At 36.8% G+C, this 144,179-nt stretch overlaps 1 protein-coding gene across 1 annotated transcript; it reads left to right on the top strand.

The window, feature by feature from the left end:
• Positions 1–44,094: 44,094 nt before the first annotated feature.
• On the top strand, positions 44,095–133,360 carry PPA2 (inorganic pyrophosphatase 2). Its single transcript, XM_037830383.1, has 11 exons — positions 44,095–44,382; positions 56,034–56,098; positions 62,144–62,197; positions 64,104–64,223; positions 71,823–71,909; positions 97,269–97,395; positions 115,933–116,060; positions 118,421–118,506; positions 124,524–124,593; positions 132,078–132,117; positions 133,164–133,360. The coding sequence occupies exons 1-11, from the start codon at positions 44,208–44,210 to the stop codon at positions 133,190–133,192; spliced, it is 981 nt and encodes a 326-aa protein (XP_037686311.1). The 5' UTR covers positions 44,095–44,207; the 3' UTR covers positions 133,193–133,360.
• Positions 133,361–144,179: the final 10,819 nt, after the last annotated feature.

Genomic DNA, 144,179 nt, shown 5'->3' with positions numbered 1-144,179 from the left:
CCCCCAAGTTGTTGGAAATAAAGAGGTACCTGTAAGGGAATAAATGCTCACTCTGTTCTGGAGGAGAAAAGAATTTATTTACAATCTTGCAAGATAGGGCATCCAGCCAAACATGTGGTAGGCTGGAGTGCCAGAGGAAGAGAATGGCGATCTTTAAATCACCTACTCCTAATGCGCGAGTCCCTCCCCTGTCTCCCCATTGACTGGGTACTACAGACGTTACAGCCTATCCGAGAACACTAACTAATTCATCTTTTGAGATTTTAATTTGTACAGCCTATCCAAGAGAGCCAACTAGCTCATTATTGAAATTTTGAGCTGGTCAGAGAGTTCATTTAGTTTAAAAGAAATTTTTTTTTTTTTTTTTTTTTTTTTGCTGTGAGTTCCCGCCTCTGATTTTACCTCATATCTCTTTACATTCCAGTAACCATGGTTACTTTTCCATATAAGGAGGAGGCAGATTCTCTTTCTTCTCTTTATCACGCTGTCTCTATGTGAAAGCTAAACTTATTTCTTTCTTACACTAATTTTTCTGAGATTCAGACAGATTAAATAACTTGTCTACTGGCACTTGCTAGTTAAATACAGTACCAGAACTACAACTCAGGTCTCCCAGTTCCTGTCCAGGACCTTTTCATCTACATCATGCTCTCTCCCTGTCATCTTTCTCATGCGAATTTTCAGAGCAGCTTCCTGTACTGGGAACACAAGACTGTGTTTGTGAGTGGCAGAAAATGAGATTGGAAGGACAAGGGTCAATCAAGTCCTGAAGGCTGAAGGATCCAGCCATGCAAAGGAGCTTGGACTTTACTGTGAGGATTTAAGCTTAGAGAAAAAGGTGAAGAAGACAGGACAGGAAAGAAAAAAAAAAAAAAAAAGAGAGAAAAGAAACAAAAGATACTCCTGTTTGCTTGGTTATTCATTCCAGCTACTGAACAATTTCTCTTCCTCCTTTTACTGTCATACCTTTCAAATGCGTCCTCTATATTGACACCTATGTAATAGACTATTAAAGGAGGACTTTTCCTATTTTCTCAGTTTTGTGTGAAGCTCTAAAACTGAGAACAAAATGTTTTATTATCCACAAATTAGAAGAAGACTCTCTTTCTTCAGAACTAAAGTTTGACTCCAAAGAAGGAACCTGAAAATTAATCCAGTGATTCATCCTTATCCACCTTGAGGCTGTTTTAAGGGGAGGCTTGAAGAGCAATGGAGATGAATAAGTTAGGATTTCTTTAGAGTGAGAATTGTGAGATACTAAATATTCAAAGAAACCATGGCCAGACCAGATATTGTAACAGTGACTTTTAAAATATAATCTTAAACTGTAAGCAAGCAAGAAATTGTAAAATATAACCTTCAAAGCTGGAGAGAGGATACAATGGAAGCTCCTATTCTCACAAAGGAGCAATTTGTAAATGTAAAGTCTGCAAACATATGTAAATGTAAAGTTTGCACCTTTCCCAGCTGTCACCTAGAAAATAGGAGACAACAAATTACTGAAGTTCTCCAAACCTGTTACATGTTAACTAAAATAATTGACTCCCTTTGTCTCTAATGGGTTTAGCCAATTAAAGAATCACTGGGAGACTGCCCCAAACCTCCCAGATAGATGGGCCTTTTGTCTGTCACCATTGTTGCATGTTGACTGAATGATTCTCTCTCTTTATCTTTGAATCTGGGTATAAAACCGAATTGGAGAAACACTTTGGGGAGGCAGATTTGGGAAAACTTCCCCTGCATTCTGGCATAAAAGAAACCATCTTTTCCTCTTCAGCTGGGTTCAGTGTAACTTCTATTAGCTGTGCCAGCTACGGACCCATATTTGGGATGTGCCCCTTCTTCAGTCTGGTAACCACAAAAGGATGAAAATGTCTGAACATGATGCTCACTGGGTTCCTGGACCCCAGAGGTTAGGCATTCAAGAATCTCAGCTCTACGGCTGACAGAGACACTTTTCTCTAGAGCTGGATGAGAGAGCTGCTTGCCTCAGGCATCCAGGACCCTGATAGCAGCTGGCTGCAGAAGAAAACAGGTTTGGTGAGTGAGTGTGGTTGGTGAGAGAGTATGTATGTCTTGTGAGCTTGCACAGGCCTTGTTTTCTTCTATTTGTGGGCCCTGTTTGTTTCTTCTTCAGTGACACAAACTTCTGCTGGAGCTGTAAGTGGGAAACCATTTTGTTTGGGCACTCGGTGGCCATAAATTCATGCCAAAGCTGTTTCTGGAGGGTGCAGCCCCAGGCATGGAGGAATAGCCATTGAGACTTGGTTTGGAAGGAAGCAGCTCCTGGCATTAAAGGAGGTCACTGAATTTGGTGCCTAGGTTTATTTGAGTGCTCAGTGGCACATAAATTTATGCCAAAGCTGTTTTTGGAGGGTGAAGCCCCAGGAACAGAGTAATAACCATTGGGACTTGGTCACCTAGGACTTGTCTTCTTTTTGTGTATTGGTTCCATTTGGTTTCCTTTTCAGTGACACACAAACTTCTGCCGAAACTATAAGCAGGAAATGGCATTTGGTTTGGGTGCTCAGTGGCCATGTAGCAAAAGCCATTGAGACTTGGTTTGAAAGGGAACAGCCCATGGCATTAAGTGAGGTCACTGATTTTGGGTGCCTGGGAGAGACTTGGTCGCCTAGGACATGGCTTTAATTCTTGGTCTTGTTTTTCTTTGTGGTTTGGTTAAGTTTTGTTCTGTGTTTTGTTTTGTCTCAAGTTGTCTTAACAGTGTTAAAAAATTGGAAACAACATGAGTGAAAAATCTAAGGACATTAAAGAGAATGAAACTTTAAATCTCACTCTTAAGCACTGAAAGCAATTTGGGTATAAGCCCGTGACAAAGAAAAGCTGCATGCAAAGTAATTTGGCCTCAATATAAATTAAAAGATGGCCACAAGTGGCCAAATCAGGAATCAATAAAATAAAATGCTGTTTTACAGCTAAATTTATTTTGCAAAAGAATAAACAAATGGGATAAAATTCCATATGTACAGTGTTTTATGGTTCTATCTCAGCATAAAAAGCTACAGAGAAAATGTTTCAAGCCTGACATTTTACCTGTCAGTCTCTGTCGGAAATAAAGTGGTACCTGTAAGGGAATAAACGCTCTCTCGGTTCTGGAGGAGAAAAGAATTTATTTACGATCTTGCAAGATGGGGCGTCCAGCCAAACACGCGGAAGGCTGGCGCCCCAGAGGAAGAGAATGGCGATGTTTAAATCTCCTACTCCTAATTCGCAAGTCCCTCCCCTGTTTCCCCATTGACTGGGTACTACAGAGGTTACAGCCTATCCGAGAACACTAACTAATTCATCTTTTGAGATTTTAATTTGTACAGCCAATCCCAGAGAGCCAACTAGCTCATTATTGAGATTTTGAACTGATTAGCCAATGCCCCCCCAAATTTTTATTTTTTTTGCTGTGAGTTCCCGCCTCTGATACTACCTCATGTCTCTTTACATCAGGCAGATTCTCTCTTCTCTTTGTCTGGGGCTTGTTTAAACTGGTTTTGCCTCCATTTCCCTTATTCCATGCTGTCTCTATGTGAAAACGAAACTTATTCCTTTCTTACAGATTCCCTCCTCTTTTTTTTTAAACACTTTTAGTTTTCACATTTTAGATTCTCAAATTTGCTAAGGGCTTTTTTACATTCCTCATCATAGGGATCTTTCTTATTTTTGATTCTAGTGGTTTTGATGGCTTTTTGAACTAGCCTTTGAGCACACGGGATTATGTAGCACCCAGCTGTTATAAACATTTTGGCTGGAATGATAAGGAAAATTAAAATAGATGTTGCAATTCCTTTCCATTTCTCGAACCAATTTTCCAACCATTCTATGACTGGGTTGTTAATGCTAGAATTCTTTTCTAGTTTCTGAAATAAGGCTGTTAAGCCTTGTAGGGCTTTGATGATAGTTCCATTAGGTGCGGTATTATTGGGGATGAATGTGCGACAATTTCCCCCAACTATAGCACAGACGCCTCCTTTTTCAGCTAGCATCATGTCTAGGGCCATTCTGTTTTCCCATGCCATTCGGCTAGTGGCATCTAACTGTTCTGCTATTTCTTTAATGACATTCCTGGTATAGTTGATAAATTTTAGCTGATGATTGACATTTTTATTGATGGTGACCCACCAGAATAAGGACGATTTAAATTTTGCAGCTAATTGATTTTTAGCTTTAAACTCATTAGGAACTTTCTGGGGAACCCCTATACTATGTACAAACATTTTTTTATTGAAGGAACTGGTACACTTTGTACATTTTTCTTTTCTCCTTTGCCTTGGGTTGGTACTTTATTACTTTCAAATGCCAGGGTAAATGAGATAGCCAATTGAACCAGAGCACAGGTTTCTCCCCACCTTTCAGGTAGTGTTGGCCAGAGGATGCCCTTCCCACAGTACCACCAGAGGTCTGCTCAGGGTATAGTTAGGCTGGAGAAGTTGCCAGTACTATCCTTGCTCACATTCCACACCTGTGTACACAAAGCCATGGTACCAAGATCCTGGAGCCCTTCTTCCCATCTGGAGAGACAGGCAGAGTGGTTTCCGGGACCAAGGTGAGACGCTGGTATGGCTTTGACACTTCCCTCCTGGACTGGAGGGAAAAGGGAGGACAACGTACTACAACTTTCACCAGGAGTAGCATTTTGAAAGAGGAGTGTTATACATTTAAACTCCCTTTCATGCTTTTTCATCCCCAAGGGGAAGGGCATAATCTGAACAGTGGGTTGTTTGGTTGTACAAGCATAACAGTCACTTCTGTTTAGACTCTGGATGGTATGTTTGCCCCATTCTACCCAGGCATTTGTATTTCCATAACCTGTCTCTATTTCTGTGGTTTGCTTTAAGTCTTTGGTCTTAAGTATTCTAATGACCTTGGGGTCAATTTGTACTGGTGAGTTAAATTCCAGCCAAGTTTCCCTTAATGGTTTTTCCTCCAACCTGGGTAAAACCCATCCCTCATACTGTGTGGTCCACCAAGCAGTGTTCGAAGAATAACAAGGGTTAGGTGTCTCATAAGTTATACTCTCAAATGTTCGCCCCCCAACAATCTTGCTTTCTATTTGAACAGTCTGCTTACATAAATGCTTATATTCCTCCCTCAGTTGTTGCTGATGTTTTAGATTTTTACAGCTCATTACTTGACAAACATCAAATTGTACAGTTTGAGACTTTAAGCCTTTGACTACACTTATAACCAGCTTAGCAGAACCTGTTACTCCTTGAATATAGAACATTATGATCAGCATAAGCAATTTCATCATTAAGCTATACACAGAGCACAATGCAAACATAGGGTTTAATCCAGCCCTTTCTCCCTTCTAATATGTTCCTTTAACTATTGCCTATTTAAAGTGATCCTTAGGGGATCTGAGGTAGGAGTCACTTTCCAGGATTCAGGTTGAGTTGCTGGATACTTATCGTCTGGTTCAGGCACCGGTCCCTTCACTTGTGTGTAATGAGTCCAGCCTCTTTCTGCCATTCGGACTGCCGTCTCAGTTGTCAGCAAGACTTGATAGGGTCCTTCCCAGATCGGTTGAAGTTTGGATTCTTTCCACGACTGGATCAGAACCCAGCTGCCAGGCTGATGTCGATGGGCAGCAAATTCAAGAGGCGGGGTCTGAGCCAGCAGTCCACGGTGCCTGAGAGATGATAAAGTAGAAGACAAGGCCAGTATATAATTCTTAAGAAAAAGATCCTTTGTGTCTAGGGAGGGGAGCTCTCCAGTCCTCCTGGGGAAAGGCAAACCAAAAACCAAAGGCCTACACCTTGTAATTGCCTAGGTACTAAATTACACATGGCTTGCACCCCTCTAATGCCTCCCCTAGTGTAAAACTGCTAATACCTGCTTTAGGTACAGACACAACTTACCAACATTTCAGGCTAGAACAATTAGACTAAAGGACAACAATAATTTACAATAACCTAAGATTAATGAACATAAAAAGGCTTACCACTCTTAAATGCTAACTTAAAATTCAGTTTTTAGTACACCTAGTTTAGTGATGCTTGAATATACGTGATTCACATATATGCATACCCTGAACATACAAACAAGTTTTGCTGTTAGATGAGTAAAAACCCACTCTCCAGGGAGAGGAGGACAAGCCTTGGTGTGTAGTATTTGACAATATATGTGGTGTCTTTATTCCTATTAGACTTAATGTTAAGATAGCAACCTGGCATTACCAAATGGAGACCTGGGAAGAGATATGAACCATTCACTGTTCTAAGTTTGTTTAATTCAGCTTTAGTGAACCTTAAACCCTTTTATAGGAACATTTACTTGCACTTTGAGTATGGACCTTTTGCTTTTGCCCAAAATATATCAGAAAAATTATTCTGCTTTTTACAAGAATACAGTCTCATATATCTGGAATACAGACACATATAACTTATATACACACTCATAACCATACGAAACAGACATACATTCTCATTTACAAGCATGTATAGCCAATACACTACTGTTACACATACATAGAAAACTTTTACACAGTTTTTCTCACTTTTTTTCATTTTTCACACTATTGTGAAACTGCACACAATTGCCCAGCTTTAGAGTACACACAAACTAGTATACGCTATAAAGACACAAAGAAATAGCTTCAGTTTACTATAGATGAGTAAAAAAAAAAAAAAAAAAAAAAAAAATTTTTGCCAAGTTTTAAATTACACACTGACAAACTTTAACAGTTTGAAAGACTCCTACGTAATTATATTACATGCTTTTATTACATACAAATACAACTATCCCACATTCCTGTGTAAACATACAACTTAAACTCCCATTAGATTCATGAAGTTTTAACTCTCAGAATGCATCCAAATACAGTCCTAAAAAATGTGCATATAACTTTCTATATACCCTGATATACACATTAAGGGACTTTAAATGTAGCTTCCACATGCCTTAGACTTAATTACACAGCACACTAAAATATGTAAATGTATTTATTAATACCTGTTTAGCCCCACATAAGTATATGAATAGAGAATCACACAAACCCCATGCTACAAATTTCCTTCCTCCTTTTTTTTTTTTTTTTTTTTAAACTGCTCCAATTACTTCTCTATCTCACTTTTGTCTGTTTCCTCCCTGGCTTGTTGACTCTCTGAATATTTCCTCTAATGGCTTATTCAGCCATTCATCGATTTTTGGATCTTCTCTGAATATTAGGCTAAAATTCCTTTATATAGCTGACCTTTTAAAGTCTGAGTTATTAACAGAATGACATTGTATTCTTGGGGCTTGAGGGAGTGGGAGTCCAACCCTTTTCAGAGGCTTTTGTGGCAGCCCTTTTCTTTTCAAAGTCTGGGGTGATGTTGGGGAGATTACCTTTTTGGCCCCACCCTTCTTAAACATCGGGGTGCCACCCAGACTCTGCCTCTTCGGGGTAAAGGCTCTACCTAACAGTGGGGTGGCAGCCAGGCTTTTCCCATTCCCCTGGGAATGTGCTCCACCCTCTGGGTCCTGAGGCGGCAAAACTTTTCTAGAGCATTGAGGTGGAAGGCCCACCCTCAACCCCCAGGGCAAACTCACCCTTTTCATGCATGTGGGCCACTCCACTCTCCCAGCCTGAGACCACTTGACTTCAAACCTCAACTTTCATCGTTCTTTGGGGATATGGGTACAGCCAATTTTATTTTAGGTGGATGCAGTCTCTCTCTTTCTCTCACAGCCGCCCTCTTTCCCATTTCCCTTTCTTCTCCCAAGAAAGGGATATTTACATAAACCAGATTTTAAGAATCAAGTTAATTGTTATTCAGCTAGCCTTGCTAGGCTTTTTATTAATGATTCTTACCTTCCTTTCTTTAAGAGCCTTTAGAAACAGAAACTTTTGGAAATCTCTCCATTTTTTTTTTTTTTTAACTTTTGGTGGGTTGTAATTACTGGAGCAGTCAGCATTAACTGGCTCTCCAATTGCCTGGGGGCATAGACTGCTTCCACCAAAACCTCAGGCTTTAATGGTTCCCGCCCCAGTGGGGGAGGGGAAACCATAAGGTGGTGGAATGCTTATCCCAGGTTTTAGTTTCTTTTTTCCCTGCAGCCACCACATGGCACAGTTCAATTCTGCCTTGGAAAAAGGTTTATTTTTATTAACATGACACACGAGGTCAGCACAAAGCCAACTCTTATCTGCCTTATATTTTGGCCAGAATATATTTGGCAGCAAAATGCTTTTTTTTTTTTTTTTTTTTTTGTCTAAACATAACAATAATATTTGATCATTTTCTTTTACCCTTTCCCTTGGTCCAATTACTTTTAGCCCAATGTTTTAACATGTTTCCCAATGGATTATTTAGAGGAATGTTCCCCGGGGACCCTAAAGGTACCCCCTTCCCTTTATTCCCGGCCGGCTGACTGCCTCTATTCCCCATTCTGAGTCTTGCCTGAGCATCTTTCCCTTAGGATCAGCTCTAGGCTCATCAGAATGTCCCCATTCTGAGTCTTGTTTGGGCATCTTTCCCTCAGGATCAGCCCCAGACTTTCAGAATGCTTTAACCACCAAGGTAATATAATATTTCTTTCCTTACCTTGGTCCGTGCACGGAGTTGCCTGGTTAACCAGAGGCAGGCCTTTTCTTTTCCCCCTTTTCTCATCCACAACCGGCAGATCCAAGCATCTGGTCTCGGGCTCTTTAGCTGCCGGAGATGGGCCCCCAATGGCGGAGTCCGAGACCGCTCAATCAGCGGGGCGCGCCTTCCCTTTGTCCACCTCGGGGGTCCCCCTCCGAAGCTTTGGATCCCGGACGAGCCCCCAAGTTGTCGGAAATAAAGTGGTACCTGTAAGGGAATAAACGCTCTCTCGGTTCTGGAGGAGAAAAGAATTTATTTACGATCTTGCAAGATGGGGCGTCCAGCCAAACACGCGGAAGGCTGGCGCCCCAGAGGAAGAGAATGGCGATGTTTAAATCTCCTACTCCTAATTCGCAAGTCCCTCCCCTGTTTCCCCATTGACTGGGTACTACAGAGGTTACAGCCTATCCGAGAACACTAACTAATTCATCTTTTGAGATTTTAATTTGTACAGCCAATCCCAGAGAGCCAACTAGCTCATTATTGAGATTTTGAACTGATTAGCCAATGCCCCCCCAAATTTTTATTTTTTTTGCTGTGAGTTCCCGCCTCTGATACTACCTCATGTCTCTTTACATCAGGCAGATTCTCTCTTCTCTTTGTCTGGGGCTTGTTTAAACTGGTTTTGCCTCCATTTCCCTTATTCCATGCTGTCTCTATGTGAAAACGAAACTTATTCCTTTCTTACAGTCTCCAGGAGAAGTAAAAGTGGTTCCTAGTTCCTAGGTAAAGATAAACAGACTGAACCTTCCAAGGTCCAGTGTGAAAAAGTAGCCAAGGCCTCTGTGCCCCAGGTTGTGGATTATGTGGAGCACATGACCCCGATAAGAACAATAATCATTCTGTTGCATTCCCTTATCCTTGTTTTTTTGAAAAGAACAAATCCCTATGAATGGATTGTATTAAACTTTTACATTTTAATTAAATTATTAAACATGAAAACTTTTCATGTATTACTTTAAGTGATTTATAAAAATGGGATTCCTAGGCGACCAAGTCCCAATGGCTATTCCTCTAGGCCTGGGGCTACACCCTCCAAAAACCTTCCTTGAAAGGAAGGTTAAGTAACCATAAAGCAGGCTTAGCTTAGCTATATATTTGTGCTCTGTTACTATATCTTCTTGTACTGCTTTGGTTGGGCAAAATCTGTAGGACCTATTAAAGTCTATTAGTTCTCTTTTCTAAGAGCCAGTGGTAACTGGAAATAACATAGGGTTGCAAGTAGCCATTCTTTTGTAAATTTGTCAATTTTTTTCCATAGTTCCATTTGATGTAGCACTAAATCTGGAGAGAATTGCTCATGCTATACAGTACAAATATCCCACCCCATCATAAAGCTTTGGAATGTTTTCAGTGGTGTTGTCAGTTTATTGTCAACTTCACTAAATCTCCTTTTTATTAAAATAAGAAACATTTTAATTTAATATAAAATAAATGGCTTATGTTGTTTGTTAGTACAATAGCAACCTGATTTTCCCATGTAAATCTGGGAGCAACTTCCTAACAGTAGGTAAAATAATTGAGTGACCATTCATAGAGCTTAACTTAATGCAAAATATAGTTAAAAAAAAGGTACAATTAAAAACTGAACAAGGAAATGATTAAAGCTATAAGTGCTGTAAGAAACCCCTCCCTGATTCTGCTCAGCCTAATAAACTTATAAATGCTGAGGTCACCCAGGATCAAGAGCGTGGTACCCTTTTTCCTGGGTTCAGATGCCCACTGCCCCTGCATTTCCCCAACCCCTGCAGCCAGGGTCTATGGTTTTTGTGGGGTTTGTAAACCCTGCATTTCCCCAGGCCTTTCAGCCAGAGTCTGCAGCAGTTGTGTCTATCCCCCATAATGGATGCCTTTGAATTTCCCCTGAAATGGCCTTCCCACATCATATCATGAAGGATATGAATTTCAGGCAGGGCGTCTCTACCTCTGGAGGGCGAAGGCAGCAGAAGTATTCTCTCCAACAAGGGCCAGCTGAAATATTTGTCAGTGCTCCTGGCATTCATCAAAAATTACAGAAAGTTAAAGGTGAATTTAAGTTGTGTCAATCTCAGCACTGGTGGAATTGCATGTAAAGTGTTCTATGATCATGATGCAGCTCAAGGAAAGGACAAAAAGAAAGCTATCACCTATAAAGCCACTGAAATGCATCTTAGGAACATTCCTGAATAAAACTTTTTAGCAGCAAAAAAAGGTCTGTGGAAAGTAAGACCCCTGGGGCCCTAAGGAAACTGCTGTACCCCCAGCAATGAGGACATGTAGTGGGGAGGGACATTGAAAATAGGATTGCTCCAGCTTGATGCAAAGGGAAATGGGACTCCAGCAGTACAGTGTCCACAGCTGCCAGAAGACTAGGACAGTGAACTGTAGTGATGGGGCCTGGGGGGCACTTTTCACCCATCAGGAAACCATCCTGATCACCCACAAAGAACCTCAGTTCTCAACTCAACTGGGTAAGAAATTAGTAAATTGGGTGGTGAATCCTGGAGCAACCTATTCAGTTCTTTTTTTTTTTTTTTTTTTTTTTAATCATCATTTTATTGAGATATATTCACATACCACGCAGTCATACAAAACAAATTGTACTTTCGATTGTTTACAGTACCATTACATAGTTGTACATTCATCACCTAAATCAATCCCTGACACCTTCATTAGCACACACACAAAAATAACAAGAATAATAATTAGAGTGAAAAAGAGCAATTGAAGTAAAAAAGAACACTGGGTACCTTTGTCTGTTTGTTTCCTTCCCCTACTTTTCTACACATCCATCCATAAACTAGACAAAGTGGTGTTTGGTCCTTATAGCTTTCCCAATCCCATTGTCACCCCTCATAAGCTACATTTTTATACAACTGTCTTCGAGATTCATGGGTTCTGGGTTGTAGTTTGATAGTTTCAGGTATCCACCACCAGCTACCCCAATTCTTTAGAACCTAAAAAGGGTTGTCTAAAGTGTGCATAAGAGTGCCCACCAGAGTGACCTCTCGGCTCCTTTTGGAATCTCTCTGCCACTGAAGCTTATTTCATTTCCTTTCACATCCCCCTTTTGGTCAAGAAGATGTTCTCCGTCCCACGGTGCCAGGTCTACATTCCTCCCTGGGAGTCATATTCCACGTTGCCAGGGAGATTCACTTCCCTGGGTGTCTGATCCCACGTAGGGGGGAGGGCAGTGATTTCACCTTTCAAGTTGGCTTAGCCAGAGAGAGAGGGCCACATCTGAGCAACAAAGAGGCATTCAGGAGGAGACTCTAAGGCACAAATACAGGGAGGCCTAGCCTCTCCTTTGCAGCAACCGTCTTCCCAAGGGTAAAACTTATGGTAGAGGGCTCAACCCATCAAACCACCAGTCCCCTATGTCTGTGGTCATGTTAGCAACCATGGAGGTGGGGTAGGCGAATACCCCTGCATTCTCCACAGGCTCCTCAAGGGGGCACTACATCTTTTTTTTTTTTTTTTTTTTTTGCCTTTTTTGTCTTTTTTTTTTTTTTTTTTTTTTTTTTTTTTTTTTAACTTTCCCTTCTTTTTTCAAATCACCTGTATGAAAAAAAAAGTTAAAAAGAAAACAAACATACAATAAAAGAGCATTTCAAAGAGACCATAGCAAGGGAGTAAGAAAAAGACAACTAACCTAAGATAACTGCTTAACTTCCAACATGTTCCTACTTTACCCCAAGAAAGTTACATAATATAGCAACATTTCAGTGAACTTGTTCCTACTACAACCATCAGAAATTAACAGACCATAGTCATTTCTGGGCATCCCCAGAACGTTAAATAGCTTATCTGTTCTTCCTGGATTATTGTTCCCCCTTCCTTAATTGCTCTCTACTGCTAGTTCCCCTACATTCTACATTATAAACCATTTGTTTTACATTTTTCAAAGTTCACATTAGTGGTAGCATATAATATTTCTCTTTTTGTGCCTGGCTTATTTCGCTCAGCATTATGTCCTCAAGGTTCATCCATGTTGTCATATGTTTCACCAGATCGTTCCTTCTTACTGCCGCGTAGTATTCCATCGTGTGTATATACCACATTTTATTTATCCACTCATCTGTTGAAGGACATTTGGGTTGTTTCCATCTCTTGGCAATTGTGAATAATGCTGCTATGAACATTGGCGTGCAGATATCTGTTCGTGTCACTGCTTTCCGATCTTCCGGGTATATACCGAGGAGTGCAATCGCTGGATCGAATGGTAGCTCTATATCTAGTTTTCTAAGGAACTGCCAGACTGACTTCCAGAGTGGCTGAACCATTATACAGTCCCACCAACAATGAATAAGAGTTCCAATTTCTCCACATCCCCTCCAGCATTTGTAGTTTCCTGTTTGTTTAATGGCAGCCATTCTAACCGGTGTTAGATGGTATCTCATTGTGGTCTTAATTTGCATCTCTCTAATAGCTAGTGAAGCTGAACATTTTTTCATGTGTTTCTTGGTCATTTGTATTTCCTCTTCAGAGAACTGTCTTTTCATATCTTTTGCCCATTTTATAATTGAGCTGTCTGTACTATTGTCATTGAGTTGTAGGATTTCTTTGTATATGCAAGATATCAGTCTTTTGTCAGATACATGGTTTCCAAAAATTTTTTCCCATTGAGTTGGCTGCCTCTTTACCTTTTTGAGAAATTCCTTTGAGGTGCATAAACTTCTAAGCTTGAGGAGTTCCCATTTATCTATTTTCTCTTTTGTTGCTTGTGCTTTGGGTGTAAAGTCTAGGAAGTGGCCTCCTAATACAAGGTCTTGAAGATGTTTTCCTACATTATCTTCTAGGAGTTTTATGGTACTTTCTTTTATATTGAAATCTTTGGTCCATTTTGAGTTAATTTTTGTGTAGGGGGTGAGGTAGGGGTCCTCTTTCATTCTTTTGGATATGGATATCCAACTCTCCCAGCCCCATTTGTTGAAAAGACCATTATGGCTCAGTTCGGTGACTTTGGGGGCCTTATCAAAGATCAGTCGGCCATAGATCTGAGGGTCTATCTCTGAATTCTCAATTCGATTCCATTGATCTATATGTCTATCTTTGTGCCAGTACCATGCTGTCTTGGCAACTGTGGCTTTATAATAAGCTTCAAAGTCAGGGAGTGTAAGTCCTCCCACTTCGTTTTTCTTTTTTAGAGTGTCTTTAGCAATTCGAGGCATCTTCCCTTTCCAAATAAATTTGATAACTAGCTTTTCCAAGTCTGCAAAGTAGGTTGTTGGAATTTTGATTGGGATTGCATTGAATCTGTAGATGAGTTTGGGTAGAATTGACATCTTAATGACATTTAGCCTTCCTATCCATGAACATGGAATATTTTTCCATCTTTTAAGGTCCCCTTCTATTTCTTTTAGTAGAGTTATGTAGTTTTCTTTGTATAGGTCTTTTACATCTTTGGTTAAGTTGATTCCTAGGTACTTGATTTTTTTAGTTGCTATTGAAAATGGTATCTTTTTCTTGAGTGTCTCTTCAGTTTGTTCATTTCTAGCATATAGAAACATTACTGACTTATGTGCATTAATCTTGTATCCCGCTACTTTGCTAAATTTGTTTATTAGCTCTAGTAGGTGTATCGTTGATTTCTCAGGGTTTTCTAGATATAAGATCATATCATCTGCAAACAATGACAGTTTTACTTCTTCTTTTCCAATTTGGATGCCTTTTATTTCTTTGTCTTGCCGGATTGCCCTGGCTAGCACTTCCAGCACAATGTTGAATAACAGTGGTGACAGCGGGCATCCTTGTCTTGTTCCTGATCTTAGAGGGAAGGCTTTCAGTCTCTCACCATTGAGTACTATGCTGGCTGTGGGTTTTTCATATATGCTCTTTATCATGTTGAGGAAGTTTCCTTCAATTCCTACCTTTTGAAGTGTTTTTATCAAAAAGGGATGTTGGATTTTGTCAAATGCTTTTTCAGCATCTATTGAGATGATCAATTGATTTTTCCCTTTCGAGTTTTTAATGTGTTGTAATACATTGATTGTTTTTCTGATGTTGAACCATCCTTGCATGCCTGGAATGAACCCCACTTGGTCATGGTGTATGATTTTTTTAATGTGTCTTTGGATTCGATTTGCAAGTATTTTGTTGAGGATTTTTGCATCTATATTCATTAGGGAGATTGGCCGGTAGTTTTCCTTTTTTGTAGCATCTTTGCCTGGTTTTGGTATTAGATTGATGTTAGCTTCATAAAATGAGTTAGGTAGTGTTCCATTTTTTTCAATGTTTTGAAAGAGTTTGAGTAAGATTGGTGTCAGTTCTTTCTGGAAAGTTTGGTAGAATTCCCCTGTGAAGCCATCTGGCCCTGGGCATTTATTTGTGGGAAGATTTTTGATGACTGATTGGATCTCTTTGCTTGTGATGGGTTGGTTGAGGTCTTCTATTTCTTCTCTGGTCAGTCTAGGTTGTTCATATGTTTCCAGGAAATTGTCCATTTCTTCTACATTATCCAGTTTGTTGCCATACAGTTGTTCATAATATCCTCTTATAATTTTTTTAATTTCTTCAGGATCTGCAGTTATGTCACCTTTTTCATTCATTATTTTGTTTATATGGGTCTTCTCTCTTTTTGATTTTGTCAGTCTAGCTAGGGGCTTGTCAATCTTGTTGATCTTCTCAAAGAACCAACTTTTGGTGATATTTATCCTTTCTATTGTTTTTTTGTTCTCTATGTCATTTATTTCTGCTTTAATCCTTGTTATTTCTTTTCTTCTACTTGGTTTAGGATTGGTTTGCTGTTCATTTTCTAGCTTCTTCAGTTGATCCATTAGTTCTTTGATTTTGGCTCTTTCTTCCTTTTTAATATATGCGTTTAGTGCTATAAATTTCCCCCTTAGCACTGCTTTTGCTGCATCCCATAGGTTTTGGTATGTTGTGTTCTCATTTTCATTCGTCTCTATATATTTAGCAATTTCTCTTGCTATTTCTTCTTTAACCCACTGATTGTTTAGGAGTGTGTTGTTTAACCTCCAGGTATTTGTGAATTTTCTAAGTCTCTGATGGTTATTGACTTCTAATTGTATTCCATTGTGGTCAGAGAATGTGCTTTGAATGATTTCAATCTTTTTAAATTTATTGAGGCTTGTTTTATGTCCCAGCATATGATCTATTCTGGAGAAAGTTCCGTGAGCACTAGAAAAGTATGTGTATCCTGGTGATTTGGGATGTAATGTCCTGTAGATGTCTGTTAAATCTAATTCATTTATCAGATTGTTTAGGTTTTCAATTTCCTTATTGGTCTTCTGTCTGGTTGATCTATCTATAGGAGAGAGTGATGTGTTGAAGTCTCCCACAATTATTGTGGAAACATCAATTGCTTCCTTTAGTTTTGCCAATGTTTCTCTCATGTATTTTGTGGCACCTTGATTGGGTGCATAGACATTTACGATTGTTATTTCTTCTTGCTGAATTGCCCCTTTTATTAGTATGTAGTGGCCTTCTTTGTCTCTCAAAACATCCCTGCATTTGAAGTCTATTTTATCTGAGATTAATATTGCTACACCTGCTTTCTTTTGGCTGTAGCTTGCATGAAATATTTTTTTCCATCCTTTCACTTTCAATTTCTTTGTGTCCCTGTGTCTAAGATGAGTCTCTTGTATGCAACATATTGATGGTTCATTTTTTTTGATCCATTCTGCGAATCTATATCTTTTAATTGGGGAGTTTAATCCATTTACATTCAACGTTAAAACCGTGAAGGCATTTCTTGAATCGGCCATCTTATCCTTTGGATTATGTTTGCCATATTTTTCCCTCTCTCTATTAATATCCTTTATTGTACCCATACCGAATCTCTTTAGTACTGAACCTTTCTCCAAGTCTCTCTGTCCTGTCTTTGTTTCTCTGTCTGTAGGGCTCCCTTTAGTATCTCCAGTAGGGCAGGTCTCTTGTTAGCAAATTCTCTCAGCATTTCTTTGTCTGTGAAAAATTTAAGCTCTCCCTCAAATTTGAAGGAGAGCTTTGCTGGATAAAGTATTCTTGGCTGGAAATTCCTCTCTCTCAGAATTTTAAATATATCGTGCCACTGCCTTCTCGCCTCCATGGTGGCTGCTGAGTAGTCACTACTTAGTCTTATGCTGTTTCCTTTGTATGTGGTGAATTGCTTTTCTCTTGCTGCTTTCAGAACTTGCTCCTTCTCTTCTTTGTTTGACAGTGTGATCAGTATATGTCTCGGAGTGGGTTTTTTTGGATTTATTCTATTTGGAGTTCGCTGAGCATTTATGATTTGTGTATTTATGTTGTTTAGAAGATTTGGGAAGTTTTCCCCAACAATTTCTTTGAATACTCTTCCTAGACCTTTACCCTTTTCTTCCCCTTCTGGGACACCAATGAGTCTTATATTCGGACGTTTCATATTATCTATCATATCCCTGAGGTCCATTTCGAGTTTTTCAATTTTTTTCCCCATTCTTTCTTTTATGGTTTCATTTTCCATTCTGTCATCTTCCAGGTCACTGATTCGTTGTTCAACTTCCTCTAGTCTTGTACTATGAGTGTCCAGAATCTTTTTAATTTGGTCAACAGTTTCTTTAATTTCCATAAGATCATCCATTTTTTTATTTAGTCTTGCAATGTCTTCTTTATGCTCTTCTAGGGTCTTCTTGATTTCCTTCATATCCCGTACTAGGGTCTCATTGTTCATCTTTAGATCTTTGAGTAGCTGCTCTAGGTGTGTCTCTTCTGGTCTTTTGATTTGGGTGCTTGGGCTTGGGTTATCCATATCGTCTGGTTTTTTCATATGCTTTATAATTTTCTGTTGTTTTTGGCCTCGTGGCATTTGCTGTCCTTGATAGGGTTCTTTTAGGGTTTGTAGACCAGTTGAAGTCCTTATCTCTAATTTATCAGATCTACAGCTTCGTGGAGTACACTTTCTCTAACTAACCAGCAGGTGGCGTCCACGAGCCACCTGTTCTCCACAAGCCAGATCTCCCCTGCTTAGCCTTTTTGGTGAGTGGGGGAGTGAGTCTTGTGGGGCCCAATTGGTGTCCCAAGCTTGCGTGTGTAGTTGGTGTTGCCTGCCCTGTATGTGGGGCGTGTTTCTGGGCAGTCGGGGAGGGGGGGTGGCCCTAACAATCAAATCTCCCTGATGATCCTAGAGTTTTAAAGCTGCTGCAATAGTCTAATCCTTCAGTTCAGTCCTGCCACAGTTTGTCTCTGCCACTGACCCACAAGTCTTTGGTATTGGCGTATGGCTCCTGAGACTTGCAAGTGGGCCCCTCTTCCAGGCTGTGCACCCCGGGTCCTCTGTTGAGGGATGACTGTGCTATGTCACAGGTGAGTGCCGTCCCCCCAGGGCAGTTCTGGGCTGCTGGGCTGTGTTGGGAGGCTCCCAGTCTGCTCAAATGATGGCTGAATGGGGCTCTGTTAATTCACACTGCTCCCCCTTCCCAGCTCTGGGACATTCAGCTGAGGTTGCAGGGAAGGCTAATGTCCACGCCCAGTTTTGTGGTGTGTGCCTGTTATTTGAAGCACTTCCGTCACACTGGGTTGTCTGGGGCAGCTCTGGGCTATGGGGCTGGCGATGGGCAGGAGTGTTTCCTGTCCACCAGGATGGTGGCTGTGAGCGGACACCCCCCTTTTCTTGGGAAGTTGTGTTGTTTAGTGAATTTTCTCAGCCACTGGATTATTGCCTTTTGTCTCAGAGCTCTCTTAGTTCTGCTCTTGACTTGACGTGCCCAAATTTCAATTCTTTGAAGCTTTCTGTATTGAGCTTCTTAGAGTAATTGTTTTAGAAAAAGCAAAAAGGATTTAAAAAAAAAACAAAAAAAAAACGGCCCTCCTCAGAGATCTAATGGGTTATTGAAATGCTAATAGACAAAGCAACCAGGGCCATTAAGGAAAGGTGCCCTGGGCAGAGAGATCAGCCTTGCTTCGGGATTTGCATATGTGCCTCAAGGCCTGATCTCCGCCCTTCCCCTTTCTGTGTTCACCAGAACTCCAAAAATCCTCTGCTTTTACTTTGGAGCTTCTCGTGTTGTTTTCCTTCTATGCCCGTCTCCTCTCTGCTGGGCTGGCTGCTCTCAGAGTCTCTGGTGTCTGGCCTCAGTCTATCTATGGTTGGAGTTTGAATCAGTAGAATGAGTTTCCGATGAGAGCAGCCACTGCAATTCTCCCTTCTCCTTCCCGGAGCTGACAGCCCCTCCTCCCCCGGGACTGAGCCTGGCAGGGAGGGGCGCGGGTCCCCTGGCCGCAAAAACTTACAGATTTCGCTGATCTCAGCAGTTCCACGTTTTCATGAGTGTTGTATGAAGTATGCCCAAAGACAGATTGCTCTGTGGTGTCCAGTCCACGCAGTTCCTGGCTTTTTACCTACTTTCCTGGAGGAGTAACTAAAACATACAGCTCACCAGTCTGCCATCTTGCCCCGCCTCCCCTATTCAGTTCTAAATCAGAAACTTAATTGTACTTAAATAAGTCCTTGTTATGATCGTGCCTGAAGTTGCTAATGACTGATTCTTCTCACAGCATCAGCAATGCCAAATTAAAAATGTCAATTGACTTACAAATTTCTTTGCAAGTCTCTTCCTCTCTCTTTCACCTGGTGAAATGAATTTGCAAGTTCCTGCTTCTAGGAGCAGGCTTACAAACTGCACTGAAAGATCCAAGCAAGCCACAACTTCCTAAGGAAGAAAAGCCATGAAATATCCTCGAGGTGAGCCAGAGATATACAAGAAGTCATGGTAAAATTGTGGCTGAACATGATTCCAACACATTTAAACAATGTCCACTTAGGCAAAGAGAAGAGAGAACATTTTTGCCACCAATTAAAAATTTTTCAAATAAGGACTAATGACACCAGGAACTCAACAAATTACAGATTTGTCCAGAATTCAAGAGTTATAAATCCAATGGTAAAAAGTATGCATCCCACAGTACCTAATCTATATACTCTCCTCATCAATATTTCTGATGCATATACTTAGTTTAAAGGATTTCGTTTATTGCATCCCAATAAAGACTGGCAAAAACTCTTTGCATGCAAATGAAAAGGACTTAACATAAGTATAAAATAGCAGTGTAATTGGATTGTGTTAAAAAGTGCAAGTTTTGTCCAGAAATCTTCAGGAAATAAAGCTCCGCAAGAGACTTTTTGCAGGCTAGACCCTTTGGCAAGTAGCCATGCCAAAGAACAAACAAACAAACAAAAACTTCAGGATTCTTTGGTATGGTGAGCCATTTATTGTCAACTACCAATACCAAATTTTGGATTAATAGCCAAACCTCTATATCTGGCCATAAATGGAAATAAAGAAATAAAAAGAAACATTTAAAATGAATATCAGAATGTACAATTGCTTTTCAAATTTTAAAGGCAAATTAATATCAGCTGCAGCCTTGGGCACCCTGATGTTATATTAAAAAAAAATTAACCTGTCTGTCTATATAAAACAGGGCATGACCTTAAAAGTACTTGCATAAACCTTTTGGAAAAATATGCAACCAGTGGTTTATTTGTCAAAACAGTTTGACACGGTAGCCTGAAGGTGTCTGCTGGCCTAGGACAGTGGCAACCACCTGTGAACTCTTACCAAAAACAAAAAGTTTACTTTGAGCTCCCCACTTGTCCTTACTGTATCGGAGCAAAAGGGGGACAGTGGCTCACAATGAAGAAGCTAAGTCACTATCAGGCAGCACTGCTGGACAATCTTGAGTGCCAATCATTCCACAAAAGCAAAATATTCAGTAGCAACTACTGCACCTCATGCCGGGAACATCAGTACAAAGGGTAGAAATAATTGAACAAAGCAGAGTCACCAGCCTGCACAAACTAGCATATGCTTTTGCTGATTTGCATGCTCACAAAACAATTTAAAAAGAGCATGGTGGAATAACTGCAGCCAGCAAAAACATAAAGCATATAAAGCTAATTTTTAAATTGTTAAATGCAGTAATACATCCCAGGAAATTAGTCGTCCACTGCAAAGGACATCTATCCATGAAATTTAAAATATCAAGATGGTGAAGAAAACCAGCAAATAAATTTACAATCCTGCCAAAAGTCCTTGGAATCTTCAAGTATTTGCTAGTATTTGTGGATACTTTTACTAAATAGTTAAAATCTTCTTCCTTGTTAGCCTAAAAAGCGCAAGTTGTAAAATGGTTACTTCAAAAATTTCTGAATTTAAACTTATGCTTTCTGTTCAAAGCAATAAACCAGCATTCATAGCAAAATTGTTAAAGGTGTTTCAAAACTCTTCAGCATCGACTGGTGCCTGCATTCTGCTTACCAGCCACAGTCTACAGGAAAAACTAAATGCATAAATTGGACTTTAAAAGACAGCCTCGCCAAAATCTGCTTGAGACATGGGACAAAGCTCCACCTATTGCCCTCTTGAGGATGGGAGTAGCATCCTGAAGCAGGCTGAGTTTGGGCCCTTTAAAGTAACATTTAAAAGGCCATTTCTAAGGGTTAAATAAGAAAGTAACATGCATCCCAGTTCAGAATTAACTACAATTCTATCTGTAAAGTTTTTAAGCACTAGTTTAGCTATTAATGCCTTAAATTCCCCACAGGGGTATTCCCTTGCACTGCTATCAGCCTAGAAATCAAGTTTGGATCTGCACCTAAAAGAACCAGCATCCCCAGGTTCAACTAAATCCTAAATGGGCTAGGCCTTCTTTAGTGTTACTTGTTATTCATTTTTTTTTTTCTAAGTTGCAGGAAATAAAACCCTGAAATTCACCATACCAGAGTCAAGCAGCAACTGTTCCAGGGTGGAGAAACCTCCTGTTTGATGAAAACTCTGGTAACACTAAATCCTCCAGAAATAAGGTCATGTTTATGGACTCTTTTTCAAACTGTGCTTATAATCTTCCTAATTGTTATGTCTACTCTTGTCCTAGTCAAATGCCTCTTACCTCTATGTCCTCAAGAATAACTCAAACATGTATAAAACTCTTTTCATCTTCCAAAACTCCATCTAAGAATGATCCATGGTAACTTGAATGTGGAGGGTATAAGGAATGTTTTTATTAGAAAGAGAAAGAAAGTAGTTTTGTCCTAAATAGCTGGTTGTTTCAGAACGTGGAACAAAAACCTGAATGGATGCAGAAAGTTGCAGAAAGTTTGTGGAAAGAGAAATTTATTTCTGTGGTCAAGGTTGGAAAATGGTAAAAACTTAGTGATATCACTACTTATTAGTGAAACTTCACAACTTAAAAAGGTAGTTTTGCAAAACAAAATATATTAAATATTCTGGCCACCACCCAAGGTGGTACTTGTGCTATAATTAATGATCAGTGTTGTAGGTATGTGCCTAATAATCCACAAAATGTAACCCTTTTCATCTTCCAGAACTCTGGGTAAGAATAATCCATTCTCCCCCAAAGGAAATCGACAATATCTACAAGTTATGAGTCAAAGATTTCACCAGATAACCCCTTAATTACTTCACCCCAATATCAGCATGAAGCAGCCAGAATGACTAATGGCCCAATTCCCAAGATTGGAAATGAATATTATTTTAAGGGTGAAATTGTAACAGTGACTTTTAAAAAATAAGCTTAAACTATAAGCAAGCAAGAAATTGTAAAACATAACCTTCAAAACTGGAGAGAGGATACAATGGAAGCTCCTATTCTCACAAAGGAGCAATTTGTAAATGTAAAGTCTGCAAACATATGTAAATATAAAGTTTGCACCTTTCCCAGGTGTCACCTAGAAAACAGGAGATAACAAATTACTGAAGCTCTCCAAACCTGTTACATGTTAACTAAAATAATTGACTCCCTTGGTCTCTAATGGGTTTAGCCAATTAAAGAATCACTGGGAGACTGCCCCAAACCTCCCAGATAGATGGGCCTTTTGTCTATCACTGTTGTTGCATGTTGACTGAATGATTCTCTCTCTTTATCTCTGAACCTGGGTATAAAACCAAATTGGAGAAACACTTCGGGGAGGCAGATTTGGGAAAAAACTTGCATAAAAGAAACCATCTTTTCCTCTTTGGCTGGGTTCGACTTCTATTAGCCGTGGCGAACAATGGACCCATGTTTGGGATGCGCCCCTTCTTCAATATGACAAAAGAATCTGACCCACAACCTCTTCTGCAATCAAACCAGGGAGCCAAACTGCAATGTTACCAGACAAAGGTAATGGATTCTCTGTCTGATGCGCTCAAATGACCAATTCCTGAGACACTGGGGTTTCAACGAGATAAAGAGTTTGTTGCTAGGTGTGAAGCAGGAGATGAGATGTCCTATTGGCCTAAAAAAATGTCTCCCAGAGTCTAGGGAGCTCAAGGTTTTTATGGATTCTAACAAGCGGAGATGAAGTCATTACAATTTCAATAATAAGTTTAAGCAAAAGGGAAAGAGACAGAGTCACCATTTCAATAGCAAGTATAAGCAGAAAGGAGGGTACATGAGGTTGTTATCATTTTGATAGCAGGTATAGGCAGAAACAATTTACAATTGTAAAGGAGTGAAACTGTGCTGGAACCAAGTTAATAGTTCTGAGCTGATTCAAGTTTCTCCATTAGCATTAGGAGGTTTGCCCTTGTGGTTACAAGTCTCTAAAAAAAAAAAAAAAGAAATGGAGAACCAGCTTTTTGCAATCACAAAGGCACAAGATAAAGCCTTTTACAATCATTTACAATCATTATCAGAGATCAGGGCAGCTGGATTACGGTTCAGAGATTTCAGGTATTTCCCTCTGTCCACTCTAATAAGCCAGAAAGTGAAAAGGAATATTTATATAATGATTCAGTAGTCGTAATCATTTGTTAAATCCTAGCTTTTCAGATACAACAACCTCTGAAGCAATCAGCCCAGAGTGGTCAGGGCTTGGCCAGTGACTGCCAGGTTCCCTATTTTTTCACTTAACTCAGGATCAACCAGAGAAAGGCAAAATTGCTCCCCAAACCAATCACATAAAATGCACCCCTTCTAGTTAGCCTGCCTGAAACTTCTCCATGCCAACAAGCTCCAATAAGAGCATGCCTGAAACCTTCCATTTTCTCCACTCTACAGCTCTGCCTCTGCCCTGCCTGCTTTTGAGTCTCTGCCAAACTCAACTGATAGCAGCTGACTCCCTTGCTGTAGCAAGCTCTGAATAAACAGCCTTGGTTCTCAATTGGGTGATCTTTATTTTTTCAGAGTTGACAGCATGTTATGACGTTTCTCCTGCTTTCCTCCTAGGGGGCAGGACAGGGGCTCTTTCCCCTTACCTACATCCAAGGACCATGAGGCCTGACACCTGACTCCCTTCCAACAAATGTCTAAGAGGGAGAAGCTGGCTGAAGGGGCTGGTGAAGTCTGAGGGATAAAACAGTGCTATTCTGGGACAATTTGGTAGGGCTCGGATGTTTACCCATAGCACATGGGCAAAGTATGGACCACTTCAGATGTCTTGAAAGGGATCCTCCCAAGAGTTCTTCTGAGAAGGTTAGATGACTCAAAAGAGGATCTCTTAAGAATCCGCAAAAGCACCCAGTGAGAGAAAGCAACAGCTTTTAGAAGGACCAAACGGCAAAAATTTTATCACTCAAATAACAATGTTCCCACCTTTTACTTCTATTCCCTCCTCACTATAACAATTCTAGAAAAGCCATAGGCAGTATAATGAGTAGGGGAAGAAGTATCAAAATTTTTCTTCCCTTTTGAATTTGGATTTGCATATTTCTCCATGTCAACTTTTATTTATTTTGTCAAATCTTCTGAGAAATTGCTGAGAAAAACTTGCATCTCCTCTGCCATGTCAAATTATGCAGTAAAGAAGTCTTCTATAAAAGACAAAATGTTTAATATTACAGATACATTTGACAAGTCTACTCCTTCCCATTCAATTGTAGTTTTACTGTGCTACTCCTCTCAAACTGCAATTCGGCTTTGAGGAGACCACAGATTGACCTGAAATTTTGAACAAAGGCCTGAGATTGCTGACTGGGTGATGGCTGTACTACCACTCAGGTTACAACTCCAGATGTTTTACCTAAAAAAAAAAATCTCCCAACCTGCTTGCTTTAACTGATCTTGGCATTTTTCATAGGTAACTGTCTTCCCATGGCTTGAAAACTGTTCATTCCCCCATTTGCCATATGCCCCAGCACTTACTGGAGAGTTGGGCATTTTTCTTTCTCCCCATTGCAATTTTTCACCATTATTCACTGCTGCACTGTCCAATACAGAGGCCACTTATCACCGTCACTACTGAGCACTTGAAGTGTGGCTCATCCAATTGAGATGAGCTTTAAGTGTAAAAAGCACACTGAATTTTGAAGATATCTAACAAAAGAATATAAAATATATCATTAGTGATTTTAATATTGATTATATGTTGAAATCATAATTTGGATATATTGGGTTAAATTAAGCATATTATTAAAATTAACCACACCTGTTTCTTTTCACTTTTTAAAAATGTGACAATTAGAAAATTTTAAATTACATATGGCTCACATTATGTTTCTATAGAAAGTGCCAGTATAATGGGAATTACACAGCTTTACAAAAAAGAATAACAACTGATGTGATTACTTGTTTCATGTACTAATGTGCCTACTGTGTGCCAGGTATTGATCTTGGTGCTGGAGAGAGAGCAGAAAATAGCCCTTGTTGTTGTGGAGCCAACAATACTGTGAGGAGATACAGAAAAATATACACTAACAAGTGCATTTGGTATAAGTGGGATGTTAATAAGTTCTGTGGACAAAATAAAATAGGGTAAAGGGAGTAGGGAATGTTGTAAATAAGGGAAGGAGTTCCTATTTTATGTAGAGTAGTCAGGGGTGGCCTCACGGGAAGGGTAGTATTTGAACAGAGAACTTCAGTAATTCAGGGAATATGTCCCGTGGATAGGTTGGGGAGGGGTATTTATGTCAGAGGGGACACGCAGCTTGAGATGGACATCTGCTTGATGGTTCAAGCGACAGCAAGGGGACAAAGGAATCAGGAAGTAAGAGAGGTAGTGTGTGTGGTGGTTGGGGAGCAGGAGAGGGTAGCCTTGCCATGTAGAGCTTTGTAGGGTATTGGAAGGACTCTGGCTTTTACTCTGAATAAGATGAGAAGCCAACAGAGGAGGTAAAGCAGAGGAGCAACATTCTCACATATTTTAAAAGGGTAGCTCTGGATGCCATACTGATAAGGGAGTAGTGGTAGATAAGAGCTTATGAAAGGGAGACTATTACAGTAGTAGAACAAGAACTGGAAGGTGGCGGGCTCAGGGTGGGCAGTGACAAGTGGTTGAATTCTGGATATATTTTGAAAGTATAGGGTATAGGATTTGCCAGATTGGTTATGGGAAGTAAGATGAAACAAAGAAGCCAGGGATGACTTCTAAGTTTTGACTTGGGCAACTGGCCGTTTACTGAGAAGGAGAAGCATGCTACAGGTACATGTTGTGGGGAGTGGAGAGGATTTGGGCATTCATATGAGATGTAGAAACAAAGTGCTAATGTTCAGAAGAAGGGAGGGAGCCTATCTTAAAGCGTGTCAGGAAAGGCTCACATGGCTTTTTTTTGTTTGTTTTTTTTTTAAATATAAACATCACCACAATCTATTTCTGAACATTTTCCTTACATCAGAAAGAATCAGAATCAGAATAAAAAATAAAAGTAAAAAAAACACCCAAACCACCCCCCCCATCCTACCCTATTTGTCATTTAGTTTTTGTCCCCATTTTTCTACTCATCCATCTATACACCAGATAAAGGGAGTGTGATCCACAAGGTTTTCACAATCATACTGTCACCTCTTGTAATTTACATTATTATACAATCGTCTTCAGGAGTCCAGACTACTGGGTTGGAGTTTGGTAGTTTCAAATATTTACTCCTAGCTATTCCAATACATTAAAACCTAAGAAGTGTTATCTATATAGTGCATAAGAATATCCACCAGAGTGACCTCTCGACTCTGTTTGAAATCTCTCAGCCACTGAATGTATTTCATCTCATTTTGCATCCCCCTTTGGTCAAGAAGATATTCTCAATCTCATGATGCCGGTCAAGATTCACCCCTGGGAGTCATATGCTGCATTGCCAGGGAGTTTTACACCCCTGGAAGTTGGGTCTCACGTAGGGGGGACGGCAGTGAGTTCACCTGCTGAGGTGGCTTAGTTAGAGAGAGGGCCACATCTGTGCAACAAAGAGGTACTCAGGAGGAGACTCTTAGGCACAATTATATGGAAGTTTAACCTCTTCTTTGCAGTAAGGAGCTTCATAAGGGCAAGTCCCATGATACAGGGCTTGGCACATCAAACCGGCAGTCCCAATGTTTGTGACAACATCAACACCAGTCCAGGTGAGGAAGTCCAACACTTCTGCACCTTCCCCTAGCTCCTCGGCTGGTGGGGGGGAGGGCGCTGTAAATATATTTTTTGTTCTCTGCCCAAATTACTCTGTGATGTGTCACTATTTCACTCTAACCTATACTAACCTACCGTATCTCACTTCCTATTCAAAGTTCCATGTAATTGTGGTGTTTGAACAAACCGACTGCAGAGCTGTGCCTGAACATATGGGTGAGGATTCACAGGGAAGAAAGGAAGAAAAGAGTACCTTGCTCTGTAAGATAGGAACCACAAAGGAAAGACCTGGAAATAAGAAAGCATGGGATATGTTTGAAGTGTTGATTGTTGTAATTTGGTTGCAACATACAGGGGAATTGCAGAAAAAAATGTGGTTGGAGCAAGGCTGGAGCAAGACAGTGACAGTCTTGCACACTCAGTTAAGGAGTTTAGACTAGTTTTTTTAGACAACTAGGATAAAGCAAAGTAGTGAAATGATGATATTATTCTCTACTTTAAGAAGATACCAGTGGATTGCAGGGTAAATGGGGTGGGGCAATTGGAAGCAGGAAGCTAAATAGGCAGCTGCGCTGGGCATTTTCCATTTGCCCTTATCTTCCTCCACTCTGCCTTGTGTTTTGGAGGCTGACCTCTATGGACTTCTTTAATAAACTACCTTTACCCTCTAGCTTTTGATTGAATTTGGCCAATGGGAGACATGGCAGGAGAAAAGAGAGGTGACGGAGATGAGGCCAGGGTAATTATTCTTCTGAGTTGCTCCTTGCTGGGCCACAGCTTGTATCATCAGGAGGCCCTGTTCTACAGCTCTGGATTCTAATAACTGCTTCTTCCTTTTCTATTTAGGCTTAGGGGTAAAATGGGCTTCACCAAACCTCCTTAGTTTGCCTTAACCTTGCCCACTCCCTTGGGAAGAGTCCTTTTATTAAAACTGTTTTCATTCTCAGTGACTGTTTGAGCCTGCCATCCATTTGCCACTGAAACCCTGTCTGTATGCCACTGGGGGAAAAAAACAAAAAACAAAAAACAAACACTCCAATCACAGTATTTTCAGCTAGGTAGTTTATTTTTCTTTCGAGTAAAAAATGTTAGGGAAGTTGACAATCCAGAACTAGTGTGATGTTTTTGTGAACATCTGGTTTTCAGGGTTGTATAATTCTCCTTTGCCACACTAGCAGTGACTGAAAATGGCTACTTTCACTCTATAGGGAGCAGGAAGGAGGCTTGGGGAGGGCAAAAGGGGTTAATTTCCTAGCCACTTTCAAGAACCAGATATCTCTCCAACACTGTTACCTATATCTCATTGGCCAGAACTTAGTCACATGGCTATGCCCAGCTACAAGAGAGGCTGGGAAACAATTCTCCTAGCTGGGCACGTTGCCAGTCCAAATAAAACTGGGGTTCTATCATTAGGGAAAACTGGAGAATGGTAACTATGCAATTGGTTAAGCCTCTTGTATAGCACATTGTAACTGGTCCATATTCATTGAATTATAAATTAAATGTAATGAAGAATATTAGTTTATCAGGAAGCTAATTAAGTAATCCAGAAAAATAGAATGGGGGAGGAGGGAAGGTGGATGATATTGTAAGGTATGACAAGACTAGATCTTAATGATGGGATGGGCTTTCTTAGTATCCTCTTCATTTGAAAATATTTCACATAAGCTTTTTCTGATCTACTAAAATATTAATCTTATATGCATATTCAGTTTTCTCAAAGCAGAAAAGAAATGCATTTAAACAGGTCTGAAGAAATGTGGCCAGAAAACACATGAATATTGGCAATTTTCATTTCAACAACTTTGGTAACATTGAGTAATTCTGAAGTCACATGAAATGACACGTCTGTAAGTTTTCCATCGACCTAAGTTCCTGAAAATGAAATTCAACACTTAATAGCTGTTGAATTATTGTCATGCCCATCCCTTTCAGTAAAACTTGCCAAATCCAAAGGAGGCAAAGTTCAGTGTTCCTGGTAAACATTAACAACTCTTGAAGCCATAAGAATTTCATGTTAGAGATCTGAACCTGTAGCACACAGTTTTCTCAGTAAGCTGAATATTTGGAAATGTAAAAACTTAATTTTGTCTCTTAAATTTTTATTAACAAATTTTCAATATCTTATTTTTTAAATAGTCTGTACAAAGTACATAAATACTTTATTTCTTCTCCCAATAAGATTTTATACTCACAAAACTGTACACCGGATAGCCATATGAGTTTTAGGTACAATGTGCCTGTACATATTTGCAACATTTGCTTTCAAATTCCCCCTCATTCTGGTTTTAGTCATTAACAGAACATTACTCTGTATGTCATTACTTTAAGAAAAAGAAAAAAAAAATGCCTTTAAACACAGTGTAATCTATACTGTTTATAAAATAAGGAACAAAGTTAGAACTAGTGAAAAAATGTAACCAGTTCACTTTTTCATTGAAATGCATATTTTAACATGATCATAGTGACTGGCTTTTTGAATGAGGTGACAAATATATATTCTACTCTAGTAGACCAAGTGCTAGGTTTGGTGTTAGGAATCTTACATCTGTTCTCCCCAAGAAAATTCACTGTCCTTAATTTTTTATTTCATTTCACTTATAAATCAATGAATGTAGGCCAGTTACATTGTGCTTTATTTACAAAAAAAGTTTTAAATTCTAGCTTGGCATCCTTTTTCTATCCATCATGCTTCAGTATTGCCATTAGAAAATACACCTTTATGAATCATGTCTTGGCTTGTTCATTCAAAATTCCCTTGCCCCAGTACTCTTGTATTATTCCTTCAACAAGTATTTATCAAATTCCCACTATGTGTCAGACTCTGTTAAGAGCTAGGTGTTAAAACTTGAGCTTACTGTATTTGTTGGCTCGAGATATATTTTTGGTTGATTACATGTCTTTTTAATGTGGAGGGTTTTTTATTTAGAGAGAGAAAAAATGCAAAGTATTTGTACTTTGTCTAATTTTCAACTTACTATATTCATATGCTTAACTTATTAAACTCATATATTTGCGCTGAAGTTAATTTTGGTTAATGAAATTTACTAAACAATGTAAGCAGCAATTCCACATTTAGTATGACCCAGCACCTTAAAAAGCTGACAAAATATATACAAATGCAATAACTATAAAACATTATTATAATACCTTTACATATATTCTAAAATATTAATGTTATGGGTTTGATTAATTTCCTCAATATTTATTTTATTGTTGTATAATAGCTTTGCTACACTTAGTTTTATATCTCCTTAAGGTTTTACTAATATTACATTTAAATAATATTCCCAGGGGTGATAATCTTTCCTGATTAAAAAAAAGTAAAAAAAAAATTTTCAGCCAGCTTAAGTTATAGGATCTGGATTATTAATCAATTGATTATTGAATGGAAACTAGTATTCAGTTGTTTCTCCCAAGCAGATTAAAAATGAAGATAATGGTTATCAGGCTATTGCCTTTTTAATTTATTTTTTACTTTTTAAAAAATGCGTTTTACTTTTAACTTTATAAAAAAGTTTTCTGGGCTATTACCTTTTACGGTTAAACTTTGCAACCAGTTATCTCCCTTAAAGTCATGTATTTTGAAGGTCTCTGTTGGTACATAATATAATTTGTGTCTTATTATAATATATTGACCTTGTCTGTTAGCATTATTACACAATTTTAACTCATTAGGAGTATTTTATTATTTGTAGGGACGCATAGTTTCATTTCTTACAAGAGATAGGAGAACAAGACCATGCCCATTTCTCTTTAAGACGGTTTGCTAATTTAAATACTTTTGAATGCTCCTTCTACTTGGTTATTGTGTGCTGATTACTGTTAGAACCCGTTTCAGTTTGTTATTATGTATGACTATGAGGATTAATTAGTTCTCTCTGTTACTGATACAGTTTATATCTTTATGAACTGTATGCAAAACTGCCAAACTGTTTACCAAAGTGATTTTCACTAGCAATGTACGAGAATTTCAGTTTCTCTGTACCCTTACAATTTTTTTATTTCATCAATTTTACTGAACATGTACTACCACCTCGCTGTGGTTTTAATTTGTACTTTCTTGAGAACTAATGATTAAACATTTTTTCATGTGCTCATTATCTATTTGTAGGTCTTCTTTTGTAAAGTGTCTGCCCATCTTATTTTTAATAAATTATAAATGTTCTTTATTTCAAATATAAATCTCTGTCAGGAATGTGTAATGTGAATGTATTCTCCACTCTGTGGTTTGCTTTTTCATTCTCTTGATAATGTCTGTCAAAGAGCCAACTTTTATATTTTTATGTACTCCAATTCATCAATCAGATATCTCTGAAGATTGAGAGAGTGATCAAATGAGAGGGAGGAGATGTAACTGAGAAATTAGGATTTGAAAAATGATTATGACTACTGACTCATGATACTGATATTTCTTTTTAATTTCTAGTGTATTAGAATAGCTAGAAGGAAATACCAGAAATTGTTGAACTGTAACCCAGTAGTCCTGATTGTTGACAATGATTGCATAGCTATATAGTAACAACAACAACAACAAAAAACGAGCAAAGGCAGGGAAATTGAAATAACTGTGTGACTGCTGCAAATGAAGGGTTAAATGCTCATTCAAATGTTTATTAAAATGTAGGATTCAGTGCTTCATCATCACATTTCTTGTCTAGTCTGAGGAGAGAATCAAGCTTCATTGCTAGGATGGGAAATTTGAATTTTACTGGTAATCAATTAACAGAGTGATTACAAAATCCCACAAGAATTAGGTGAAATAATTTCTACATCTAAGGACCAGCTGCAAATCTCCAAAAGTTAAGAAAAGCACCTTAGTTCAGCTACCTATATATTAATCTTAATGTTAACTTTATTTTATATGTTTATATATATATATATATTTTAAATCTTGGGGATAGTTAGTGGGAAGTCATTATATTTAGCTTTTACTTCTGAAGTTTTTTTACTTACAAAATAAATTATTTCTAATTCACTGAAGCCAAAAATAATTAATGAGAAGGAAAGTGATTTTATCAAATGGAGTTAATTGGTTACCAGCTTTTTCTTTGTTAAAGGCTTATGGCAGCAGTTGCTTTAGTCTAGGGAAACCCTACATATCTGTTATTCAAGTAGATGGCACTGTGACACCAAAGCCAGCCAAGAAGAGTCCAAGCAGACTTGTTAGGTAATTTTGATATTATTTGCACTTGGAGCAAAGCTGAGGAAAAAAAAAAAAACAATTTTTTTTTTTTTTTAAAAGAGAAAATGTAAAAAAAAAAAAAAAAGGAGAAAATATGGAATAAACAATATTCCACATACATTACATATGTTATCATAGGGTAGACAGCTTTCCTAAGTATACATACTAGTATTATGTCAGAGCTTTTATAAGCATTCAAGCTGGAATTATGCATTCTAGCTGATTTCACACTGTCCTAAAACGATCACAAAAGACCACTGCATGACCCACCCATTTCTTCTTAACCCTGAAAGTCATTGAACAGCTACCCAAGATTCTTGGGTGCCGAAGGCCTGCTTGGTGAATATGGCCTTCATCTAATTTCAGTCACTCACTCCCCTTTGCCCTTCTTCAGGTGAGGTCAAACTCAGTCTTAGACAAGCTCAGGCAGCCCACAGCCCATAGCTGATTGAGGGGCTGACTGGTCTGGCAGATAAAGAGGATCTGCTGTTGACACTGGCCTGGCAGGCAGCTGAGTCTGACTGGTCCTACATGGGAAAAGCTGGTAGGATCAGCTCCCAAGAACCTCCTAATAAAAAAAACTGGTTTCTATAGTGTGAATATGATGTGTGAGTGCTGCTCCCTGGCTCTAGGTTCTTAGGGGGGGGGAGATCTTAAGCTCTAGGAAAACACCCCCCTGGGGGACTGCTAACAGGGATGGGGCTGAGGAAAGTAATTTTCTTCATAAAACTTAAAACTCCAATTATGGCTACTGTGGAACTGTAACCCATAACATTCTTTGAAATTTGCTCTCTAACTACTTGTTAAATTGCACTTGGAAAGTTATCACTTCTGTGTATATATGTTATATACCACAATAACAATATTATTAAAATTTAAAAAAAAATTTAAAATTTTACCTTTAGGTAAAAAAAAAAGTATGCATTTTTTTCTCCTTGATGCCCAAAGATATAGATAACTACTGTTTTAAGGCCTCCAATTTATAGCCCCATCCCAATTTTCCAATCTTATTTCCATTTTGCCTTAACTCATTCCTTCTCAGCGTCACAATTCTTAATTCCTTTTTTTCCCCTCCATATCTTTTGTCCTTCTCCTTCCTTTCGGAATCCCCTTTCTTCCTCTGTGTTAGATTTATGCTCTTTTCTCCATCACCATGGAAATAATTTTCTATCTCAGCTTGTTTTTCTTTCCCATTGACTCTATGACAGCAGGAGCTATCTGTTTTCCACCATCTCTGTTGCCACCCCCAAAGTCACCACTGTATCTTGCTTAGATTATTCCAATGGCCTTCTAATTGGATCCCTGGATTCCATACTCACAGTTGTCCAATTGACTGACTGCACTCTTCAATTGATTGGCTATACCCCAGCCTGAGTGATAGCTGTAAATCAGGAAATGAATCATGGCAACCCTTTATTGGGTTCTAATTGCATATAGGTCAAATTCCAAAATCTTTAAAATGGCCCATAAGGCTCTACATGATCTCTCTGCTGTCTACTTAATTCTCCAATTTCATTTATTCTATTCTCCTTTTTACTTACTGTGTTCCAGCCACTGTGGCCTGTTTTTATCCTCTATTCCTTCCTTGCCTTTTTTTGTGTCTAGTTTTTGTTCTGGTGGTTTGTTCTTTGGCGGTGAGGGGGTGTGTTGTTTTTTTTTTTTTGTTTTTTTTTTAATTGGATAAGTTGTAGCTTTACAGAAAAATTACACATAAAATACAGATTCCAAGGTGGGGGGGATTCTTAATGAGTGTCCAAGGCTGATAAAAAAAAAAAAAAGAGGTTGCCCACATGAGGGTTGGATGGAGCTCTGCAAATGTTAGCTATTGGAGGGCATTGATTTTGTGGAGGATCAGCTGGAAATCTATCCCATTTAAAGCTTTTTTTTTTTAATAAGAAATTTTATTTTGAGATAAATTCAAACTTACAGGAACAGTTGCAAAAAGAGTACAAATCCCATACATAGAACTCCAGCATACCCTGACCCCCCCCAATACCCTGATCCACCACCTTTAACATCCTGTCACACCACCATTTCTTTCTTTCCCTCCCTCTCTCCCTCTCTCCCTCTCTCCCTCAGTATCATCCATCATCTATTGCTCTGTCTTCTGAACATATGAGAGCAAGCAGCACACATCCTTGAACAAACACTGTAATTCACGTATACAATTCCCATGAACAAGAACATTCTTTTATGCAATCCCATTAAACTCAGCTAAGAAGTTCAAGAAATTCAACCTTGATACAAAGCTTACATTCTATATTTCCTTTTTTTTTTTTTTCCCCTTATGCCCCATCTGTGTCCCTTTGAGCCTTCTCTCCTCCATCCTCAGATCCCATCCAGGATCATCCTTGGCATTTAATTGTCATCTATTTAGACTGTTTTTTTTCAATTGTGGAAACATATATATACAGCCTAAATCTTCCCATTCCACCCGCTCCATAGCATTCCATTAGTGGAATTAATCACATTTAGAATGTTGCAATGCTATCACCTTCCCACCATCCATTTCTAGAAGTTTCCCTTCACCCCAAACAGAAATCCTACACTCATTTCTTAACTCCCCATTGCCCCTTCTGCCACTTCTCGGAACCCCTACTCTACTTTTCATCTCTATGGTCATATTCTCTGATACTTTCTTTGTGTTTACCGTGGGGCTTAAATTTAACATCTTAAATCTATAACAATATTGTTTTTCTTTGATACCAACTTAATTTCAATATGACACATAAACTATGTTAACATACTCCTCCATTCCCCCACCTTTATGTAGTTCTTGTCAAAAATTACATATTTTACATTGAGTCCAAAACCACTGATTTATCATTACAGTTTATGTATTTTAGATCCTGTAGGAAGTAAATAGTGGAGTTACAAATCAAAAATACAGTAGTATTGGTATTTATATTTACCATGTGATCTTTAGTGGTACCCTTTATTTCTTCACGTAGTTTCAGTCAATTGTTTAGTTTCCCTTCCTATCAGCCTGCTCAACTCCGTTTAGCATTTCTTATAGGACTGATCTACAGGTGAAGTCCCTCAGCTTTTTTCTCTGTTGGTAGGGCTCCTTTTAGTATCTGAAATAGGGAAGGTCTTTTATTAGCAAAATCTCTCAGCATTTGTTTGTCTGTGAAAAATTTAAGCTCTCCCTCAAATTTGAAGGAGAGTTTTGCTGGATAAAGTATTCTTGGTTGGAAATTTTTCTCTCAGAATTTTAAATATGTCATGCCACTGCCTTCATGCCTCCATGGTGGCCGCTGAGTAGTCACTACTTAGTCTTATGTTGTTTCCTGTGTATGTGGTGAATTTCTTTTCTCTTGCTGCTTTCAGAAATTGCTCCTTTTCTTCAGTATTTGACAGTCTGATCAGAATATGTCTTGGAGTGGGTTTATTTGGATTTGTTCCATTTGGAATTCGCTGGGCATTTATGCTTTGTGTATTTATATTGTGTAGAAGGTTTGGGAAGTTTTCCCCAACAATTTCTTTGAATACTCTTTCTAGACCTTTACCCTTCTCTTCCCCTTCTGGGATACCAATGAGTCTTAAATTTGGATGTTTCATTTTATCTATCATATCCCTGAGATCCATTTCAATTTTTTCTATTTTTTTCCCCATTCTTTCTTTTGTTCTTTCATTTTCTGTTCTGTGATCCTCAAGGAGGCTGAGTTGTTGTTCAGCTTCCTCTAATCTTGTATTGTGAATATCCAGAGTCTTTTTAATTCGGCCAACAGTTTCTTTTATTTCCATAAGATCTTCTATTTTTTTATTTACTCTTACTTCTTTATGGTCTTCTAGGGTCTTCTTTATGTCCTTTATATCCTGTGCCATGCTCTTCTTCACGTCCTTTATATCCTGAGCCATGCTCTTGTTGCCTGTCTGTAATACTTTGATTAATTGTGCCAAGTACTGTGTGTCTTCTGATCTTTTGATTTGGGTGTTTTGGTTTAGGTTCTCCATATCATCTGGTTTTATCATATGCTTTAAGATTTTCTGTTGTTTTTGGCCTCTTGGCATTTGCTTTACTTGATCCCTAATTTGACAGAACTTCAGCTTGGTGGCGTACACTTTCTCTAACCAACTAGCAGATGGCGTCCGTGAGTCACCTATTCCCCTCAAGTCAATTCTCCACAACTTTGTCTTTGTGGTGTGTGGGGGTCTGATTCTTGTGGGGTCCAACTGGTGCATCAAGTTTGGGTGTGTTGCTGGTACTTTCTGCCCTGAACGTGGGGCGTGTGTCTGGGTGGTTAGGCAGGTAGGGCAGCTTTAATAATCAAACCTCCCAGGTGTTCCCGGAGATTTAAGGCTGTTGCAGGAGCTAAGCCTTCATTTGTCTTTCTGCAGGTTGTCTCTGCCGCTGACCCGCAAGTCCTTGGTATTCGCGTAGGGTCCCTAGGATTTCCGAGTGGTTCCCCCTTCCCAGCTGTGCTCTTCCAGGACCTCTGCTGAGGGAGGGTCGCACCACGTCACAAGTGCACGCTGGCCCACCAGGGAAGCCCTGGGTCGCTGGGCCATGCAGGGGCGCTCCCAGCCCGCTTCAAAGATGGTTGAATGGGATGCATTAACTTCCCCCTTTTCACACAGCTCTGCCCTCCCAGCTCTGGGACAATCAGCCGTGGGTGCATTAATGGCCACTGTCCACAGCCGATATTGTGGCATGTGTGTAGTGCTGTGGGAAAGATTCCCCGTCACACTGGGTTTCTTGGCACGGCTCTGGGCTGTGGGTCTGGCCCTGGGCAGGAGCGTCCCCCGCCCGCTGGGGAGATGGCTGCAAGGAATGCATTTTTTTTTTCTCCTTTTGGCTTCCCTCTGCTCCTCTGGTCTTGAGACAATCAGCAGTGGGTGTGGGAAGGGGTGTTCTCCATGCCAGACACTGAGGCATTAGCCCAGCCTGCTCCCGCCATGCTTCACTGTGCAGCCATCCCTGTTGTATATGCAACCTCTCCCGGGCTTCTTTTTTTAAAGAACTAGTCCGTCTCCAAATGCCAGCCCACCATTTCCCCACACTGCAGTGCGGCCACGGGACTTTCAGCTGGCTCACTCACTCGTTTCAGAATGCAGGCTCCTGGTTTCACCAAATGCACGTTCCCTGTGGATTTAGCAGAACTTGTCTGGCTGGTGCTATGCTGGAAGTGGTGTTCTGGGTCACTTTCTGGTTTTTATCTAGCATTTTTCACGGAGGTGTTTTTTTGCCCTGTCTCATCTAGCTGCCATCTTAGGTTCTCCCTAAAGCTTTTTAATAGTATAGCAAATAACACAAATTGTAATAACAATAAGACACAGAAGTAAGCTTCCAGAAATATCCTTCCAGATTTTTTCTTTACATTTATTAATATGTAATAAATGTACATAAATTTTTTCTTTGAAAAAACAAAGACAAATAACTTCTCTCCAAGAAATGGCTGAATCTCAGAATAGAAGAAGGTTAGGAATGCGGTGTGTTTGTGATAAGACATCTAAAGAAGTTTCTTTGTTTGCTTTTCCCTTGGTCTATAGAGAGAATAGCACAAATCATTCTGTTTAACAGTTTAATTTTTTCCCTCCAGTGTGGGAATTCACCTTGCTTACTCCAAACTCTTCAATAAAATCTTATATTCTTTCTTACAGGGATGCTCCCTCACTAAGAAGCTGCATTGTCTTGAGAGGGAACACGGTCCGGGAGTCCCAGGCATGGCCAGAAGTAACGATGTAACTACACTTTCATCTACAGGGGCTATTACCACTCATTAAGATTTTGTCAGTGCAACACACAACAAAACAAAAGGCTTCTCAATCTAAGATGCATTTTCCTTATTGTTAACAAGGGTTGAGCCTGTTTTTATACACTTCCTGATTACTTGTATTGCTTTTGTAACCTACCCATATCTTCCATTCCATTTGTTACTGACTTATTTTTCTTTTCACTGATTTGTAAAAGCTTTTTTATAATATTTAGTACTGTGATGGACATAGTGGTGTGCCATTCAGATCCCTCCCCTTCAAGGAAGGACTTGCCCCAGCTGCCGGGAGAGCAGAGAGCCTTCAGCTATCAGTGTATCCAGGGAGTGCCGCAGCTGCAGAGCCGCGTCGCCCAAGGCCACAGACTTCTCAGAGTGGCTCCATCCAATGACTGATGTCTTGGAGGCAGGGGTATAAATGTTCAGTGGTTTACCACTAAGGAGTCAATTTTGACAGGCCAGGATACCTCCAGAGCTCCCTGTGGGGTCAGCTGTTGTTGGGCTCCCCATTGCAGGGTGACTTCTCCCTCAGCCAAATCTTGAATCCTGCCCTGCCTTTCACAGGTATTGATCCCAAGAATCTTGTCTCAGGGGCTGCTTCCTTGAGAGTCTAACCTTGACAAGCATATATTTCATATGCTGTGATATGTATTTTCTCACATTCTGTTGCTTTAAAAAAATTGGTTTATGGTTATCTTTTGTCATTTAGAATTTCTAAATTGCATGAAATTATGTCTGTTGTTCCCTTTGGGACCTATAAGTCATAAAGGACTGGCCTGATTTTTTTTTTTTTTTTCCCTTCCTCAAACATAAGCTCTTTCTTAACTCAGGATCTTGACACCTGATCCTCTTTCTACTACTTTTGCCTTGGCTATCTTCTACTTCTACTTTAAGTGTCAGCTGAAATGTCATATCCTTACAGATGCCTTTCCTGATTCCCCAGTCTAAATTAGATCTCCATATTACTCTCTGCAATAGGTCGTTTTTCCTTCATAGCACTTATTTCAGTTTCTAATCATATCAACTGATTTTTGTGATTATTTATTTAATGCTTGAATTCTTCACCAGACTCTAAACACTATGAGGAGAGATAATTATTCTATTTTTTTGGTCATTCTATATCTGGTTATTCTATGTCCTGGCACATTTAACGTCTTTAGCAAATATTAGTCAAATGAATAAAGGGATGAATAAAGGAGAGAGGGGAAAAAAGAGCTCTTCTTCTAAAACATAATTTTTAAAGAAATTCATCAGCTTTTGAGTTTCTAATTCTTCTCATCATAAGGTTCATCAACTGAAAAATCATAGGACCACTCTGCATTGTATTTTGGGCCCCAAGATTCTTTTGTGGTATGGGCATGGGGTCTGATATAAATTAAACCTGTCCATATTTTCTTGCAATGGACTGCATGAAATTTCTTTCAAAGAATTGCCTTTGGAACCCGGGGTCCTTTTGAACCCAATTTGAAACCAATTATTCCCTGTAATTAGAATATGTATAAAATGGGGAAAAATAGTTCTATGTTTTAACAGTTTAAAAATAAAATTAATTCCCACTGCTTGAGGTCTAACAGGAAAATCTATAAAGTGAGCAGAGAATTTGGTTGTCTCATTTGATTTTGTTCAGGACCTATTATTACCAATTTAGTAGCTCATCCTTGAATTGTATTAGAGTATTAGCATGATTACTGTATTTATAATATTACAAGGGATTTATAATGTGCCATTTGGAACTGAAATTTCTCATGATTATTTCAACCTAGAAGCAGTAATAATACTTAATCAAGCAAAACTTTCTATTTTTTCATGTCATTTAACAGTGTGTAGTTAAATCACATGATTCTTACATGATGGATGCATTTTATGATGTCCAATTTTGTAAACAGCCAGAAATACTGAAAGCTAAATTTACTCTGCGAATCATTAGTACCTGGTTTAAAACAACATGATTATCTTCTTTCCTAAGGGGTGTATGGGCCTCATATTTTCACAAAGATACAATCAATCAAAAAGGGATATTCACATGCTAACAACTTTTTTTTTTTCCCCTAAATAAGGGGGAATCAAGCTAATTTCTCATTTCTCATCAATTATGTCTCCATTTGCTGGGTAAGTCTACTTCTTGGGCCATTTTTTTTTAAATTGAAACTTGGATTAAATTCTCTTTTACAAGGGGAAGAGCAATTAAAAAAAGGAAGCAAAGGACATATCTCTTACCTGCTCTTCTATCATGACCTTCTTAAAGAGGATTTCAATGCACCACCTGCTTTTTTTTTCCTTTGTCCTCTATTATTCTCCTGTTCAGTTCTTTGTGTTTTTTAAGCCACTTCCACCAAAGTATCCCTAATGGCAAAGGAGAAAGAATAAAGGCTCCTTTCCAACCCAGGTGCTTGTAACCTGGGGTTCTGAGGTAAAATTTAGGGGTCAGTGAACTTGAACTAAAAAAAAAAAAGAAAAAAGAGATTGCATCTTTATTTTCATTAACCTCTAACTAAAATGTAGCATTTATGAACGTGGGAAACAAACTATAGTAATGTTAGCAACACCTGTGATTTTGTTTCTAATAACAATGGCATATAATTTTATATTGCTTTTTGATGTTGCAGATGTCTCCAAATATCATTTATACTCATTACTACTTCAAAATTTTGGTAGTTATTACATCTGCTGCTAGATTTGGCCACTTAATGCATTAATGAAGGACCAAGTATGTTATTAGATCACAAAGTTTTTTCTAACAGATTTTTATAAATTTATTTCAATATGATTGGTTTCCTCTTTAATTATGTATTTTACTATACATTTAAAAACATTACTTAGAGAGGGGTTCATAGTCTTATAAGGCTGCCATTGGGGGCCACAGAATAAAAATGGTTAAGATCCCTGGGTTAGTCTAAAGTAGTTATTCTCAACCTTTTTAGACCCAAACTTTCCTTTAAGAGCAAATCTTTTGTAACAACTCCTTTACTACTCACTGATATTAAAACCTACTAACTAATAGTTTCCAAAACACCAATATAATTCCTAGCTATCACACAAAGAAGACATAAAAAAAGTAATTTGTAATAAAATTATAGTTATTTCAATATGCAAATGCTCAGGTACCATTATTTGATGAAGTAGCCCCATGTTTGCATCTATATGTACAATCACTGAATTTGAGAGCCATAAAAGCAGACTGAAACAGTGTGTAGTATTAGTGACTCAAATACTGTGATCATATTAAAACAATGCAAAATATAATCTTGCTTTTATACTCAAAATGGCTCTTGTTTTTACGCTAATGTAATAAAAAAAAAACAAAGAAACAGGTTTCACCTATACGAATGACTGGTGAGAAATTTGAGACATTGTGGATGCAAGATAACTTTTTCTAGTGTTGGACTATTTTAGCTCTTTTAGCATTCTTGATCCCTATCCACTAAATGCCAGAGCTGTAAAAAAACATTCTGATAATTTTCAAAAAGGCACAGGGACAGTACTGCCCCTTTTGAGAACTTCTGACCCAAAGCTACTCCCTGAATCTTGAATTTCATTGAAGAGACTCATGTTTTATCTTAAAATTAAATGTAACAGCTGTATTCTATAATTTTGATTATTTAGAGAGATAGATGGAAATAGATACATCAATACAGATATATAGTTTTATAATCTGCATATATCTGAACTGCCTGGAAGCCAGTCTCAGTACAATGCATCTTCCTCAAAACACAAGTCCAAAAGTGTTAATGAGTAATATAAATATTTCTGTAGGTTTCAAAGAGAGTCGTAGGAAAGAGTTCAATTTCAACATATACAGCAAAACTTCCTTAAAATCCTCTGTGCCTTTAAATCTCTCTGCTCTTTTTTCAAAGTCCTTCTCTCTTCTTCCTCCTCTCAGATACTTATCCTTCAGCTTTTCCAGCCAGGCTGGCTTCAGGTCTTTCCACCACAATTCTCTCTAAATCTTTTCCCTAACACACTCCACCCAACAGACAATTGTTACAAAATAAAATTCAGTGACCAAGTCTCCTGTTTACTCCGTCCAGACAGGACACAGACTCTTCAAGGTGAAGAGGTGTTAGTCCCACTGAAACCTCTTTTTCACCCTGACCAAATATATAACACACTTTCTTCATTTAAGGTACCCAGAGCTGTGTCCCAAATATTGAGTTGGACAATGTTTTTTGAGAATATTCATAAATCATTCTGATGAATTATCATACAGGTAAGGATCTGGCAGATTATATCTGTGAAATATAAAGAGAAAAATGACTAGCAGTGTAATATCGCCTCATTCAGAACAGTCTTGTTTCTATTAAGAAGCCTTGAAAATGGGAACTGAAATTAGTCACTATTTAACAGTTGCGTATGTTGGAAAAAGAATTTTTCTATTTCAAATGAGGTGTTCAGAAACCCTTCAAAAAAATGGGCCTCTGAGAATTTCAGCTTTGTCTATTAGGTTGGTAGAAGTGTGGGGTGATGAAGAAGGTGGGTCAAATTCAACAAAATAAAAATTAGATAGGACATTTGCTTAGACATAAAAAGATGCAAATTTTCTCAGTAATAATAAAGAATAGTATGATAGAATCTACAAAAGAGTGAAACTGTCTATGAACTGCCCGCAGGGGAGTCTAGTTTCACATAACATAAAATGATTAACGGTTTTGCAGACAAGCCTGTCAAAAGTAGCAGTGTAGCACAAACTGATGCTAAGGCAATGACAATGTGAGTTAAAAGCAAATATATGTTATAATGTAATAAACATTTCCTTTAGAAATTCATATCTTAAAAATCTAAAGGAGCTAACCTGGTATACCTACTAATACTTTAATTCTAATACCTTAATTCTGACTTGGAAACATTTCAGTAAATTATAGAGAATAAAAGATGGGGATTTGAGTAGTTAACAGTAAGTGTACATTAATTTAATCTAATCCCTTGTTTCCTTTCCTGAATGCATAATTTGGTAACATTAAAAAATGTCATTTATAAAATAACAAGTAGTATCAAGATTCCATTTTAAGTAAAAATCTCATATTCTAAAGTGTCTAATATTTTTTCATTGGTTTCTTCAAATCAGGATACACAACTTGTTGGCAGTTACTAATAAGATGTGTTGCCAGCCTTAAGGAAAGCTAATTGGCAAGAGGGGTCTCAGAAATCTATGCTGGTTTCTTCTGATGGATAACTGTTAGGAAACAGAAAATAGTGTTAACTTGGGGAATAACTCTCTTAGAAAACTCTTGTCTTCACCATTTCCTAAAAAAAAAAAAGCCGTACTTTTTCATGTTATGAAGCAATAATAAGTCTATAAATCAGACACCTGGAATACTTTTTCTTATTTTAAGAATCTATAGATCATTAGAAACTAGCCCACACCTTTGTCTCTTAGGAATTTGTCTCGTTGAAACATCTGATCTTCAAAGGTTAATAGAACAATTAGGCTTTTTTTTCCTACACAGAAAACAATAAAAGTACACAGCCTCTGTTATATATGCACACAAGAGACACCCCACACCTGCCTTTTTATAGGAGAGCTTGCCTTATAGTTTTGCGTGGTTGAGTTGATCCATTACAAAGCCACCACTGTTGACAAAAAATAGTTTAGGATCTACAATCTAAGTAGATAATCCAAGTGGTTAGTGACATTTCCTAGACAACCCTTCTGGAATCTTGGTAGGCCAGTGTTCTAGCTTTATTTGAGAATAATTGGGGGTGATGAAAGAACACCACTAGGGAAGAATGTGAACCCTGTTTACAATTGGAGTTGAAACATGCAGCAATCTCACAGACTCTTCCAGTGGCCTGTATTGTCCCCAGAGAAGCTGGACTACTGGGCAGATGCAGTTCTGTAAAATCAGTGGCCACGGAATTGCCAGTTATGCCCACAGTACTTGGCCTATTTTTATGATGATAGTGAGTGCTTGCTTTGCTCTGGACCCTGTCCAATGTAGAAGAAAGTGTGCACACACACACAAAAAATCACTGTAAGACATGGGGTCTCCTTGTGAACACTTGATCTTCACAAGGACTCCTAGAGCAAGAAAGGATAACGTCCTCAAATGCATTCTCTTCCTATTAATCCAAGAAGAGGTGATTTCTCCTTTCTTCTCACCTATTCACTTCTACAATGGTACTTGATACTCCACCTGAATAGCTGTGAACCTATCACGTTTTACTCTGACCAGTCCACAAAATTGTAAGCGTGCATGTGAGACTTAGTATTCTAGCAGAATATAGGACGATGTCTTGCAAATAATAACGGCTCACATATTGGTGAGGTGCTTCTGAAACTTCCTCTTACGGAAGAAGCGGCGGTAACCGCGCTAGTTGGGCTGGCCGCCCTCCGCGGTGCAGGACAGGGCCGTGACGCCGAGGGCAGGCCTCTGGGGCGTGACCGCGACTCTACCCCGGGGCCGAGGAGTGACGACTCGGGGCGGTAGAGGGCGCCGGCGCGAGACCTGGCTGGGCCCCCGGGTGCAGCCCAAGGACCAAGGCGGACCATTGCCGACGCCATGCGCGCGCTGCTACCGCTGCTACGCACGGGTTGGGGCTCGCGCGCGGCAGGCCTCGCCGCCGCCCGACAGCCGAGGGAACGGAACGCAGGGCCCGGGCCGCGCCGTGCCATGGCCCTGTACCGCACTGAGGAGCGTGGCCAGCCCGACTCGCGCGACTACCGCCTCTTCTTCAGTAAGTAGCTCGCGGAGGCCCCGCCGCGCGGCACGCCGGACGAACCGCAGGGTGGTACGAGCGCCTCTCCGTAGTCTTCCTCCTTCGGGTGCGCGGCGGCCACCGCGCGGTCTAGGCCGTCTTCCCTTATGCGGAGGCCAGCGCCGAGCCACCGAGTTGCTGAAGAGGGGGAACCAAGACCCCAAATACGGAGCGCGGAGACGCAGGGCACCCCGCGTCTTGGCGCCCCGCGTCTCGCTGTCCGCCTGGCCAACCGCCCTCCCCAAGCTGCGGGCGGAGCGTGTGGAAGCGCGCGCTGCTTTCCGCGGCGGCCTCGCAGCCATTTGCCAAGTCTGGGCTGCGGTCCTGCTTTCTTGCAGGTTATGAAATGGGAGGCTTGGAATCCTGCCTCCCGCCGAGTGGGCGTGAGAAAGCTCCTCCTTTTTTCTAAATTGGTTTTTTTAAATTGCTGCCTGCAAGTGGAGAGGCTGGCAGAATTTTGGAGATGACTAGTCTAGCTGTTTTTCATCTCTTGGAATTCTGTTGATCTTCGAGAACCATGAGTTTATTCTCACATGTTTGTGTACACTTTCTTGGGGGGACCCTGAATGCGATCTACGATCAAGAGGCCCGTTGGAGGTGATGGGCCTTCGGTGGAGACACCCCCTCCTTCCCAAATTGAACATGCCCAGAGGCGAAGAGAATTGCTATGGCACGGGACTGGTTAGCTAGGATGAGAAAGTGCCCAGGTCTTCTTGACTCTCATTTTTCTTTGCACTTTGATATTTCACTGTGAAGGTTAGCTGTAACATGAAAATAATGTGGTTAGTTGAGGCACTGTCATGCAACATGACCTTAGAGTCCTAAGGATAGTAGAACCTTACATCTGTAAGGTCAGCCTTGCATTGTTGCACACCTGTTAAGAGCATGGCTCTAGAGCCTCTGAGATCTAAATTGGAATCCTGGATTCTTTACCTTTCAGCTCTTTGACCCAAGGCAGTCTCGAACCTTGGATTCTTCACCTTTCAGTTCCCTGATCCCCAGCAAGTTTAACTTAAGCCTTGGTTTTTTGTCATCTGTAAATAGGGCTGTAGGGATTATAGGACACCATGTATGTAAAGTGCTTAGACACGGAGCCTGTAATATAAATTATGATTATTAATAACATCTGTAATCATTATGATATTTGTAATTATAAAATTGCCCCATTTGAGGTTAGAGTTGAGGAGTGTTATTACCGTCCCTTTACCTGTGAGCAATCTGAGCTTGCTTTAAGTTTTGTGATTATAATGCAATTGGTACCAGAATTCCCATTTTCTTCAAAATTGGTTGCTCTTTTCTTTTATGTGACATATTCATTTTACATTCTTGCTTGGTAAAGATTGATTAGTTGGACAGGAACCGTTTACAAAGAAGTCCCAATTTTTTGAATGGATTGTGTTCCACAAGGTTACAATGTGCTAGCTAATGGGAAAAGTTTCCTATAGAAACAGTGTTATAAAATGGCAGTTAAGTTTCTAAGCAGATAAAAACCTGTGTAACCCATAATATTCTAGATTTGTAATAAGGACAGTAATGAAAAATAAAGAATTAGTAATCAATATTTATGAAGTATGGTAGACACTGTTAGGTGTGCTACAGAGGAGGTTTAATTATAGGCCCTGCCCTCAAGAGATTCATAATAGCAATATGATTAATTAAAGAAAAGATAAAAACACTGAAAAATATTTTGGTTGAATGTTGGTTGAGAAAAAACAGACTTGAGGATCCTGAAGCATACTGCTTGAGGGCAGAGCATTGGATTTGGAATGGAGTGTTCTAGGCCTTCATCTTGGCCCTGTCTGCCCTTAACTCACAGAGTGCTCTTGGGTGAGTGACTGCTTCATTTCTCAGGGGTCAGTTTCTTCAGCTGTAAAAGTGAAGCAGTTGAACTAGCAGTGATCTTCAAGGTCCTTCTCAGTGCTGATACACCATGAAGGCATTGGATGAATAATAGATATTCTAGTGAGGAACTTGGGGCATTTCTGAGGCTATTCTGGCCTTGGACTTTGGTTTGTTTATCTGCAAGTATAGTTTAAACTCATGTTTTTCTGTGACTAGAATTGCTGTTAATATTTTTTCACTCAGTTGGGATCAAGAGGGCAGGAAAGAAGAAAAAGGTATTACTGAGTTAAGTGGGCAATAATGAAGGGGGTGTAGTTTGGGAGACGGGTATGTATGAGAGGATAATTGGAAAATATGTTGGGTTAAAAATTCCAGAACTAACCACCAGGTGGTATCGTTGGCCCAGAACTGTTCACTACTTACTGGAAGGGGTAGGACAAAGTGAAAGGAAGCAACTTCAGGATGAGTGGGGTAAGAGGGTAACAACACATTGCTCTTTGTAAAAATGTTCACAAATTGGATATTTGTAATTCAGGCAGTATCTGTATGCAGTATTTGGGTTCAACTCTTTCTCATTTAAAGAAAAATTTAAGTATAGCACTACTTGGTATGTTCAGAGTTTTTAATGTGGAATCACTTCCTGCATTTCCAAATATATCTCAGGTCTCTGAAAGTCTAAGGTAGTGAGAGAGACCATTTTTGAGCTTCATCCCTGTGAATGATTTCTCCTTACTGCCATTCAGAAGAATCAGAATAAATGATGGATATAATACTTTTTTTTTTTTAAATTGGTTTTGAACTTTGTAGAAACAGTACAGTATTGAAGTGGCACAGGACGAGGTAGGGGAAAGAGCATTCTGGTGGGAATCATCAGGCCACCTGTTGCCAGTGCAGGCCCTGGTAGTAACTGGTCATTTTCCAAACTTTGTTTATTTGAGTACCAGCAGCCCATGGAATGTTATCAGGTTTTCTTCAAAAAAGGGATTTTGTGGTTTAGTAAATTAGGGGTACACCTCACATTTTATTGCTTCTTGGAGAAAGACGATGTGTTTATTAAAGTGGGAAATTCTGTTGTAAAGCAACTTGGCACAACCTTCTGAACCATAAAGTCCTTATTTCTTAGAACATTTGTTAACATCTAAGTGATGCTCGAGTTTCATGGAACTTAGTTTGGGAAGACTGGCTGGAATGATTTCTGAAACTCCCAGAAGTAACTGTTGCGTCATGGAAATAGTTGTAGACTTCTAGTCAAGGCACTCAGGTTGTAGTCCTGGCTTGATCATCTTGGGCAAGTTGACTTCCCTTAATTTTCTCTCCATCTGTAAAATGGGAATAGCACTATAATTTCATAGAATTGCTGTGTCAGTTAAATGAGATCACTTGTGTAAAAGTTATCGGTGTTTCATACATGATAGTTTTAATATATGTTATTTATTTATTTTTTACCTATTTGCATTTAAGACATAAGGCCAAACTTCTTATTGTTACAGTCTGTAAAGGTTGAAAATAATGTCATGTGGATTTTATTGAATGTTTTAAATATGTCCCAATGTATTAATTCCTAGGTCTGGGAGTTTTGATGGGTATACTGCCTTGCAGTCTCTTGAATTAATTGTGAAATCATAATGAACCCTGAGTTGATTATATGGGATCAGAGACCTAGCAGCACATATCATATTCCTTTGACATTTGCTTTTTTTTTTAACTAATAGCTTGATAATTCATTATTTCAGATTTTTTTTTTTTTTAACTTTTCTCAAAGACTAGGGAGAAGCTATGCTTTCTATAATTTGGGTTTTTGTTGCTATGAGGAACAGTTTTTCACTTAGGGACAAAATCTGTAGATAATTCAAGTTGTTTTTATTTAGCATGGAAATGAATGATGCAGTTGTTTATCAATGAATTTATCATTTATGGTAAGCATATGCTTGTGTTAGAATTACTGTAGGTTTTCTTTTTTAAATACATCATTTGGGGAATAGGTAGAATCTGCCATTGAATGTAACATACATTTGGACTTAATAAAATTTCCTGTGACTGATCCACAAACTATGTTTGAGACTTAAATATATGAGTACCGGTAACTTATTTTTTAATTTGGCCAATGTCATAGAACTTGAATTGACACAACAGAATGTAATGGGTATTATGGGAATATAGAAATATAAATGAAAAATTATTTACATTTATTTGGTCATCAGTCCATAAAACCTTCTTAAAACAGCTTAGTTTTCTAAATGAAGTGCTGTGAAATCTGAATCTTGTGGAACAGATGAAACATGTTTATCAAAGTTGATTTTGTAAACTTTTAAATAAGTCTCCATCTTTTTATCACAAAATAAAACAAAACAAAGCTAGCTGTAGTTGTTGTTAGAGCTTCCAATATGAATCTCTAAATGGTTTTAGTAATGGTGTGTTACTAAACACCATAATGGTGCAGCCCTGTAGCTGGGTGGTGTATATTTGTAAACTCAGATTCATGTTTTGCATTCCATTCAATTTTCATACTTGTAAATATAAGTAATAAACTTTCATCCTTATATAACTTTCCGCTATGAGAGAAACACATAGCTTACAAAATGATAGAATAAAATCTCATTTTGGATTGGTCGAAGGGAAAGTTTTGACAGTTGTTTGGCGTAAGCTAATGTATATTGACGGACCAGATAGAATTCACTAGTTTATGCCTAGGGTTGCAGTCTGACTTTTGACAAGAGTGAAGTGCTGGGGAAAGATGGCAGGGTGATTACAATCATTGATTTCACCTCGCTCCCATTGCAGTAATAGTAAGTGAATAAAAAATGGTAATCCTAAACAATTGAAAGGAACCATCGGAGCTCGAGATTTCAAAATATTTATAAAAGATGAAAAACGGAGATACGGTTATTGATGAAGCAGTGTGGAGGAAGTTCCAGCTTAGTCTATGTGCCAAGGGGCTGTAGTTTAGGAAGAAGCTGATTTGCTTTGCAGAACCTAAATGAGGTTCCGGTCTTGCTGATATCTCATAGAATGGAGAGGATTAATTTGTTTGATTACAGAACAGTACACAGCTATTTACCAAGCAGGCCTGTGGTTTGAGGAGTGGGTTAGTTCCTTCTATAGAAATTTTAAAAATTGTTTGAGGAGAAGTAAGACAACTGATGGTGTTGCTACCCCAGTGAGCTTTCCACATTCTGGTTTTTAGGGAAATCCCAGAGTAACAGCCAGCTTCTTACCCATTCATCTCAGCAGGAAGCCAGCCAATCAACAAGTCTCTCCCATGCACACACAGTTCCCGGTTGGCTTTTCTAGTCCCTTATTCACAAACAGTCAACGGTCATCTACAACTGTCAGACTTTCATCACCACTATGCTAACAAAACTGCTTTTGTCAGGGCCACCTGTGACCTCCATGTGGCAAATTAAATGGTGAATATTAAGTTTTCATCTCATATGACCTATTAGTAGTATTTTTTTTTCACTATCACCTTCTCCTCCTTAAAACACTTTTTTTTTTCTCTCTTTGCCTCTGGGACAACACTCTTAGCTATCTTGTTTTGATATCTGCTCCTTCATTGCCTCTCTTGCTGAAACTTTCTCATATTTCTGAACTCTGTACTTTGTAATGCCACGGGCTCAGTCATTAACCCCGTTACCTATCTATACTCTCTCTCTTTAGGGCAGGAGTTGGAAAACATTTTCTGTAAAGGGTCATATAGTAAATATTGTAGGCTTGCGGGGGTAAACTGTGCTGTTTTAGTGCACAAGCAGCCATAGACAATATATAAATATACAAAAGCAGGTGGTGGGCTGGATTTTGTCTCATAGTTTGCTGACCTTTGCTTTAGGTGATCCAGTTCCATAGGTTTAGATGCCATTTATGACTGCTGGGTTTGTATTTCTAGCCCCAATCTCTCCTCATCTGACTGTCTTATCTCTATCTTCACTTAAATGTCTAAGCAGCATCTTAAAAGCCTCTTAAGAAGCATCTTTGCACATTTCAAAGTTAACATGATCCCCCCATTCTCACCCCAACTTGTTTCTTTCTCAGTCTTCACATCTAGAACCAATACCCAAGAAGTAATTCTTGCTTGGCCTCTTTTACTTTTTCCCTACATCTAGTTCATTAGCCAATCCTGTCAGGTATGCTTTTGGAATGCTTCCAGAATACAATAACTTCTCTCTACTTCCACACCTGCCATGTTAGTCCATGCCCCCATCATATTTCACCTGATCAATTGCAGTAACTTTCTCAGGCCTGTGATCTGAGGAGTGGGTTAGTTCCTTCTATAGAGATTTTAAAAATTGCTACAGCCTGCTTTCCACACAGCAGCCAGAATATTCCTTTTAAAATATGTCAGACCATGCCTAGGTTCTGCTCAAAACTCCAGTGGCTTTCTGTTTCATTCAGAATAAATCTGAAATGTTTACCACAGTCTACAAGGTCCTGTGTGATCTAAAGCTGTGCTACTACTCTGAATTCACCTCTGACCACTCTTCCCTCTGCTTACTGTGCTCTAGTCAGCTTGGCCTCCTTGCTGTTCCTCAAGCATGCCTGCATGCTGCCTCGGCACCTTGGAGCTTGCTGTGCTTGTAATGCTCCTCGCTGAATATCTGCTTGGCTCACTCCTTCATGTGTGCTGAAATATTACCTAACAGAGAGACCCTTCCTGAAAAAATATCATCCTTTTCCATTATTCCCCATTCTCTTGCATTGATTGCTTCATAGAGCCTATCATACCTGACACAATTACTGCTTCTATCCTGCCACTAGAATATAAGTTTCATAAGTGCAGAGAATTTGTATCTCCAGTAACTGAAATAGTGCTTGATATATTGTATGTGTTCAGTAAGTTTACTGAGTGAGTGAATTTAAGGAAAACTTACAAGTTAAATGGGAAAGGAAGAAAGAAGGAAGAAGAGAACTTGAATAAAAACAATCAAATGGGTGTCCTCTAAGATTTTAAAAGGTATTGCATTCATTAAAAAGAAAGGGGGTGGGGAGCGTAGTTATGAAGGAAAAACGATCTGAGAACTTGTGCTCTTGGAAATTAAAATGTGATTGTTAAAATAAAGAACTCAGTAGAAGGATTAAAAGATAAGGTAAAAAGATTTACCACAAAGTAGAACAAAATGTCGGAACAGAAAAAAGGAGTTAGACATGGAAGTTCAATCTGGAAGTCTAATATTTGGCCAATATGAGTTCTAGAAGGAAAGCACCAACAAAATGGAGAAGAAATTGTCAAATGCATGATAGAAGAGATCCAAGAATTGAAGGACCCAAGTGTTCTGGCTCCTAAGCAAATCATCATGAAATCTCAGAAAACTTAGGATATAAAGAAGATCTTAATAGTCCTGGCAGGGGAAAACAGTCACCTGCAAAGGAATGAGACTCAAACTAGTAACTGACTTCTCATCTGTAACGCTGGGTGCTTGAAGACTGGAATAATGCCTTCTAAATTCTGACAGAAAATAATTTTTCTCCCTGAGTTCTTTGCCCAGCCCAGCAATCTAGGGGGAGGAATGAATAAAGACATTTCAGATATTCAAGGACTTGGAAAGTTTACCCTACATGCAGCCTTCATACAGAACATGTTAGGGATATGCTCCTGCAAAATAAGTAAGTAAAACAAAAAGGATGAATGCATGGCATCTGGAAAATCTAAGCTGGAGAGCAGAGAAGCAAAGTCTTGGGATGTCAAGAGAGCATCCAGTTTAGATTGTAGTAGGGTAGAGGGTTCCAAAAAGAGCTATTTGGGTAAAGAGAGGATTTCATAGTTTTGATGGTATCTGTGAGACATTGGAATATTATATAGACACAATTTTGACTGACAGTACAAACAGTGCAAAAAAGACAGTTAGAAGTACAAGGAAAGATAGAAGCTGAACAAGAAAGGAAATTAAGTTATAGTGTCATATTTGGCCAGGAATCAACCCATAGACAATGCTTCTCAAACTTAGCTGAGTGATATAATTACTTGTGGATGCTTGCTAAAAATATAGATATTCATGTCCCTTTCCTTGAGATTCTAACTCACTTGGGGGATGGGGATCCAGGAATTTGTATTTTAACAAGACTCAGAGTTTTTCTTAGACTTAAAAAAAAGTTTGGAAATATACTAATAGGAAAAGCATAGAAAATGCAGTATAATTACAGAACATTTTATCAGCCTTGAAATGAAAAAAAAAAAAAAAGTGCAGAAGACAAAAAATGGAGAGGAGAATGAGGAAAGAGGTAAAGGCAGATTTGTGGGGAGTCAAGGAATACTATGCATGTTTGATGGAACAAGGACTAAAGGTGTAAACGTCCAAATTAACCAATAGAAGATTTCAGATAATGAAGTTCTAATCTAAAATGTATCACTAATTTATTCTGTGGCTCTTGGAAAGGACTGTCACTTCTGTGTGCTTCAGGTCTAGCATCTTTAAAAAGTGGCATCCATTGCCATTGCCACAGGGCTTGCTCCAAATACCATATCTTAGTGTGCCTCATATATATGTTATAGATTTCCTCTTTCATTTTATACAAGACCAGAATATATAGAACATATCTTTAAACCCACCTTTAGAGAAACTTCTTACTCTCTAAATGGAGCATAACAGCATATCAATAGCACTGACCCTAGAAAACTTTTTTTTTTTTAAATTCAGTTTTATTGGGATTTATTCACATATCATACAGTCATCTGTGGTGTACAGTCAACTGTTCACAGTACCATCATATAGTTGTGCAGTGCATTCATTACCCCAATTTTTGAACATTTTCCTTACTCCAAAAAGAGTAAAAATAAGAATAAAAATAAAAGTAAAAAAGAACACCCAAATCATCTCCCCCCTCCCACCCTATTTTTCATTTCTTTTTTGTCGACTCCAGGAATCTTTTAATGGGTTTTCATCTCCATCATTTGTCCATGATGTAAATGACTAGCTCTGTAAGTGTGCCAGGGTATCCTTTGTGCTTATATTTACTGTATGGTGATGGTGATAGTGATAGTGATGGTGTAGTACATATCTGCTCTTCCGGGCTAGATTATGCGTTCGTAATGGGTGTGGATCACTTTTTGTTCTTTTGTCTCTCAGCATCTGGTACATTGCCTTTTGCATATGAAACACTCTTTAAATGTGTGTTGCTTAACTGAAAAAAACTATTGAGAAAATTAAGTGTCAGAGAAACTGAGTGACTTTATCAAGCTCAGTAACTAGAAGTTAGTCTCTTGGCCTCTGCATTCATTGCTCCTGTACAAATGTATAGGTATATTGTCCATCATTGTGTTACCTTTTTCTGCAATGTATGTGTTTTTAAATACTTTATTCCAGAAATAGTTATTTTTATTCTTTTTAATTTAATACTAATTTTTACATAGGATTAATATGTCATGATCCAAATGGCTTCTTGAGTTGGTATAGACCATTCACTCATTTATATTTTTTACCTAACAAAATGAGAATTAGAAAACAGTTTAAGCATATATATTGACATTATTTGAGTGTTTAAATATAATATTTAGACACCAATCTAAAGAGATAGCCATCTAGGAATGTTTGTCAGAAATCGTCAGCTTTTAGCTATCATAGCTTAGTCTAGTCCTGTTTTTCCCTCAGACTTGAGTAACACTCACTCACCTTAAATGTCTATAAGTTTGTTGCGGCCTGTCCAAAGTTAACAAGAGAATTAGAGCTTAAGGAAATGTAACACCAAATCGATGTGCTAGAGTTAGCATTTACTCTAGTTACAAAGATGGCCCAGCTATTCAGTTGAGTGTCCTATACTTCCTTGATTTAGTAATGAGCTTCCCTGATTTGTGCAACTTCCCAGATTCTTATAGCTAATATTATTGTTAGTTTCCATTACTATGATAGGTCCTAAATGTAACAACCGAAGTAATATGCGAAAGAATTGTATTTTTCTTCTCTTCAGTATTCTACCTTTCTTTGTGACTTAAAGCAGAAAAGGAGGATAATCACAGAGAGGTGATTCTTCTTTAGAGCAAGAGTTTCCATTTATACATTAATTACATTTCCTTAACGTATTTTTAGTTTTTTTTTAGCTCTATATTTAGTTGTCAAATTTACTTTCGGTAAAATTCATTCTTTTTTTGTGACAAATTTATTCTTTTTTCACCAAAGTGTATATTCATGAAAACACCACCACAGGCAAGGCACAGAGCAGTTCCATTCATTGGTACAAAAAAATTCCCTTGTGTTCCCCCTTTAGCGTGAACTCCTTCATTTATCCCCACCCACTGGTAACAACTGATCTGCTCTCTGTCATGTAGTTTTACCTTTTCTAGAATGTCATAAGAATGGAATCATAGTACTATTTGAGTCTGGCTTCTTTCACTTAGCACAGTGCCTTTTAGATTCATCCATTTTGTTGTGTGTTTCAATAGTTCATTTCTTTTTATTGTTGAGTAGTTTTCCTTTGTATGGATGTAACAGAGTTGGATATCTATTTCTCAGTTGAAGGTCATTTGGGTTGTTTCCAGTTTTTGGTGATTTTGAACATAACTGCCATAAATGTTGACTTAGAGGTTTTTGTATAAACCTAAGTATTCATTTCTGTTGGTCAAATACCTAGTAGTAGGATTTCTGGGTCACATGGTATATGTTTACCTTTGTATTAAGCCCAGATGTTGGAAACTGATGTAGATCTTTTAACATTCCAGTAAAATGGCATATTGGGTCACATTTATTTAAATATCACATACATTTAAAACTATTTAAAATCTAAATTTTGGTATATGTAACTTCAAAGATGATAGTTTCTGTTATTGAGTGTTTTTTGTCTTGTTTTTTGCTTTGAGCTTAACTTAGTATTAGCATCCTTATCACTTTAAGTGGAAGCAAATGTTTGTTTCTTTTCTTTTAATTCAGTAGAATTTCCTCTTGCCTTTGGACCCCTTTCCATGTAATTGTAGGTGGAAATTGGAAATTCTATTGTTAGATTTCTCCTAGAGAAATTGACATCATTTTCAATCCAAGTAATTTAGTAGGTCTGTTTTCAAAAGTGAAATTACTCACTTTTTTGGGCTTCAGTCTGTTTTATACATTTTCTAAAGTATTAAAGTGTTATAGAACACTTTTTAGATGTTCTAAGTTGCCGGAATAAGTAAATGACTTCAACAGCTGAAATGTAGTATATTCGGTATAAATTTCTCTTAGAGTGTCATATTGGATCAAATTTTAAAAGTTGAATTAAGCTTTAATTCAAATTGGGAATTAAAGTTAGTGTTGAGAAAATGGTGTTTAAAAGTAGATAAGGATACTGTATTAGTTGGGATTCTCCAGAGAAACAGAAACTGCACAACCATAGGGATTGGCAAGTCTGAATTCCATATGGCAGCCTGCAAGCTGGAAATGTCAAAAAATTGATTCTGAAATCTGGCATGTCTGAACTCTGTAGAGCAGGCTGCAAGCTGGAAATTCTGATGAAGGTAAAGTTGATTCCCCAGGAGAAGCTGGATGGCTGAAGAAATGGCAGAAATTCTTCTTTTTGACTGCTGGAGTCCTCAGTTCTACGTTAAGACCTTTAACTGGTTGGTGGAGGAGACCCCCCTCATTGATGAGGGCAGTCTCCTTTGTTGATTGTAGATGCAGTCAGCTGTAGATACAATCAACTGGCTAAAGATGCTCATACATCTATGAAATACCCTTATAGTATCAATTAGGCCAGTGCTTGCCTGGCCGAACAATTGTACACCATTACCTAGCCAAAATGAATTGTGAAATTAACCATCACAGATGCTATTGCTTTAAAGAACAATGCAGTTCATTGCTTTAACTCTATGGTTTTTGTTTGTTTGTTTGCAGAGAATGTAGCTGGTCACTACATTTCCCCCTTTCATGATATTCCTCTGAAGTTGGACTCTAGAGAGGTATTGTTTTAACTTGTTTTGGGGATGAAAATATGCACTACTATACATTTTTTGGAAGCACTTTGAAAAGAAAGAAGGTGGTTGGAAGCCAGGAAAGGAAACAGAGAAGTTATTGTAACAGAGTAGTAAACTTACTTCATGGACTAGAATTTGTATGAGGATAGGATTTTTCTAGGAGGATTTGGGAAGAAAAGTGTGTTAGTGATCCATAAAACTTAGAATTTGATAGGGAATAAAGATTTAAAAATGAGAATTTAAGAAGTTAAAAAGAGACTTAAAAATAATAATATAGTTAAAATTTATGGATTAATTTCTATTTGTTAGCCATCCTGTGCCTATTATTTTCTTAATTTTTATTGGGTACTATTATTATCTACAAGGAAGATGAGTCTTAGGTACTTTTTGTGACTGGTCTAAGATCACCCAGCTGGTAAGTGGCAGAGTCAGGTTTCAGACTGCAATTCTGACCTCAAAGGTCATGCTCTTTTCTCACTGTGTGAAACTGATGCTAGTAAAATAAGATTGGGCAAATGGTGGTGGTCTCTTAGAGCCTAATATCACTTGACAGTTGTAAAGTTGTAAAGGATGCAATCAAATAGGAGTTGGAGGTCTGCTGTTATAGGTAGAACTGAGAGGGGCTCAGAATTGTTGGGGCATCTTGAGGGTTCTCCTGATTAGCAGACGAGCTGATGTAATTAGGGGATGTTAAGGATCATTACCAGGCTGGATGTTATTTCCTTTAAATCAGAGTAGTGAACTGGCTTATTTAATGACCACTTTTGTTAAAGGTACACAACTGTTAAATAAATGGCAAGACTGCATTCTAGTCTGAGATTATGTGGGGCTGGTTAGTGGGGTTAGGTTTTCTGGACTGTGAGGAGATCATCTAGAGGCAGAGGCCAGTGAAGAAGTGAGGGACCTGCTTCAGATGCCAGATGCTTTGACCTTGTTGGTGTTACTCACTTCAGAGCTCAATATCACCTATCATTATAAGGTGATAGAACCTTGAAGTAGGATTGTGCTGCTTCCCAACTCTTCAGAGTACTGGACAATAGGGAGAATAATAGCAAATTTTAATCTAGTGTTTACAGTGCTTAGCCAGACACTGTGCTCAGTGCTTGACACACATTATCTGACCCTTCTGGGGGTAATGGTCTTACCCTTAATGGGGTTAAATACCTTGCCCATGGTCACAAAGCTAGTCTGATGTGCAGGTGAGATTTGAATTCATAGGCCCTCGCTCGCTCTGTAGTTACTACTTTTAACCGCTGCTGTGTAATGCCTCCAGCTTGGGACAGTGGGTCATATAATCTGGAGAGAGAAAGAGAGAACTCAGATATAGAGTGTGTGTGTGTGTGTGTGTGTGTGTGTGTGTGTGTATCTGGTGTATTTGTGTTTCTGTCCATGTATTTTTCCTTGTTTTTTTTTTCTTTTTGGCTAGTGAATCTCTCTTGTCTCCCAACACTTCTTGCTCTTGGCTCCAAAAGTGCACACATTCATTTACTCATTTATTCATTGATTCATTCGTAAATAATTATTGCATGCTTATTTTGAGCCAGGCACAAGAGATCCATAAGAGATGCAGTGGTGAATAAGGCAGATATAGTTCCCACTCTGTTAGTAGAGACAGACAGCCAACTATGTTAGTAGAGACAGACTAACAATTAAGTCAACCAGACAGTGTTAAGTCCTCTAAAAATGAACCAGGATAATTAAAGTAAAGAGTGACTGGTGGGAACTGCTTCACTTAAGGTGTACCTTTATGAAATCTGTGTGCCTCCTCCTCTTCAATAAACCTGGGAAATATCTGGCCCGTAGTATCTTGGAGATGTATATTTGAGAATCATGTAGGAGGAAGGGGTGATGTTAGAACAAAGAGTAGGCTAGAAACATCTCAGTGGCCATAATATTCTGCCTAAGCATGATGGGTTTTGGGGACTATGAGATTTAGAATTACATCAGGTGACACTGAGGCTAGGGCAGGGCAAAATGTAACAGGATATGCCAGTGAATTGTGGGGAGGTGGAGATAGGTACACATAGTTGTCGCATAAAACCTTGTAGCTTTTCTCATTCTCAGCCAGTAATGATTAGGACAGTTGCAACTTGTACCTTAGAGTGCACTATTTTAAGAATGTTTCAAGGATGATTCAGAATCATTTTTTCTGTTTGTTCTTATGTTTCCTTCATTAGTAGTCATTATGGCATTATGGTGTATAAACGTTATGTATAACTTGTGAGCATTTGTGAATAGCATAATTTTTCTTCCCAAAGCACCACATAGTCTGTTTTAATTTAAAACCAGCAAAACTGCTTGATAGAGGCGTAGTAATCACACCTTGGAAGAATTAAAAGGCATGAGGTGCAGCCGAGTACTTTCATGTCTTGTTAGTCACACTCCCTGGAGTTTCATTTTGGTAATGAAATGACTGTTTTAAACATAAGCACTGGAAACTGCCAGTCTTTCCTTAAAGTCTAAACAGAGACTTTGCTTGTTTTATAAAAACTGGGAACATATACTTGAAAGAGATTTAGCTTTTCTGATGATTTATTTTATGAAACACTTTTGTGCTCCATTCATAGGGGATACGAATGTTGAGGGAAAACTCACTGGGCATTTGGTAGGCTCTCTGTTGAATCAGGTTTCTGGCCAGTCTCTGCAGTTGAATGTTTATACCACAGGCATATTTTTATTGTTCTGCAGTGCACCTGTATTCTTTCATGAAATATTAAATCATAAATATCCTTTTTTTCTTTTATAGGAAAATTACATTCCCACAAAGAGAGCACGTAGTGGTGAACATGAGGTTTAGCTAACGGTTTTTATCTTTGCAAAGCACTTTTATACTGTCTGTTAAAGATCTTCATGATAGTTTGTATTTATAAAGTGCTTCTAGAATTTTTCTCCCTGCAAGGCTTTCATGTGTGTTCTAATTTTTTCCCCCTTCTCATAACTCTTAAGGCAGCTAGGAGATATTATGACTTCACTTTATAGGGGAAAAACCTGAAAGAATCAAGACATGGGCCCAGATTTTAGTAGCAAGTTATTTACCACGATAGATGGTCTAAAATAAATGTACTTCATGAAAACTGGTCAGTTTACCATTTTTTTTTTTTTTTTTTTTAATTGTAAGGGAGATGATTTGATTAGCAGTTTTAGAATCCCGGAACAGCAGTCTTTTAGGAATAGAGAAGAGAAATAGTTATATCAAGCTATGCTAAAATATGTTCTGAATATACCTTTCAAACATGTGACTGTCAAACCTTGGATAGTTCTTGACTTAGCACCAGTACATTTGATTGATGTCTGTCATCCCATCTCTTGCTATCAATGTTCTCTTATCCTCCTAACACCTGCAGCTTTTCCTAGCACCTTTCTTTCTTTTCCCTTCCCAGCCTTATTTCTGTCTATTCTCCACCCCAACTGAAAACTTATACTTCCAATCTTTAAATCCATCTCCAAATATAGCTTTGGGGGCTGTTTAATTCCTACAGCCTTTCCCTGCCATCCATCCTCTTTCTTTCTACACTGATGTTTTGGGATGGTCCTTGAACCTTCTATATCGGACTCACAGTGTTTGTTAAAAATTCAGATTCCTGGGCTCCACCCCAGATCTACTAAATCTACATTTGTAACAAGTGCTCCAGATATGTCCTAAACATGCTGGAGTTTGAGAACCACTGCCTTACGAATTAGTTAAACAGACATTCAGGTGCTCAAGGCTTTGTAAGTTCCTAGGGCCTTTGTGTAACAGCCTGCAAACAATTGTTCAGTGGGAAAATGTATTCTGAGTCCAGACAGCTAACTTAAAATTTATTTCTTAGAACACAGCTAATATATTGGAGGCTGCCTGATTTGAGTTTATTTGAAATTTTGAGAATTAGAGAGGAAAGAAGGGTAATTTCTTTCCTTTTTTCTCCCAAGTATGTAAAACTTACTGACTGCGTTTTCCTGTTATTGGTTTTTCTCCTTGATATAAGGGAAAAATTGGGAGAAAGAAAAGTACTGGAGTAGGAGGTCAGTTCCCCCTGCTACATATACAACTTTCTGACTTGATTTGTGCCTTCTTTTATCTTTTGATTTTCTAATAAATTTCAACAGATCATTGTTGCTTTATGATTAACACTCATCTTAGGAACAAGACTAACTGGCTTTAAGAAATTACAGCCCATGTACATTTTATTCAGTGAGAGAAGAAAGGCAGCCTGGAAACATCTCTTGGTGATCAGGAACAAGTGACTAGGGGAGAGGAATTTCTAGAGTGTGTGGTTTTCAGGCTTAGAATTCAAACCTCAGCGATTGAAATTTTGGCCTAATTCAAGTCTTGGTGAGTGGTTTTGGTGGGTGTTATTGTGCAAGACGATTGCCACTACCTTGGCCTTCTCTGTCGCCTCCAAGTACACATCCACATGCATTTGTTCTCTTAGAGCCAGGCTTTCAGGGATGAATAAATTATGTGAACATCTGCCATTTACTTAGGTTTTTCTTTTTAACAGCTTCTTCAGACATGTTTAAACAGGTGCAGGGGTGTCTCATGAAAGAGCATAGAAAATGAAACATAACAGCAGGGCTGTGTATAAGGTTGATTAAGATAGGTGTAGGTCATACTTTTCAGAGCAATTGTTGAGAATTCATTCTCGGATTTGTTCTTTATCTCATTCTGGGTATGCAGTCTTGCCATTTGTAACTTTTAGTCTTATCTAAAAAAAATAATAAAAGCCATCATTGCTTTTGTGATTCAGTATATATTTATATTTAATTGTGTAAATGACATTCTTTGAATTAACAACATTCTGTGTTTAACTAAGAAACTCCCAGATAATGTTTAGCAATGTTGAAAACCAGAGGTTTTGAGCTCTGGCTACACATCAAAATTGCTTGGAGAGATTTTTAAAATAACCAGTGCCCTGGCCTCACCCCAGACGAACTGAATGTGGAAGGTGAGGCTCTAGAAATTTTTCTTTTTTTTAATTGGTTAAAGCTCCCTGAGTGATTTTGATGTGTGCGAGGACTGAGAATAAGTATATTAAACTGTAGCTTCTCAAATGATCTGTGGTAAAAGACTAGCTTTTTTGTTTGTTTCTAATCTTTTCTGTACCAATGCTTTAAAAAAATTAAAAAAATAAATTATTAAAAAAATGAGATTCAGGCACCAATGTTTTATTTTTTGATTCAACAGGCATAAAAATTGCTCAGCTAACTATGAATATTTCCAAATGGATCAATAGTAATCAGCTTTCAGGTTGGCCCTGGCCCATGGACCACATGTAATAGCACTATTTTAAACTATTGCTGTGTTGTGATAAATTGTTACTGATGTCAAAATGGCATGCAAGTCAGCCTTAACCTTAGGACTTTCTCTATGTAAGACAAACTGTTGAAAGTTATTTTTATTCATCATTGACCCAAAATTTCCTTTGTTTTAAACATTCTATGAAGTTCAAAAATGATAAAAAGAGACAACGGTCCTTCTGTAACTTTAGGGAACCTTAGATCACGTCACTGTATATACAAGCTAAGTTTAGAAAGGCATCAGTCTAATGTTTCTGTACCAAAACTTTAATGGCTGCCTACATAATATCCTTAATTTTACATTATAATAGCTTGAAATTGAATATTGTTTTATAATTTTTAAAATATTTTACTCCATTTTTTACATTTTCATAGAAAATACAAATTCAAAGCTGAGTATACACTTTAAAGAGGGTGTTTTTCTACTTCTGCCTCTCTAGTTTATTTTACAGATTGGAAAAGTGAGACTGAATGCTTACATGATGAGCCCAGTATCTCGCTCTTTTTTACTTGACAAAAAAAGAAAAGTTTCCTGACTCCATTCTGGTTCTGTCACTGCACTGCAAAGTTATTTCCAGAATGTACTGACCTCTGATGCTGTGCTTTAGGCAACTTCTGTGATTTTTTTAGCAGCAATTTAAGGCATAGTTAGAAGTGTGATGCAGACTATAAACATTTTTATGTGAAAGGATTCTTATAAAGAAGATAAGTGAAAAAATAAAGGATAGGTGATTTTTTTTTCTTTAATTTCAGAGTATGTTTAATATGATTGTAGAAGTACCTCGCTGGACAAATGCTAAAATGGAGGTATGTCTTTGGATATATCCTATTAATATTAAATGGAAATTAGAACTTAATAACCATATGAAAACTTTATTTCTTGATTTCAAGTTGTTTGCTGTAATATGTTGAATTTGGGATGGTCAACAAACATCTTTATAATAAATAAAACAATTAAAAACATTTTCATGAACTTTCTTTGATTTTAATTTCAAAAAGCAAAATAGTATTCAAAACTGGGTATACATTTTAAAGAGAATGTTTTTCCATTTTTGCCTCTATAGTTAATTATACATATATTTTAAAAATTGTCCTTGATTCCCCTTTCTTTGAAAATGACAAATATTTTCAGGGTTTCCTTAAATATATTCTTAGATGTATTTGTTTCATGGACATAAATGAAACTTGTGGCTGGTGGTAGTTTTACTGTCTGAGGGCTTAATTGTCCTTTAAATTTTACTCTGCTAGGAATGAAAACATTTCCTGGCCAACTCTTGATTTATGTTCACTATCTAAAAACATCTGATGTTGTCCTGCTTAATTTTCTTTTCTTTCTTTCTTTTTTTTTTTTTTTAATCTTTTTCATGAGACATGAACCCATTAAGAATTTCCTTTTTACTTTTCAGACTTTTATTGTTCCATCTTCAGTTAGATAAGACTTATAGTTCTGAGTGAAATTTAGTTTGTGGCACTTAATTTGTTTAATTATTTAAGCCTTTCTCCTACCATTTTGGATGTGATGGTAAGTATTATATCAAGTGTTTAAATTAGGGATTGTTGTTTAGGTGTGTAGTTTTCAAAAATTTTCTTGAAGATGTCAGTAATTTCATGAACTCCTGGTACTATTTTTTGTTAATGATTTAATAGGCCAAGTAAAGATATTAGATTCTTCTTCTGATCTTATTTTAGGTATAATGTTTCATCATTTTTGCTACTGCCCACATCAGTTAGGTATTGGATCTAAGAAACTATGAGATTTCATCCAATTTGAATAGTGGTTTTTCATTCAGACATGGTTTCAGTTATTTTTTGTTTACATTATAGTAGAGATTTTTTTTTTCTCTTTGAGTAGCAATTTAGATATGTTTTGCTAGAAAAGTAACTTTGAAATGAAATCACTTGGTGTGAGTCTTTGAGTTTATTATCATTAGATTGATTAGTAACAAAAACAAGTTGATTAATCTTAATCTTCTTGCCCTTTCAATCATTTCATTATTTGTTTTAGGAATAATGGAGTACATAACTAACCAAGTGCCTAAATATATATTATCTGATGTTTTCTTTCTAGATAGCTTTTTTTTTTTTTAATCTTCATTTTATTGAGATATATTCACATACCATGCAGTCATACAAAACACATCGTACATTCGATTGTTCACAGTACCATTACATAGCTGTACATTCATCACCTAAATCAATCCCTGGCACCTTCATTAGCACACACACAAAAATAACAAGAATAATAATTAAAGTGAAAAAGAGCAATTGAAGTAAAAAAGAACACTGGGTACCTTTGTCTGTTTGTTTGTTTGTTTCCTTCCCCTATTTTTCTACTCATCCATCCATAAACTAGACAAAGTGGAGTGTGGTCCTTATGGCTTTCTCAATCCCATTGTCACCCCTCATAAGCTCCATTTTTATACAATTGTCTTCGAGATTCATGGGTTCTGGGTTGTAGTTTGATAGTTTCAGGTATCCACCACCAGCTACCCCAATTCTTTAGAACTCTGGATAGCTTTTCTTACACGGTACTGTAAAGTAGTAATAAGAACTGGTTTAATTTATTTTAAAGCACTTTCTATCAGTAAGTTTGAATATGAATATTTAGTATGAAAACAACAGATATAAAAAACACTATTTGTGTATAGAATTAATCATTTCTCATTCTCCTTTATCCCCTCTACCCTCCTTTTCTACCCTGTGATATCCTTAGATTGCCACCGAGGAGCCATTGAATCCCATTAAACAAGATGTAAAGAATGGCAAGCTACGCTATGTGGCAAATATCTTCCCTCATAAGGGTTATATATGGAATTACGGTGCCCTCCCTCAGGTAACATTTTTGTTATAATGGTGAAACTTTTCTGTCTTCTGAGTAAATTGCCTTGTAAATCCTGTGAACTACTTGAATTTAAATCAGTTCTGAGGACCTGTTGGTTGAGAGATTAGTAAATCTGAAATTTTTTAATGCAGAGTTTTATTAAAGCAGTAAGTTTTGTTTTAAACCATATATATGTCCACAATCAAGTTCTTGGAGTTAGGTATATAGAATCCTCACATTTGGCATTTTGAACATGTATATATATTTTTTTCTGGGGTTGGCCATTAAGTGTCAGTGACAAGTGTTTAAGCAAAGCTTTATTTACAATCGTTCCTTTGGATATGACAAGTTATACATTTATAGAAATTCTTGTATTTGTATGATGACATGAATATTATTTTGTAAACTTTAGCAGATGAGTTTTTAAAATTCAACTTTTTTCAAGACTCATTGTGAATTGACTTAGATAACTTTATTAATAACTGTTCTGAGTTTACAGTTTTTAGTGGAAAGCAGTGAAAAAAGGGTAAATAAGGGCTAAATAATAGTAAAGCAGCATTTTCTTAGAAGAACACTGGTTCTTGCTTTGCCTGCTTTCTTACCCCATTTTTTTTTCCTCTCGTGTCCCCTCACTCCTGGGAAGTGGTAACTGCTTTCAGATTATTTGAGTGAGTAAAACTCAAGAATATGCAGAACCAAAAGTCTGGGTGTTTGGGATGTAGAGAAGCATCTGCCTTTATGTTTATGAAAGCCATTAGAACACATATCTGTCAGGAGACTTAATTTTTATATTTTATTTAATTTACTAATTTTAATGTTTTACATGAAATTCCAAAATGCAGTTGGGAAGGCATCTGAGAAAAGGGGATCTTGCTTTATCCAGTCCCCCAAAACAGCTGCACACACAGCATAAACTGTCACAGGAAAAGAAAAGAGAAAAATTGTTTTTTGAAGAGCTGGGCTGCCTCTGCTGCCTTTAGACCACTTGCACGAATGCATCCTTCTTTAAAATGGGTACTTCTAAAGTGAGGTACTAAGAACGAGAATACAAATGAGAAATAGATAAAAGATCAAGGCAGCCTAATAAGTGGCTAAGCATGTAGGTTTTGGAGCCTGATTGCCATTTACTAGAATTGTGACCTTGGGCAAGTTGTTTTTCTGTGCTTTGCTTTCTCCATCTGTAGAAAAGAGATGATAAAGTACCTACTGCATATGGTTGCATTGAGATTTAATAAGTTATTGCACATACGTGCTTAGCATAACAGATTGTAATCACATTATTATTACTATTACTATCGGTACTGTTATTATTGTATGGTCCTTTCTCTAAAGGAATTTACAGTCTCAAGGGGGTGATCAACAGCTAAACAGTGGTAACCAATGTGGCACTTTAGGTGATACTAACTCATCTGGTAATTTCATTATTTTATTTTAAAAAAAACAAAAACGCAAACCTATTGATAAGAAGGAAAGGAGATGAAGGATGGTGGGTATTTCGGTTTGCTAAAGCTGCTGGAATGCAATATACCAGAAATGAATTGGCTTTTAATAATGGGGATTTATTAAATTACAAGTTACACTTCTAAGGCCATGAAAATGTCCAAATTAAGGCATCAACAAGAGGATGATACCTTCTCTGAAGAAAGGCAACTGGCATCCGGGGTTCCTCTTGTCAGATAGCAAGGCACATGGCTGGTGTCTGCCGGTCCTTTGCTACTGGGTTTAGTTGCTTTTAGCTTCCGATTCCAGTGGCTTTCTCTCTGAGCAACTATGGGTTTTCTCCTAGCATCTCCTGGGCATTTATCTCTCTCTAAGTTCTCTCCAAATATCTCTGCCTTTTATCCCCTCACAAAAGACTCCAGTAGAGGATTAAGACCCACCTTGAATAGGCTGGGTCACATCTCAATCAAACAACCTAATCAAAAGGTCCCACTCACAATAGGTCTGCACCCACAAGAATGGAGTAAAAGAACATGGCCTCTCTGGGATACATAACAGTTCCAAACTAGCACAGTAGGTAAAAGGAAAGCGGCTTCTGTAGTTTATCTGTGTAAAACCTTGCCAGATGTTTGTGCCCATCTGGATGTGTTTCAGTTTTCAAGATGCTCTTATCTGTTATGGTGTTAGTCTGTTAGGTACAGTATATCCTCTGTTAATTACAACTGAATTAAACCACAGTGTTCTCTTAATTTGTTCCCCTGCATTCACTATTGCCTCCCTAAATTTCATGCTCAATTCAGTTTCCAAAGTGATCTTTTAAAACATAAACCTGCTTAAGTTTTTTCCCATGTGAGAACACTTCAATGATTTCCACTTACTAAAGGGTAAAATAGAAAATTTTTAACATGGCTTCTCCAACTTTGCATGATCTGGCCTCTGATTATTTTCCCAGCCTCATTTTTTAAAAACGGTTTTATTGAGATATATTCACATTCCAAACACTCCATCCAAAGTGTACAATTAATGGCTTTTAGTATGATTACAGAGTTGTGCATTCATCACCACAGCCAATTTTAGAACATGTACATTCCGCCAAAATGAAAAAGCCCATACCCCTTAGCAGTCGCCTCTCAATCCCTCTATGCTTCCACAGCCATGCATAACCACTAATCTAATTCTGTACCTATGTATTTATTTATATTTACATTTTGTACAAATGGAATCATACAATATATAGTACTTTGTGTTTCTTTCACTTAGGATAATAGTTTTTTAAAAATTATTGTTTTTTTTTTTTAATTAAGGAAGTTGTATGTTTATGTAAAAGTGATGTAAAAAAATACAGCATTCCTATATATCCCCTATTGTTGACACTTTGCATTAGTATGGAGTGATGAAAATGTCCAAAAATTGATTGCGATGATGAATGCACAACTATATGATGATATAGTTGTTTTACACTTTGGATGATTATATGATATGTGAATATATTTTGATTAAATTTTTTTTTTAAAAAGTAAATGAGGGGGGAGGAGGAGTGTGGGATGCTTTGAGTGTTCCCTTTTATTTTTATTCTTATTTTCATTTTTACTTTTTGGAGTAATGAAAATGTTCAAAAATTGATTGTGGTGTTGAATGCACAACTGTATGATGGAACTGTGAACAGTTGTACACTTTGGATGATTGTGTGGTATGTGAATATATTTCAATAAAGTTACATTAAAAAAAGCTAAAAAAAAAAAAAACAAAAAACAACTCTCCCTTGTGTGCTCCCATTCCCCCTTCCATTTTTTTCCTTTTGTCATAACATCTAACATCTTATAACATGCTCTATAATTTAGTTATTTATTATGCTTGTTGACAGGTTCTTCCAGCTAAAATACAGACTCCATGAGGTCAGGGATTCTGTTTTCTTCACTGATATATTCCAACTGCCAAGCATAGTGCCTGGCTCACTGTGGGTGATCAATAAATATTTGTGGAATGAATGAATTAATGAATGCATTGTGTGTGTGTCTTGCATTTGTTTCATGGGCATGTGTGCAGGTAGTGGATTTTGCTGTTCTCTGATTTGTCTTGTAATAGCAGGAAAATTGTTCAGAATGGTTACCAATGCTACTGTGCTTAGAAGTTTTAAGCTGCAAAATACTGTTTTAAGTAACAGTTTTTCCACTTATCTGGTGTTTTATCAGTTTGCTGTCGTTATTTCAGACCTTCAGCTGTCTAGACAATAACCTTAATCTCTCCTTCTCTACTGGCAAAAATGCTTTCTTCAAAGTTTTTACTTGGCCTGGACAAAATTCATCTTTGTCACCCCCCAAATTTTCCTGCTATTCACTTATATAATCTGTTATTCCAGTGTTATATTTCTGAGTTAATATTTAGAAGACTCAACTAGATAATGTTAAAGAACTAGAGTAATATTAAATTCAAGATTTTTGTAGTCTTAATGTAATATTAATGTGTTTATGTTTTTGAACTTCATTATAAATTTGGTTCATTGACCACAAATATAATCTAGTATCACTTACTGGCTTTATTACCTAGGACAAGTGACTAAATCACTTGAGTCCTGTTTGCTCATCTGTGTAATGGAGTTAATCATAATCACCCACCCCACAGGGTTATTGGGAGAATTGAATGAGATGATCAAAGTAAATTGTTTAGCTCCTTAGTAGTAAGTACTCAGAAACGTTACGTCATTGATGACACTGTTGCTCCTGATGCTAGCTGCTAAGAGTGAAAAAAAAAACTGGTAGAGGCTTTTGCTCCAAATTGAAGCTGGGAAAGTCTAAATAGTGGTTGAGTACTTTTAAGTTCCTTTGACTTGATGATAGGAATTCTGGTTAATCAGGAAGTAGTTCTCAAGAATCCCTTTACATACAGCTTTGTGCACTTCAATGATTTTTGAGGAGACCTGAGGACCAAAGCATGGTGTTATGAACATATTGATTAATATTTATAGATTGTAAGGTAATGACTTCAGATACCTGTACAGGGATGATCAAGATTTGAATTTAGGCTAATGAACAAATTGTCAGTAATAGTGTATTGTGATTTATTCATTTCCATAGTTTTATAGCCATCCTTTGCATGAGTATAACACAATTTATTTTTCTGTCAATAGGTTGTTTTTAACTTTTTGTTATGTCTTTCCTGGGTCCATGTTAAATTTTTTTATTTCCAGCTCTGCCCTTACTACATCTATGGGCATTTTTCTAGGATTCAAATTGCTGAGTTGTGAGTTATATACATATTTTACTTTACTGGATATCCCTAAATTATTTTCAAAAGAAGTTATAACAGTTTACACCTGTACAGTAGTATATGGGGTTCCAGATACCGCATATCTTTACCAGTATTTGGCATTATCAGATTTTTAAGTTTGGAAAATAATGTCTCATGGTTGTAATTTTTATTTCTCTGATCAGAATCGTTTTCATATGTTTATAAGTCATTCATGTTTCCTATTGAATCACCTGTTCATGTTGTCAGCCCATTTTGTATTGGATTGCCTTTTTTCTTACTTAGTTGTAGAATTTCTTTATAAATTCTTTATGCTAATCTTTTGTCACTTATGAAGCAAATATTAAGGGCATTTAGAACTTCTGTATGTTTCTTCTCTGCCTAGGGTTATGTACCGAAAGCTCCACAAGAGGGCGTGCTCAAAGTTTTAAATTAGTCAAGATTTCCTTTTGATTTCCTGGTGATTGTTTGAAATTATACTATGTTTTCAAATTAAATTAGACGTCTCTTAGAGCAAGTCTTTTTTTGTAGCAAAATCTGAGGCCCAAAGATGTTAAAGTATTTAAAGCAGAGCTGGAAATAGGGAGATCGTGAAGAACTGTCAGTTTAGCCTTAAAATTGACACATTGTGCAGGTTAAGAATTTTGCATTTGTGTACTTATTCCCTTGACAGAAGGACTGAATTGATAGGTAAAATTGAAAGTAGGTACTGAGGGAAACACCGGTCAACCAACCAACCAAGCACTTACCAAAGATAAATGAGTACAAATTAAATGAAGACAGATTTTGTCTCAGTAAAAGGAAGGAACATTTTTTAAAATTAAGCCTTATCAAAATGGACTAAATTATCTCATGAAATTGTGAACTTTCTGTTCACTGGTAGTATTTGTCCAGAATATGAATGACCACTAACGATCACAGACTATTAGGGGCAGGATGTATGTAAAGATTATCTTATTTAAGGCATTCTTTTTATAGATGAGGGAACTGAGGTCTGGATGTTTTAGCCAATGTAGTTTGTGGCTGAGGTAGGACTAATATCCAGATACCTTCCTTTAGGCCAGTGTGACTTCTAGGTTGTTTTATTTCTTCTGGGAGTCATGGTGATGGAGGTTCAAGAGGGACTCCTGCACCAGAAAAGAGAACAAGATGACAGTCTCACATATTTTCTGATTCTGCTTCTAGGTATTCTGATTTTGATTTTACCTCAGTCCCATCTTGGTTTCCCCTGCACATTAAGGTTAATCAACATTAATTAATGTTAGATTCTACAGGGCATTGACTTTGTCCCGTTCATCTCTGTGCCTAGCTCCTGGCCCAGGGTAGGTACCCAATAAATATTCTGTTGTGTGAATGGATGTCTGGTGATAGGTAACAGAAAAAAAAAAAGAAGTAGCAAAGGGAAGAGTGAGAAAGGACAGAACCTCTATAGGAAAACATACTTAGCAGATTCTGAAGGTAGGTAAAGTATTTAAAAGAAGAGAACCATGGCATAGAATGAGATTATATCTGAAAGTAATGCTATTGTTATCAAAATTTGAACATTAGGACATAATGAGTCAGAACACAGGTTCTAATCTCTTCTCTACTCTTTAGAAACTGTGAGCTTGAGCAAGTTGAAACTCTGCTTCAATTTCTTTATCTGTTAGATGGTGTTATTAACAGTACATTCCTCATCGGGAGTGTGTATGTATATATATGTGTGTCTAGTATACCTATAAGTACATATGTGTGTATCGCTTATGTCTGTCACATATAAGCAGTATATAAGGTTAACAATTAGAGTTACTCTTCTTAGTTTTTATTAATAGTATTAGTATAAGGAGTAGTAAAATATTGTTGGATTTGGTTTACTGATTTTTTGTAAGGATCAGTTAGTTTATTTTTGAATATTCTGTAATTTGGAAAATATTGGAGTTTATTTGGTGTTTAGGTGTAAATAATAGTCCATTTTTCAATTATCTATATAAAATTAGAGAAACTGAGATAATTCAAAATGCTAGAATCTTGAGATGATACATCTTGAGATGATGCTGAATCTTGAGATGATACATCTTGAGATGATACTGAATCTTGAGATGATACAGTCTCTGCTTCCCTTATAATGTAAATTTGGGGAATAAAAATAATTTTAGGGAACTGCTACAATTCCATTAGGGCTTTTTGTAGGGGAACGGTAGTGTCTAGGGGACATTTAAACTTGGTAACAAATTTCTATTATGCTGTTTGTTTATAAAAATTCCTATGTTTGTATTTTGTAGCCAACAATGGATAATCTTTAAGTAAACTTAAGAGTTGACGTCTTTTCATGCTTTTGTCAAGGTCTTGAGATTTGAGGGCAAAGGTAGAGGATATTTTAAATGGAATAAAATGGGGCAAAAATTGATTTTTCTTTTTTCTTTTTTTTTTTGATTTATGCTGTCCTTTAGTTTGTGAGAGGAAAACTGGCTTTTTTTTTTTGTAGTAGAAGTCATTTAAAGAATAAGAGGTTTATTTTCCAACACTGAAAATCTGACCTCTATGCTGTATCATATTAAAGGAAGCAGTGAAAAATGGAAGCAAGAGCTTAGGCAGGCATTGGAAACAAGGACATAGATAATGGGAACATTTAAACTAAAACTTTAAAAGTGAACATGAATTTAGACACTGGCTAAATTTAGAAGAGGAGTATGTTTGGAAATACCACTCACTTTCAGATGTGATTATACAGACAAATGAGAGACAGAGGAGGAAATACTATAAAATGTGTTTTAATTGTGATGATGTTTAATGATGTACTGGAACATTGGCCTTGAGCCTGTGTAATTTCTGAGGAAAATTTTTCTTTTGGATTGTAGCTATCTGTAGAACTTCATGGTTATATGGAAAGATTAATGTAAATTATAATGTGCACTAACCTATAGTTCTGCTTTTTATTTTGTTTAGACTTGGGAAGATCCTCATCGAAAAGATAAGAGCACAGACTGCTGTGGAGATAATGATCCTATTGATGTTTGTGAAATAGGCTCAAAGGTTTGTTTTAGTAACTGTTAATTCTAACATATGTTCTGGTTTATTCTTGCCATAAACTTTCAGTTCTCTTCTGAAGGCACCAGTTCTTCAGCTCTTCAAATTTCTGGTCCATTGATCCCTCTAATATCTATCTCTTCTTGTATCTTGGCTTCTTTCTCTTAAACCAGTGGTTGGCTAACAATAGCCCGTGGGCCAAATCCAGCCCACCATCTGTCCATAAAGTTTTATTGGAACATAACTACCCTCATTCATTTACTTATTGTCTATGGCTGCTTTTGTAACTCTATAATGCCACACTTGAGTAGTTGCAGTAGAGACTAAAATATTTACTAACTGATGCTTAACAGAAGAAAGTTTGCTGATTTCTGCTTTTAACTCCCTTGCCCATTATCCTGACAGAAACTTCAATTCTGATGAAATCAATCTGACACTCTTTTTTGTAGGCTGCCAGTCCTACTGGGGAAAAACAAACCCCAGGATCTCATAGGTTGATGTTACCCATTAATTCTTCTGTGTGTCCTTAGTCACTTCTTTGTCCTGTTTGCTACTGCATCTATTTCTAATAATTCATATTCTGTGAAGATTCAACTCCTCCCACTTTCTTCTCATTCCAAGCAGATGATGTCATTAATTTTGAAGACCTAATAGAAACCAGAAGATAAGAACTCCCTCACCTTTCCCCCTCAGATTTATAAACCACTTGGGCCTGCAAACATGGTTCCTTCCCTTCCTTCTGTAACTATGAGAGTTTTCTTTCTTATCTGGATGAGGGCTTCCACCTGTGCTCCAAATCATGTCCTCTTCTGCCTCTTGAGTGATGATATTTTCATATCCTTTCTCTGTATTTACAACTTCTCTTTCTTTACTGGCTTCCTCCCAGATGCCATGCATTTTTTCCCTCTTCACATTGAAGACTTGTGAAGAGTTTTGAACACTTATCTCCATTTCCTACTTCCCACTTAATCTCCAACCCACTGCAAAATTATTTCTATCTCCATTATTTCGATGAAACGGGTAAGGACACTGGTAATTTTCTTTTAGCTGTTTCCAGCAGGCCTGTTTTAAAGGCTTTGTCTAACTTAAATTTACCTTAGCATTCTTTGCTGTTTACCTTGTCTTCCTCCTTGAAATAGTTTCTTCACTTGACTTTCATTATATCATAATATCTTAGATTTTTCTCTAGTCATCTGGTTCCTCTGTCTTGGTTTCTTTTGCCAGCTCATCTTCTGCTCACTCTTTAAGTATTGGTTAGCGTGAGAGTTGTGCTCTTGTCCCTGTCCTCTTCTTCCCCTAAAGGGATTCCCTTGGTGATCCAATCCCAAGAATTCATGGTTTTGGTCCCAAATTGGTAAAACCCTTATGCAGGTATTAAGTGTGAGTAAAAATATTAAATGGGAGCATCTTATTTTTACCCATATAAAGACTTGTCAATGAGCATGTAATTAATGAGGTGGGTACCTGGAAGAAATCATATGAGAAAGTATGTGTTTGATAAAACGATTTGACTTCAAAACACTAATTTGTTATTAACAAAGGAATCCATCTAAGAAAACGCGATATATGGATTTTTAAGTAAACCTGCCAAAGTCATTAAATAAGCAGAATACAATTAAAGGGTTTAAATATAAGTGATTTTTAATATGGTATATATAATTAAATAATCTTGAAATTATACTTTTGCATTTTACATGGAAAACTTGATACAGAATAAACAGTAGATGTTTAGTACATAATTTCTGACAAATATATTGATGAGCTACTATTACTTTCTGAGCAAATGTAGTATTAATTATGAACAGTCAGGTGAAGATACTTCTGGTTTAATGTAGAACAGACTATCATAAGGTAAAGGAAAAATTCTTGTGGGCCAAGAGCTGCCAAGAACAGGGGAAGACAGCCTAGAATGGTGAAATTATTAAAAGTCATGTGAGACGAGAAAACAAATTTCTAGGGAACATAGTTGCCAGGAAGTAAAATATTGTTAGTTTATTCTAGAACTTACCATTTTATGGGTCTGGCTATTTTAAACTACTATTTTAAACCAAATGATCACTAAATACAGTTTTTTTTTTCCTTCTATGGGAATAGATTTCTTATTTTTGTCTGGTTCCATTTTTATCTTTGACCCAAATGTCCTCCGTTTTTGGGTTTTTATTTTTTCCTTTAATATTATTTATTGTGCAAGAAAATTTTAGCTATAGTAGTGGAAATAAAATCAAGGAGAAACCTTTTCTCACAACCTTCCTATCCTAATAAATCATAATGTTTTTATATTTCCATGTTTCCTTCCTCCTTGGATAAATATATAAACATTTTGCTTTTGTTGGTCATTTTTTCCATTTTATTTTCTATTATAGAGTTAAAATAGTTAAACCTTTTCCTGGATATAGCTTTTCCTTTTTAATTTCTTTTGGGATAGCTAGGTGTGGTAAGCAGAATTTCTCAAATGGCACCCCAAAGATTTCCATGCTAATCCCTGGAGTCTGTGAATATGATGAGCTGTCACTCCCTTGATTATATCATATTCTATGGCACAGTTTACTCTAAAGTAGGGAGGTTATTTATCCTGGATTATCCACACAGACCTGTTGTAATCACATGAGCCCTTTAAAAAAAAGGTTTTTTCTGACTGGTAGCAGAAGAGGAAGTCAGAGATTTGAAGTGTGAGAACTGACACACCATTGTTGGTTAGAAGATGGGGGGAAGTAGCCATGGGAGAAGGGATTTTGTTGGCTTTAGTGGCATATTGCTCCCTTGTTGACATCTAGCAAGGAAATGGGGACCTCAGTCCTGCAACTACAAGGGGCTGAATTTGGACAACAGCCTGAATGAGTGTAGATTCCTCCCTAGAGCCTTCCCCATGTGAGAGCCTGGGCCTCGTGAGATCCTAAGCAGAGTCCAACCATGCCCTGCCTGCACTCCTGTCCCATGGAAACTGTGAGCTAATTAATTTATGTTATTGTGAGCCTTTAAGTTTGTGGTAATTTGTTATACCAAAACAAAAACTGAATACACAGGATAACACGTTTACACAGTTTTACTTTCCATTGTTACCTTGTGTTGATTCGGTCCAGTGGAAGTTTTGCCCCATTCTTCAAATTCTGGATCAGTGTAGAACTTTTGTTGTGGTCCACGGTTATTATAGTCTGCTCCAACTACATGGCTGAGAGTTATGAGCACTTGAAAAATGTGAGCTGGTAAGTACATGTAGAACCCAGAGAGAAAAAAATTAGCATCTGTAGAATGCCTCTTACGGTCTAGTTAATATACCTGTTATTTCCTTTGATCTTTACTTCAACTCTGTGAGGAATAAGTAATATACTCTCCATTTTACTGTCGAGAAACCAAGGTTTAAAATATCATGTGAAGTAATTTTCTTAAGATTACATTTAGGAATGGTGGAGAAAGTATTCAACCCCACATATTTGTAATTTAAAAATCCTGTCATTTGAAATCTTTCCACAGTAGTCAGAAGAGCCAATAATGACCATTGTCTGATTGTGCCCAAAACCTTTGAGGCATACTTATGATCCTATTTCAGAATCTTGACTCATTTTTCAAACATGGTGAGCTATATGATTCCCAAATAATTGGGTATGCTAATTTCCTTGGAAGGGTGGACTGACAGTTTTATAATGGAACTAGTAAATAGATTTTATCTTATTAGTAAGACCTGAAATAATATTTATTAAATATGAAGTAAATACTTAATCACCATCTAAAAAAAAGTCTTTGTTATGAGTATGCTCCTTTCTTTTATGCCTGGCCGTGAGAAAACTACCAAAATCATCTGTGGTAGAAAGTGTCTTTTAACACGACGTTGTTAATAGGAAAAAGGATAGGAGCAGAGTCCTGGCAGTTGATTTTAGATTTAGGATCCCCAGAAATAGAAATTTTTAAGGTTGTAAGTTCCTTGAGGGATTATGTGTTATTCCTTTGGGTCTAACAGTATCCATTCAGCTTAAATTTGTTGAATTGATTTAGATTGAAATGAATTGTGGGGGTTTTATAAGAATTTTGCCATTTGTTCCTAAGCCTCCTATCTCTAGTTTTTTGTTTGAGAGTTTCCTTTCCAGTTTTTAAACGTGTTATAGCAAGGCAACAGTTTGTCTGAATAAAGCTATCCTTTACTGTTGTTTGTGAAATCAAGGAATATGTATCATTCTGATGAAACTTGGTAAACCCCTGGGCATGCTTCCTGCTTCTCATATAACCCATAAAAATCTCATAGTCTGCTCTAATGCTATGTGAAATTTCAAAGTAAATTAAATTTTGTGAATAAAAACAAGTAAAACAATTTTAGAGTATGCTTTTAAGAAACTATATGTGATTCCCAGGGATTCTAATAGACATCCCTGGCACCGAAGCCTTCTGCTGGGCTTGTCAGCATCGGCACATTGATATTTTGGACTGGATGAGTCTTTGTTATGGGGGCTGTCCCCTGCAGCATCCCTGGCCAGTTCCCACTAGATGCTAGTAATACCTCCTCAGTTATGACAACCCAAATTGTCTCTAGACATTGCCACATGTCCCCTGGAGTACAAAATTGCCCGTAGTTGAGAGCCATGGCTCTGGCATATCACTGAGCTAACCAGTAAAGCTCAGCCTTCAGTGGTAATTATGTGATGACTTCAAATTTTGAACATTTTCAGTTTATAAAGGATCTGAGAGGTCTTTTGGTTCAGGGCTACAATGTTCTCCCGCAGCCTCCTGTTCTCAAGGATTATTTCTCTAGTTCCTATGGCTATTCCGTGTATGACAGAGTTTCTAGATCCTTTTCCACTCCTGTGCTTTTTCTCCAGATGTTCTCTGTTAACGCCCCTTTTGGAATGGAGTACCACTACTAAACACTTTCTAAATGTGATCCAGCCTCTTTACAGTAGCATTTTCGTAAGCAGTTGTAAAATCATTATATGATGTACTTTAGTTTTGATGCATTACATGTTCAGTATATAGATATCACCCATTTCTTTACAATTACTTGTCATATCTTCCTGTTGGACTTGGAAATCTAGATTTTAAGAGACCAAAGTCCAAACTTGAGGACAAGACCTCGAAACTCGTAATTGCAGCTGGTGAGAAGCATGACACAGTTGGAATATAGGGGTAGAACCAGGGCAGTATTTCAGACAATAGAGACCTGAACTGTAAAGGGAAATTCTTTGTCATAATATCATTTGCTGTGAACAATATTGCTGTCACATTTCTCTCACAGATGTGGCTTAAACCATTAACCCCTTAAAGCATGTAAAAAGAGCAACTGAGCTGAGGAAACAGTGGCCTTTGCAAGTTGGTGCCAAAATCAGTTCAGAGGAGTCCATATGTGAGTTTCCCCATTTCCCATTTCCCTTTACAGAACCTGGTACCTTTGAGAATCTTTCTGTAGATTCAGATGGGAATCTGTGTAAGGTTGGAGTGGAAGAAGCTTAGTTGTTTACTTGTAATAAACAGACATAAGGGGAGATGGGCTTCGTTTTCTGTTTAAAAAAAAAAAACAGGTCAAGAAATCTGGGATTTAATGCTATTCAAGAATGTTAAAAGCAGCAGATAGTTATGTGTTCTTTTATAGAACTAGGCCAATATGGGAAATAACATGAAATGTCCTTAGAAATCTGATTCCTTGTCTTTGATATGACAGTATGTGTTTCTTGAAGGGTGAGATTTTTTATTTTTCTTTTTCCCTAGCTTTTAAGTTTACCTAGAATTATTTGTTACCTAGAAGGGAGAAAATGAATTATGATTTCCTCTAGGAACTTAAACCTTAATATTGGTGCTTACCAAAAAGTACTAGTCTAAAGCCATTCTGTTGGATTATCTTATTTATTTGTCACTGCTATCCTATGAAATTTTTTATAAAATTATATTCCAGAGAAGTTAAGTGATTTCCTCAAACTCATATGGCTAGTAGCTGGCAGAGCAGATATTGAAACTAGGTAGTCTGATACTGGTAGTCTATATTCTTAGCTCCTAGGCTTTTCTACCTCCAGTGATGTTATATGTGAAAATTGATAAATATATTTAATTGAAAATATATAATTGATAAATATCCTTTACAGTTTGCTGGTTTCAGCCATATTTCAACCTTTATTATTTAAGATGAAAGATTCCTAGTTTTTGAGGTCTGCTTTTGTTAAGATAGACTTGATTAAATTAGAATCTTGATTTAAATTCTCAACAGATTTTTCTGCAAAAGGTATGTGTTTCTTTTGCTTATATTTAACTGAGACGTTTATATTTTTATTTAATTGAAATTATATTTTCAGAAGTTATCTTCTGATTGATTTTGTAGTTACATGTAAAAAATGTAATGTTTTGCTTATTTACTACACAAACAGAAGCAGACATTGCAAAATGAACCATTTAGTTAGTGATATCTGTGTGTGTATGTGTACGGAATAGGGCTGTTTTATTACGGTTCATTTGTGACCATACTAATAACTATGAACTACCATCATCAACAAAAATAATTTGTGATTAAATGTTTTTTAATTGAGGTAAAATTCATGTAACTGAAATTAACCATTTTAAAGTATACCCTTCAGTGGCATTTCGTACGTTCATCTCTAGTTTCAAAACATTTTCATCACACCAAAAGGAAACTCCATCCCCCTTAGCAGTCACTCTTCATTCTCCTGTACCTCCAACCCTTGGCAGACACTAATCTGCTTTCTGTCTTTATGGATTTATCTATTCTGGACATTTCATGTATTTATACAATATAAGACTTTTATCTGTGTTGTCACCTCTCATTTAGCTTAATCTTTTTGAGGATCATTTACTTGTGCATATCCGTACTTTCCTTTTTAATGTCTGAATAATGTTCCATTGTATGGATGATACCACATTTTATTTATCCATTGTTCAGATGATGACATTCAGTTGTTCCTACCTTTTGGCAATTCTGTATAGTGCTGCTAGGAACGTTCATGTACAAGTTTTTGTCTGAGTACCTATTTTCAGTTTTTTGAGGTATATACCTAGGAGTGGAAATTTCTAGGTTGTATGGCAATTCTATGTTTAATGTTTTGAGGAACTGTCAAATTGTTTTCCACAATAGCTGCACCATTTTACATTCCCACCAGCAGTGTACAAGGGTTCCAATTTCTCCACATCCTCACCAAACTTATTTTCTGCATAAAAAAAAATTATTATTATACTCATCTTAATGGGGGTGAAATGGTGTTATGGTTAATTTTTATTTAAAACAAGTTTATATGCCCTGTTTCACCTTAAATAAACCTGGATAATTATACAGGAAAGCAATGAGTGTTATCTGTAAAACTTTTATTGACTGTAAATATGAAATTGGTTTCTCATAGCTTTATTGAGGTATAGTTGACATACAGTAAACTATATAAAGTGTACATATTTAAACTGATGACTTTTGACTAAGTATATACCTATGAAATCATTACCAAAATCAAGATAATGAGCATATATATTAGATCTAAAAGTTTTCTCACAACCCTTTGAATTACCCTCCTCTCTCCCAAGCTGTCCTAGGCAAGCACTGATCTGCTTTCTCTCACTACAGATTAGTTCTCATTTTCTAGAATTTTATATAAATGAAATCATGTAAAATGTTCAAAAATTAATTTTGGTGATGAACACACAACTATGTAATGGTACTGTGAACAACTGAATGTACACTTTGTATGACTGCATGGTATGTGAATATATCTCAATAAAAATGAATTTTCAGAAAAAGAGGTCTTATTTACAATGGTCTCACAGTCACGGGAATGCAGATTAAGAATATGTTTTGGAGGGGATACGCAATTCAACCTATCACAGTTCCCACCTTGATAAAGGGCCGTCGCCATCCAAGTAAACAGCCCCAAATTCAGGAGTTAGTCCTTAAAAAAAAAAAAAAAAAAAAAAAAAAAAGAAATCATGTTGTGTCTACTTTTTTTTTTTTTTTGGTCTGGTTTTCACTCAGCATAATTTTTTTGATAGTCTTCCTTCTTGTGGGTATCAATAATCCATTCCTTTTTTTTTTTAAATTTTATTTTGAAATAAATTCAAACTTACAGAAACAGTTGCAAAAACAATACAAACCTTATACACAGAACTCCAGCATACCCTGACCCCCGTCCCCTGATAACCTGATCCACCAGCTTTAACATCCTGTCACACCACCATTTCTTTCTTTCTCTCCCTCGCTCCCTGCCTCCCTATCATCCATCATCTATTTCTCTGTCCTCTGAACATATGAGAGCAAGCTGCACACATCGTTGAACAAACAATATAATTCACATATACCTGTCCCATGGACAAGAACATTCTTTTATGCAATCTCATTAAGCACAGCTAAGAATTTCAAGAAATTCAACATTGATACAAAACTTACACTCTATATTTCTTCTTTTTTCCTTATGTCCCATCTGTGTCCCTTTGAGCCTCCTCTCCTCCATCTTCAGATCCCATCCAGGATCATCCTTGACATTTAATTGTCATCTATTTAGACTGTCCTTTTTTTTCAATTGTGGAGACATATATACAGCCTAAATCTTCCCATTCTACCCCCTCCCTAGCATTCCATTAGTGGGGTTAATCACATTTAGAATGTTGCAGTGCTATCACCTTTCCACCATCCATTACTAGAAATTTCCCTTCACCCCAAACAAAAACCCTATTCTCATATCTTAACTCCCCATTGCCCCCTCCCCCACTTCTCGTAACTCCTACTCTACTATTCATCTCTGTGGTCATATTCTCTGATACTTTCTTTGTGGTTACCGTGGGGCTTAAATTTAACCTTAAATCTGTAACAATCTTGTTTTTCTTTGATACCAACTTAACTTCAACAGGACACATAAACTATGTTCCTATATTCCACCGTTCCCCCACCTTTGTGTAGTTCTTGTCAAAAATTACATATTTTACATTGAGTCCAAAACCACTGATTTATCATTATAGTTTATGTATTTTAGATCCTGTAGGAAGTAAATAGTGGAGTTACAAATCAAAAACACAGTAATATTGGTATTTATATTTACCATATGATCTTTACTGGAAATCTTTATTTCTTCATGTAGTTTCAGTCAATTGTTTAGTGTCCCTTCCTTTCAGCCTGATCAACTCCTTTTAGCATTTCTTATAGGACTGATCTACTGGTGATGAAGTCCCTCAGCTTTTGATTATCTGGGAATGTTTTCATCTCGCCCTCATTTTTACCCTCCAGATGTTTGTGAATTCTCCAAGTCTCTAATGGTTGTTGACTTCTATTTGTATTCCCTTGTGGTCAGAGAATGTGCTTTGAACAAATTAAATTTTTTCTATTTTTTCACTTTATTGAGGCTTGTTTTATGTCTCAGCATACGGTCCATTCTGGAGAAATATCCGTGATCACTAGAGAAGAATGTGTTTCCTGGTGACCTGAAATACAGTGTTCTATATGTCTGTTAAAATTCTCTATATCTCTCTCTCCTTTCTTTGTTTCTCTGCCGGTAGGGATCCCTTTAGTATCTGAAGTAGGGCAGGACTTTTATTAGCAAAATCTCTCAGCATTTGCTTGTCTGTGAAAAATTTAAGCTCTCCCTCAAATTTGAAGGAGAGTTTTGATGGATAAAATATTCTTGGTTGGAAATTTTTCTCTCTCAGAATTTTAAATATGTCATGCCACTGCCTTTTTGCCTCCATGGTGGCCACTGAGTAGTCACTACTTAGTCTTATGTTGTTTCCTTTGTATGTTGTGAATTACTTTTCTCTTGCTGCTTTCAGAACTTGCCCCTTCTCTTCAGTATTTGATAGTCTGATCAGAATATGTCTTGGAGTGGGTTTATTTGGATTTATTCTGTTTGGAGTTCGCTGGGCATTTATGCTTTGTGTATTTATTTATATTGTGTAGAAGGTTTGGGAAGTTTTCCCCAACAATTTCTTTGCATCCTCTTTCTAGACTTTACCCTTCTCTTCCCCTTCTGGGACACCAATGATTCTTAAATTTGGATGTTTTCTTTTATCTGTCATATCCCTGAGATCTATTTTGCTTTTTTTGATTTTTTCCCCATTCTTTCTTTTGTTCTTTCATTTTCCATTCTGTGGTCCTCAAGGAGGCTGAGTCATTGTTCACCTTCCTCTAATCTTGTATTATGAGTATCCAGAGTCTTTTTAATTTGGCTAGCAGTTTCTTTTATTTCCATAAGATCTTCTATTTTTTTCTTTACTCTTGCAAGTTCTTCTTTATGGTCTTCTAGGGTCTTCTTCATGTCCTTTATATCCTGTGCCATGCTCTCGTTGTCTGTCTTTAGTTCTTTGATTAATTGCGCCAGGTACCGTCTCTCTTCTGATCTTTTGATTTGGGTGTTTGGGTTTGGGTTCTCCATATCGTGTGGTTTTATCATATGCTTTAAGATTTTCTGTTGTTTTTGGCCTCTTGGCATTTGCTTTACTTGATCTCTAATTTGTCGAAACTACAGCTTGGTGGCATGCACTTTCTCTAACTAACCAGCAGATGGTGTCCGTGAGTCACCTATTCCCCTCAAGTCAGTTCTCCCCAACTTTGTCTTTGTGGTGTTTGGGGATGTGATTCTTGTGGGGTTCAGTTGGTGCACTAAATTTGGGTGTGTTGTTGGTGCTGTCCGCCCTGAATATGGGGCGTGTGTTTGGGTGTTTAGGGAGGCAGGGCAGCTTTAATAATCAAACCTCCCAGGTGTTCCCGGAGATTTAAGGCTGTTGCAAGAGCCTAAGCCTTCATTTCAATCTTGCCACAGATTGTCTCTGCCGTTGACCCACAAGTCCTTGGTATTGGCGTAGGTCCCTGGGATTTCCGAGCGGGTCCCCCTTCTCAGCCGTGCTCTTCCAGGACCTCTGCTGATGGAAGGTTGTGCCATGTCAGAAGTGCGCGCTGGACTGCCAGGGAGGCCCTGGGCCACCAGGTCATGCAGGGGCGTTCCCAGCTTGCTGTAAAGATGGCTGAATGGGACGTGTTAATTTCCCCCTTTTCGCACAGCTCTGCCTTCTCAGCTCCGGGACAGTTAGCTGTGGGTGCACTAAAGACCACTGTCCATGGCCGATATTGTGGTGTGTGCTCGGTGCTGCAGGAAAGACTCCCCATCACACTGGGTTTCTTGGCGCAGCTCTGGGCTGTGGCTCCGGCCCCAGGCAGGAGTGTCCCCAGCCTGCCAGGAAGATGGCTGCAGGGAGTGCGGTTTCTTTCTCCTTTTGGCTCCTCTCTGCTCCCCTGTCCCTGAGACAATCAGCAGCAGGTGTGGGAAGGGCTATTCTCCACGCCAGACACCGAGGCGTTGGCCCAGCCTGCTCCTGCTTCACTGCGCGGTTCTCCCCGTCATATCTGCAGCCACTCCCAAGTTTTTTTTTTAAAAGAACTAGTCCATCTCCAAACACCAACCCACTGTTTCCCCATACTGCAGCATGGCCACCGGACTTTCAGCCAGCTCACTCACTTGTTTCAGAATGCAAACTCCCGGTTTCACCAAGTGCATGCTCCCTGTGGATTTAGCAGCCCTTGTCCAGCTGGTGCATCACTGGAACTGGTGTTCTGGGTCACTTTTTGGTTTTTATCCAGTATTTTTCATGGAGGTGTTTTTTTTGGCCTGTCTCACCTAGCCACCATCTTAGGTTCTCCTAGTCCATTCCTTTTTACTGCTGGGTAATATTCCATCCACCTGTTGATGGACATTTGAGTTGTTTCCAGTTTTTGACTATTGTAAATAAAGCTACTGTGAACTGTGGGTATATACTTTTATTTCTCTTGCATAAATGCCTAGGAATAGAATAGCTAGGTCAGTATGGTAGATGTATGTTTAACTTTTTAGGAAACTAACAAATTATTTTCCAAAGTAGTTGTACCATTTCTTCTTTCCATCAGCAGTAATTGCTAGTTCTAGTTCTTCCACATCCCTGTCAATACTTGGTATGGTCAGACTTTTCAATTTTACCTTTTGAAGTGGGTTTGTAGTATAAAGTTCTTATAAAAATTAAATTAGACTTTAAGTAATAGGTCTATATGAAAATTATGATTTACTGGGTCATGCAGCTAATTTAATTTCTACCATCATCTTTTTTTATTATTTAAATTATTCTTTTACCTTCCCTTCTTTTGAAAAAAGTAATTGGTAGAAAAGGAAGAATCCATTTTAAAAACTGTAGAATAAACCATTTGCTAGTAATAGCTGCACTATAAAATTTTAATTATTCCTTTAATCGTGTGAGTTTGGACTCCATTGCTTTTATTGGCATTATTGTTCTTAAACTCTTCAGCAAGCGTGCTTTAAGAGCATTGGAATTTGATCCAGAAAACCTGGGTTTGCTCTCTGTCTCCTCCACTTACTATGTTTGTGATTTTGTGGTAGTTAACTTATTGTTGTGGTTTTTCATACTTAGCCTAGACGCTTACAGTGTTTGCGAAGGCATGATTATTAGCGCCTCCACCTTAACCAGGATTTCTTTTTCCCAGTAAGTATGGAGAATGTTGGTTAAGGAAATGAGAAGTTGAATCTATTGAGATCAACATTTTAAATCTAAGAACTTCAGAATTACAGTGGATGTGTCAATTCCACTTTAGTTCTCTCTTTGAAAACAATGTGAAGGGTATGATTATCCTCTGAAATCTGTAGTTTGGTGTATGGAGAATTAAAGATGACTACAAATTATTTGACACACCTCCCACTGAGAGATGAGATCTATTTCCCCTCCCCTTGAATCTGGTCTAATATATGACCTCTTTGATGAATGGGGTTTAGCAGATGTGACACCATCTCAGTACCCAGTCTAGCCTTTTGAGGATTGGGGCTTCTGCCTTGGTCTTTTGGATCCCCGTGCCAGCATTTAAGAAGTTCAGCTACCCTAATGAAGAAAATACATGGACAGGCGCTGAGACTAGCTGGAGATGGTGAAGGCCTCCGCTGATCCTGACCTTCCCACCGTCCCTGCCGAGGAAGCAGGCATGTGAGTGGAGCTGTCTTGGAACCTCTACATCAGCCAGTTGCCAACTGAATACCACTGAAGTGAATGTAATTGACTGAGTAGAAGAATCACCCTGTCAAGTTTTTTCCAAACTCCTAGCCCACAAAATTATGAGATATAATAAAATGGTTCATGTTTTAAACCACTGCATTTTGGGGTAGTTTTTTATGTGTTCTGATTTCAAAGGATGTATTTGAAGTACTACATTTGCACATTGCAAATCTCTCTCTGAATTTATATAAACCTTGATTAAGTGTTCGTATGTTATCCTTTTTAGGGTAATGAGTTTCAGTGTTTAAGAAATCAATGACCATGCAAGTCCAAACCCTCAGTCGAGTTTGACTATTTCTTTTCCTAACTTGCTTTCCAGCACAAAGAATTCTTTCTTTTTCATCTCACCCTCACTGGAAATTATCTGTTTTGAGATCTACCAATCAGGAATGCTTATAGAGTGCCATTTGCTGATAATCAGTGGTTTTGAACCTAAGTAGAATTTTTTTATTGTTATTGTTGATTGGTTGTATTTCGGTACCTGTGGTAGACTGAATTGTATACCCCAATTTAGAGATGTTCTTAGTCTATAACCCCGTGGGTGTGAACCTATTGTAAATAGGACCTTTTGAAGATGTTACTTTTGGTTAAGATGTGGCCAACTGAAGCAGGGTGGGCATTAAACCAGATTACTGGAGGCCTTGTAAAGAAAAGGCCATGGGGAGAAGCAAGAAGTCAGTAGAAGCTGGAAGAACTGACAAAGGAGAGGATATTGCCATGTGATGGGAGGCAGAGATGCAAGCCAAGGAACCCCAAAGATTGCAGCAGCCAGCACCAGATTGCTGCCATCCCTGGGAGGAAGCAAGCCTTCTAGTCTCCGAAACCAGGAAGTAATAAATTCCAATTGTTAAAGCAAACCCTTTGAGTGGTATTTGATATAGCAGCCTGGCAAACGAAGACAGTGCCCATTTTCAGGTTGCCTAATAGCTTTTTCTCTTTTGACTCGAAGTAATACAACAAGCCATGTCTTTGTAAACCACATGCAGAAATTGTTAGATTAAAGCAGAAATTAATATATTAGAAAACAGAAAATAAGAATCTAATGGTAGTACATATAAATATATTCAAGAGCTGCTACTCTAAAAATAATCAATAAAATAGGTAAATCACTATATTACCCAAATAGAGGGGTGAGGGGAGGAGTAAGCACAAATATAAGATAAGTGAAAACTTAGAAAAAATTTGAAACAGGAAACTAAATAAATTTTATTTATGTATTTAAATATATGTGTCAGATGGTTCATGCAGTTAAATCATAAAACATAAGTAAAATGTATAATATTCTAGGAAAATGTAATGAAAGTGACAGAGAAACAAAGTCTACATGGACTGAATACATAGAAGAAATAGAGGTAGTTGTAAAATAGCTATCCATCCACAAACAATATTCCCAGCCCATATTTTAGGGGTATTCTCACAGACTTTTTTTTTAATTTTACTGAGATTGTTCACATACCATACAATTATCCAAAGATTCAAAGCCCACAGTACCATCATACAGCTGTGCATCCATCACCACAATTAATTTTTTTCCAATTTTTAGAACATTTTCATTACTCCAGAAAAGAAATAAAAACAAAAAGAAAACTCAGTTCTTCCCCTACCCCTAACCACTCCCACTCCATGACTGACTCATAGTATTGGTAGAGTACATTTGTTACTGTTGATGAAAGAATGTTAAAATACTGTTAACTGTAGTACATAGTTTGCAATAGCTATATTTTTTTCCCTGTATACCTGTGATGGTTGGGTCCATGTGTCAACTTGGCCAGGTGATAGTACCCATCTGTCTGGTCAAGCAAACACTGGCCTAACAATTGCTGTGAGGACGTTTGAGGCTGGTTTATTAAATCATCAGTCAATTGGCTGCAGCTGTGACTGATGACTCACCAAAGGGCATGCCTTCCACAATCAGAAAATGCAATTGGCTGGATTTAATCCAATTAATCAGTTGAAGACTTATAAGTGAGACAGATAGAGAACCTTCACTTCTTCGGCTGCCGAGTGAAGCATTTCCCGAGGAGTTCGTCGAAGTTGCCGGTTAGTTTCCTGAGGAGTTCATCGAACACGTTAGTCGAAGATTCCAGTTCATTTCCTGAGGAGTTCGTCAAAGTTGCTGGTTCGTTTCCTGAGGAGTTCGTCGGACATCTTCCTTGGAGTTGACAGTTTGCTGACTGCTCTACAGAATTTGGACTCGTGCATACCCACAGTTGTGTGAGTCACTTTTACAATTTCATACTCAGAGACACCTCTCATTGATTCTGTTTCCCTAGAGAACCCTAACTGATACAATACCCTTGTATTATTAGCTTCTAGTTATAGTGTCATATATTTGTTCTAGTTCATGAAAGAGATTTCTAATATTTTTACAGTTAATCACGGACATTGTCCACCACAAGATTCACTGTTTTATATATTCCCATCTTTTAACCTCCAGCTTCCCTTCTGGTGACATACGTGACTCTTCACACACCTTTCAGCACTATTAGTTATTCTCAAAATAATATGCTACCATCACCTCTGTCCACTTCCAAACACTTAGGTTCAAACTAGTTGAACATTCTGCTCTTAATAAGCAACCGTTCCCCATTCTTTAGCCTCATTGTATATCCTGTTAACTTGTATTTCATGTTGATGTGTTTACATATTATAATTAGTTCATATCAGTGAGACCATGCAATATTTGTCCTTATATGTCTGACTTATTTCACTGAATGTAGTGTCCTAAGGTTTCTTCATCAACCTGTTTTTTTTTTTTTAAGATGGTTTAGTTCACCCACCGTAATTTCTGTACTAAGTAAACAATCAATGGTTCCCTGTATATTTACGTATTTATGTATTCACCACCATCACTACTATCTATATAAGGACATCTCCATTTCTTCCACAAAGAGTCAAAGAAGGTAGAGAGACAAAAGAAAAAGAAAAAGAAAAGAAAAATGACAGCTGAAAAGCAGTGAAAGGAAAGATAGAGTTAAACTAAAGTAGAATAAAAGTCAGACAACATCACCAATGCCAAGAATCCCATACCCCTCCCTCATGTACCCCTCTTATGGGCATTTAGCTTTGGTATATTGCCTTTGTTACATTAAAGGAAGCATAAAACAAAGTATCTGTTAACTATAGTCTCTAATTTTCATTGATTGTACTTTTTCCCCCAATACCACCCTATTTTTAACACCTTGCAAGGTTGACATTCATTTGTTCTCCTCATGTAAAAACATATTTGTACATTTTATCACAGTTGTTGGGCACTCTAGGTTTCACTGAGTTATACAGTCCCAGTCTTTATCTTTCCTCTTTCCTTCTGGTGTCCAACATGCTCCTAACCTTCCTCTTTCAGCCATACTCACAATCATCTTTGTTCAGTATGCTTACATTGCTGTGCTACCATCACTCAAAATTCTGTTCCAAACCTCTCACTCCTGTCTTTTCCTATCTGTCTGTAGTGCTCCCTTTAGTATTTCCTGTAGCGCAGATATCTTGTTCACAAACTCTTTCATTGTCTGTTTGTCAGAGAATATTTTAAACTCTCCCTCATATTGGAAGGACAGTTTTGCCAGATATAGGATTCTTGGTTGGTGGTTTTTCTCTTTCAGTATCTTAAATATATCACACCACTTCTTTCTTGCCTCCATGGTTTCTACTGAGAAATGTACACATATTCTTATCAAGCTTCCTTTGTATGTGATGGATCACTTTTCTCTTCCTGCTTTCAGGATTCTCTATTTGTCTTTGACATTTGATAATCTGATTATTAAGTGTCTTGGTGTGGGCCTATTCAGATCTATTCTGTTTGGGGTACAGTGTACTTTCTGGATCTATAATTTTATATCTTTCATAAGAGATGGGAAATTTTCATTGATTATTTCCTCTATTATTGCTTCTGCCCCCTTTCCCTTCTCTTCTTCTGAGACACTCATGACACATATATTTGTGCATTTCATGTTGTCATTCAGTTCCCTGAGACATTGCTCATATTTTTCTATTCTTTTCCGTATCTGTTCTTTTTGTGTAGGATTTCAAGTGTTTTGTTTTCCAGCTCCTGAGTGTTTTCTTTTGCCTCTTGAGATCTGCTGTTGTATGTCTCCATTGTGTTTTTCATCTTTTGTGTTTTGCCTTTCATTTCCATAGATTCTGCCAGTTTTTGTTTCAAACTTTCGATTTCTACCTCATGTTTTCCCAGTGTTTTCTTTATAGCCTTTGTCTCTTTTGTTATATCTTCCCTGTACTTGTTGATTTGGTTTTTGATTTGATTTAGCATATATCTTTGAAAATCTTTAGTAGAGTGTTTTATTAATCTGAAACAGTATCTCAACTGTATCTTGATTGAGGTGCAAATTTGTTCCTTTGACTGGACCATATATTCATTTTTCCTAGTATAGATTGTAGTTTTCTGTTGTCTAGGCATCTGGTTTCCTTGGTTACCCCAGTCAGATTTTCCCAGACCAGAATGGGCTTAGGTCTCAGAATGGGGTTATATTCAGGGTGTATCTTAGAGGAATGACAGATTTTCCTGTGATGTCTCCAATCACTATGCTTTCCCTAACCTTCCCAGCAGGTGGCATCTGTCAGTCTGTTGCTCCTGACTGGTGAAAGGCAGTGTGGCCTTCTTAGTTTCTGTTTTGGCTGTTTTCCCCAGGCTCTGGAGTCTGGTTCTGAAGGGAAAGCTGGGCCCCACCTCCTTACTCTTAGGGAAGATACACCCCCTAGGGATTTACCATCTGCATTTGAATAGTCTCTCTGACTCTGTTATCTCCACCCCTGTCTGGGACAGAGCACTGCAAACTGAAAATGGCTGTGGCTCTCTCTTCTGAGCCCCTGAGGTTGGGAGAGAGAAAAAGGGACAGAAAGCCCCTTTTGGAGCCAGTACATGGCCCTCCAGTTTCACTTGTCAGCCAGAAGTAACACCCTGTCTTCTGGGCTCCCCCTCCCAGTACAGATGAGTCTTCTGGTTCTTTAAGGTCAGTTGTCACGAAAAGCCTCTGTCTGCTTGTTGGGGGTTTGTAGCTTGTATTGAGCAGTCCACATTTATTAATTAAGACCCCAGTTGGAGCTCAGCTGAGCTGTGTTCGCTGGCTTGGAATGTGCTGCTCTCTACCACAGGGAGGTTTTGCAGCAGAAACTGCTGTGTGGGGAGGGGGCTTTTGGTGCAGTTCTGCAGTTTTTACTTACAGATTCTATGCTGCGGTCATTCCTCCCAATCCAGGTTGGTGTACCATGTGTGGACAGTCATGGTTGTTCCCAGCAGTTATTCCAGATTATTTACTAGTTGTTCCTGGTTGTTTATTAGTTGTTCCAGGGGTACTAACTAACTTCCACTCCTCTCTATGCTGCCATCTTGCCCCTGCTTGCCTCTCACAGACTTTTAAAGAGGCAGCACAAGAAAAAAGGAAAAAACAAAAATAAAAGAAATTTCAGCATAAAATTTATTTTATTGGTAAGGAAACCTAATTGAGGCTCCTCTAAAGACACAATTATTATGACTATTACTGCACAATGTGTAAATAAATATTAGCAGATTTGGACAACTCTTTAGAAGAATAATGACATGACTAAGTGTGGTTTATTTCAGGAAGCAAGGACAGTTCGATATTTGGAAATCTGTTACCATAATTCATCTTACTAATAGATATAAGGAGAAAAGTCACATGATCAGCTCCACAGACCTCAAGAGAATTATCTGACCAAGCTCCAATTTGAAGGATAGGTGGAAGAAAAATGGTTGTAAAGGAATCTGAGAAAAAATAATCCAAAAGCTGAGAGAATCAGGAAGAATGGCATCGTAGAAGCCATGGGAAAAAGTTTTTAAAAGACGGGCAAATTTTACTGTGTCAAATGCTAACAGACTAAACAATAAGGATTGAAACTTAAGTTGAATTTAATAAACAGCAGCTTCTAGCAAGAACAGTTTCAGTGGAATAGTGGGGGTTGGGGCCAGATTACAGCAGTTTGAGGACTGAAGAGAAGTGGAAGAAGTGGGGACATGTGTAGGTAAACATAACTTTTTCTGATTATGTTTTAAGTACTGAGACATCCTATCTAAGTAGGATTCATCTGTAGGTCTGGAATGTTCTGTGGAAATCTTGTGGATTAAAATTGTTTAGAAAGCTTCTAGTTCAGTAGCAGAGTTGCCATTTGTTATGGTATATTTTATACTTTTTGAGCAGCAATTTCCGTTAGTCTGGCATCCTCCAGAATTCTTAGGTCGATATGGATAATTTTAAATATACATTTATGTAATTTGTGGCCTAGAACTCTTAGGCACTTTTTAATTTTAATTTTTTTTAAAGGGCACACTTAACCTCATGTTCCTCATCTTAAAAATGTAGGTAGTAATACCTTCCACATATTGTTGGTGAAAGGAATGCATGAGAAATACAGGTAGAACACCCAGTATCAGTGCTCATAGAGCAAGCCAGCAATAAAAGGTGACTTTATTATTGCTATTAATGGAAAGAGCACAGGCTTTGGCTCAGATCTACATGTGAATCCCCAGCTCTTCCATTTGAGCTCTAGGATCTTGGGCAAATTATGTAACTGTTGTGTGGAGTCTCAATGTCCTCATTTCTAAGATGGGGATAATCTCTACCCTATGCAATACTGTTTTGTGGGCATTAAATGAGATGATACACATAGAGGACATAGTACAGTGCTCAGTACATGATATGTATGTGGTAAATGCTCATTTCTTTTTCTCCCTTTGTTATGTTTATTTTTCCTTTGAAGTGTTTTACTAACATTATTTAGGAGCTCCAGCGTCACCTCCCTAATAAGAATCCAAATTACCCAGATCTGTAGTATTGGAATAGTGTTCTAACTGATTTCTCAGCCTCCAACCTCTCCTTTTATCCTATTGTTCCTCTGTTGGAGAACCTGCTGAGACACTCTCCATTGCCTAGATTGGGGCAGTGGCATTGCAAATGAAGACACAGATATGAGAAAGGATTCACAAAGTGTTGATGTCATGTATTTCTACATACATCACACTAGCATGTATTATCTTATATTGTTCTCTGCTAGCCCAAAACGTGTAAGTCTCCCCAACAAGATTGAGAATCTTTGAGATCAGGGATTCTTTCTTTTTATATGCACAATTCCTAATACAGTGCTGGATTTTTAATAGTGTGACAGTAGGTTAACATAATTTTGTATATAACATAAAAGTGAGATTTCAGTTTAGTTTATATGAAACACACTAATCTGTTGTGTGAACTAATACAACTTGCAGATTTACATTAAGATTTTAGAATCATTTTGCAAATGTTCTGAAAGGATTTATTTGATTTCATGGTTTAAAATCCTAAGTTTTTTCTTAAAGTAAATCATCTCAAGACACAGAAATGGCTTTCTTTTGTATGACTTGCTTTCCAAATGTAAGTTGCAGTTTGAATCATGAAGACATTATTCTGAAACATTTGTGCAAATATCAGCTTGCAGTGAAATTCTATAGCTGACTAAACCTTTAAAAATAAAAGAATATAGAAAGAATGCATGCATATAAATTTGGCATTGGCAACACTAGTGAACCACTGAAATTACTTTCTGGAACACATGGAACATCTGTTTTAATGTCTTGCTATTTTAGGGTTTCTCTTAAAATCTTTTTAAAGCATTTTATAAAACCTGTTCTGTCTGTTTCTTTAACATTTTAATGATTTTTTCACTGTCATTCATTACCTTCTTAAGGCTATATTCTAGTATGCTAAAAATTTACTTTTTACTAGAAGCTGGTCAATACGAATTGCCAAAGAGACACTGTGAAGTGGTTTAAATAGAATTAATGCTCACTTAAAAGGATTCTAGGGTCTCTTTTTTCCCCCCAAGCAGCAGGAGCCAAATTTATGTTATGTTCTGGTGTATATGGTTTATTTTCTGTCTAGTTTGAATTTATAGGACTAATATACAGCTTAAATTTCAAGAACTATAAATAACTTCAATTTCAGCATCAAATTGAAGCTGGTTCAAACAGTGCATTTCCTGTGGACTGTGCCAACTTTAAACATATATATGCGTTATATTTTTACTTGTAAAAAGTGATTTGATTTTGATTTTTTTAATTAAAAAATCTCCTTAGACATTAAGACATTTGTTTTTAACTTTTCAATTTTGAAATATTGGCTACTTAGTGAAACTGTAGGTAGGTATAAAAGAATGAGTTATACTGTAAATTTCATATTTTTCTAAGCTAGGTGACAGTGACAGGAGTGATGTCATTGGGAGATGTGCTACCTTCTTTCATCTCTCTTGCTCTGTCCTTCGCTTGTCTTTGATTCTTATTAATCTCTTTTAAATATTCTTGGTAATACAATGTTGGCCACGCTTGCCTGTGCTGCCAATTTCCATAATTTCTGGGCTTGTTTTGGTCAGTAGAATGAAGTCAAAATCTTCAATTTCTGATTCCTCTGGAAAGAACAGGAAAAAATACCCCCCTTCGCAGATTTAGAGCTGACAGGCAGGGAAATTCCCTCCAGAATAGAGAAAGCCATATATGGAGGAAGGATCAAGATGGTGGTCAAATACCTGTTGTGCCAGGAAAACTGAGCGTGATATGAGTTTAAACCACAAGGTAGTTGATGATATTAGGAAGCGTGAGCATCTTTTTATATCGATAATGGCTGTTCTCGTTTCTTCTGTGAATTGCCTATTCATGTTTTCTGCCCATTTTCACTTGAGTTTTTGATGATTTTCTACATGAATTAAGGTTATTAGTTCTTTGCACGTAACATGAGTTAGCAATATTTTTCCTTGGGTTATCATTTTGTTATTTAACTATTAACATAGACTTTATTAAGTTATGATATACATACAATAAAATGTACCCATTTTAACTATATGGTTCAATGTGTTTTAATAAATGTTTGCACCCACGTAACCTCCACCTTCCCCATCAAAATTTAGAACATTTCTTTCATTCCAGAAAATTCCCTCATTCCTCTTTGCAGACAACCCCTCACCCTGACTTCTGACTTCAGACAACCATTGATCTGCTTTTTGTCACTAGATGTTAGTTTCCTGTTCTAGACTATCATATGAAAGTGTGCATTTCTTTTGTGACTGGCTTCTTTTGTTTTTTCTTCTAATGTTTTTCAGATTGATTCAGCTATTTTGTTGAGTATATCAGTTCATTCTTTTTTATTGTTGGTGGTATTCCTTTGTTTGTGTATTTCATAATTTGCTTTCCTGTTGATGAATATTTAGGTTGTTTCCAGTTCTTGACTATTAGGAATAAAGATCCTGTGAACAAATCTTATATAGGTATTTTTTTTGGACATACGTTTTCATTTCTCTTGAATAAATACCTGGGATATCACATGGTAAATGTATGTTTAAAATTATAAGAAATTGGCAAACTTTTGCAAAGTGGTTGTACCACTTTACACTTCCCATCAGCAATACTTCTAGTTGCCTCATATCCTGGCTAACATTTAGATATGGGTGTGTGTGTGTGTGTGTATAATATCCTTTCTAGTGGGTGTATAGGTGTATCTCATTGTGGTTTTAATTTGCATATCCTGATGACTGATGTTTTTGAGCATCTTTTTATGTGTTTATTGGCCATTTGTATTTCCTTTCTTGTTAAGTTTCTGTTCATAATGTTTGCTCATTTTTATTTGTTGTTTGTCTTCTTATTGGGTTGTGAATTTCTTTATATATCCTGCATACAAGTCCTTTGTCAGATATATGTATTACAAGTTTTTTCTCCATTCTGTGGCTTGTCCTGTTTTCTGAACTATGTCTTCAGAGAAGGAAAAGCTTAAAATTTTTTTAACTCATCAATTTTTTTTTCTTACATGTAGATAGAGCTTTTTGTGCTCTAAGAAATCATTAGCTATCCTGAGAGTGCAAAGATTTTCTCCTGTTTTCTTCTACATGTAGTATAGTTTTAGCTTTTATATTTAGATTTATGACCCATTTTAAGTTATTTTTTCTTTGTATTGTAAGATCAAGATCCATTTTAAAAATATTGTACTACGGTGTTCCATACCCATTAGTTAAAGAGACCACTGCTCCTACCCACCCATGCATACCTCACTGAATTACCTTTAGCTCCTTTGTTGAAAATCAATTGACCATATATGTATTTGTCTATTTCTGGATTTTCCTTACTGTTCCATTGATCTACATGTCTATCTATAAACTAATACTACACAATATCTTGATTACCATAGCATTATAAATAAATCTTTAAATCAGATAGTGTAAATTCTTTTTCTTCAACCACGTTAACCTTCTTTTTCAAAATTGTTTTGACTTCTTTTGGTCCACTGCATTTCTATGTAAATTTTAGAATCATCTTGCAACTTTCTAAATAAAAGTGTGCTGGGATTTTGATTAAGATCATGCTGAAACTTTGAAGATCAATTAGGAAAGAATGGACATCTTAATGATTAATGAGTCTTTTCAGACTTCAGAAATGGTGTTTCTCTCCTTTAAGACTTTATCTCAGCACTTTTTTGTAACTTTTATTGTACCAGTCTTGCGTGTGTTTTGTTAAATTTACTCATTTAGGATGTCTTGTGTTTGATGCTATTATAAACGATATTGTTTTGTTATATCATTTTCCATTGGTTTGCAGCTAGTATATAGATACACAGTTGATTTTTGTTTAGTGACTTTGTATTCTGCAACCTTTAAATTCACTTACTAGTTCTCTAGCTTTTCTGTAGATTTCTTGGGATATTCTAGATACATTAACATGTTGTCCATACTTTTTTCCCAATCTGTATGCCTTTTATTTCTTTTTTCTTGATTTACTGCACTGTTTAATGAGAACAGACATTGTTGCCTTGTTAATAATCTTATGGGCTATTTCAGATTAAGTATGATGTTAGCTGTAGGTTTTTTCTAGATGTACTTTATCAAGTTGAGGAATTTTTCCTATGTACATTTGCTAAAATTTATCATGAATAGGTGTTGAATTTTGAATCTTTTTCTCCATTTATTGAGATGATCATTTTATTTGGCTCTTTTGTTCTTTTAATGTATTGAATTACATTCATTGATTTCTGAATGTTAAACTAACCTTACATTTATAGAATACACCTCGCTTGGTCATAATGTGTTAGCCTTTTTATATTTTGATGAATTTGATTTCCTAATTTTATTTTTTTTTTAGTTTAACATTTTTTTTTTGTTTTCCTTATATTTTGTTAAAGATTTTTCTAGCTATGTTCTTGATGGATATTGATCTGAAGTTTCTTTTTTTTTAATTGAGCTATACTTAGCATACCATAAGCATCATCCTTTTAAAGTGTAAAATTCTGTAGAATTCCACAGAGTTGTGCAAGCACCACTGCTATCTAATTTCAGCTTTAAAAGTTCCATTTGTTTCTTTTTTTATATCTTCCATTTCACTTCTTCCTTTGTTCTTGTTTTTCTTTAAATTTTTGATCGTATTTACAATAGGTGTTTTAAAGTCCTTCTCTGTTTAATTCCATCATCGTTGTCATTTCTAGATCTGTGTCTGTTGTTACCTTTTCTTGCTTGACAGAATTCTGGATGTTGTGAATGTTGGGTTGTTGAGTCCCTGGATTTTGTTGTCTGTCTTTAAAGAATATTTGCAGGTAGTTAAGTTGTGGATCTGCTTGATCCTTTGCAGGCATTTTAAAAAAAAACTTTGTTAGGACAGGTCTGAAGTAACCTTTGGAGGCTGGTTTACTTCTATCAAGGCATGACTTTTCTGGGCTCTCTATTGAAAGTCCCTCATGTTGACTGAGGTTTCCTTGGGTGATCAGAACTCAGTTTATAGCTCTCTGTTAGTTATTCTTTGTTTAGCTTTGTTGGGTTTTACACCTTGCATGTATTGCTTAGTATTTAACAAACAGCTGAAAGGAACCACTATTTGGATTTCTAGAATTATTTCTGTGTAGTTCTCTCTAGTACTCTGCCCCACATATTCCATCTGTCTCAGCCTCCCTGAACTCTGTTCTTTGACTCTTCAACTCAAGGACACCCCTCTGCTGTCCTGTGGTTCCACTTCCCTGTGCTGTGGTCTGCAAAGTGGTTGAACACAAACCCAGGACAGAGGCTCTCCTCAATTGTTTTCTTCTCCCAGGTGTCACAGTTCTGCACTGCCTGTTGTTTAATGACTTAAAAGAGTCTTATATATTGTGTGCAGTTTTCTATTTATTTATAATTTCTTATATATTTTGTGCAGTTTTCTATTTATTTACAATGGACAGGCAAGTCTTGTATCAGTAATTCATTGTGGGTGCAAGTGGAAGTCCTGAGACTCATGACTATTATACATTATTTTTAATTACTAAACCTTTATTAAATTTCAGTCTTTAGTGCTTTTAATGTTTCATACAGTTTTTATGCTATGTGAGTGAATTTATCCAAAGCCTTGCAAATGATGCGTTTCTTTTCCTTTTAAAGGTTTTATCTCGCGGAGAGGTTATTCATGTGAAGATCCTTGGAATTTTGGCTCTTATTGATCAGGGTGAAACAGATTGGAAATTAATTGCTATCAATGTGAATGATCCTGAAGCCTCAAAGTTTCATGGTAAGTCTATACCTTTTCAGAAAACAGAAATCAGTGTGCTATTGAAATACTTTGGATATAAAAGGGGCTCATGTAAAACATAATTTATATATTTGGAAATTAATTTTTAATGTGTTTTGCTTTGTATTTTCTTCCCGAGGAATATAAAGGGCAATCCAATATGATGGTGTCTGAATTGTGTAATATTGATAGGAAGAGCAAGAGAGAAAAGGATGCAGACAAATGATTTTTCATACTCAGTATATTCTATGGTTTGCTGGCTTAGTTTTCAAGAATTTATTGATTTTAAAATACTTTATTCCTTTTTTCTTTCTTCCTTCCATTTTACTTCCTTCCCTTTCCATTGTTTCCTTCCTTCCTTTCTTTCTCTTTCTTATTTTCTCTTTTTTCTTTCTTTATTTCTACTTTCATCCCTTTCTTTCTTTTCTTCCTTTTCTTTCTTTCTTCTGTGGTGGCTTATCTGCTATTGGCAATCGTGAGTTAGAAATACATCCCTGGACTACAAATGAAAGTATATAATGCTGGCACTTTTACCTTGAAATTTCTCTATGGTTCTGGTAAGGAGCGTCAGGGGTAGAGTGAGGGGCTAAGGAAGGTGTCTTCATTTCCTAGTGCTGCCATAACAAAGTACCACAAACCTAATTTCATTGTCTCACAGTTCTGTCGGCTACAAGTGCAACATCAAGGTGTTGGCAGGGCCATCTCCCTCTGAATTCTGCAGGGAAGAGTCTGCTCCATGCCTCTCTCCTGGCTTCTGGCAGTGGCTTGCTGGCAACCCATGGCATTATCTCTTCATCTCTCTGCGCCCAATCCTCCCCTTCTTAAAGGGACGCCAGTCACATTGAATTAGGGCGCACCTAATGCAGTTTGGCCTCATCTTACCTAATGACATCTTCAAAGACCCTTTTTCCAAATAAGTCACATTCATAGGACCTGGAGTTGGGACTTGAACATTTCCTTTTGGGGAACACAATTCTCCCTGTAACAGAAGGAGAATCCATCAAGGACATAAGCTGTTTCTACATCTAGTTTGCTTTGTTTTGTACAAATAAAGGGAAAGATAACTGTCCTCAGAAATTTAAGTTCTGGACATAACATGGCTTGATGAAGAGTAGATTTTCTTTGGAGTCAGACTTCAAAGACTGGGCCACGTCCTAATTCAGTAACTTTGGGTAGATCATTTAACCTTTGTAAATTACAGATTGCTTGTTTATAAATGGAGATAATAATGCAAGTTGTGAGGTTATTGGCAGTATAAGAGATGATTATTTAAAGCATCTGGCTTTCACATCTCAAGTGTTGAATACATGGCAGCTGTTCTTATTCTTTGACCATTTTCCCCCATTTTTCTAACCTTTTCCTTTCAGTTTCATCCTATTCAGAATCTGCATACCTTCTAGATCTCAATTCTTATCTAATCTGGAAAATATATCATTACTGGGTTTACTGAAATTTATTGTCACTTATGTGTTAACCTCTCTTTGTTAGGTTAATACATCTGAAATCTTTTCTTGCACATAGAATAGCAGGATGGGTTTTGTGCCATTGTTTTTGCATGTGATTGAGAAAAGGAAAGATCTGTTAGGATGAAGTACATGTCAACTCACAGCTAAAGCTAAAACATGAAAACCACAATGATAATGTGTGATACTTGAATCCATAACCATAGCCATATATATTTCTTGTCTGTCTCACTATTTTACTCTGAGTTTGTTTATTTTCATAGTTCTCATACATGCCTACCTAAGAATAGTATATACGTACTATCCAATTTTGTTTTTTGTTTTGTTTTGTTTTTAAAACCTTATCTGCTCCTTAAATATGAATCAACAATAGGATGGTGCAACAGTTACCAAAACAAATCATGCAACTAATTCATTTGAGATGTGGCACACCAAAGCTGTGAATCTCTACTAAGGGATGCCCCTTTAAACTGGAAGTAGGGGAGGCTGAGACCTTGAATGAGACTAGTCTTAGTGGGATTAGCCCAGCTGCTGGAAATGTGATTTACCATTTTTGTCTAGCATTTACCAGACAAATATCTAGGACATATTATTGTCCCTAATTTAGAAGATGCTCAGAGGATTTTAGTAACTTGCCCAAGTTAGCAAGTCGAGTAAATAGGAGAACCATAGTTTGAACCCATTTCTGTATGATTCTAAAGTCCATTGTCCCTCCACAATAATATACTGAGCAAGTCCACTTTGATTCTAGTAGCTTATAGTATTTGTTACTAGCAGCATTGAGACTAGATCCCATAAGCCAAAATACCTCCCTCCTTTAATTTCTTAAGGGTTTGAATGAAAAATTTTAACTCTCCTTTCACTTTATTTCTGAACGGAAATGACTTTGCATTTTGGGCATCTTTATAAATTCTTTTGTCTATGCTTGTACAGAGAGACATGCAGAAATACTGAAGCCAGTTGCTGATTTAGGTTGACAAGAAATCAATGGACTACATTTTGAAAGGGAAAAAAGAGTTTTTGCATTCCCCCAAAAGGGAACATATGTATCCCTTCGCCATGAAAAATACAGTAAAACTTCTTCATAATATGTTTTAAAAATCTTAGAAGACTAGATGAGTTTTTTTGTTATTGATATATTTTGCTCTGAAATGATATGCTGACATTGTGCTTTATGTTTACTTCGAGAATGAGTGGGATGTAGAGAGGAAAATGGAAATTGTTTACTTTAAGCTTATTTGCATATTGTTTAACTGATTACTACCGTTTTTAGATTTTGTAAAATAAGTTCTGTAGTTTTATAATTTTTCTTCTCGTCCTTTTACCTTTATATTATTGTAATATATTCCACAAATCTTGTTCAATATTCTTCTCTCTTCTCGCTCAGTGACCCCAGGAAAAAATGGACTAGACGTTGGCACAAATTGAAAGGCAGAAGTCATAGTATAAATGTTTTTTCACAAGACACTAGTTGATTCTATGTATCAGTCTGTCTTTTTTTTTAATTTGAACTCATAAGGGTCAAACTTCATCCAACTGTTTTCTCAGTTATTTTAGGCCACATACAGAGTTTATTGTCTTATTGCTTAAGCAACTACTAATGTACAGAAATCATTCTTGATCTTCTCTTTTTCTATCATATTTTTAATTGTAGAATGTAATATATACATAGAAGAGTTAACTTCCCAATTTCAATTCAACAAGTAGTTAGAGAGCAAATTTCAAAGAATAGTATAGGTTACAGTTTCACAGTCTCAGCCATTTCCCTATTGCAAAACATAACATACACAAAAAGGTAACATCCTTCAAAGCACAATTCAACAAGTAGTCATACAGGAAATCTCCAAAGTTGCCATGAGCCACAGCACCACAGCCTCAGTTACCTCCCCACCGTGAAATACAGCATACACACAAAAAGGGGACAGCTCTCAACCCGCAATTCAACAAGTAGCCACAGGACAAACCTCAGAGGATGCCATGTGTCACAGTTCCACGACCCCACCTTAACTTAATTCCAGACAAGATGGAATTTAACAAAGGGTTATGAATACTGAATCTTTATATAATTTTCTTTTTCTTGGTTGCTGGGATAGTGGAATGGCCAGGGGGTGGGGAGATGGTCCCCTTTTTGTGTGTATGCTGTATTTCACGGTGGGGAGGTAACTGAGGCTGTGGTGCTGTGGCTCATGGCAACTTTGGAGATTTCCTATATGACTACTTGTTGAATCATGCTTTGAAGGATGTTACCTTTTTGTGTATGTTATATTTTGCAATAGAGAAATGGGTGAGGCTGTGGAACTGTAACCTATACTATTCTTTGAAATTTGCTCTCTACTTGTTGAATTGAAATTGGGAAGTTATCTCTTCTATGTATATATATGTACATTGGGGTGGGTTGATTTTCTCGTTCTTCTCCACTTCTTAGCCTGGAATGTCTGTTTTCTCATTAGCATTTGCCTAAGTGGGTAGAGGGAAGGGTGAGAGGTGCTCAGTAATTGCAGGGGCTGAAAATGTTTTAAATTTGTGAAAAATTTTTAGAAGTTTATTCTAAAAAGATCCGTTTATATGATGTGATTGCAATGTTTCATTGCTTTCTATTATATCATAATAATTCATGTTCTAAGCATACCTAACTTACAGGAGAAACCTAATTATTGTAAGCACATGGCTGTTTATTTTATAATGATGTTATGGTTAAAAAGAGAACCTTGGCAGGGCTGAGGGGGCCTCAGAAGTATATAAGTGAACCAACTTTATGATTTTGAGATTAGGTAAAATGCCTTTTATAACAACTTGTGATTTTATTATAGTAATATAAAAAGGCATATTTGGATTCATATGAATAAGTAAATATTGGCCAATGGATAGTAAAACTTTTCTATCTGCTATACATTCTCCACTATACATCTTTGAAAAATTACCCTTAAATTAATATTTAATTTTAAATCATGCAATTGTAAAATTTTTATTATATTTCTCTCCCATTTACCTTCTAAAATCACAGGATTTTTGTAGCATTTTTAAATTATAAAATTAATAATATACTTGGAAATAGAAACTCAGAAATATAAAAAAGGTATATAAAATGAAAATAAAGTTCTCCTTCCCACCTCCCACCCCCAGTCTTGAGTATCTTTTCTGTGTGTTTATAGTTCTTTACTGGTAACCTCTGTTCTGTAGACAATATGCTCACACTTTTATTTCTTAATTTATGTATTTTCCCTGTTTGAAAGACAAGGAGTTTAACTTCTTATACAATTTCAATTTCATTACCATATTTCTTCTCACATTATCTTAATAACCCTAAGTATTGCACTTCAACTTGGATTTATTCCTTCTTTAACTTTAAACAGTAACTCTTGACTGTCCAGTATTTGCAACAAGGGCATTAAGATTTCTATACCTCCCTCCTTTCTTTCTCCACCCCTTATAACCTAGTTTTTCTCAGCTATACTGTTAGTTCTAAATTTATAATGTTTAAGTTTTGTTCTTTAATTATAATTGTTGTTCATGTTTTTTTTTGCTGAATCTGAAAGTTGAAAACTAATAAATAGCATTACAGTATTATTATGTGAATATTATTCACCTAGTTTATCATACTATTTATTGGATGATAAATTTTGGACAGACTATTCTCTGAACCTGCTGCATAGCCATCATCATAGGATTTCTTTTCCTTGCCCTCCAGGGTTAGTGCTGCTGTTTCTTAGATTCTTTCATTCCCTCCTTTTTGTATTCTTTTTTCACTGTTGCTGGTACACGTTTTCCAAAATTTTTTGCAGAAAATTGCACGAGATTAATTATCTGAATACATACCTGTCTGAAATGTTTTTTCATCTTCTGCATAAATACATTAAACATCTAATGCAAAGTGAATAAAGTGTACTATAATTAACATTTACTGTTTATACAATGAAATTTCTATCATAAAGTAGTAGGTGATTTTATTATTTTAAATATTTGTCATCTATACTTACTGACATTTTTGTTGGAGACATATAAAGAATAGAAAAGATTAAGAATATTTAGGGAAGGGTAGCTACTGATGTTTTCTTAAAAAATTCTGTATTTGTTTTCTGGAGAAGTGCCTAGTGAAGAAATTGATAGAGAAATGTTTTATTATTTCCTATATATTTTTTTTCATTTAGACACCTAAAGATAAATCTATCCTATTAATTTCCATAACCTTAAAAAAAAGAAGCTGTTATTTGACATGGTTAATAAATATTTTTTCTTTTTTTGGAAACACAGAAGTCTGTTTTAGTTTATAGACGATATGGCTTTTCATATATATATATAGATTTATTTTTACTATACTAATCCAGATGCATTTAAGTTATGATTCTTCTAAGGAAGCTTTAGGATTGTTTTATTTATGAGGAAATAACCTCTTTGATCCTAATGAACATATGTGCAGACTTTGGTAGATTATAATATCCTTTTTTAATATTAATAGTTCTAACTTTGATGTGACTGAACTGAAACTAGCCATTGCATCAGAGGACACATTGCAATTAGAAACTGTTGTTACTCTATTTCTGTAATTTTAACATTACTATTTTAAATCCTCAAGTTTCCCCTTCTGAAGCTGGACAGCCACTATGAAAATCTAACAAAAAGAAGTCTAAACATTTGAAACCAAATTCCTTGTAATCCACTAGGTCAGTCCCTGTTAGAAAATTGGTCATTTTGGCAGGCTTATTAACACTTGGAGACCACTATGTCCATTTAATGTGCTATAATTAGGTTCCAGGCCCTACTGTTCTCAATGGTACCTTAATGGCCAGAAAGTTAATAAGACTCCTAAGACACCTAAATTGTTACTAGAGAATGCCTTGGCCATTAGGGATAATAGTGCTTGGTTGTCAAATAACCAAGTGCAGAGCTTTGTAAGAACATTGAAATGCTAGGGCATGTGCAATTTGTCTCTTGGTTAATTTTACCACCCAGTATAATGTAGAAGTACAGATATTCACCAAACAGATGTTTGAGCCTCTTGAGAACCTCCAATGATGCCTAAGAACCTTATGTCAGAGGCGTTAATGTCATGAGGAGATAATTTAGGCCTAGAAGCTATTTCAAGTTGCAGAGCAAGGAAGATTTCTTCTGTTTGGTATTTAAATAAATGAAATCTACTGTCTGTTGTCCTACAATAACTATTGCCTATGAAGTGATTTTACTATTTTTAGAAATGAAAGATTAAAAAACAAAAATTTGAAACCAGACAGTACCTCTATGTAGATATATTCTGTGATAAATAAATTAATGAGTAATAAGGGAATGATTTAAAATTAGACCATTGGAATTTTTTCAAGGACAGTATTATACTTGTCCTAAAACGCTCAGATTATATGTGTATTTCATTTATATAGAATTTCAACACACATTTAGGGAAGTTTACAAGTCAAATAAAATTACATCGTTTCTTTTATTGTTCTTCAAAACAGGAATCAACATGCTGAAACTGAATTTATTTGGCTTAGATTTTCATTTACTGAAGAAATACCCTAGTGCCTCTAATTCTTTTTTAGATAAACAATATAATGTGTTGTTTTTAGCTAAACAATATATAGATAAACAATTTAAGATTTTTTTTTTCTTCCTGAAACACAGTTTAATACTGTCATTTAGGGGGAAAAAAGGGAATAGCATTGTAATCTTAAGGGAAAATATTCTTTCAAACTTGGTAACCTGAAAGAAGAGATTTTAATCAGCTTCCCTGTGCATGCTGAAGTCAGAAGAATGTACTCTTTGGCATAGAAAGGGGCTGGCATATAACCATTTTCATCTAATATCTCTAACACTTGTGGAGCAATTCCTGTGTGCTAGAAACTGTTCAGTGCCTCTTTGGAAATATCTTGTTTAATCTTCACACAATGTCAGTCAAGATGTGCTATTCTGCTGGGTTTTTTCCCCTCAGATTAGGCAACTGGGACACAGTGCAGGGGGTAGGGAGAAGTAGGGCTTAATAACTTGTCCCAAGTCATACAGCAAACAATTCGAATCCAGTCCAGCTCCAGAGCCCATGCTCTTTCCCGCTGCATTGCACCATCCTGCTGAAAAATACTGGGCTTGTCCAAAGTATTTGTGGCTTTGGGCATTGTTGCTTTCTGGGAGTGCTGACCATCTGCTCTTAAATAATTTAGGAATCAGTGGGACAATGAAAATTAGAGGTCCTGGTAGAAAGATGGCTCCTTGGATCTTTATTCCTTTGATTTCATTAATGGGCATACCTTAATAGGCGTGAGTGTATAGGGGTGGGGGTGGGGAGGAAGTTGAGGAACAGAGACAAATTGAATCAAGTGTACTATAATTAAGAATAAAATTCAATTAATAAATTACTAGGGATCTTGTTTTTGAAACTTCACCTCTTTCCGTTTTGTTTTTAGGTTTCAGTAATATTCCTGTGACGTGGTGAAAAGTGCAGGACACCTAAATTTAAAAATCCACTCATGTTTGTTAGTTATCTTGTTTGTTTGTTAGACCTTAGACAAGTGTTTTAACCTTTTGGAGACATAAGTTCTTCATTTCTAAAAATGTGGGGTTTGATCATCTAATCAGTAAATAATCCTTAGGGTCCCCCCCACCTTCTAAATTTTTGTTGTACTAGGAAATGTTTTGAATCCATTATTTTTAGCTTTTATTCTTTGATAAGTAGAAAGACCTTTAAAAAATAAGAAATTTCAAAGTTAGTGCTAAAGGAAACAGTTTAAGTTAAAGGATCATGAGATAATTTCTAGAAAGTGTTGGCACATTTTTAAGTGCTTTGGGGTAGCTGTTAAGCAATGGAGCTAGAATGTCAGTGGAGGTCTGTCTGATCTAAAGGCTGTGCTTTTAGTCACTTTGTTATATCCTTCAAATTAAAATCAGGTTGGTAAAATAAAAAATAAAATAAATGTTTGAGATTCTACTATGTACAAGGCATCTGTATTGTTTTCATGCTGTTGATCATGAGAGACTTCTTGTAAACTGGTAATGAATACTTTTGGAAAAAATCTATTAGGTCTTTTCCAAGAAGTGTTTTCTGATATAATACGTATAGGCTTCAATGTACAATTACCTTGTGTGTTAATGTTAATACTTATTTTTAAAGTGTATTAATTTCCATTATTTTTCATGATGTTAATATGTATTTTTAGTACATCTTTTGACTCATAAGAGTTTAATGTGTGGAAAAGGAGAAGGAAGAAGGAAGGGACAATTAAAATGGTTACTGTTTGTTAGTCTATGTACTATTAATCACTGATATACAGACCAGTATGGAAAACATGAAAACCTATTAGAGATTCTGAGTAAGCACAAACTGTTAAAATTAATTAATTTCCTGAGTTAGAACCTCTATTTGTGATGCAGAAATATAGTAAATGTGTTTATATGGAATGTAACTGTTGTTTCTGGTGAATGTTTATAAGATGTCTTTAAAAACATAAGTTCTTGTTTCCCACAGATTTTGTTTAGAGGGCTAGTTGTGGTCATATTTAGTTCTGTGAGAAGTGACATCTGTAGAATTGGAATGAGAGCTTTGTGCAAATGTCTTTGTATCATTTCATTTGGTAAAATCCCATAGAATTGGAAATTGTATTTTCTTTTTTTTCCCTTTTTCCTTCCGTCTTCTGGACAAAATTGTAGCATGAGACAATTTCCCACCTTTGTCTTTTCTTTTAAATAAAAGGGCAAGGAGATATGGTATTACATTAGTGTTACTATTTTTTTATATATAAAAATAAAAACCAAAAATCATTAGCTGGATATCTGCTTTCCTCACTTCATGTTATGGTTTGATGGAAATAATCTAGATAAAAGCAGCATTTAAGATTTGTTTTCTGTTGATCTTCCTTGCAGAAGTAGAAGTGGTTCACAATTTGGGGTTGTAGGTGGAAAGGTTAGAGATGTGAGTTTATGTAATTTGATAAAGCACCATATACTAGCTTTAAATATGAGGCAGCGGGTGGTAGTGGTGGTGGGGATATAATCAAATCTGATAAGGTGACTACGTCTCACATCCAGCAGAGAAGGATAAATTAATGTAAGGGTTCTCAGGAACCTATCAGAAAATGGTATCTTGCTTTAATTTTGAGATTTTCTGCTTACTGTTAAGATGGAGCATCTTTTTCATGTATTGTTTGGATGTTTGTCTCTCTCCTTCTGTCAATTGCTTATCCATATCATTTACCCATTCTTCTTTTGGGTTGATGTTTTGTTTTGGTTTATGAGATTTGTTTTGATTTTGGATATTAATCCTTTATTATTTAGGTTGCAAGTATTTTCTCCCCATCTGTGGAGAAACTTGTCTTACGAGGTTTTAAATTTTGTTATACTCCATTTGATTAGTCTTTTTATGTAAGAATTTAGTGTTTTGATTCTTGTTTAAGGATTTCTTACCCCACAGTCATAAAATGTTTTTTCTGTATTTTATTTTATTATTTTATATTTAAAATTTTTTACAAGTGGGTTCTTAATCCATGTGTTTTATCTTTTTTTTTTCCCCTTATAGACAGTTTTCCCACTAAAAGAAAAATCTGTCCCACTATTTTGAAATGTCTCCTATATCATATATTGCATTCTTATTTATACAAAGAATCTATTTCTAGATTCTCTGACTGGTGTCAAAGGTCTACTACTGTGGCAGTGCTTATTTATTTTAATTGCTATAGTTTCATAATAAGATATACAAGACAAATCTACCTTCTTTTGTTCTATTTTTTTCAAGCTGGTTTTGGTTTTTCCATTGTAATCCATTTGTTTAAGGAGTCTTGCTATCCTTAAAATATTAATTTCCACATCTATCAATATGATATATTTATATATTTTTTCCATTTATACAGGTTTTCTTGTACTTCTTTTAGTAAAGCCATGTAGATTTATTTGTGAAAGTCTTGTTACATTTTATGTTAGGTTTATTCCTAGGTATTTAGTATTATTTCTCTAGCATATTAGCTATATCTGATACTGTATATGGATTATGTGCTCTTCCAGGATTTGTGCTCTGTTATTAGTTTTTCTGCTACCAAAGCTTTGTTCAGTGCCTGGCATGTTATAGGTGTTAAGTAAATTTTTGTGGATTGATGAATAAAGGAAGGCATGCATGTATGTATTAATAAACAAAATGAACATTTTAAACAAAGTTTGAAAATATCTTCAATAAGGAAATAGAGCAATTGAACAATGCTGTAAACCAAATAGACCTACAGATGTATATAGAAGACTTCACCCATGAATATAGCAGATTATACATTCTTCTGAAGTGCACTGGGTCATTCTCCAGGTGAGGCCATTATGTTTAGGCCACAAAACATTTCTCAGTAAATTTAAAAGGTTGAAATCATACAACATATCTTCCCGACCACAGTGGAATGAAGGGAAAAATCAATAACAGAAGGAGAATTGGAAAATCCACAGAAATATAGAAATTGCATAATTCATTCTTAAACCACCATTGAGTCAAAGAAGACATCACAAGGGAAATTAATAAATACCTTGAAATAAAAGAAAACAAATCACATCGTACCAAAACTTACAGGATGCAGTGAAGGCATTGCTAAGACGAAAATTTATAGATGTAAATGCTTACATTAAAAAAGAAGAAAGATCTCGAATCAGTAAACTAACCTCACACCTGAAGGAACTAGAAAACTGAAAACAAACTAAAACCAAATGAGCAGCATGAAAGAAGTAATAAAAAATACAGATAAAATAAATAGAGAATAGAAAAACAACACAATCAACGAAACCAAAAATTGGTTCTTTTTAAAAAAATCATTAAAATTGATGAACCTTAAGCTAGATTGACAAAGAAAAAAAGAGAGGATGCAAATAACTGAAATCAGAAATGAATGGAGGGACATTACTACCAACATTATAGAAATAAAGAGGATTATAAAAGAATACTGTGAGTATTTGTACACCACAAAAATAGATAAACTAGGTGAAATGGACAAATTCCTAGAAATACACACTTAGGTAATAAGGTAACTCAAGAAGAATAGAAGATCTCAATAGATCAATAAAAAGTAAAGAGATTGAATCAGTAATCAAAAACCTCCCAACAAGAAAAGTCCAGAGCGAAATGGCTTCACTGAATTTTTTCCAAGGTTCAAAGAAGAATTAATAGCAATCTTGGTCAAACTCTTCCAAAAAATTGAAGTTTGAGGAACTCTTTCTATCTCATTCTGTGAGGCTAACCTCACCCTAACACCAAAGCCAGATAAAGATATCACAAGAAAAGAAGATTATAGATCAATATCCCTCATGAATATAGATGCAAAAATCCTTTAAAAAATACTAGCAAACAGAATCCAACAGCACAATGAAAGGATTATGTACCATGATCAAGTGGGATTTATCCCAGTAATGCAAGGGTGTTTCAGCATAGGAAAATCAATTAATGTAATGTACCACATTAGTAGAATTGAGGAAGAAAACCACACACTCATCTCAATTGATTCAAAAAGGGTATTTAACAAACACAGCACCTTTCTTGAAAAAAACACTCAGAAGACTAGGAGGAACTGCCTCAACATGATAAAGGGCATATATAAAAAATCCACAGCTAACATCATACTCAATGGTGAGAGAATGAAAGTTTTCCCCCTAAAATCAGATACAAGTCAATGATGCCCACTTTCACCACTGCTATTCAGCAGTGTACAGAAAGTTAGTCACAACAATTAGGCAAGAAAAGATACAAAAGGCATCCAAATTGGAAAGGAAGAAGTAAAGCTATTTGCTGATCACATGATCCTTTAAGTAGAAAACCCCAGAGAATCCACATTAAAACTAACAGAGTTAAACAAATTCAACAAAATTGTAGCTACATGATTGGCATTCAGAAATCAGTTGTGATTCTATACACTAGTAATGAGTAAGATGATGGGGAAATCAAGAAAACAATTCCATTCACAATAGCAATTAAAAGAATACAATGTCTAGGAATAAATTTAACTAAGGATGTAAAAGATTTATATATGGAAAACTACAACATGTTCAAAGAAATGAAAGAAGAGTTAATTAAATGGAAAGACATGCTATGCCATAGGTTGGGAGACCTAATATTGTTTAGATGTCAATACTTCCCAAAACGATTTACGGATTCTATACAATCCTAATCAAACATCTAACAGCTGTTTTTGCAAAAAAGGACAAGTCAGTCATCAGATTCATATGGAAGGGCAAGGGGCCCTAAATAGCCAACTCTGTCTTGAAAAAGAACAAGATGGGAGGACTCACACTTCCCAACATAAAACTTATTACAAAGGTACAATAATCAAAACAGTATGGTATCAGCATCAAGACAAGCATGTAAATCAGTGGAATCTAATTGCAAGTTCAGAATTAACTCACACATATATAGCCTATTTATTTTTTATAAGGGTGCTAAGTACACTCAATGGGGGAAAAATAGTCTCTTTACCAAATTGTTCTGGGAAAACTGGACAAACACAAACAAAACTATGAACCAGGACCCCTTCCTCACACCATATACAAAAGTTAACTCAGAACTATAAAACTCTTAGAAGAAAATCTAGGAAGATATCTGCGGGACCTTGTATTAAGCAATGCATTCTTAGATTTTACACCAAAAGCACAGGCAACAAAATAAAAAATAGATAAATGGGACATCATCAAAATTAAAAACTTTTGTGTAACAAAGGACATTATCAAGAAAGTGAAAGCACAACATACAGAATAAGAGAAAATATTTGGAAACCAAACATGTGATAAATGTTTGGTATCCAGAGTATATAAAGAATGCCTTCAACTTAACAAAAAGGCAACCCAATTTCAAAAAAGGAAAAAGACTTGGGTAGACATTTCTTCAAGGAAGATATGTGAATAGGATAAGCACATGAAAAGATGCTCAACATCATTAGCTATTAGGGAAATGCAAATCAAAACCACAATGAGATAGCACTTCACAGCACACTAGGGTGGCTATTACTAAAACTACTGGAAAATAACAGTTGTTCGTGAGGCTGCAGAGAAACAGGACCCGTGTACATTGTTGGTGAGAATGTAAAATGGTGCATGTGCTGTGGAAAACAGTTTGGAGGTTTGTAAAAAGCTATACATAGAATTACCTTATAACCCAACAATTCAGCTTCTAGATATATACCCCAAATAATTGAAAACAGAGACTTAAACAGATATTTGTGCACCAGTGTTCACAGCAGCATTATTCACAATAGCCAAAAGGTGGAAACACCCAAGTGAGTGTCCATCAGCAGATGAATGGGTAAACTAAATGCAGTATTTATATACAGTCGAATATTACTCAGCTGTAAAAAAGAATGAAGTGCTGATACATGCTATAACATGGATGAATCCTGAAGACAACATGTTTAGTGAAATAAGCCAGATGCAGGAAGACAAATATTGTATGATTCACTTACATGAAATACCTAGAATATGCAAATCCACAGAGAAAGAAAATAGTTTACAGGTTACCAGAGGCCGGGGATTTGGGGGAATGGGGAGTGGTTTGCTTAATTGGTACAGAGTTTCTGTTTGGTGTTTTGAAAAAATCTTGGTAATGTATGGTGATAGTTGCACACATTTTGAATATAATTTGCACCACTTAATTGTATGCTTGGAAGGGTGAAAATGGGAAATTTTATGTTGTGTATATATTAACAATCAGTCAATCAACCAATAAGATAAAGTCCTCCAATGCCCAAGTCCTTATTATGGCCCTTAGAGTCCTGGCTGAGGTTCTTCCTCATCTCATCTCCTAACACTGTTTGATCACTCCTCTCCAGCTACAGGAGTTTGTTTCTCTTTCTGGGACATTATAAGAACACTCCTGTCTGATACTATCTGTACTTACTGTCTTCCTCCCTGGACTCCTCTTCCTCCAGATACTTAAGGAGTTGCTCCCATATTTCATCAAAGACTGTGCACAAATTCATTTTATCAGAGGCCATCCCTGACCTCTCACATCTAAAATCTCCTTCCCAACTCATTTGCAAACCAATCTGCATGCATAATTATAAAATTTTATATATTATTCCCTAATATTTAACTATTTTCTTACCCATGCCTAATTTGACAGAGATATTTTTAGCAACCAGCTTTACTGAAATATTTGGAAACATTCTTCTTAATTTCATAGAAACAACTTTTTGGTACTGATAGAGTCACTTTCTTACTTATATAGTATATAATTAAACCTCATAATTATATCAACAGATACAGATGGCATAAACAATTTGGGAATAAATAATTACACCTGACACTTAATAAAGTCAAAACTTAACTGGTGGAAACAGAAGCTTGAGGTTCATGCTGCAGTAGCCTACCTGATTTGGCACACAGAATACTGTGGGCATCAGTCAGAAGAAATGGAGAGGCTTTGTTAATCAGTCCAGTGAGTTGATCAAGTAGCATTTGATTAAAGGAGCTTGATTTGTAATCAAAAAGAGAAGCAGATTTAACTTGATTATATAAAAGAGCTCTTCCAGATTATCCTAAAGTTTATTGTTGGATTAGTTCATCTTTAAAATAAGCTATGCAGTAATCTATAATAGAAACTTTCACATAAAATAAATGAGTACTAGAAAATTGCTGCTTTTCTTAAAATAACATACATTGTGAAAAGTGCATATAAACTTATGTTCTTTTAATGTAAATAAAACCTGTGACTGGGCAATATTACTGTACTAGATAGTATAGTGTTCCCCAAAAATTCATGTCCACCTGAAACCTATGACTGTGATCTTACTTAGAAATAGGGTCTTTGCAGAAGTAATTTAAGATGACATCATACTGGATTGGGGTAGGCCCTAACCCAATTTGACTGGTATTCTTAGAAGAGGAGGAAAACTTAGAGACACTGGGAGAATACCAAGGTGTGACAGTCACAGGTACTGGAGGTGATGCCTCTGCAAGCCAGGGGACCCCAGTGATTGCTGGAAATCACCAGAAACTAGTAAGAGGCAAGGAAGGATTCCCCCCTAAAGTCTTCAGAGGTTTCATGCCCCCCAGCTGACATCTTGATTTCAGACTTCTAGTCCCCAGAACTGTGAGACAGTAAATTTCTGGTGTTTTCAGCCATCCAGTTTGTGGTAATTTTTTCTGGCCCCTAGGAAACTAGTACAGTTGCTATGCATTAGAAGAAAAAGCAGATGTCATGGAATCAGTCAGAAGACTTATTTTTATCTAATACCTGTTCTACCATGAATGATATGGACAAATTTTGGCAAACTCTTTTAGATGTAGTTTCATCATGTTGAATATGAGTGTACTTATTCTCACTTCTCAAGAGCTTTACAAGGACAAAAAGGTGATACATGTATGTGTGTGTGTATCTGTGTGTATGTATATATATATATATCTGTCTTTTGTAGACTGTAAATCAATTTATAGATTTCGGGTGGAATTTTTAATAATTTCAGAAGCATACTTCATTGAAGTGCTTGTTGGTATTTGATATGAAAATTTGGCTTTGGGAATTTGCTATGAAGGTTTAAAACATATTTAAATTGCTTAATTTCTTTTAAATTTTTGGTTTGTTTTAAAACATTATTGTTTGAGAATACGTAGCTATTTTCTCCAGGTATAATTAATTGAGAATGGAATATTTTAGCTTATGTCTGGAGAGTTACAGTTCTCATTGCTGTTATTAAATTTTCCCTTTTTAAAATTAATGGTGACTTTGCTTAATACATCCTCTGCTTCTGAGTAGAAATTCTCCTAGACTGAGATTGATATTGGAAAATGTTGCTTTTCTTTCTTATTTGAAGTCAGTGAGTTAAAAAATAATCCAAAAAAGTTTACGTGATGGACAGAAAATGGTTCAATTGGGTAAGGTGCAATGATGAAGTCAAATTATATTTAAGTAATGGAAAATTATTTATTTTGCATATGGCTTATAATGCATTTCTAGTTGTTCACCTTCATTGGACTAAAGGATTTTTTTTTTCCTGTGAGTAAGAAAACTGAGTTGGAGGAAGTCAATATTAATTAATTTGCAGGGATTTTTTTGCAGAGATATTGATATGATGTAGGAAAATGATCAATAGAAAGCTCACTTGAGAAAGAAATTCCTTTAATAAGATGAACAGAAAAAAAAGAATCAAAATTTGAAGAGGAAACACCAACAGTTTTGGTGCAGTATTTGTTGAATGTTCTGTTTTGGGCATGTCAAAAAACTGACCTGGGAAGCAACGTATAATGTTAAAACAATGTAATTTCAATTTTTAGAATTCAGTTTCTTAAACATTTTCTTACTGATTTCTCATTAAATACGTGCTGACTCTGATCAGTAGAGCAAATGTTGCCCCATGTTTGGTTTCAAGTGATCTCTCCCCACCTGGTTAATTGTAACATTGTGGCCATTGGCCCCTAGATTATTTTAGATAGATGTGCAGCCCAATGATGTAATTTTTAAATTTTAAATTAGAGTGCCTTTAGGCAACATCTCAAACTCCTGTTTGCAATAGTCTCTGCCATTCCCATGGTCTCTGCCGTACCACACATTTCATTTATGTGATCTGTCTGGTCCCTAGAAATACATGAAACCCCTGCTAAACCTCAACATAGCAGGCAAAAAGCAAGCATAACGAAGCAAAAGGATAATTCTCTTTTGTTTAACCCATGCCTGCAAAACGCTTACCTTTTCCTGTCAAGCTAAAAAGTGGGGATTCCCACAGACTTAGATGAGTGAGCCTGAAACCAAGTGTACTGTAAATTATCTGTATGGATGACATCATCTCCCAAGTTATATTTATCTCCTGAGTAAGTTTTTATTTATAACTTAAATTTTTCAAGTACTACCAAGTCTATTTGTTATTTGCAGTAATATATTACACATAAAGGACTATACTAAATTTCACTTAAGCCACAGTCTGGTGGAGAGTAAAGGCTTCTAGTTTTATCTAGTTCTCATACATCTTGAATTGATATTTATTGGAAGAATACATTCCCTAGGGACATCTTTGGGGGTGGGGGGGAGAGACTATTGCTATTAACATAGTAATTCTATTTCTCATTATATACAAATGAGTGTCATCAGAATGTAATGGTTAACCTGTTTAAGTGATAATAGAACTTAAAAGTAAACCCTGAAAGTCATAACAGAATTTCAAATGAAAAAGTCTGTGAATTATCCAGATACCACTACTCTGTTGAAGCCCTGTCCTTTTTTCCTATCTTCCTTACTCTGCATTATTTTTCTCCACAGGACTTTTTGCCACTTACCATATTGTGTATTTGTTTCTGTATCTGTTGTCCGTCTCTTCGTACTGTGTAAACCATGAGCATAGGGACTGTTTCATTTCCTGTTCTGTTTCCACATAATGGTGTCTGACGTGTGGTAAAATATTTGGTGAATAAATGCATGAAGCCCTTCTCATCCAACCTGACTATGTTTTCTTCTATGTTCTGCCCTCACCATTCTGTCTTTAACATTCCTCTAGTCTAATATTTCCAAACAGATCATGATATACCCTCCATTGCCTACAGATTGACATATAAATTCCTTAGCATAGTGTATATACTCCCCAGTGACCTGGCCCCTCCAGAGCGTTTCCCACTCCCCTCCTGCCAATCACCGATGCCCTAACCATTCAGAACTACCTGTGTTTGTGTTTCCTGAGACATTCTTCCTGACTGTTAGGTGTGCTGTTCCTTCTACCTCTTCCCCACTTAGCTATTTGGTGATGAGCCTCCCACCTTTATGATGCTTTCTACTTTCTTTCACTCCCCACTATGTGACTTCATCATTCCTTTTACATATCTCTGTTAAAACCTCATGGCACTTTATTGCAATTTGTCATCTATTTGTCTGCTTCCATTAGTTAGATCTCTGAGCTCCTTAAAGATAAGAACTTCACTGTACACTTCTACTTATCCCCTGTACTACAGGTACTCAATAAATATTTTTAGAATGAAAAAATAATGTTTTACATATGAAAAATACAGAAGTCCAGAGGGGAAACAATATATGTAGGCAGTTATGCTGCTACTCAGTGGTAGACTTGACTAGACTCCACATTTCTTGGCTCTCAGCAGTGTTCTATGACTAAATGGAATGAAGTTTTGAGTTTTAACAGAAAGTTTTTTGTTTCTTCATTTACAGATATTGATGATGTCAAGAAGTACAAACCTGGTTATTTGGAAGCTACGCTTAATTGGTTTAGAATGTATAAGGTGCCAGAAGGAAAACCAGAAAACCAGCTTGCTTTTAATGGAGAATTCAAAAACAAGGTGAAGATGATAATTTTTGTTTAAAATGTACTTCCTGAAACACGTACAATCCTGCCTTCAATTTGTGGGGTTTCTTACATGAATGCTTGCATGAAGCATGATGAAAAAAAGTGTTTGTACTGACCTTTATATTAATGTTATTATCATTTTTATTAAAAATTTTATTCTGGAGATATGTAAATGAATCAGTGAGGCTAAAAAAACTCATCTATTTATCTAATCTCCTTCATCTTTTCAGAAAAGGAAGGAGTTTCATGATCAATCCAACTCTGCAAATTGTGTAATAAGAAAAACCTTCCATTTACTATTTTTGAGAAGAGAAAGTTACTTACCTTTAATGTAAATCCATAGAGGCTTTCCTCCTAAGTGTTCCTAAGTTAAGGCACATGACTGAATTAAGCTGCTTAACAATTAAGAAAGCACTTTATTGTTTTATTGTCATAGGATTTTTCTGTTAGAAAACCACAAAGTTCGTATAAATTGTCTCTACTATGACACAAATGGAGAAAATAGGCCAAAAAAAGTAAAGAACGTGGAATATTTTTTGGAAAGTTTTTAACTGCTAAGTATATTAAACATTATAAATCAACATTTAAGTGGGTATTAATAAATCATATAGTTTTCTAAGTAAAGTAAGGCATGTAAATGAAAACTTAAAATTCACAATAAGTATTTTGCTATAAAAGAATTTATTGTTGGACCTGGTATTTTTGAAACAGTAAATTAGAAAAACCCTTAATATCATGAGGCTTTAAGATTTGCTGAGGATTATTACATATAAATTTAAAACCATTATTTTAGATTAGATTCCCTTACTTAGAAATAAAATATTGAAAATTTGTAAAATAAATTATTTTTATTTTTCCTTAAAAAATGTCTTGTATTTTATGTTTGAAATAATTAAAATTTCAAAATTCTGTAGTACTTTTGTGGCCTTTTACTGCCTCAGAGTAAGTCTGCCAAATCATGATTTTATAAAGAGTGAGGTGATTTTTGGTTTTGTTTGTTTGTTTTTGCCAAGCACTAATTCTTCTGCATGAAAATGAGGCCATTTATATGACTCTTTTCAGAAAATAATCATTTTATGTATAGCTTTTTAATTGCTGTATTTTAAAATATAGTGTCTAACCCAGGAAAATTAAATTGTGCCTCTTTAAAATGGTTAAAAAATGGCTCCCATTCTTTAAACTAGGTGTTTCCTGCCTCCTCCTTTAAGCAAGTACAGAAATGGCTTCTAAATAATTATAGTTATCTGAATAATTTGTTTAAAACCTTTCCTTTTATTATCTAGATAATAAATTGGATTTCTTGTCCCAAATCTTAGATGCCCCAATAATACTTCATTGAAAATTTAGCCATTCTCCTTCATCTTAGGCAACAGTAGACCTGAGAGAACTTTTTATTTGAAAAGTAAATTTCTCATTATTGTTGTATCTCAGTTCCCAAAATTCTTTATTTTCTTCATTATCATAATGTGTTGTCATTGCAGGAGGAGTCATTAAAATAGTTAATAAATAAAGACTCTCCTTAAGAAAACTAATTTTGGAGGGAAATCTGGAGAATTTTCTGCTTTTGGAATAATAAAGCAAGTTTTCCTTAGATGGTCTTGCTGATGTATATCTAGCAAAAGGAGTATCTAGTATTAAATAAGCATTTGTAGACAGCCTATAAATTCATACTAAGGAAGAATTTTGAAAACATTAAGTAGGTTTAGTACCTTCAGACTAGTAGATAGTCTAAAATGACCACACAGTTAGACCACTTGTTCTTCTGATGATGATGAAATTGAGTTGGATGCTTACGTATAAGCCAGGTACTAGGCTCAGCACTTTACATAGAATGTCGTATTTATTCTTTCAACAGCTTATGATTCAGATCAGATGTTAGTAAACTTTTTTCTGTAAAGGGGCAGATAGTAAATATTTTAGACTTTATGGGTCATACAGTCCCTGTCTCAACTACTCAGCTCTGCTGTTGCAGTGCTAAATTTAGCAGTCATAGGCCATAATGTAAAAGAATGGGTGTGAGTGTGTTCAGTAATATTTTATTTACAAAAATGGGCAGTAGGCTGGAGTTGGTCCACAGGCCTTAGCTTGCCAATCCCTGATTTAGATTATCCCCATTATATCCCATTTGTTAGATGAAGAAACTGAGGCTTAGTGAAATTAAATAGCGTGCTGAAAGTCACACAACTGATCAGCGAGGAAGCCAGAATTTATACTCAGTTTCGCCTGACTCCAGTGTTCGTGCTCTTAACAATTATACTATTACAGTGAGAATAGTTCCAAGTTCATAATAGAATTAACAGATTGAAGAAATTAACAATGTGATTGCTATGTCTTTTTTTGGTTTGGAATTAGGCTTTTGCTCTTGAAGTCATTGAATCCACTCATGAATGTTGGAAAGCACTGCTTATGAAGAAGTGTGATGCAGGGGCTATAAATTGGTAAGAATTTTTTTCTCCCTGTAATATTATTTTATTATTAATTTATTATTAATCCCTCAGATTCTTTTAAGGGAATCACAGTTTTTTTTTTTTTTTTTTTTTTTTTGTTTGTTTGTTTTTCATTTGAAAAATACTTACAGAGCTCTTACTCTGGGCATTATTGAGTGCTAGGCACCATCAGGCTAGGAGTTGAGACTACAGATATGAACACCTGGTCATGATCTCTTTTCTCAAAGGATTTATAGTTTAACAGGAGATTCTAGGCAAGTAAACAGGCATTTAATTGTAATGTTTTGTGGCAAGTGCAAAGATGGGGTAAAAAACATTGGCAGTTTTCAACATGCATACATTTGGTTATTTGATTTATCTGATGACATCTTGATAAGAATGGTAAAAGCCTTCTTGATCCAACCTAATCTGGATCAGCAGCCAATTGATTAAGGAGAATCAAACAATAGTATACGTAACTCAAACATTTTTTTTGGTTTTTTATTTTTTAAATTCAGTTTTATTGAGATATATTCACATATCATACAGTCATATGTGGTGTACAATCAGCTGTTCACAGTAACATCGTATAGTTGTGCACTCATTATCCCAATCTATTTTTTGAACATTTTCCTTATACCAAAAAAAGTAAGAATAAGAATAAAAAGTAAAAGTAAAAAAGAACACCCAAATCATCCCCCTCTCCCACCCTATTTTTCATTTAGTTTTTGTCCCCATTTTTCTGCTCATCCATCCATATACTGGATAAAGAGAGTGCGATCCACAAGGCTTTCACAATCACACTGTGACCCCTTGTAAGCAATCGTCTTCAAGATTCAAGGCTACTGGGTTGCAGTTTGATAGTTTCAGTTATTTACTTCTAGTTATTCCAATACCTTACAACCTAAATCAAAAAATAATGATTGGGGGTTTACTGCCAAGTACTGTGCTGGTTCTAGGTTTAGTGCTGTAAATATAATAAATAGAGTCCCTGCCTTCTTAGACATAAAGTCTGGAAAGGAAGAGAGACATTAGAGAAGTAATTAGAATGAAGTAATTACATGAAGTAAGAATTAGTTACTCTAAATTAATTTTGGTGATGAATACACAACTGTATAATGGTACTGTGAACAATTGAATGTACGCTTTGTTTTGTATAACTGCATGGTATGTGAATATATCTCAATAAAAATTAATTAAAAAACAAAAAAAAAACTGGAGGAGCAGGTGGGATCCCCTAGCTCCAGCCTGAATGTCCCAGGGAAGCTTAGAGACAACCCAGCCATCTTTTTCAGGAGGGAGGGTCTGCAAAGGAGGCTCATCATCTGTGTGACATCCCTTTTTCATTTCTGATATTGGTTATTTACCCAGTAACTATCCCTCACTAGGGATTTTTCTATTAGTCTTTTCAAAGAACCAACTTTTGCTTTCTCTTGGTCCTTTGTATATGTCTGTTTTCTGTTTCATTAATTTCTGCTCTTATGTTTATTTTTTTAAATCATTTCCTTCTTTCTACTTTCCTTGGGTTTCGTTTGCTGTTCTTTTTCTAATTTCTTGAGACAGCTACTTAGCTCATTGGTTGGTTTTGAGCCATTCTCCTTTTCTAATATATGCATTTAAGACCATATATTTTTCTCTAACCAGCTATTGTTTTACTTTGTTTTAGTAAAATTCTTACTGAGGCACAACACACACACAGTGCACAAACTTAAGTGCAGAGCTTATGAGTTTTCAGAAAGCAAGCACACACAAAAAAAGAATTAGTTAATCTTAAGTAGTTTTTTATCGAAGCCATGGCAAAGGTTTATCCTGCCTGTGACACAAATGGTAGGGCATTCAGATTCTATAGAAGAAACATTGTCAAATCCTTGATCTCTTCTGGTCCATTTTCTTCTACCTCTTATTCAGACCCCTCTTTTTTTTACTAGCATAGTCTTAAAATTTAGATAATTGATTCTAATTTAATTAACATTGATTTATTAGCTACAAAGCTGGGTAGAGTTGAATGTCCTCTAGTCCTGGCTAACCAGTAACAGATTGAACTATTCCGTATGGTCTAGAACTCAGATATTAGTGAGATACTTGAGAAAAGTATATGCTGGTTCTCAACGGGACTATTTGAAAGTTTCCCAGGGGTCTTCAACAGCACAGCTAGAGACCATCTCTTTTGTTAGTTTATCTTCTGCCAGGTATCATTCTTTCTGTGCTCATTTTAACTATCTTTATGTGAAAGTAACTTTATTTTTAATCTCTGAAGTCATTTTGCTATAGCCTTCTAGGTAATGGTAAGGATTACCTTACAGTAAGAGTTGGCATTCATTGAACTTGATGTTCCGGGCATTGTTCTGAATGGCTTAAAAGTATTATCTAATTAATACTCATAAAAACCCTATAAGATATGTGTCATGGTTATCTCTATTTACACACAAGGAAGTTGAGGCCACATGGATATTAAGTAATCTAAGTCATACAGTGAGTGATAGAGCCGGGAATTATACCTAGATTCCAGAACCTACTCTCTTAGCTACTCTACTACCTCTTCTATATTTTCTTTTAAATACAACAAAATTTCATTTTTTTTAGCTTAAGAATTTGCAGGATATAAGTTTGAGAATTTAAGCTATGTGCTTCTAGATAATTTAAAGTCAAAATCTCTTCAGAATTTTAACTCATTTCTCTCAGTTTTTCTCATTTTATAAACCAATATTTAATTTGTAAAATATATTCAGGGTTGTTAATTTCTATTTCTTTTGCCTTTACACAATGATTTGTTTATCCCTCTTAATTCCTTAAAATGCACTCTATTGTTAAGCATACATGCACACACCCCTTTTTAACCTGTTTCCTCCCTCACTTAGTCCAGTTTACGTCCATATTATTTATCACAGCTGATCTCTTAATCAGTGTGCAGCACATCAGCATTACCTAGGGAAATTGTATGAAAGGTCAGATATGTTGTCCCCTTCTCTAAACTTAGGGGATTAGAATCTCTGGGGTGTAGGATCTAAGCATGTTTTATTAGTTCCTTAGGTGATTCTGATGAGCCTCTGTTAAGAAACACTGATAAAATCCAGACTTGTCATGGTAGAACAAACAGGGTCTTCCAAGATTTTACCCCTGCCACCTGTCTAGTCTCATTTTCCAATGCTATTGCCTCTTTTTTTTTCCCATGATGACCATTTTTTTTAATAATTCAATTTTATTGAGATACCTTCACATGCCATGCAGTCATACAAAGTATACAATCAGTTATTCACAGCACCATTATATATTTGTGCGTTCATCACCAAAATTAGTTTTTGAACATTTTCATTACCACACAGATAAAAATAATAAGAACAAAACGTAAAGTGAAAAAGAACAATTAAAGTAAAAAAGTACACTGGGTGCTTTTTTTTTTTTTTTGCCCCCATTTTTCTACTCATCCATCCATACACTGGACAAAGGGGAGTGTGATCCACATGGCTTTCCCAATCACATTGTCACCCCTCATAAGCTACACTTTTATACAATCATCTTCAAGATTCATGGGTTTTGGGTTGTAGTTGGATAGTTTCAGGTATTTACTGCTAGTTATTCAAATTCATTAAAACCTAAAAAGGGTTACCTATATTGTGTGTAAGAGTGTCCACCAGAGTGACCTCTCGGCTCCTTTTGGAATCTCTCTGCCACTGAAGCTTATTTCATTTCCTTTCACATCCCCCTTTTGGTCAAGAAGATGTTCTCCATCCCACGAAGCCGGGTGTATATTCCTCCCCGGGAGTCATATTCCACGTTGCCAGGGAGATTCACTCCCCTGGGTGTCAGATCCCATGTAGTGGGGAGGGCAGTGATTTCATCCACCAAGTTGGCTTAGCTAGAGAGAGAGGGCCACACTGAGCAACAAACAGGCATTCAGGAGGAGACACTTAGGCACAATTATAAGCAGGCCTAGCCTCTCCTTTGCAGTAACAGTCTTCCAAAGGGCAAGTCCCGTGATTGAGGGCTCAACCCATCAAACCACCAGTCCCCAATGTCTGTGAGCACATTACCAACCAGCGAGGTGGGGAAGCCCAACACCCCTGCATTCTCCCCCAGCAATATTCACATTAGTGGTAGCATATAATATTTCTCTTTTTGTGCCTGGCTTATTTCGCTCAGCATTAGTCTTCAAGGTTCATCCAAGTTGTCATATGTTTCACGACATCATTCCTTCTTACTGCTGCATAGTATTCCACCATGTGTATATACATTTTATTTACATGATGACCATTTTAATTACAAGGGGTTAACATACTGATTAATATAGTCTCCAGATGTCATGGAAACATGTTCCATAAAATTCAGAAATAACAAAATATCAGTGAAATTGGAGCAAGCATTTTGGATACTTCAACGCACTGGATGGAATTCTTCAAGAATTTCAGCATAAGTTTTCTTATCTTTTTTGCGAAAATCCTCTGGCTATGACTTTATATATGCAAACATACCATGGTCCCTCACAGCATACATGTAATCTTGATGTTTTAAAAGGTAATATCCAACAAAAAAAAGGAAGCAACATATAGAAGCTGGCGATGTAAACCAGTCGACAGCACTGGCCGCCGCTGGACACTCTTATACTAAAAATAATTTGTTAATTGCCTGGAATTCATATTTAATTGGGTGTTCTGTATTTTGTCTGGCAATCCTATTTAGAGAAGGCTCTGTCACCATCATTTTCTCAGAATTTCCGGGAAATGTTTTACTTTGATTTAGGTTATTTGTTAACCTCATTGTATATAACATATTTAGTATATACCACACTTTCTTCACAGGACTAGCATTTGACACTCTCTAAGGTCTAATTGTATGCCTAATTCTTTTATGATTTCTTTTTGACTTTGATTAGGGAAACATCTGGCTTATGAGGCCCTCCCTTTTCAGCTTATCATGGGCTGTGGAGAAAAGAATACAAAAAATATACAGTCTTAAGAGCAATAATGCCAACCTTCACCACATTTTATTGATGTCAAGAATGAAAATAAGTCCCACATTTTGAGTCTGGACAGAAACCAAAATGACCACATGCTTTAATTGCTCTATACCCAATGTCAGATTACAGACAGATATAATTTAAAAGATAAATAGATCTTTTTATCATAGCTATCCCAACATTTTTCACAAAGTCTTTGTGATAATGTATATTCCCTAGATATACTTGGGGGGAAAATCTGTGTGTGTGTGTGTGTCTGTGTGTGTGTGTGTGTGTGTGTTTCACTTACTAATTTTTCTCATTTAGGGATCTGCTAATCACTTTTCCCTTCTATTTTAAAAAGTCAATTAGACTTTAATTCACCACTTCTCTATTTTAATCTGCTGGTTTCTTTGATGAAATGAGAAAAAAATATCAGTCTTATATCATTGAGAGAAACAATGCCTTTGCTTTCATCTAGGAATTAAGAAATACACACTGGGTGGCATGCTTATGAGAATATAGGAAAGGTTTTGACTTTACAGAATCTTTACTAACCTAGAAAGAAACTGCTGTTGTTTTGCCTTGCTGAACTTCCCTACTTTTAAGAAAATGCAGAGTTTTCATTTTCATATCATTTCCTCTCTCCACTCTTAACTCAAATCTTCTGTACTGTCAGAAAGAGATTCCAGAACATCTTTTAGTGGCCAGTTACAGTTTTAATCACCTCTCTTTACCAGAAAATTCGTTATAATCATCTTTGTATAGGCCACATGTGGTTCTTCTTTTCTTCAGGAAAGGTAAAGTGTTGGTTGTGGTAGAGCCTTTTTATGTACCTTGAAATTATTGGGATTTGCATCATATCATTAATTTTTTTTCAGTTATGGAGATTGTTATGCTATGGAGCAATCTATATTTGTAATCTTGCCTGGAAGAATATACAGTAATTTTAGTTGTCCTAATTTATATTCATTTAGTTCCTTGTTCGCTGACTGGAATTATATATTCAATGTGGAGTATTTGGAATTGGTTTTCTTTTTTGGTAATCGATCCTTTTTCATCCTGTTTAATAGTAACATTTTCTTTTCCTCTCCAGTACAAATGTGCAGGTATGCGGTAGCCCTTTCTGTTGCACTCAAGAGGAAGCAAGATCCTTAGTTGAATCGGTAAGGAATAAATGTCCAAGGCATCTTTCAATCTTACAAATGTCATGGGGAAGTCTAGCAGAAATTCTGAAAAATCTAGCAATGAATGTGTCAGGTTCTTTTGGGAAGCATAAAGTTAAAAGTAATAGCATTGAAGTCTATTATTTTTAACCCAAGGAATTTAAATAAAAAACCTTCAAACCTTTTTTATTTTTAAAAGCACATTAACCATTTAACTCATTCCATATGATGCTGTTTTTCTTAACATCACTCATTTATTGGTATTAGTATGCATTTGGTCTCTTCTGTGCTATCCTGTTCCCTTGAGTTATCCACCATTCATGAGGCAAGAGGTTGCCTGACATTTTCAAGAAACATCCAAGGAGACAGAGAGTATGGGGAGAAAAGGGGAGATGAGATCAGAGATGTTCGGATTTGGTGGTGGAAACGGAGGCAAATTATGAAAAACCCTGTGAAAACTCTTTTAAGAATTTTGTTTTTTATTCTGAATGAGGTAGGGTGCTATTGGAGGGTTTTGAGCAAGAGTGATAGGATCTGACTTAAACATTAACAGGATGACTATGACTGCACTGGTAAAGATAGACCATGGAGACTCAGGGAAACTGCAGGGAAGTCATTATAATAATGCAGGCCACAACATCAGGGTTTTTTCTCAAAGTTTTTAATTTCATATCTATGTAAATTACATCCTGAGCCTATTTTTCATCAGTATTTATTATTACTTCCTTAAGGAAAAAAAATAAAGGAAAACAAACAAAAAAAAACATTTCATCTTTGTCCAAACAGTCTGTCTCTTACTAATCACTAATCACTAAGACTATCTTATTTTGATTTTGAATTTATAAATAATAGAGTTAATAGATATTTTGTCTCAAAAGCTGCAAGATTAAGTTTTCTATCTTATAACCTGTCTTTTAATTGTTTTCTATCATATTAGTAGAGAAATAGTCCTCAAAAAAAAAAGTAATTGAAGGACATAGATATCATCTACATAGTTATATTAGGAGAATAAGGTTAAAATTTAGAAACATTAACATTCATCTTTAATTAATGGCTTGGTAATCTCGCTGAGCTTCATGATAATGAGGAAAGTGCTATACTGATTTTTCACTAAATACTACAGGAGAAATCACAATGCGAAGAAAGCAATCCCTTCTTTATCAGCTCTGTGGGAATTTGTCATGTGAGGGATTTCAGCATTAAAACATTTTTAAGTCAAAGATATGCCCTGTTAGCAGCCTCATCAGTGATTCAGGATTCTTAGAGTTCAGATTAGGTAATACTTTCTCATAGAGAGTTTATCAACTTGTAATGACAAAACTCTTTGTAGTCAAAGTATTATACTCCATGACAGTTCATCTTTTTAGGACCACAATGAGATTTTTGAATCAGAGTTATTTAGGTGTATATTCCCAAGTCTCTCTGTTGTATACTGAACACTGTACTGTGTTCAAATTACTGTCAGCTTTTGTTTGTCCTTTGGTTGCTTTAGAATAACTTAAGAGGTTAAAGTTTTCCATTAAGCTTGGTCAGATTCAGACTATATCAGTCCTGGGCTTGTATGGAAACAAATTATAAGCCTCAAATTTTTCTTAGAGGGCTTAGAATGAGTAAACTATTCATTAACAAGTGTGACATGTATCCAAATATTAACGTCCTGAGACTTCTCTGAAGATGTTAAATGAGTCTGAAGTATGGTCAAAACAAGGCCAGATAGTAATAGAAACTTTCAGTTTCTGCATGTATATTGACTGAATACTCAGGATGAGTTGATTAGTTGAGATTTTAACTTCATGTAACTGCTTTGGTGAATGGGCAGTTTTTAAAATGCACAAAGAGAAATGGACTAACCTTTTGGCCAATTAAATAGAATTGTGGTAGGAAGTGTATACTAGTAAATATATATTCATCAAAAAAAAAAAAAAAAAAAGAAGAAGAAGAAGGAAGTTGAAGGATTTACATATCCCAATCTTAAAACTTGTTACAAAGCCGCAGTAATCCAAACATCATGGTACTAGCACAGCAATAGACATATAGACCAATGGAATTGAATGGAGGGCTCAGACATCAACCTTCACGTTTATGATCAACTATTTTTGACAAGGGGACAAACACTACTCAATTGGGAAAGAATAGTCTCTGTAACAGATGGTTCTGGGAAAATTGGATCTTCATTTTTAAAAACAAGGAGGGCTGCTAACTCACACCTTATACAAAGACCAATTCAAAATGGAACAAAGATGTAAATATAAGAGCCAGAACTATCAAACTTAGAAGAAAACATAAGGAAGCATCTTCAGGACCTTGTGTTAGGTAATGGTTTCTTAGACTTTACACCCAAAGCACAAGCAACAAAAGAAAAGAATAGTTAAATGGGACCTCATCAAAATTAAAAACTTCTGGTCTTCAAAAGACTTTATAATGAAAGTCAAACTACAGCCTACACAGTGGGAGAAAATATTTGGAAACCACATATCTGATAAAGATCTAATATCCAGAATATGTAAGGAAATCCTTCAACTTAACAACAAAAAGACAATCCAATTTGAAAATGGGCAAAAGACTTGAACAGACATCTCTCCAAAGAAGATGTACAAATGGCCAGAAAGCACATGAAAAGATGCTCATCATCATTAGTCCTCAGGGAAATGCAAATCAAAACTACAGCGAGATACCATTTCATACCCATTAGAATGGTTGTTAATTAAAAAGGCAGAAAACAGCAAGTGTTAGAGAGGATGTGGAGAAGTAGAAACACCTGTTCCATTACTTGATGGCAACGTAAAATGGTACAGCTGCTATGGAAAACAGTATGGCAGTTCCTCAGAAAGTTAAGTGAAGAATCACCATATGACATGGCAATATATATTGGAATTACAATGTATGAGATGAAAAGTATGCTATATGGGATTAATAACAGATTAAACATTGGAGAAGTAAAGATTAGTGCACTTGAAAACAGCAATAGAAACTATGCAAAATGAAAATAAGAGAGGAGAGATTTTTTTAAAAATGAAAAGATCATTAATGAGCTGTGGACAACTTCAGGCAACCTAATATGTAAGTAATTTGGAGTCCCCAAAGGAGAAGAGACTGGGGATGGAAAAGTCAGACAAAGAATTTAAAGAAGTAATAGCCAGAATTTTTTCAAATTTAACAAAAACTAGAAATCCCACAGATCAAAAATTCCAAATAAACTACAGACACATGAAGAGAACAATACCGAGGCACATCATAATTGAATTGCTTAAAACAGTGATTAGGAGAAAATTTTAAAAGCAGCCAGAGGGAAAAAAGATATTATATACAAAAGAACAAAGATAAGAGTTACAAATTTCTCATTAGAAACAAAGCAAACAAGAAAACAGTGGAGCAACATCTTTAAAGTCTTGAAAGGGGAAAGAAAAACTGTTAACATAAAATTCCGTGCCCAGAATAAATATTTTTCAAAAATGAGAGCAAAATAAAGACATTTCAGACATATAAAAGCTGAAAGAATTCATCACCTGTTGGCTCAAACTATGAAAATATTAAATGAAGTTCTTCATGGAGAAGAAAGTGATAGCAGATGGAAAACTGGACCTACACAAAGGAACAACAGAAAAGATAGCTACATGGGTAAATGTATTGCTTGTTTTCTTGTTAAGTCTCTGCAAAAGATAATTGACTAACAAACAAATTAACAAACAAACAAATGCAGTATGAGACTTATAACATGTAAGAGTGAAATGTATGACAATAGCACAAAGACAAGGAGTAGATAAATGGAAATATGCCATTTTAAGGTTGTTAGGCCATATGTGAAGTGGTATATTATCATGTGAAGATAGACTGATAAGTTAAAGATGTACAGTATAAACCCCACGGGGACTGCTAAAATAGCACAAAGAGTTATAGCCAACAGAAAAGAGAAACCTTAATATCACGTCTTTATGGTGGATTCATAAAAATGGCTTTTCTTGATTTCAGGGTCTGGTTCTAGACAATTTCTTTCTCCTTCCTCCTTTCTCTTTTTGTGCCTGTCTTCTGATGCCTTTGCACTGCACTACCACTGGAAGATGGACAAGGGAAATGAAAGTAAAATCAATCATTTAGTTAGCTGCTAGATGCTTAAATTTTGAAAGGAAGAGAAAGGGGATTAAACTTACATAAATTTATAAATGCTTTTAATCTTATTCTATTTCATAGTCTATTTAATCTTTACTATAGATAACTGAAAATTGGTCATATTTGTTGATTTCTAAAGTAAAAATCAGAAAGGAAGTGTGAAAGTAAAATGAATATAAAGTAACTGCCTTATGAGCTGTGGAAATATAATGCAGGAAGAGACTGTCCAAGGTAATTTAATTCAGCTAATACTCTGCTACACCTGAATGAAAAATTGAGACTTTTTCCCTTTAATTTTAAATCCTTATAATAAAATCACAGAATATTTATCTTCATGTCATACATTAAGACAGGATACTTTAAATTGATTCTGAGTGCGTATTTGTTAATCATTTTGAACAGATGTAAACTGCAGGTGAAAATGCTTATAGGGACCTGTTGGAGTTATTTGAAGGAGAGACTCAGGTATAGGGCAGTTTTATGAATAATTCAATATTCATTAAAAATACAGTTTAGTGAGAATAGGAGCAGATGCCAGTAGTAAGATTTCTTTGATGAAAGAATGAGGAATACTTTGGTAATGAGAATGCTGGATTTGTTTGAAAGAAACTAAAGATGATTCATGAGAAGTATTTTTGGAATGGGGAAGAGGAGGAGATGGCATTTTTAGAATGAGCGTATAAAACAATACTCACTGATTTGTGAAGAAGTTATCTTAGATGAGTAGAGGGTGCCCACATTTATTCCCTACTAAAAATAAGGAGAAGTAAGTAACCAAAATCCTTTCTTATTTTCTTACATTGACAAGGTAATGATAATGACCTCTGAGGGTGAGAGTTGGGATTGGGGAGCCCTTTCAGGTGCCACTCCTTGCATTTCTTTGTTCTTCCATTTCTATAAGTGAATGTAATATTTGTCGGTAAGTGTAAGAATCGGGACATCACTGGAAATAGGTGAAGAGTTAAATCACTGGTGTGTGCATCATGAACCCATTGTTGTTGTTGCTGTTGTTTTCGAAGTTAAATGTTGGTCTATCTTTTGGCATGTCTCAATAGGAAAAAATATACCAAAAATTGCCCCAAATTTTAATAGTGATAATCTCATGTTGGGCTTACCTGTGCTTTGTGTTTTCTTTTACATAAGGTTTTGTACATTATAAGTATACATTTTAAGAGTGAAGAAAGAAAAACATCTGGAAGTTGTTAAAAAAATTGAATGATAAATGTTTTAGATAGAAAAACTTGCCCATTTCTTTTCTGCAATGCTTTTTAGTTAAAGAGAAGCTGCTCAATTATTCTATTTTTATACACTGTCCATTTTCTTCCTCTGAAACATTTGGCAGTTCCATCAAGAAGCAGCTGCTAATTTTAAACAGGAAATCTGAACAGCTAACTTTCCAACAAACTTTGCAGTTGGTGTCCTGCACAGTTTAAGCAAGTTGCACTTTCAGTGCACTAACTTGCACTATTAAGAAAGTTACTCTATTTTATAGTCTATTTAGGAAAATAGAGCCATCAAATTCCAAAGGCCTAATCTTAATGAGTATGATTTTTGTTATGTTACTGTCACACCCAGATTTTTTTTAAAGACTGTCCTCAAAACCAGCCATAGTTAAGCCTTTTTCTCTGTGTGAAGGAACTGAATAGAGTTTTTCTTGTCTGCTGAAGTACTTGGAAAATCTCAAAGACATCTAACATAAAATTTGTACAAGGGTCTTTCTTATTTACATAGTTGCTTCATCTTTTTTATGATATAAAGAAAATAAATAATATTTGATCAGCCTTTTTCTTAAAGAATGTAAGAGAAAATAACTTTAAACCACTTTTGATTTGGAAGAATACTTTAATACCGCTGAAATTTAAATTTGCTTTCTTCCTATTCTGTACTGCCCTTGAACCTAAGTGAGGAGGTTCCCTTACTTGGGTCCTGCTTCTATAAAGGGTCTCACTTTGGCCCTCTTCCAGCCATGTCTCTCCCATAGGGCAAGAAGATTGGTGGCCAAAGTTATGGACTCACCAGGAGCCTATGCATTCCCTTCTAGACCTTGTTCTGACTACCCAAGACCCTGGAATTCTTTGCACAAACAGCTTCAAGCCTGTTTGCAGGGCCTGCATGGCATCTCCCAGGTCCAGCCACCTGACAGTGCGCTCAGCATTACTTCTGCATGGGCCATTGGGTGACCGATGAGGGGTAGGGGATATACAGATGTGTGGCATTTCTATCTCATGTGTGGGTGAGACCTCCCGATGCAGAATAGAGCCTGGGGCAGGAAGAGAAGGGGAAAGCAGGAAGAGGGCCACACACCTCTTTTCCTTACTCGGCCATATTCTGGCACATGTCTCTGAGGTGTCCGGAATTCTAACTAAGAGCTTCCAGGTTATTACAAAGGTAGTTTGTCAAGATAGTAGGGAGGAACATATTTTATATTCTATTTATACTTTGTTAGCTTGATGTGTAACTTTGATAAGTGGTCCTCCCTTGGTACTTTTGTCCCAGACCCCACATGTGTTAGAGGTGGATTTTTCATTTTTGAAGGTGAACAGATTCAGAGAATTAGAAGTTGATTATTAAGTTTGAAATCTGAAAAGTCTATTATAAAATCAGGATAGTGGTAATCCCTAGGGGTGAGGAGGTAATGATTGGGGAGGAGCCCAACATATTCCATTTCTCAAATTGGAAAGGGCGGTGATTACATAGGGGTTCACTTTTAATTACTCTTTAACGGTATAGGCTTTATGCACTCTTCTCTATGGAAATGACTCTCCCAATAATATGTTGAAAAAAAAAGACAAACAAATATAAAAGTATTTTTCTTGATTAGGAAAAAAAAAAATCTTATGTCTGAGAAAAACCTCTTTTAAACTTGTCCACTATAGGTTATATACATCTGTTCTAAGAATATTGACCTAGGCATGGGAATAAACAATCAAATTAATTTAAAAGTTCTATGAGACAGCTAAATAATTATACAATATATATGTGTGTGTGTGTGTGTGTGTGTGTGTATATGCCAGTGCACATATGTATGAATGTGTGTGTGTGTGTGTTTGATTTTTGTTCTCAGAGACCTCAGTCTTGGAAGCCATTGAAAGAAAACCTCTCTTCATAGTCTCAGCACAAAGCCTTCAGTAGTTCCCATGAGTTAATGAAAGAAAATATTTCCAAACATGCTTTTTGTATTTGACTCTAAGTCTCTGGTTTATCTGAAAAAAAAATAAGCAATGATAATCAGAAGGCAAAGAGGAATATTTACTTTTTTCAGGTTAGAGAACCATTGTGTATAAAATATATTCTATAATTTCATGAAAAGAACTGTTGCAGTTTTCACATATAAATATTCATTCTAACAGAGATTCTTTCCTATTCTTATCTTTTAGGTATCATCTTCACTGAATAAAGAAAGTAGCAATGAAGAAGGTATGGTATATTTTGGTCCTTAAGGGGCTAGGTGTGTTAATCCATTTACTTACAGTAGCAGAAAACAAAAAATAAATAAAATAGATGAATTAATTAAAATATTTTTAATAGTCATTAAAATTTCCAGTTTAAATACATATTTCTTCATTTCAGAAAATGAGGAGGTATGCATTTATTACTTTTAGGTTAGGAAATAGTTTGATTTTGCAGTGACTTTTTTTTTTGCGAAGTGCTGAAAGGGTCCAGCTAGTTTGATTAATTTCAAAAGACTCCACATATGTGAATATGGGAGATTTTCTTTACTATCTCCCATCATTATAATGAATCACTCATTTTAACTGAAGATTTTAAAATCAAAGGTTATAGTTGGGTTATAAATGTTTGACATACTTTTAATACCATTATTTGAAGCTATTTTGAGAAGCAAGTAAAAATTTCAAAATATAAGTATATACATGTATCATTTGTCTTTCAAAATATTGCAAGGCTTTTGGCCTTTTGTTTTAACACAAAATATTAATAAAACTTTCAGCTTGTAATTTGGAGGGAAAATCAGAACCTGTTTCCTGTGAGTCGAGTCCTAATTTAGAAACAAGCAAATCCATAGACATGATTTCATGGGAAAGCAAGCTATATTTAATGGTGTGCTAGCAGATTGTTTCTCTGCAGTACTGTCCCATCCTGGATATTTGATGGACAGTCAAATTTCACAGTACAAAGTTCCTTTCTTGTTGTAGTACTTCAGTATTGCTCAACAGGGTCTAAAATGACCTAGACGGATGTACAAAATAAAGTGTGAAGTCTCTAGAATTGTTAACATAGTTTTATATAAAACTTGAACCGAATAAGAGAATTGGGGACAAAAATTTAAAAGGAAGTAACTTTAAATAGCAAAATGTGAACTACTAAGCTTATGACTGTTTTTATATGCCTAAATACTTCCTAAATGTCTAAATTAAATTGTTTAAAGGAGTCTAACCCTCCTTTTCTCCCTCCCTTTTCCTCTTCATCCCTTCCCTAACCCCAATACTCCCCTATTTTCACAGAGCAAATGTGGCACTTCCTTGGAAAGTGATTGGGGCCTTTGAAGTTCTGCCATCAGGACTCCCACCATCCTTTTCCCCCAAGTGCTAGAGCTAGGCAGGTGCTTGTGCATTTGCTGACTTCCTGCTGAAACTTCATTTTTTTTTTTAAACTTTCTGAGATATGCAATATGTAAATAAACACTGAAATTTTTGCATTAGTCACTTTGGATACTTATTAATCTGAAAAGAAGATTTGGTTTAAATTTCCCTGAAGAAATTTAGAAGCATTGAGTTTTGATGAGTACTGATTTCTATACCTAAAAGAACCCAGTGATTTTATTACCTTTTATTTCTACAGAGTAATACAAAAATCACAAATTTAATAAGTTAGGATGGTATTTGTAGATATTATTGTTCTCACTTTTATACCATGTTACCTCTATTCAAGTCCACTTTTGGTGGAGGCTTCATCGTAGATAACCTCTCTCCTCCCTTATTAATGCCTACATAGATGTCTTTACATTTATTAAAGCTCTTTCCCATAATTTATGATTTTGGAGGTCCTAAACACTCTTTGATTCTTATCCAGTCCCCTTGGTTTTCAAGTCTTATGTCTATGGTGATGACTCCCAACTCTACATAAGAAGCCGAGGTCTCTCTCCTTTTCTGCCTGTTGGACATCTCTTTAAATGCCTTTGACTTTGACTTCTTTTGTCCAAAACTAAACTCATTACCTTCCTTCACCTAGTTGCTCCTCTTCCCTTGTTCTGTATCTTGATCAATTGAATTTACATTCTCCAAGACCCTGGCTGAAACTTTGAAATCATATTCAACTTCTCTCTTTTCTTCCTTTACGCATGAAGATCATCTAAAGGTTTCTTTTATTTGTCATCTCCATTCCATTACCACCCATATCATGATTGTTTCCCGCCTTATTTCATTTGGACTCTTGCCTCCTCCCATGCCTCTCAGATCTGCCTCTGTACCTCATCGCTGTGGTTCTAGCTCAATTTCATGCTCTCTTGCTTCCTAACCAAGTGGTTGTCCTGTCTCCAGCTCTTCTCCCTCCATACCATCCTCCACATTTGCAAACAGTTATTTTCCTGAAGCATAGGTCTGGTCTTGTTATATTTTTTTTCTCAAAATGCCTGCAGTGGCTTCCCATGTTCTTGAGTATAAAAATGAGACTCATCTTCATCCTGCACTTCTAATCTGATTTCCTTAGGCATCTCATCCCCTAGTCATGCCATGCTAGTCACTGCTCTCCACACATCTTGTACCTTCATACTCCCGGTACTGTGTTTCTCTTCTCCTGTCAATTCTGTTCATGTCTTTTTCTCCCCTTTTCTGTCAGCATCATCAGAAATGCATAATATGCTTTGGAGTTTACAAAGCACTGTTACAATAATAATAGCTATCATTAATAGAGCAGGAACTTTTTTGGGGGTCATATATGAAAATGCCCTCAAAGGTAGATATTGCTCACTTTATACTTGAGGCTCTGAGAAGTACTGTAACTTAACTTATGTAGCAACTAAGTTTCAGAGCCTAGGCTCTAAATCCTATGTTTTTTTGCACCCTACTATGCATACTGCTTCTTATACAGCAAAGTTCAAAGCATGCCTAGTTTACAGATGAGGAAATAGGCCCAGAGAGTTTAAATGATTAGCCCACAGGTAAAAATCAGTGTTTCACATGAGCTATCTTTGGGAACCTATGAACCTCTTTGAAAGACATGAAAGGGTATAAGAAAGAAATATACTGTTTTAAATTTTATTGCTATATTGGTTTTTTAATTGTGAAAATAATATAACTTATAGAAAAAGAAGTACTATTGCAATATTTGTAAACAGTAAACTGGGTTATCAAGGGCTAGATGAATGGTCTGTGGCATGTGGTGTATTAATCTCCTTGGAGTTGGAAGAGAGAGGTCATGTCTGGTGGATCTTCTTGTGGGACAATCACGTTAGCAGTCAGCAGTACTCAACTGCTATCTAGTTAGTGAGCCTTGCAGGTGTGGTAAACCCATCTCTCTACAGTCTCCAGTTAATCATCATTGTCTTGATAGTATATGATTTTGCATAGGTATAACTATAATAAATATGTAATTTTGAATTTTTATTTTTATTTTTTTATTATATCAGAAGCATTTTTTCATATTGCTATATAAATCATCATTAGTATTATGCTGACACATAATTCATTGAGTGGCTATTTCATGATTGTTCCAGTATGTCCCCCACATTAGCTAATCTACTCTGCCAGCCTATCTCCATGGAACAATGAAATTGAATAGTGTTTATATTAAATATTTATAAAGGAAAACTCCTGGGAGAAAAAATAGAGTGAATCAGCATAAAAACTGCCTAAAACAAACCAGGAAACCAAAATTGACCTCTGACCTTTGGATGAGATTTTTAGGTAGTGCCCACAGCCAGTTCCCATGGAAGTAAAAATTCAAAGGGGTAGACTATCCAAGATTCACTTTTCTTGAGCTTACTATAATTATAATTATAAATATCTAAGCTTTTATTTATTAGTCACAGAATCATTTCATGCTTGATATATTTAATATTACTCTGTCATTCTACAGAAGGAGCATGTTGAATTATTACGTAAAATCTGAACCCCCATCAATGACTAAATGCATTTTTAGCAGTTTATGTACTCATTAACAGCAACGTTTGCTGATTTATTTCCAGAAGGGTGTTCATGGCTTTGTAAATGTATGCCTTATGACTGCCTGTTTGCCTTTATTACTTGTTATTACTATCTTATTACTATTATGCAGTGAACCAAATCTTTAAATTCTGGTTAGCCTCTGTTCTTCTCATCTTCCTTTCTGCATTCTGTCTAATGTCAAAGGGGTACATCTGTGTTTGCCAATGGAATCTATGAAACACATCAGAATCACCTAGAATGCTTCTTGAAGTACAGATTGCTGGCTTTACTAAATCAGTTTCTGGGTGAGGCCACAAAATGTTCTCCCTTCTCCCCATGTGTCCTATAAATTAAAATTTTAAGCCCATTGGTTTAGATAACGAAGGGATGGATTATATTGAGAATTTCTTAAATTTCTGTTTTTTATTATCTCCACCTAAGAAAAGGAGAAAGAAAACCAAGTGTCTGCCTATGTAGTAGATTTGTAGAATATTATCATTAACTCCTATTAGGAAAAAAAAAAAAGTAAAAGTCATGTCATGCTAAGTTTTATATTAAATGTGCTTTTTGTTTAAAATGCATTGTAAATCAGTGAAAGTTTTACTATGCCTGATTAAAGTAACTTTAATTTCTAAGTGTTCAAACTCTATTAGACAAAGTAGTTGAGCCCTTGATAATTAATTGGACACCCCACCACCCCTACACCTGGGCTTATGTACCTCTAAGACCCAATGAGAGATAAGCCTCTGCTTCTAATGTCACAACCTTGAGGGAGTTGAGACAGTGAAGAGGGGGCTCTGCTCTGACAGACACGTGTCCAGACAGGGATGATGGTAGTGGCAGAAGATAGAAGAGTTTTATAAAAATTCTGAGTCCTTGTCACAGCTCAGGGTTTCTGTGGTTGACCTGACGTCTACCCTGTTCAGATGACCTGTAGAGACCTATCTCCACTTGTCAGATTATTCCCCACCATAAAAGGAGCTTAGGGGACCATTGCAGCCAGGATAAAAGTTGTAAGCAAGCCATTCTTTTCTTCAGTCAAACAATAGTTATTGAATTCTCCTTATGCCAGCCCCAACACTGCATCTGTCAGTCATATCCTGAATGCCAAGACTCCAAAGGTATCCTGGTTCATCTCAGGTGGCAATGCCTCCTCTCCTCTATTCAAAACACCCAATACATGGGACTCCTTCCCCCTTTTTAAGTGCCTGCTTGCAAAGGCTTGAATCATGCAGAAAGACTGGGAGTGGGGTTGATTACATCAATCCAGAAGCCATCCCATTACAATGATTTTACTTAGCTAGCCCCCTTGTTTTAGACATGCTTTCTCATTTATGCTCTTTTAAAATTCATTCAATCAACAATTATTTATTGACTGTTATATGTGTGTCAGGTACTATTCCAAGTTTTGAGGGTACATCAGTACAAAACAGAAGTCCCCATCCTTGTAGAACTTGTATTTTGTTAAGGGTGGGGTTGGGGGGGGGAAACAGACTATAAACCTAACAAATAAGTAATCCATATAGTATATAGGAGAGAAGAACAGGATAAGGAGGGATCAGAATCCAGCTTGGGTTCAGGGATAGGAGTAGTGAGCTGAAATTTCAAGAAGGTCAGCACAGGCCTACAATCCTTCCTGTCAGTCTCATAGGCTGACAGGAAGGATTGTAGGAAAACAGGAGTGAGTCCACATGGGTCTCTGAGGAAGAGAATTTTCTCTTTCGTGTTACCTTGCCTATGGAAACAGATACACATAATTTACCATTCTTTGCAGTAAATTTCTTTCCAACTAACAGCTATTTAAAATGTTGATGCTTCTAATACGGAATAATATTCTTCATATGAAGAATTCTTTTTGTAATGGGAACTTCTCAGTAGGTTCTCAAACCATAATTTGATTTTACCACTGCCAAACCTAGTAAAGACCAATTTTATGTCCAGGAATATTATATATGGCTTAAATGATTTAAATTAAAAGATATTGCTTGTGACTGACTTACAGCAACTTTTTTTTTTTTTTGGTCAAAATTATATTTTAAGTTTTATGTGTGAATTGCTCATCTTTGGAGCATTTCCAAGCTGTGGCACCCAGTATTCCATGCTAGAAACAAGACAGAGGTGAAATGCAAATCTGCTGCCATTTCCCTATGTAACACTTACGTTGGTCAATCTTTTTCTGTGTTGAATATTACTGATGTATTCATAATTTGAGAAAATTGCAGTAACATAAACCAACCATTCTTTAAAAAAACTGTCTTTATACTAGCATCTGTTTGTGTGGATATTTTTCCCATGATGTAAAACAAAAAGTACAACAAATTAGGTTTGTCACCCCTTAGCACTTTTTTCTAATGTGCATTGAATGAAAGATTTAAAAAAGAGACAGAATTCTGAGAAAATAGGTGGGCTGGGAGCTGGAATTGATGTTAGCCACATACTCTGTGGTACAGATTCATCTTCTCTAACCAATTGTCCATCCCATGAAAGCTTTTTGCAGTTTATCACAAGGAACGTATTATGTGAGGAGTGTTAATAGTTGGCCTCAGGGTCAGACACTTGGAGTGGCTGTTTGTAACAAAGAATAATTTACTGATATACACATGCACGCAAAAAATATTGTTTTAAAATGAAGTTTCAAGTTTGATCATTTCTTATTTCTTGGAGAAAGGAGGTACTTTTTATATGCAGGTGGCATTTGGCCTATCCCTCCTTTCCCTTGCCCAGGAGGAGCCATCTAAGTGACAAACGTTATTGTGCTTGACTGTTAATATATGTGTGTGCCTCTTGGCGGGAATAGAGCGAAACGGTGAGCCTTCTATTTTTCCCACAAACAGAATTTTGGCTATTGCTTTAGATAAAACTTAAAGCGCTGCTGACAGGATCCATGTCAAAATTCTGTTCCCAAGAAAATAATTTTACAAACCTTTTTATATTCCTTTAAGTTGTGAAAATACGAGCACAACAACTTCCCGTCTAAGGCAATGGTGCCGTCTTTGGTGAGTGTGTGCTCCTGTTGGGCTTCCCTGTCACCGAGAAAATAGTCATTGAGACCAAAGTTGTTATGACAGGATAAAAAGGGATTGATGATTTATTTTCTTCACCGCATCTGATACCTCATAGATTATTTGGCAGCCTGATTTGCATTAATTTGGGGATTAATTTTGGAGTTATTTTCAGATCATGAAGTGATTTTTTTCTCCCTACCATTCTTATCAGTCCTGTGAACTAGTATGATACATTTTTAAGGTTTGAAATTTAAATGTTTAGTGTGCAGTATATAGGCAAAAGAATATGACATGAAGAAACGGGTGGTCGAAAAGATGCCAGCTGAGCAACTTTGGCAAGATGTCACATTGTAAGGCTCACGTAAGTTAATGATTGTGAGACTGAGAAGCTCCAGTTATGACGGATGCAATTGCTCCCACTGTGCAAAAATTGAGAATGAAGACAAAAAGTCCCAGATGCCCAGTCATCTCCCTGTTCCTAGGCTGGAGTCCTGGGACCCAGGAACTGAAAACATTCAGGGATGAGCAAAAATACCTATTGACTGGCCGGCACATATAAGTTAAACTTATCATAATAATCTTCCCCAAAATTCAAATATATATTAAAGCATCCACATAGTAGTATGTAAGAGAAAAATTGAATTTTGAGTTTTACTGCTGTATTAGTTATTTTTGCTGCATAACAAATTATCACAAAACATAGCTTAAAACAAAACTTGTTTATTCTCTTACAGTTTCTGTGGGTCAAGAATATGAGCATGACTTAACTGGGTCCTCTGCTTCAGAGGCTTTCCTGGGGAAGTTTTGCTTCCAAGCTCATGATTGTTAGAAGGTTCTGTTTTCTCACTGAATGTTGGCCAGAGGTTGCCATCCCTTCTTGTCCTGTGGCCTCTCCAACATGACAGCCTTCTTCATCAACTGTGTGCAAAAGGAGGCAATAGAGTCTGCCAGCAAGATCAAGAGAAGAGATTACACAGGGCATGGATACTAGGAGGCAGGGATTATTGGAGACCATTTTAAAGTCTGCCTACACAGCTATTAATCTTAACCAGTTGAAATTAGCATAGTCCTGCAAAAGGTTGTGTGTGAGGGGAGATCAGGAGATCAACACTGCCCTGTTCTAAGGGAAAAATGTAGTCTGGTGGTGGATTTGTGAGGGTTTGCCTGAGTTGGATTTCCAGGAAAGTATTATTCTAGAAGATTGAAGCACATTATGGGGAAAGGTTTTCCTAGGAATATTAGGTAGGTGTCTCAAGGTGAGGGGCATCCAACCAAGGAAAAGCTTCTCTTCATAGATCAATAATAAGTAATCTGTCTGATGGATTTTATGCTTTGAGTTTTGTAGGTGTCTGGGGAGTCACGAAAAAAGAGACTCTGCAGAAGAATGAATGATTTCAAAGTGAAATAGACTTAAGATATTATATTTAACTGATTTTTTTAAAAAACTGTAAACAAATATTAGAGTTTTTAACATACAACTGTTATGTTAAACATAACACTGGAATTGCTGATGAAGTCTGATTTTCTCACACTTGATGCCAGGTTCCCAGGGGAGTTTTGGGACTGAACAGCTATAGGGGAATGGTAGGGCCAGGGCTGAATGTGTGGGTGTATATCTTGGTTTCCTAGGGCCGCTGTAACAAAGTGCCACAAACTGGATGGCTTAAAATAACAGGAATTGACTGTCTCACAGTCCTGGAGTCCAGAAGTCCAAAACCAAGGTGTTGGCAGGGCTATGCCCCCTCCAAAGGACGTAAGGAACAATCTTTGCCGTGCCTCTCTCCTGCCTTCTCTCTGTGGCTGGCAATGCTTGGTGCTCCTCGGCTTAGTGGCTTAACTCAATCAGGTTTCCCTTGTCACAAGACCATCTCCTCTGTGTCTCCCCATCTAACAAGGACACGAGTCGTATTGGATTAAAGGCCCACCCATCTCCAGTGCAGCCGCATTTTAACTTGCCTAATTCCAAATAAAGAAGATGCGATTTCCAAATAAGTTCACATTCTGAGATAGTGGGTAGTAGGACATACCTTTTTGGAGGTGTTCCGGTTTGCTACTGCTGCCGTTAAGAAATCGATTGGCTTTTATAACGGGCATTTATTTGTTAAGGTATCAACAACAGGGTACCTTCACTGAAGGATGGCCATTTGTGTCCAGAAAACCTCTGGTATCTGCTTGCTCCCAGGTTGCATTTCAAAATGACGTTCTCCAAAATGTCTGCATCAGCTTCTAATGGCCATCTTCAAAATGTCTGTCTCAGCTCCAGCTAGCAGTGAGCTCCTTCTGTCTGAGCTTTTATAGGGCTCCAATGAACGAATCAAGGCCCACCCTGAATGGGTGGGGCCATGCCTCCATGGAAATTATCTAGTCAGAGTTATCACCTATAGTTGGGTGGGTCACATCTCCATGGAAACAACCTAATCCAAAGGTTCCAACTTAATCAACACTAATACATCTGCCCCCACAAGATTGCATCAAAGAACATGGCTTTTTCTGGGGGACATAATATACACAAAACAATACAGGGGGACACAAGTCAAACCATATCACAAGGTGACTGAAGAAGGAATTATAAAATACAAGATATCGATTCTTTTGCTACACCACAGAGCAATCTGTCTTTGGGCATACTTCATACAACACTCATGAAAACGTGGAACTGCTGAGATCAGCGAAATCTGTAAGTTTTTGCGGCCAGGGGACCCGCGCCCCTCCCTGCCAGGCTCAGTCCCGGGGGAGGAGGGGCTGTCAGCTCCAGGAAGGAGAAGGGAGAATTGCAGTGGCTGCTCTCATCGGAAACTCATTCTACTGATTCAAACTCCAACCATAGATAGACTGAGGCCAGACACCAGAGACTCTGAGAGCAGCCAGCCCAGCAGAGAGGAGACGGGCATAGAAGGAAAACAACACGAGAAGCTCCAAAGTAAAAGCAGAGGATTTTTGGAGTTCTGGTGAACACAGAAAGGGGAAGGGCGGAGATCAGGCCTTGAGGCGCATATGCAAATCCCGAAGCAAGGCTGATCTCTCTGCCCAGGGCACCTTTCCTTAATGGCCCTGGTTGCTTTGTCTATTAGCATTTCAATAACCCATTAGATCTCTGAGGAGGGCCGTTTTTTTTTTTTTTTTTTTTTTTTTTTTTTTTTTTTTTTTTTTTAAATCCTTTTTGCTTTTTCTAAAACAATTACTCTAAGAAGCTCAATACAGAAAGCTTCAAAGAATAGAAATTTGGGCACGTCAAGTCAAGAGCAGAAATAAGAGAGCTCTGAGACAAAAGGCAATAATCCAGTGGCTGAGAAAATTCACTAAACAACACAACTTCCCAAGAAAAGGGGGGTGTCCGCTCACAGCCACCATCCTGGTGGACAGGAAACACTCCTGCCCATCGCCAGCCCCATAGCCCAGAGCTGCCCCAGACAACCCAGTGTGACGGAAGTGCTTCAAATAACAGGCACACACCACAAAACTGGGCGTGGACATTAGCCTTCCCTGCAACCTCAGCTGAATGTCCCAGAGCTGGGAAGGGGGAGCAGTGTGAATTAACAGAGCCCCATTCAGCCATCATTTGAGCAGACTGGGAGCCTCCCAACACAGCCCAGCAGCCCAGAACTGCCCTGGGGGGACGGCACTCACCTGTGACATAGCACAGTCATCCCTCAACAGAGGACCCGGGGTGCACAGCCTGGAAGAGGGGCCCACTCGCAAGTCTCAGGAGCCATACGCCAATACCAAAGACTTGTGGGTCAGTGGCAGAGACAAACTGTGGCAGGACTGAACTGAAGGATTAGACTATTGCAGTAGCTTTAAAACTCTAGGATCATCAGGGAGATTTGATTGTTAGGGCCACCCCCCCCTCCCCGACTGCCCAGAAACACGCCCCACATACAGGGCAGGCAACACCAACTACACACGCAAGCTTGGGACACCAATTGGGCCCCACAAGACTCACTCCCCCACTCACCAAAAAGGCTAAGCAGGGGAGATCTGGCTTGTGGAGAACAGGTGGCTCGTGGACGCCACCTGCTGGTTAGTTAGAGAAAGTGTACTCCACGAAGCTGTAGATCTGATAAATTAGAGATAAGGACTTCAACTGGTCTACAAACCCTAAAAGAACCCTATCAAGGACAGCAAATGCCACGAGGCCAAAAACAACAGAAAATTATAAAGCATATGAAAAAACCAGACGATATGGATAACCCAAGCCCAAGCACCCAAATCAAAAGACCAGAAGAGACACACCTAGAGCAGCTACTCAAAGAACTAAAGATGAACAATGAGACCCTAGTACGGGATATGAAGGAAATCAAGAAGACCCTAGAAGAGCATAAAGAAGACATTGCAAGACTAAATAAAAAAATGGATGATCTTATGGAAATTAAAGAAACTGTTGACCAAATTAAAAAGATTCTGGACACTCATAGTACAAGACTAGAGGAAGTTGAACAACGAATCAGTGACCTGGAAGATGACAGAATGGAAAATGAAAGCATAAAAGAAAGAATGGGGAAAAAAATTGAAAAACTCGAAATGGACCTCAGGGATATGATAGATAATATGAAGCGTCCGAATATAAGACTCATTGGTGTCCCAGAAGGGGAAGAAAAGGGTAAAGGTCTAGGAAGAGTATTCAAAGAAATTGTTGGGGAAAACTTCCCAAATCTTCTAAACAACATAAATACACAAATCATAAATGCTCAGCGAACTCCAAATAGAATAAATCCAAAAAACCCACTCCGAGACATATACTGATCACACTGTCAAACATAGAAGAGAAGGAGCAAGTTCTGAAAGCAGCAAGAGAAAAGCAATTCACCACATACAAAGGAAACAGCATAAGACTAAGTAGTGACTACTCAGCAGCCACCATGGAGGCGAGAAGGCAGTGGCACGATATATTTAAAATTCTGAGAGAGAGGAATTTCCAGCCAAGAATACTTTATCCAGCAAAGCTCTCCTTCAAATTTGAGGGAGAGCTTAAATTTTTCACAGACAAAGAAATGCTGAGAGAATTTGCTAACAAGAGACCTGCCCTACTGGAGATACTAAAGGGAGCCCTACAGACAGAGAAACAAAGACAGGACAGAGAGACTTGGAGAAAGGTTCAGTACTAAAGAGATTCGGTATGGGTACAATAAAGGATATTAATAGAGAGAGGGAAAAATATGGCAAACATAATCCAAAGGATAAGATGGCCGATTCAAGAAATGCCTTCACGGTTTTAACGTTGAATGTAAATGGATTAAACTCCCCAATTAAAAGATATAGATTCGCAGAATGGATCAAAAAAAATGAACCATCAATATGTTGCATACAAGAGACTCATCTTAGACACAGGGACACAAAGAAATTGAAAGTGAAAGGATGGAAAAAAATATTT

This window comes from Choloepus didactylus, chromosome 3, assembly GCF_015220235.1.
Source record: "Choloepus didactylus isolate mChoDid1 chromosome 3, mChoDid1.pri, whole genome shotgun sequence".
NCBI classification, from domain to species: domain Eukaryota; kingdom Metazoa; phylum Chordata; class Mammalia; order Pilosa; family Megalonychidae; genus Choloepus; species Choloepus didactylus.
The sequence above is the reverse complement of the archived record's forward strand: the minus strand, read 5'-3'. Positions and strand labels throughout refer to the sequence as shown.

Bases quoted from the DNA above. Each gene is read 5' to 3' on its own strand.
- PPA2 (XM_037830383.1), top strand. From the start codon at position 44,208: ATGCGCGCGCTGCTACCGCTGCTACGCACGGGTTGGGGCTCGCGCGCG. The intron at 116,061-118,420 runs GTGAAGATGATA...GTTTGGAATTAG, and splicing joins ATGGAGAATTCAAAAACAAG to GCTTTTGCTCTTGAAGTCAT. The intron at 124,594-132,077 runs GTAAGGAATAAA...CTTATCTTTTAG, and splicing joins CAAGATCCTTAGTTGAATCG to GTATCATCTTCACTGAATAA.